Source organism: Coregonus clupeaformis, chromosome 34, assembly GCF_020615455.1.
Source record: "Coregonus clupeaformis isolate EN_2021a chromosome 34, ASM2061545v1, whole genome shotgun sequence".
In the NCBI taxonomy this organism is placed as follows: Eukaryota; Metazoa; Chordata; class Actinopteri; order Salmoniformes; family Salmonidae; genus Coregonus; species Coregonus clupeaformis.
Window position 1 is genome coordinate 7,545,520 of NC_059225.1, and position 144,179 is coordinate 7,689,698.

Sequence of the window (144,179 nt, forward strand, 5' to 3'; positions counted from 1 at the left end):
ACCCTTACCTGACCTCCCTTACCCTTACCTCCCTTACCTGACCTCCCTTACCCTTACCTGACCCCCCTTACCCTTACCTCCCTTACCTGACCTCCCTTACCCTTACCTGACCTCCCTTACCCCTACCTGACCCCCCTTACCCTTACCTCCCTTACCTGACCTCCCTTACCCTTACCTGACCTCCCTTACCCTTACCTGACCTCCCTTACCCTTACCTGACCTCCCTTACCCTTACTTGACCCCCTTACCCTTACCTCCCTTACCTGACCTCCCTTACCCTACCTGACCTCCCTTACCCTTACCTGACCTCCCTTACCCCTACCTGACCTCCCTTACCCCTATCTGACCTCCCTTACCTGAGGCACTCTCATTCAAAGCACATGCTATTGTTATCAAAGTCTGCATAGTGAATGCAGTCTATTCATATGCTGAACAGACTGCTGCCCTCATCCAGTGGGACAGCTCTTGTCTCTCTCTCTCTTTCTGCCCTCATTCAGTGGGACACATGTACTATAGCTCTTTTCTCTCAGTGGGACAGCTGGATGAGTGTGGTGCTCAAGGCTTGTAATGCACATGACCCTATGAATGAAACGGCCAAGGGTGTGTTTGCTCAAACCTTACATTATAGTTCGACCTCGTAATCTGCTTAGAGTAGTGCCAGACAACTTTACAGAGAGTTTTCTCAGGAGTAAAAAGACTAACACCTTCTGCTAATCTAAGACATGGTGAAAACCATTTGGTTTAGACAATATTTTAGATAGTGAAACAATGAAAGTGAAAGCACATGATGTAGTTTGTTGTGTCAACAGCAACTACTTAATTATACATGGTGTGGCTGAGGTTAAGAAAAGTCACTTCCACTAGCGTATCAACTACTAGCGTGAGGTTGCTGGTTTTCTTTTCCCGCGTGAAAAGAGTTGTTGTTGGAGAAGTGTCTGGGTCATGTTCCGTAGGTACCAAATAGAGTGAAACAGGGAGGTGGCCTACCATCTGATAAGAAGTGTTTGTTGATGTTTTCCATTGCAAAATATTTTGCTACGTTTACCCTATAATGAACACGACCCAGACCACACAGTATCTAAAATACCTCTACGACACCAGCCAGGCGAGCTGCATGGTTATTATGGTCACTCATAACACATTTATATTTTAGCAGACGCGACTTACAGTAGTGAGTTATTTTAGTTTTATTTAGTTATTTTTTCATTTTCATACATTCAGTTTTTTTTTTTGTACCGGTCCCCCTTGGGAATCAAACCCACCACCCTGGCATTGCAAGCGCCATGCTTTACCAACTGAGCCACACGGGACACTCTGTATGTTGTTGAATGCTCAAGTTTGATAAGCAGTACAATTAGAATGCTCACACACACACACTACACACACACACACACACACACACACACACACACACACACACACACACACACCCTGGCCCTACATATATTTTCACATTCCAATTTTCCTGAGTTCCTCTGAATTGGTTGCATCAACACTGCTATAGTATACGCTGAGTAGTGCAGACCCAGGGAACCTGTGCTTGTCAGACCTGCACGTAAACTTGACTTGGCAGACAAGGGATGATCTCATTTAAAGCTAACTAAGTCAGCAGAAAGAACCACTGAAAATGACCACTGGCACTGACCACTAACTGACTGCCTCTGGCACTCTACTAAGAAACTTTTATATTTTTGGTACAAATATTAACTCTGGACAAATGGTATTCTCTGTTTTTTCTTTTCTTCTTACTATACGTACCCGAGGAGTGGGGTTGAAAAGGAGGGATCAAACTTATTAAAACGTGCATCAGTCATCTGGGACAATGTACATAAATATACTATGGGGAGGAGGGCAATAGTGAAGGCCCTGGCTCCAGCCTGTTCCACGGCCCCCCCACTTCGTCCATCTCATGGTGTCATCCGTTTCATCTTCCCCATGAGACTACTACACCTCCAAGCACTGAGGCTGACGGAGGGAGGGGCTTGCTCCACCGGCCACCCACAGCCCGCACGCCACCTCTGACATCACAGGAAGTGACACAACAGCGTCTCTTACATGGATACAGTATTCATTTTATATGTACAATTTAATTAAAATGTTTTGTGCATGTTTCACCAATTTGCTTTCTAATCATATGGGCGTCACTGTTTTACTCACAGTGGATGAGCAGGTGCTGAGTAATTCAGTCACTCCTATAGTATAAGGTCCCCTTAGCTGTGTTTGTTCTGAGTCTGTGCCCAGCCTATGTGTCCTTCATCTCCCACCCAGGGAAGATACCGTGTCTCAGTGAGATATTGCCTCAATGACACCAGCTATGTGTTCATTCATCTCACCTCCTATGGGAGGCTCCAATGCAGTGGTCCAATGTTTTTTGCTGCATCATGGCAGTAGGAGGCTTCTTAGAGTCAAGTCCCACTTCCTGTACAGTACGGTGAGAGGAACAAGTCCCACTTCCTGTACAGTACGGTGAGAGGAACAAGTCCCACTTCCTGTACAGTACGGTGAGAGGAACAATACAGTAGGTGACCTGGTGATGATGATGTAACATGCAGAAGGCTAAGATTCCAAAGTGAAAGGCTTAGCTCTGTGAGAGCGCTATCTCTTGGCATCCTTGCATAGTCATTGAGCTCAGACCATAAATAATACCCTTGTCATTCTGACCATGGGCCTTGCAATCCAAGCCCAAAAACTGACGGAGAGATCTCAACCCACTGTAGAGGTAAAACCGTGCGACTTTGATGGAGTGTAAAACTGTGTCGAACATCACTGTCCGTCCCGGTCCGGTGTTGATTATTTTGGAGGTCTCGTCCTTTGTAGTTTTTTTATTGAGAGGATGTACACTAAGGGGCAGTTTCCCCGACACAGATTAAGCATAGTCCTAGATTAAAAAGCTATTTCAATGGAGATTCTCTATTGACCATGCTTTTTAGTCAAGGACTAGGTTTAATCTTTGTCAGGGAAACTGGCCCTAAAATTCCCCTAGTTATTCTGTAAGAAACTGTATTTTGACCATGATTAAGGCTACAGTGTGTATTATGATGAAACGTACTGTACATGTTTGTATGGAGAGAACCAGGGCTACTGCAAAAAAAAAGACATGTTCAGGGGACAAAAGATTTTCATATTAGTTTTGTTTTTAAAACATGTTTCATAAGTAATTTGTGGTTTCTTTTTAGAATCGTAAGGTGGAAAACTAATTTGAATGTTTTTGTTTTGTAAAGATTTTCCAGTATTGTTTTTATAATGACAGCATTGCTTTCAGTTGTTGTTTTTTCATGTGTAGGCACAGCGTTTTGTTTCTTCTGCCTTCATTTCTTACCTTTTTTAACATTTACATTTATATTTGAGTCATTTAGCGGACGCTCTTATCCAAAACGACTTAAAAAACATGATTTTGAATTGTACAGTATGTCAAACTGCGTTCATTTTGAATTTGTGGGGAAACGTTTGTGTTGTCTTCCTTCTCATTGCACTGTAAATGTAACCTTGACCTATCAGGGTTGGCGTGAATTTGAAATGAAGGTAGTCAATTCAGGAAGTGATTTAAATATAACATTTAAAAAAATGGAAACACTTTTGAAATAAATAGCTTTCTACTTTTTATTGAGAAGTTTTTAGTTTATTGAGTCATTGAAAAGAGATGTCATTTTTTCGAGTTATTGAAATTGATTTTCAGTTTACTTCCTGAATTGACTGTCTTCAATTCTAACTGACCCCAACCCTGCACTCTATCCATCTTCTATACTGAAAATGTTGACGTAGAATTGCATCGAAGACACAGAGAGTGTGTGCTTCCCAAATGGCACCCTATTCCCTCTGTAGTGCACTACTTTAGACCAGAGCCAAATGGCCTCTGGTCAAAAGTAGTGCACTTTATAGGGAATAGAGTGCCATTTGGACACAGCCAATGTGTCATGTAGAAAATAAAACGTTTTGTTGGAATTGTCTTGCATTGTATTTGAAAAGAAATGTACCATTATGTAGTCTATTTCCACTGGCTTTATGAAGAATTCCATCCCATAGAACATCCTGGGCATCTCTTGGTATGATATAATATGATGATTTATTATAAACTAAATGGCCAAGATTGTCCTTAAATTATTCAAAAGCATCTACTATGTTATTTAAGTGTGTTGATATTGATAGTAACTATATAAATATTTAAGATCAGAGCTTAAACGATGCACCGATAATTCAATATAGAAAGTCATGCAGCTGGACTGTACTGTACTTAAGTTAGCTTATGAGGGCCTTATTTGTGTGATTTTCTAAATCAAATTATTTATTTGCCAATTTTTTTAAATGTTACATACCCCTTGGAAACATCAAGATAAAACAGTAATCTTCCAATCATCAGTTGAAAAGTGGCAGAAAAGTTGTGATATTGTCACGATCGTCTACCAGAGAGGACCAATGCGCAGCGTTGAAGGTGAACATGATGACTTTATTGTACAAACGCACAAAAAACCAAAACAAAAGACGACTCGTGAAGTCCACAGTAACAATGACCGTAAAGGAACAAAAACCCACAAACACACGGTGAAAACAGGCAGTTTAAATATGGCTCCCAATCAGAGACAACGAGCCAACAGCTGACACTCGTTACCTCTGATTGGGAGTCACTCAAACAAAGAAATACAACAACCTAGAACAACCCAACCAAGAAACAGAACACAAAGAAACGAACACACCCTGGCTCAACATACAGAGTCCCGGAGCCAGAGCGTGACAGTACCCCCCCCTAAAGGCGCGGACTGCGACCGCGCCTTAACAAAACCCAAACAGGGGAGGGCTGGGTGGGCATTCCTCCTCGGAGGCGGCTCCGGCTCGGGCATGATCCCCACTCGCTCTCAAACCCCCCAAAGTACCCCCTGGTCCGGTCTGGTCCTGCTGACCGGAGCTGGACTGCCCACAGGTGGAGCGGATTGCTCTAGCTCCGGCGTAACGCATCTGACCGGCGCCGGACCAGGCACCAGTGGAACAGGCACGTGCCGGCCGGACCGACGACGCACACCACTGGCTTGGTGTGGGGGAACAGGCACGGGCCGTGCTGAACTGACGCACGCACACCACTGGCTTGGTGTGGGGAGCAGGAGCGGGCCGGACAGGGCTGACGCAACGCACCACAGACTTGGTGCTGGGAGCAGGAATGGGCCGGACTGGGCGGGCGACGCGCACCACAGACCTGGTGCGGAGAGCAGGAACGGGCAGAGCCGGGCTGACGAGACGCACCACAGGCTTGATGCGGGGAGCAGGAATGGGCCGGACTGGGCTGGCGACGCACACCACAGACCTGGTGCGGAGAGCAGGAACGGGCAGAGCCGGGCTGACGAGACGCACCACAGGCTTGATGCGGGGAGCAGGAATGGGCCGGACTGGGCTGGCGACGCACACCACATACCTGGTGCGGAGAGCAGGAACGGGCAGAGCCGGGCTGACGAGACGCACCACAGACTTGGTGCGGGGAGCAGGAACAGACCGGACCGTACTAGGGACACACACCACTGGCCTTACACCGGGATCTGGAACGGGCCGGACCGGACTGGTAACACACCCCAGTACCTCTCGCCGTGCCTTTACAACTTCCATCCCCTCTTCTACCAGTGGCCCCCGTAACCTGGCGGCCTCCTCTGCAACCCCGCTGGACCGCTCCATAGCGGCCTCCTGCTGCCCCGACGTCTTGAGCCCCCCCCTAAAAATTTCCTCCCCGTGGGCCAGGCCTCCATCATTCTCGCCCACCTCTCGCTCCTCTGTCTCCAACCCTCGTCACTCAGCTCCTCAATGGGCTTGACCCAGTCGAAGCTGCCACGGAGATCTGCCAGCGCTTTCCCTGGCGATGGCTCCTCGACTCGCTGCTTGGTCCAGTAGAGGTGGGTTTTTCTGTCACGATCGTCTACCAGAGAGGACCAATGCGCAGCGTTGAAGGTGAACATGATGACTTTATTGTACAAACGCACAAAAAACCAAAACAAAAGACGACTCGTGAAGTCCACAGTAACAATGACCGTAAAGGAACAAAAACCCACAAACACACGGTGAAAACAGGCAGTTTAAATATGGCTCCCAATCAGAGACAACGAGCCAACAGCTGACACTCGTTACCTCTGATTGGGAGTCACTCAAACAAAGAAATACAACAACCTAGAACAACCCAACCAAGAAACAGAACACAAAGAAACGAACACACCCTGGCTCAACATACAGAGTCCCGGAGCCAGAGCGTGACAGATATACAGTGCCTTCAGAAAGCATTCAGACCCCTTGACTTTTTCCACATTTTGTTACCTTACACTCTTATTCTAAAGTTGATTAAATAAATACAATCCTCAGCAATCTACACACAATACCCCATAATGACAAAGTGAAAACAGGTAAAAAAACATAAATACCATATTTACATAAGTATTCAGACCCTTTGCTATGATATTCGAAATTGAGCTCTGATGCATCCTGTTTCCATTGATCATCCTTGTGTGGTTTCTACAACTTGATTGGAGTCCACCTGTGGTAAATTAAATTGATTGGATATGATTTGGAAAGGAACACACCTGTCTATATAAGGTCCCACAGTTGACAGTGCATGTCAGAGCAAAAACCAAGCCATGAGGTCGAAGGAATTGTCCGTAGAGCTCCGAGACAGGATTGTGTCGAGGCACAGATCTGGGGAAGGGTACCAAAACATTTCTGCAGCATTGAAGTTTGGAACCAACAAGACTCTTTCTAGAGCTGGCCGCCCGGCCAAACTGAGCAATTGGGGGAGAAGGGCCTTGGTCAGGGAGGTGACCAAGAACCCGATGGTCACTCTGACAGAGCTCTAGAGTTCCTCTGTGGAGATGGGAGAACTTTCCAGAAGGACAACCATTTCTGCAGTACTCCGCCAATCAGGCCTTTATGGTAGAGTGGCCAGACGGAAGCCACTCCTCAGTAAAAGGCACATGACAGCCCGCTTGGAGTTTGCCAAAAGGCACCTAAAGACTCTCAGACCATGATCAACAAGATTATTTGGTCTGATGAAACCAAGATTAAACTCTTTGGCCTGGATGCCAAGCGCCACGTCTGGAGGAAACCTTCCCTACGGTGAATCATAGTGGTGGCATCATCAGGCTGTGGGGATGTTTTTCAGCGGCAGGGACTGGGAGACTAGTCAGGATCGAGGCAAAGATGAATGGAGCAAAGTACAGAGAGATCCTTGACGAAAACCTGCTCCAGAGTGCTCAGGACCTCAGACTGGGGCAAAGGTTCACCTTTCAACAGGACAACGACCCTAAGCACACAGACAAGACAACATAGGAGTGGCTTCGGGACAAGTTTCTGAATGTCCTTAAGTGGCCCAGCCAGAGCCCGGGCTTGAACCCGATAGAAAATCTCTGGAGAGACCTGAAAATAGCTGTGCAGCAACGCTCCCCATCCAACCTGACAGAGCTTGAGAGGATCTGCAGAGAAGAATGGTAGAAACTCCCCAAATACAGATGTGCCAAGCTTGTAGCATCATACCCAAGAAGACTCGATGTCTGTAATCGCTGCCAAAGGTGCTTCAACAAAGTACTGAGGAAAGGGTCTGAATACTTATGTAAATGTGATATTTCCGTTTTTGTTATTAGCAAACATTTCTAAAAACCTGTTTTTGCTTTGTCATTATGGGGTATTGTGTGTAGATTGATGAGGGAAAAAAACGATTTAATCAATTTTAGAATAAGGCTGTAACATAACAAAATGTGAAAAAAGTCAAGGAGTATGAATACTTACTTAGATTTGCATTGGCATCTATACTGTACCTTGTTGATATGACTTGATACATTGCAAAAAGAGGGAGCATGCTGGGAAACCACTGGTCCTTTGTTCTGTCCCTTTCAACTACCTTGTCCTGTATGACTTTGTCTTTCAGAATTGAGACATTTTAAAAGATATGTTGTTGATCAAATTGGATTTGCTTTGGTTTGATAACAGGTCATTAAAGCTCTCAAGCTGTGCTTTCACTCCATCTGCTCATATAACTGTACACGAATGTCAATAAACAATCACTTTGTAATTGATCTTGTGTCTCTCTAGTTAGTCCCTTTGGTGAATATAAGCTTGACCTCAACATAGTGATCCCCTTGAAAATAGATTGCTAAGGCCTATAAAGCCACTAAAAGCCGGTGGTTTAAATGTTACCATAGTGACTATAAGATTAGCCTGATAAGATTGAGGAATGTTTGAGGCCTTAATAAGTAGGCTCCTAACCTAACCTATACCACTCATCAACTACAACTATGACTACCACTACCACTACTACTACTACTACCACTACTACTACTACTACTACTACTACTATTACTACTGCTGCTACTACTACTACTACTACTACTACTACTACTACTACTACTATTACTACTGCTGCTACTACTACTACTACTACTACTACTACTGCTACTACCACTACTACTGCTACTACCACTACTACTGCTACTACCACTACTACTACTACTACTATTACTACTACTACAACTCCTACTACTACCACTACTACTACTACTACTACTACTATTACTACCACTATTACTACTACTATTACTACTACCACCACTACCACTACTACTACTATTAGTACTACTACTACTTCTACTACTACTACTATTACTAACACTGCTACTACTACTACTAAAACTACTAACACTACTACTACCACTACTACTGCTACTGCTACTATCACTACTACTAATAATAATCCTACTACTACTGCAACTACTACTACTACTATTACTACTACTACTACTACTACTACTACTACTACTACTACTACTACTACCACTACTACTATTAACACTACTACTATTACCACTACTACTACTACTACTATTACTACTAGAAGTACTGCTACTACTACTACTACTACTACAACTGGTACTATTACTACCACTACTACTACTATTACTACCACTACTACTACTATTACTTCCACTACTACTACTACTACTACTACTATTACTACTACTACTACTACTACTACTACTACTACTATTACTATTACTACTACTACTATTACTACTACTACTAATACTACTACTACTACTACTACTACTAGATAAACAATAAAGTATTATATTGTATTCTACTCTTCTCTCTTCTATTCTAATTACTCTCACTGGTTAATGTGCCCAGGTTTATGCACATTGCCCAGATTTTACTATGACAAAATACTATGAAAACGGATACAGGTTTGACAAGGGGAATGTATTGACAATCGATGGATTATATTAGTTATCTTCCTGGGAATTCTCCCGCTCCCAGTGAGCTAACGGTAGTGCTGTGTCAGATTACAAGTTAGGATTTTTAAAGCAAATTGAAGTTAATTGAATAAGACTTTTGGCACTGTGCCCACTGTAGGGATGTAGCTCAGTTGGTAGAGCATGACGTTTGCAACGCCAGGGTTGTGGGTTCGATTCCCACGTGGGGCCAGTATGAAAAATAAAAAAATAAAAAAATGTATGCACTCACTAACTGTAAGTCGCTCTGGATAAGAGCGTCTGCTAAATGACTAAAATGTAAAAAAATATATCTGGTATGGAACAATGATTTATATATACACTAGATGACTTTTAGAGGGCACTGTTTTGAAGCCACCATGCCTCAATCTTGGCACTCCCCCACCAGTGTAAAAAATATTTTGGAAGCTATAGAAATGCATTTATAAATGTCTTCATTTGTTTTTGCCACATGTATTCTATTACAGACAGCAATTTTATTATATATATATATATATATATATATATATATATATATATATATATATATATATATATATATATATATATATATATATATATTTATCATATTATGTGAGCTAAACATAAAAAAACGAATGTTACTGTCCCCACTACAACAAAAAATACTTAAATACATTAATTTTGTCCTGGAAATACTGTAGAATTCCATTCATTCCACGGAGGACTGCTTTTCTGGGGAGTGCCAATATGGGCGACTGGTGGCGTCAAATTCACTCATTGGCCAATACATAGTAAAAACAATCCAGGATTTATATACATTACTGATGTGGAGAGCCCTCCCCCTGCCTGTAGTGAAGTAGCATGCGCCACACTATTTGGTGAAATTGCTTGTCAATCAAGAGTGCTACCACGGTGACAGAGACAAAGTATCTGACTGTAAACTTGTAATATATTATTTCATCCGTTGTTCAGACTGGTGAGCGAGCGAAATCAGATCAGACAGCCCGGTTACAAACAGTCAGCTGAGTTTAAAATATTTATACAATGTTGCGCGTTTCGACATAATTTAATTAAACATGAAAGTAACAGTTTTCTCCTCTGAAATATCCATGAGGGATGCGGTCTTATTTTATAACTTATAAAGCAGCGAAGTACTGCTACCTTTATCGTCATCTTGTAGCCAACGTCTTCTAGCATAAAGGGAAGTAATCTTCTATCAGAAAGGGAAGTTCGGGTTACTGTTGGTTTTGTTTTAAAGTGACAGGAGAGACAGCACGCTGTAAAACATTCAGAGCTGTAAAACATTTAGCGCTGTAAAACATTCAGAGCTGTAAAACATTTAGCCCTGTAAAACATTCAGCCCTGACCGAATCGACGCGATGATTCCTGAATGTCCCCGGAGCCGAACACTGTGTCACTATGGCCAGGCAGCCGAACCAAACCAGAACCGTTGTGGACTACTTTCCGAAATCAAAACTCCTATCAAGAATGAACCATTCACTGACCACTACACCATCATTCCGGGCAAAGAGCTTGGCAGGTAACTAACTATACGTTCTTAGTAAATACAGTAGATCTGGTGCTGAGCATCTATCCAGCTTGTCGGGTTGTCTGTCTGTAGAACGTCTGTGCTACTGTTTCCATACTTGTGATAATGTTGAAGATATAGTGCAGGAAAATTTTCCCATTTCTTGAATAGTTTATATTCAAATATCACCGTTTTGGGCTGTGGTATAGCTATCTGTAGTTAGCTGTGGTAGTGACACATCTCATTTCCTGCTGTCATTGTGGAGGTATTTGTCTGCACCACAAGTTTACTTTATAATTTTCATTATTTAATGTAACACTATGGGATGATATTCTGTCCAGCAGTTAAAGTTGCAACATGTATTTTTGATTGTACACATCAGTGTAAATTGGGGAATCCATTGAAGGGATTTTCATCAACGTCACCATGCACTTGGAGCCAAGCCATGAGTTGGTGCATTTCATGTTCAACCTTGCATATAGGGTCCCAGCTGCAAAATCATGCCTGCCTTGTTTGCTTGTCATTGGCACTTTGAAACACCAAACTTCACCACTGAATGGCTTTAGTCCACTTCTTGGGAGCCAACTATGTGGTTGGTCTCTGCTTCACTGACATAGAAAGAAGGGGAACTCCAGTGTGTTTTTTCATGAGTGAGATTTTTATTTCAGCCTCATCATTTCACACAGCGTTCTTAACATGCCAGCCAAAGTCAGGGCATAGTGTCTTTTGCCATTGAGCATTCTAAAGAGCGCCACTTAGACCAGGCAATGCAAACGCCACACTCAACCCTCTGAATGGCACCATGTTGACCCAAGCAAAACCTACAGCAGGGTTCCCTGTGGGTGATTTTATTTGCAAAAAAAATATTGATATATAAATATATTATTCTTGGGGTGTGGGTGGGGTGGGTGGGGTGGGTGGGGGGACGACGACGACGACATAAAAGACTGTAAAAACACCAGCAAATCAGCTCCAAGTGATTTACATTTTGGAAATATGTTCCAAAGTATTCCCACGCATAATAGAGAGATATATGTGATTGTATACAAATGCAAGCAAGGTTTACAATTCTTATGTTATCTGTTTGGCCTACAAATTATTTGTAATTATATTCCGGCCCCCCTGACCATCCACTCAAGAAAAAATCGGCCCCTCGGCTAGTTGATGATTCCTGACCTAGTCGATGATATCTCCTCTGAGATTGGATTAAGCTGATAAGAAGTGTGTGAGCCCTTTTGGATGTCAAAGTCATTGCCCTTATACAGCTATGTATGTCTGTCTGATGATTTTAGCGATTATTTCATAAGAGGGACATTCAGAATGTGGCTTTGCGTGGCATGACCGGCCGTTGTGTCTGAGATTAGCCAAAGGCACTCACTTCAAAGTGTTTGGCTAAACCACATCCAAATCAGATCATTGTTCCCTCTGCCCAGTGACCAGCTGCTGGGGAAGTACCCTTCTGGTGACTGGTCACAAGCATCCTCTGGCTAAAACCACAAATACACCCCCTTATTTACCCTGGTTTGTTTAAAAGAAAAAGGGGTCAATTGCAACGAGTTTTAGGCCTAGATGAACTCACACTTTGGTTGAAGAACTGGTTGAAAAATTGTTTTAAATTGGTTGAATATTGCCACCAAATGATAGCTGATTTCTTGAGCCTACTTTCAGATTATTTAAAACTGCATATTGAGGCCTATTAGGTAAACATAAAAGTTTGACATCTCTAAAATCATTGGAACATCTCTAGCTGATGTTGGTTGCTATGTTATGTACTCGCTGTTAATTCATTTTTCATGGATCATCAACTGTAGACAAAGAACCATACTATCTCTATGTCTGTAGGATAATCTCTTCACTGTATCTGATTGGCTGCCTCTGCTATGTGTGTGTGTGTGTGTGTGTGTGTGTGTCTGTGTTTGTTTGCCGGAATACATGGAAACTGCTATCTCGCCAGAGAATTAAGCTTAGTACCTGCCAATGGGAACAAGAGAGTTCAATTTTGCCAGAGGGGAACTTCATGGAACATTGGCTAGAGTATTTTTAGAAAAAGGTCCACAAGGAATCACTGTTCCCAGGTCTCAGATGTAACTGGAATTCACTTTAGTCCTGAAACCACCTCTGTTACTGTGACACTCAACATTTCCCATTTAAATTGAATTAGTCCGAGCCTACGCACGCCTAACAAGTTGGTATGGCGCAATGATCAGATTACAAATAGATTTTTCAGCCATAAGGCATGGATGTCATGGAGTTAGCTGGAGCTGCATGATGGTTAACAATCTACAGTGGCCATACTGTGGAAATAGTATTATGACCATTAGACCTTTACCACCATGTCGGGGCGGCAGGTAGCTTAGTGATTTAAGAGCGTTGTGCCAGTAACCGAAAGGTCGCTGGTTCTAATCCCCGAGCCGACTAGGTGAAAAATCTGTTGATGTGCCCTTGAGCAAGTCACTTAACCCTAATTGCTCCTGTAAGTCGCTCTGGATAAGAGCGTCTGCTAAATGACTAAAATGTCATGTAATGTAAAATGATGAGGAACATTACATTATTATGTCTGGACGCCTGAATTGAGGCGCTAGCTCGAGCCGTGCATAGATATCATGTGTTTGTTTTGGTTGGCCTTGTATGCTTATTTCTGTAAATCATGTGATTTAATGAAGTTATCTGGCTGTAAAGCTGAAGTAAGCACTTGACTAATAAATTACCCTACTAAGCTGTTTAATTTGGTTGGGTTGTTTGTAAGTATGCCAGCCGCCAGGAGATTATGAACCTGGTTATTTAGCCTGGAACTCAATTTGAGTTGTGTGTTCTACTGTGCACGTGTCACCTGTGTTAGTCTTTTCTGCGTATTTCTACAAAGCTTCTGTATTTCAAATAAAATTAAATGCGCAGAATACAACGGTGTAGACTTTATCGTGAAATGCTTGCTTACGAGCCCTTCCAATGATGCAGAGTAATAATAATAATAATAATAATAATAATAATAATAATAATAATAATAATAAAAAAATAGTAACACGAGGAATAAAATACGAAAGAATGGAGCTATAAACAGGAAGTACCAGATCAATGTGGAGCTATATACAGGGAGTACCAGTACCAGATCAATGTGGAGCTATATACAGGGAGTACCAGTACCAGATCAATGTGGAGCTATATACAGGGAGTACCAGTACCAGATCAATGTGGAGCTAAATACAGGGAGTACCAGTACCAGATCAATGTGGAGCTATATACAGGGAGTACCAGTACCAGATCAATGTGGAGCTATATACAGGGAGTACCAGTACCAGATCAATGTGGAGCTATATACAGGGAGTACCAGTACCAGATCAATGTGGAGCTACAGTGCATTCGGAAAGTATTCAGACCCCTTGACTTTTTCCACATTTTGTTACGTTACAGCCTTATTCTAAAGTTGATTAAATAAATAAAAAATCCTCATCAATCTACACACAATACCCCATAATGACAAAGTGAAAACATGTTTTCCTCTTTCCATTAATCATCCAAACTGTTCTTCAAGTAAATGTATTTTTGTACAATCTTCTGTGGAAGTCGCTCTGGATAAGAGCGTCTGCTAAATGACTAAAATGTAAATGTAAATGTAAGTTGTTAAAAATAGTCATTGTGCATAGAGTTGTATGGTTTGTTTAGCTTTGCAATCATTGGTGTTTTGTTTGACATTTTAAAATGAAAAATGTGATTCTCAGTGTCACTGGGTTGCCGTGGAATTACTGTGTTCTATTTACAAGCTCATTGTTCACAGTTGAGTTGGTAGGGTCCAATGCAGCCATTTTTTCTGTGATTGTTTTTAAATTTAAAATGGTCAAAAATAAACTAAAATAGCTTCTTAGCAAAAAGCATTTTCTCAAGGAAGAATTTTGCTAGGACTGTCTGTAAGTGATCTGAGTGAGGAGCCTAATGGGAAGGAGATATATATATATATATATATATATATATATAACCTGAAAACTAGCTGTTATTGGCAGAGAGATTTGATTATTTGTTATTGGTCTATAAACCTATATCGCCTGTTGATGTCGCCAGGCAGGCCAATACTCCACCCGTGCAAAACGAGCTGATATTTCAGGTGGTCTTTTTCAAACAGCTCTTACACTAAAAGAGCATTATCATCATTTTCACAATTTCACACAGTATTATTCCAACATAGTGTGGAAATATCCATAAAACACAGGAAAATAACGTTTTTGACTGCACTGTCCCTTTAAGACTGTGTCTTAGGCCTAGGTTCCAACGAATTCACTGGGCAAATGAGTAGCTTGAAGGCTATACTCGTTGTATAGGTGTGCAACCACTTGTAGTTCGTCAAGGAATTAGGTTGGTAACAGGGCTAAATGGTAAAGCCTTGTTCCCCCCCCCCAACAAAATAAATAAATAAACGCTTAGCGTCAGTCTTGCTGTAGTCTAAATATTTGGAGCTTTTAAGTCTTTTTCTTATCATGGTTAAAGTTAAAACAGTGTTCCTGTTTTTTAAACAGGTGGTCCGCACCACTCTTGAGCAAGGCACTTGTACTCCTGAGTGGCGCAGTGGTCTAAGGCACTGCATCGCAGTGCTAACTGTGCCACTAGAGATCCTGGTTCGAATCCAGGCTCTGTCGCCGGCGGCCGCGACCGGGAGACTCATGGGCGGCGCACAATTGGCCCAGCGTCGTCCAGGGTAGGGGAGGGAATGGCCGGCAGGGATGTAGCTCAGTTGATAGAGCATGGCGTTTGCAACGCCAGGGTTGTGGGTTCGGTTCCCACGGGGGGCCAGTATAAAAAAATATGTATTCACTAACTGTAAGTCGCTCTGGATAAGAGCGTCCGCTAAATGACTAAAATGTAAATGTAAATGTTAAACCAGTGCTATCACATGCCTCAGACAGCATACGAATGAAATCAAGAGAACCCAGTGTGAGGATGAAATAGAGTACAAAGAGTGAGGCTAGAACACATGGTACTGCTCTCTCTGGTGAAGTCCTGCTCTCTCTGGCGAAGTCCTGCTCTCTCTGGCGAAGTCCTGCTCTCTCTGGTGAAGTCCTGCTCTCTCTGGTGAAGTCCTGCTCTCTCTGGCGAAGTCCTGCTCTCTCTGGTGTAGTCCTGCTCTCTCTGGTGAAGTCCTGCTCTCTCTGGTGAAGTCCTGCTCTCTCTGGTGAAGTCCTGCTCTCTCTGGCGAAGTCCTGCTCTCTCTGGTGAAGTCCTGCTCTCTCTGGTGAAGTCCTGCTCTCTCTGGCGAAGTCCTGCTCTCTCTGGTGAAGTCCTGCTCTCTCTGGTGAAGTCCTGCTCTCTCTGGTGAAGTCCTGCTCTCTCTGGCGAAGTCCTGCTCTCTCTGGCGAAGTCCTGCTCCCTCTGGCGAAGTCCTGCTCTCTCTGGTGAAGTCCTGCTCTCTCTGGTGAAGTCCTGCTCTCTCTGGCGAAGTCCTGCTCTCTCTGGCGAAGTCCTGCTCTCTCTGGCGAAGTCCTGCTCTCTCTGGCGAAGTCCTGCTCTCTCTGGTGAAGTCCTGCTCTCTCTGGTGAAGTCCATCACATTTATTACCACTTTGCTTCATCTCTTTTGGATCTTGCCAGGCCTGCTCTAATTAATTAAACTAGGTTGACATGTTCAAACAATAGCCATATGGGATATTCAGTTCTTCAAGTAGTTTCTGCCCAATGCCAAAATTAAAGCCTGTACATATTACAAAGGGCTGTATGACTGAAAGAAGGGTTAGGAAAAAAGAAAAGAAAATCCTTTCATATCGCCTTTGAATGTTTGAAGAAAAGTACTGATGTTTTGCCCATAACATTCCAGTGGTCAGTGGATCCTTCAGTGTCTCATCAAGGAAGAAAAAAGCTCTGTCATCATTTGATTAATAAGAGCGTGTGCTGTTTAGAGTTGATCTGTCCCCGAAGGATTAGACTGCATTTACAGCAGGCTGTGGGCAGTGGTACGGCATCCTATACTCCCCCAGCATCTAAAACATCAAGTCATCTGCACACACACACACTCCTTGGGATAGCTCTCAGGGTCCTGGATGAGTGTGTGTGTGTGCGTACGTGCGTGCCTGTCTGATGTGTGCAGTATGGTCCCAGTCCCAAACCCCCTTTACTAACCCCAATCATGTTTTGAACCAAACCTCCCCCTCTGGTGCTCACATAAGGGACCTATGTGTCTTGACAGTCAGGCAGGACACCATGACATCATCGCCCAAGCTTTTCACGTTGTTTGGGTCTTACGGCCGGGCCGGTGGCAACATTTTGCTGAGCGCCGTGGAAACAGCCAACCGCGGAGAAAGGAGGGGGGGAGGACATGTGAAAGCCAAGTTTGTTATTGAACCCCATACGCGAGATCTCTATTTACTCTCTTGTGTCAGGGGATGGAAAGGGAGGGGAGGGAGGGAGGCGGGGAGGGAGGGGAGGGGAGGAGGATAAGTCATTCTATACTTGCTCCCTTCAAAGCAATCTAATGACGTTGATTTAACTTCCTGTGGGTCACAGACCTCTCCTACTGTTACATGCCTCTTATTTCCGCCATCAACTAATGTTTGAATTATTAACGCAAGCCGTTGAGACCCTGTAGGATTAAAGTGGTGCTACATGCTGTCGTGTTTCCTGTCTCCCTCCAGCAAATTCAATTTGTCATGTCCTTTCACATATACTGAGCCTGTGCTGAGAGTGAAGAAAAAGCCAGGCGATGAAGTCTAACCCGAGTTGTTCATCTCCGCAAAGGCGTAGCAAACGAACCACATCTTTTATTGTGGGCGATTAACCACCATGTAACAGAGCCTGAGCCGCACTGAAACGACACAGTGGGATTTTGAAAACCGACAGCCCAGGGGACGGCGACGAGGTAATGCCCTTTCCCAAGGTATTCAGAAAATGTACCTCTCTGTGCCCAAAGAGCATATGAATAGTCAACCCCGTCCTCCTCTCTCTGTCCCTCTCCTCTACACACAGGGGTCACATGTCAGAGTTCATTACACACAGAGTAAACAGGCCTCTGGTTCAGTCCAGGAGTTGGTAAAGAGCTCAGAGGCCCTTTTCTTATTGTGGAAAATGAGCAGTCAATAGGAGCTCTTTGCTCTGCCTTGCTGTTTGTTCTCAAGGTGATGAGGCTTTCCTCCTGTCAAAAGCAGCCATCGCCTCATTACTCGAGGTTCACTCTCCGTGTGCCCGTTTAATGATTAATGGAGCTCTTTGAGAGATGGCCGGGACGCTCGGGTGAAACTGCAAGCCTGTGAAAACACGACTTGAACAAAAGTAGTTTATTAGTGCACCGGGCTGCCAAAACAGTGACAGAACCAGCGAGCAGGCCGACAAATGCATGAACCTCCCTTCTGTGTGACTCTCCTCTCATAGTGGCAGTGTGAAAGATTAGGATTGCAGCAACAGCATCCCCCCATGGAAAGTGATGGTGTTTGTAGTGAGTCAAGTGACCCATTTCCAAAATATACTTAAAACGCATTAAAAACATGGGCACGTGTTCCTATGGGCAACAGCTGGAGGAAACCGTTCTGCTGCCAGGACAGATCCCCTGGCTTAAAGCCCTCTCTCTCTCTCTCTGCCATCTGAGGACACTGCTATAAGCGGCAGGTAGCCTAGCGGTTAAGAGAGTTGGGCTAGTAACCGAAAGGTAGCTGGTTTGAATCCCCGAGCTGACTAGGTGAAAAATCTGTCTGTGCCCTTGAGCAAGGCACTTAACTCCAATTTGCTCTTGTAAGTCGCTCTGGACAAAAGCGTCTGCTAAATGACAAATGTAAATGTAATGTAGTTTGGCTTTTGGTATCCTGTCAACTCTTCTATATAATGTAGTTTGGCTTTTGGTATCCTGTCAACTCGTCTGTCAGCTGGAGACCCTGCCTGTATTCTATAGCCTTTGCAGTGTGATGTCAGCGTTTTGGACACTATTGACTAGCCACAAGATACCCGACCCTGGGCAGCATTCTCTTTTTACTCTGGTTACAGGGACCAGCTTAAATCTGGTACCATTCTCTTTTTACTCTGGTTACAGGGACCAGCTTAGATCTGGTACCATTGTAGCTCTGGTACCATTGATGGGAATTGTTTAGTCAGGAGGATTTAAGGTAATACCTTTTTTAACCTTATAGGAGTGACTCCAGATGGTCCCAACGGCAGCTCATTTAGCGTGTGCGTGGACCACCATTCTGCTACGGCACATGGAATGAGACTGTCTTTAGAGGCTTTGTAGTTATCTGTGAGATGAATGACAACAATGGAAGGACTCTCAACTTCAAGCCACCAATTGGGCGATGTCATCCGCACCACTCTGCGAAGTCCTCATCGTCCGCACCGCTCTGCGAAGTCCTCATCGTCCGCACCGCTCTGTGAAGTCCTCATCGTCCGCACCGCTCTGTGAAGTCCTCATCGTCCGCACCGCTCTGTGAAGTCCTCATCGTCCACACCACTCTGTGAAGTCCTCATTGTCCGCACCACTCTGTGAAGTCCTCATCGTCCGCACCACTGTGAAGTCCTCATCGTCCGCACCACTGTGAAGTCCTCATCGTCCGCACCACTGTGAAGTCCTCATCGTCAGCACCACTGTGAAGTCCTCATCGTCCGCACCGCTCTGTGAAGTCCTCATCGTCCGCACCGCTCTGTGAAGTCCTCATCGTCCACACCACTCTGTGAAGTCCTCATTGTCCGCACCACTCTGTGAAGTCCTCATCGTCCGCACCACTGTGAAGTCCTCATCGTCCGCACCACTGTGAAGTCCTCATCGTCAGCACCACTGTGAAGTCCTCATCGTCCGCACCACTGTGAAGTCCTCATCGTCCGCACCACTCTGTGAAGTCCTCATCGTCCGCACCACTCTGTGAAGTCCTCATCGTCCGCACCACTCTGAAGTCCTCATCGTCCGCACCACTCTGAAGTCCTCATCGTCCACACCACTCTGTGAAGTCCTCATCGTCCGCACCGCTCTGTGAAGTCCTCATCGTCCGCACCACTGTGAAGTCCTCATCGTCCACACCACTCTGTGAAGTCCTCATCGTCCGCACCACTCTGAAGTCCTCATCGTCCGCACCGCTCTGTGAAATCCTCATCGTCCGCACCACTCTGAAGTCCTCATCGTCTGTCATTTATTTGACGCATTGGTGTCAGAAGTGGGATGACGCACAAAGGGTTTTGCTGTATGCACAGTGACTTGAGTTTGACACCTACCAGTTAGATGACCGGGCCGCTCCATCAGTGTATGACCAACATAGCAACAACTAAATCGATCAATAATATAATAATATGATAATGTATCCACTCACTAACTGTACGTCGCTCTGGATAAGAGTGTCTGCTAAATGACCTAAAATGTAAAATATAAATGTAATACTTTTAGCAAAGATGTTTATTTTCAATTCACAAACTGTAGAAACTATGAGAATAGAAAGGTTCAGAACTTTTGTAAAACATCACAGTACAGTTGAAAAATATATGGCAAATAGAAATCCAATATGGATGGTGTTAAGAGATAGATGGGAGGTGTTGAATGGAGCTGAAGGATGGGACTAATAACAACGACTATTAACAACAAGATAACTAGTGTAAGACATGCTGTGTCCATAATAAGTATATAGGTTATATACTGTGAGCTTTTGTGAAAGAGCACAGTTAGAAAGATATGGCATACAGAAGCAAACCAGATACACATCCATGAAAATGATCGGAGGAAGTTCAGGAGTAAAAACAAACAAAATAGAATTATTGACTGTGTCCATAAAATGTATATAGTATGTATAAGCATGAAGTAGAGGCCTAAGCATTGTTGTTCACTAGTTTACTCCAATTAGGGAGGGGATGGTGGGGTTGGAAAGTAATGAAGGGAAATGTATATATATTTTTAAAGGATATGTATGTGTATATGTGTGTGTGTGTGTGTGTGTGTGTGTGTGTGTATATATATATATATATATATGCGAGAAAAAAATGAACATGGGTGATTGGAAGTGATGCAGACAATTACATTGATGGAAGTTACAATCTATCTACAATATTAAAGCTGATCTACCCCCTAAAAAAAAAAAAAAAAAATACTTTTAATGCCATGATTATACAGGTGGTCCGAATCCAAAGAGGACTCGCGTCACTCTAAGCATCTGTCTGTCAGAGCCATCAGATTTACAGCCACCGGATGACAGGATGAACTCCTAACACTCTTCCCATACCAACTGTGTGTCACTCTCAAAACATTGGGCCAAGCGTCTATGTAGTGGCCATTTGGAGGGGACGATCCTGCCAAGTCTAATGTCTAATTCAATAAAGTTGACAGTTAAGATCTGTCAACGACTTTTATCTCAAGCCCACCCCACCATATAGTTTGGCTGGTCAAATTAGAAGAGAGATGTTAGATTCTTTAGCATTTCCGCTATTGTAACGTGTAAGCTAACCTACATACTTACATTGAGGTGACTTTTCCCCCTCAAGGGCTACTGCTTGGAATAATTTCTAATAAAAAGGAGAGCAGACATTCAACTCTTGGCCTCAAAACCTTATTATATTAAACCCATCTTCTGCTTGGACGCCTGCCACCACAAAAATATGCATGGAAATAAAGATGTCCATTTTAATTTAAATAAGAATGGGTCAGGAAACTGGGAGTGTGATGAATTATAAATAAGGGGATCTTTAGCCAAAAGCTCAAATGGACCAAAGCCGTGGTCCTAGCTTTTGTCAACAAAAAAAACGTAACCTTACTGCCTCCAGTGGTTTAGGGCCAAAGCTATCTGTTCTGAATCGACCGTTCCTTTACATTGACTGTGACCCAGCAGTCGTCACCCCCGTTCTCTGTACACATGACAGCCATCTCTTTCAGGGTGTTGTCTGTGTGAGGCCACCGGCTTTGGAAATGTGCTGACATGGCTGCAGAAAAGGCTGTGGTATGATTTAAAAAAAAAAGTTTCTCCATGTACACAAGCCCTAAATCAAAGGCTTATGTGTGCTGGCTGAACTTGGAACATTTGGTATAGTGTGCACTGCTTGCGTTGATGGTACAGTCTGTTGTGAGTTTTCTCCTCAATAGCATGTGGATAGTTGCTGAGTTATACGCAACATACAGTGGGGGAAAAAAAGTATTTAGTCAGCCACCAATTGTGCAAGTTCTCCCACTTAAAAAGATGAGAGAGGCCTGTAATTTTCATCATAGGTACACGTCAACTATGACAGACAAAATGAGAAAGAAAAATCCAGAAAATCACATTGTAGGATTTTTAATGAATTTATTTGCAAATAATGGTGGAAAATAAGTATTTGGTCAATAACAAAAGTTTCTCAATACTTTGTTATATACCCTTTGTTGGCAATGACACAGGTCAAACGTTTTCTGTAAGTCTTCACAAGGTTTTCACACACTGTTGCTGGTATTTTGGCCCATTCCTCCATGCAGATCTCCTCTAGAGCAGTGATGTTTTGGGGCTGTCGCTGGGCAACACGAACTTTCAACTCCCTCCAAAGATTTTCTATGGGGTTGAGATCTGTAGACTGGCTAGGCCACTCCAGGACCTTGAAATGCTTCTTACGAAGCCACTCCTTCGTTGCCCGGGCGGTGTGTTTGGGATCATTGTCATGCTGAAAGACCCAGCCACGTTTCATCTTCAATGCCCTTGATGATGGAAGGAGGTTTTCACTCAAAATCTCACGATACATGGCCCCATTCATTCTTTCCTTTACACGGATCAGTAGTCCTGGTCCCTTTGCAGAAAAACAGCCCCAAAGCATGATGTTTCCACCCCCATGCTTCACAGTAGGTATGGTGTTCTTTGGATGCAACTCAGCATTCTTTGTCCTCCAAACACGACGAGTTGAGTTTTTACCAAAAAGTTCTATTTTGGTTTCATCTGACCATATGACATTCTCCCAATCCTCTTCTGGATCATCCAAATGCACTCTAGCAAACTTCAGACAGGCCTGGACATGTACTGGCTTAAGCAGGGGGGACACGTCTGGCACTGCAGGATTTGAGTCCCTGGCGGCGTAGTGTGTTACTGATGGTAGGCTTTGTTACTTTGGTCCCAGCTCACTGCAGGTCATTCACTAGTTCCCCGTGTGGTTCTGGGATTTTTGCTCACCGTTCTTGTGATCATTTTGACCCCACGGGGTGAGATCTTGCGTGGAGCCCCCAGATCGAGGGAGATTATCAGTGGTCTTGTATGTCTTCCATTTCCTAATAATTGCTCCCACAGTTGATTTCTTCAAACCAAGCTGCTTACCTATTGCAGATTCAGTCTTCCCAGCCTGGTGCAGGTCTACAATTTTGTTTCTGGTGTCCTTTGACAGCTTTTTGGTCTTGGCCATAGTGGAGTTTGGAGTGTGACTGTTTGAGGTTGTGGACAGGTGTCTTTTATACTGATAACAAGTTCAAACAGGTGCCATTAATACAGGTAACGAGTGGAGGACAGAGGAGCCTCTTAAAGAAGAAGTTACAGGTCTGTGAGAGCCAGAAATATTGCTTGTTTGTAGGTGACCAAATACTTATTTTCCACCATAATTTGCAAATAAATTCATAAAAAATCCTACAATGTGATTTTCTGGATTTTTTTCCCCTCATTTTGTCTATCATAGTTGATGTGTACCTATGATGAAAATTACAGGCCTCTCTCATCTTTTTAAGTGGGAGAACTTGCACAATTGGTGGCTGACTAAATACTTTTTTTCCCCACTGTACATCAAAATGGCTAGTTGAGCCTTAGAACATTCCAGGCCTAGGCCCCCCCTGTCCAGCACCCTACCGAAGCATAGCACAGATTCATGGCTGACTTGAGAACTTCGCACAGCATTGGATCGGAGGCATCCGAAACATTTTGGTATCAATGCCTCCCAGTGGGTGAGCGTCCGGACAGAACGAGGCTGCAGTGGGGGGCTTTCGCTGGGCAAGGGCTGTACCACTGCAGTGTTTATTTCTTTACACAAGACGATTGATTAGCACCCTGCCTCTATACTAGAGCTGGGAATTACCAGGGACCTCACCATACCGTATTATCACCATACTGAGGGACCTCACCATACCGTATTATCACCGTACTGAGGGACCTCACCATACCATATTATCACCGTACTGAGGGACCTCACCATACCATATTATCACCATACTGAGGGACCTCACCATACCATATTATCACCATACTGAGGGACCTCACCATACCATATTACCACCGTACTGAGGGACCTTCACCATACCGTATTATCACCATACTGAGGGACCTCACCATACCATATTATCACCATACTGAGGGACCTCACCATACCATATTATCACCATACTGAGGGACCTCACCATACCATATTACCACCGTACTGAGGGACCTCACCATACCATATTATCACCGTACTGAGGGACCTCACCATACCATATTATCACCATACTGAGGGACCTCACCATACCATATTATCACCATACTGAGGGACCTCACCATACCATATTATCAACATACTGGGGGATGTTCCAAACCTTTCTCACAATATGTCTGCTGCAGAGGGACAAGAGCTGAAAACCAAAATGATACGACATATCATCCAAAACTATCCCCCCATATGTCACTGTATTATATCTCCCCCCATATGTCACTGTATTATATCTCCCCCCCATATGTCACTGTATTATATCTCCCCCCATATGTCACTGTATTATATCTCCCCCATATGTCACTGTATTATATCTCCCCCATATGTCACTGTATTATATCTCTCCCCATATGTCACTGTATTATATCTCCCCCATATGTCACTGTATTATATCTCCCCCATATGTCACTGTATTATATCTCCCCCATATGTCACTGTATTATATCTCCCCCATATGTCACTGTATTATATCTCCCCCATATGTCACTGTATTATATCTCCCCATATGTCACTGTTTTATATCACCCCCCATATGTCACTGTATTATTATATCTCCCCCCATATGTCACTGTATTATATCCCCCCATATGTCACTGTATTATATCTCCCCCATATGTCACTGTATTATATCTCCCCCCATATGTCACTGTATTATATCTCCCCCATATGTCACTGTATTATATCTCCCCCATATGTCACTGTATTATATCTCTCCCCATATGTCACTGTATTATATCTCCCCCATATGTCACTGTATTATATCTCCCCCCCATATGTCACTGTATTATATCTCCCCATATGTCACTGTATTATATCTCCCCATATGTCACTGTATTATATCTCCCCCCATATGTCACTGTATTATATCTCCCCCATATGTCACTGTATTATATCCCCCATATGTCACTGTATTATATCTCCCCCATATGTCACTGTATTATATCTCCCCCATATGTCACTGTATTATATCTCCCCCATATGTCACTGTATTATATCTCCCCCATATGTCACTGTATTATATCTCCCCCATATGTCACTGTATTATATCTCCCCCCATATGTCACTGTATTATATCTCCCCCATATGTCACTGTATTATATCCCCCCATATGTCACTGTATTATATCTCCCCCATATGTCACTGTATTATATCTCCCCCCATATGTCACTGTATTATATCTCCCCCCATATGTCACTGTATTATATCTCCCCCCATATGTCACTGTATTATATCTCCCCCATATGTCACTGTATTATATCTCTCCCCATATGTCACTGTATTATATCTCCCCATATGTCACTGTATTATATCTCCCCCATATGTCACTGTATTATATCTCCCCCATATGTCACTGTATTATATCTCCCCCATATGTCACTGTATTATATCTCCCCCATATGTCACTGTATTATATCTCCCCCCATATGTCACTGTATTATATCTCCCCCATATGTCACTGTATTATATCTCCCCCATATGTCACTGTATTATATCTCCCCCCCATATGTCACTGTATTATATCTCCCCCCATATGTCACTGTATTATATCTCCCCCCATATGTCACTGTATTATATCTCCCCCATATGTCACTGTATTATATCTCCCCCCATATGTCACTGTATTATATCTGCCCCCCCCCCATATGTCACTGTATTATATCTCCCCATATGTCACTGTATTATATCTCCCCCCATATGTCACTGTATTGTATCTCCCCCCATATGTCACTGTATTGTATCTCCCCCCATATGTCACTGTATTATATCTCCCCCCATATGTCACTGTATTATATCTCCCCCCATATGTCACTGTATTATCTCCCCCCATATGTCACTGTATTATATCTCCCCCCATATGTCACTGTATTATATCTCCCCCATATGTCACTGTATTATATCTGCCCCCCCATATGTCACTGTATTATATCTCCCCATATGTCACTGTATTATATCTCCCCCATATGTCACTGTATTATATCTCCCCCATATGTCACTGTATTATATCTCCCCCATATGTCACTGTATTATATCTCCCCCCATATGTCACTGTATTATATCTCCCCCCATATGTCACTGTATTATATCTCCCCCCATATGTCACTGTATTATATCTGCCCCCCCCCCATATGTCACTGTATTATATCTCCCCAATCACTACTCTATACCGTACAGAACTCGACTCCAGGGCTTTCCGGTTTTAAGGAGCCTTAGAGCAGCACTGGCTGGATCAGTGTATCAGTTGTGGAGGTATGAAGGAATGCCTCAGCCGTGCTGTCAAGGTGAAAGCCTGTAAGACTCTCCTCAGCTTGGTGCTCTATAGCTTCAAAACTATTTCCTCTGAACTGGAATGATTAGACACAGCCCGCTAAGATGTTTATGAATGCAACAGATTACATCTGCTCTCTGCATTCCTTGTGGGCTTTCATTGGATGCTGTGACTGTGGAGGAGACCCCCCACCCCCTCCCCAAGAGGGTTTTCACAAGCTAACGTGAAGTGCATTCCTGCAGCTACCAAGTGCATTACAGAGTCAGAGTCAAGGGTTCTCCTCTCTCGATGCACCACATGCTCATGTTTTACAGGGCTCGTCTCTCAAGGCAACTCTAGAACGTGTGAATATGTTTATCAGGTGATACTTGACATTTCAAGCACCTTTGTCGGATAGAAGTATTAGCGGCCATTAAATGACTCCTGGTGCCAACGAGAGTCATTGCTTTCTGCCTTCACACATACCAACACACTTTGAGCGCACCTGGCGCAGGGTCTGTTGTGAGGGTCACAGGGTTCACAGGGAGTAAGAAGTAATCTAATTAGCTGTCTGAGATTGAGTGCTTGTGTGTAGTGTCCACGTCACTGTTTCACTGACCTCTGACCCTGTGTCACACTGGCCTCAGACAATAACAGACGGCTCTGTCAGCCACGTCCTCAAGTGTATGATTTACACAACCGTCTGAAATGGGTTTGCTGCCTTTTTTACCTTCTTCTTCCCATAGAAACCTAGCCTAGAGAATTCCACCCTCAAATATTTAGCCTAACCCAAGGCATTAGTCCTCACACAGAGTTCAGCACAAGTCAAAGAGCTTGGAGTTTTTTTTAATCCTCCAGTCTTTACATTTTTCAAAGGGAAGTGTTTTCAAAAGGAAAGGCGGACCCAGCTGTATGTAGTAAATCTGTGCTGGACAGAGCCCCAGTCCTCCAGACTAGGGCTGTGGCTGACATTACATTTTCTCAGCCAGTGATTGTCAAACAAATAACTGCCGGTCTCACGGTAATTGACTGTTAATTAACACAAACACATTTAGCATCTCCTGGTTTCCACGCATAGCCTACAAGCCACTGATGCAGACCTTTGGAACATCTACATTTAATAAAGTCTAATAAATCCATGTAAAATAGCCTACACCTTCACTATAAATCCATTATTTATTTTTAGACATGTCTAAAAAAGCATGATATGAAGAAAATGGCGTCTATTTCAGAAGAACAGAATAGCATACTCTGAGTTGTCCTTATGTTAGGTTCTGATCTGGCTATGCCAAATGGCTGTGGGTTACACTAGTTCATTTAGCAGATTTACTTAGAATTCCGTGGCATTATTTTATAGTATGAAGAATACAATTGAACAAAGCTGAATAAAATATAAATATTTTCAACAAACGATTTGAGGGAGTGCACACATGCAGCTATTCTGTGTTGAGCGGTTAACAAAGAAATAGGTCCTCCTATATGCTTAATTTAGAGTGATTTATGTAACTTTAGTTGTTCTACAAATGTTGGGCTATATGTTTTGATTTTTAATACATTGTAGAATACAATACAACTCTAATGATGATTTGAAAAAAAGTCGCTGTCACGGATTCCGCCGAGGCTGCTCCTCCTCCTTGTACGAGCAGGCGTCGGCGGTCGCCGTCCCCGGAGTACTAGCTGCCACCGATCTTTGTTCTGTGTGTGATTGCTTTTGTCTGTCTGTCACACCTGTGTCCAATTGTTTATTGATCACCTGTCCTATAAGTTCTGTCTGTTTGCTTAGTAGGATTGTGTGTTGTTGTTCGCCTGTCGTAGTGCTGCGTGTTTCGTTTCTTGTTTTCTGTTTTAGTGTTTTACGCATTGTGCGTAATGTTCGCCTCTGTGTTTTTCGAGGCAGTTTGTTTACCGTTTCCTTGTTGGATTATTTGAGTAAACTCTGTTGGACTGAGCCTCGGTGTCCTGCGCCTGACTTCCACCCCACATACACCTCACCTCTTGACAGAACAACACACCATTATGGAGTCAGCAGGAGCAGTAGCGGCACCCAGGTTGCTGGGGGAGCAGTTACGCTATCAAGACAGCTTGTTCCAGCAACTTGAGGCCGCCCTTGACGAGGTGTCCAACAAGATGAGTCGCTTGGTGACGAGGGAAGTGCCCACGCCATCACCCACGATCCCATCACCAACGACCAGTCCTCCTCTCTCAGCACCGGAACCCAGTGGCATTCGGCTCTCGCTCCCGAGGGCATATGACGGTTCTGCAGCCGGGTGTCAGGGTTTCCTCCTGCAGATAGAACTATACCTGGCTACTATACACCCAGCGCCCTCGGGATACGAGAGCGTCGCCGCCCTCATCTCCTGTCTATCCGGTAAGGCGTTGGAATGGGCCAACGCCGAATGGAGGAGAATAGACGCAGCTACCATCACCTACGCTGAGTTCTCCCGCCGCTTCCGGGCAGTCTTCGATCACCCACCTGAAGGGAAGGCGGCGGGGGAGCGTCTGTTCTACCTCCGACAGGAGAGGAGGAGCGCACAGGAGTTCGCACTGGAGTTCCGGACGTTAGCTGCGGATGCGGGATGGAATGAGAGGGCCCTCATCGACCAGTATCGGTGTAGCCTGCGAGAGGACGTTCGTCGTGAGCTGGCCTGCAGGGACACCAACCTATGCTTCGACCAGCTGGTGGACATCTCCATCAGGCTTGACACCCTGCTGGCCGCCCGCGGACGTCCCGAGTGGGGGGCGTCCATTCCATCCTCCAGCACCTCTGAGCCCATTCCTATGGAGCTCGGGGGTGCTGGCGCTAGAGAGAGGAGGAGGGAGAACCCGAGGAGGGCCAATCCCTGCACCAACTGTGGCCGTGGAGGACACACCGCGGCCAGGTGCTGGGGAGGGTCTTCTGAGAGAGGGGACAACAGGTCACGCACTGGGGAGTCATTTCAGGTGAGTAGGCGCCCCACTTACCCAGAGCTCTCTGTTGGTCACATGAGCATTCCTGTGCGTTTTCCACAGGTGGCACCTCATTCCCAGCATAAGGCGCTAGTAGATTCAGGCGCAGCTGGGAACTTTATTGATCGGGCATTTTGTGCTAGGTTAGGAATTCCCCTTCGGCCGGTAGAAGTTCCATTCCCTGTCCATGCGTTAGACAGCCGGCCGTTGGGGTCGGGTCTAATCAGGGATGTCACGGCACCGCTGACGATGACTACGCAGGGGGGTCATGAGGAAATCATTCAGTTCTATCTGATTGACTCTCCTGCGTACCCAGTGGTGTTGGGGCTTCCCTGGTTAAGCACCCACGATCCTACCATAGCGTGGCAACAGAGGGCTCTTATGGAGTGGTCTGCCCAGTGTGTAGGGAGATGTCTAGGTGTTTCCATAGGGGCGACCTCGGTAGAGAGTCCGAACCAAGTGCCCGCACTGCGCATTCCCCCCGAGTATGAGGATTTAGCACTAGCGTTTAGCAAATCGAGAGCAGCACGGCTACCTCCTCATAGACAGGTGGACTGTGCGATAAATCTCCAGACCGGAGCAGCTTTTCCCAGGAGTCGTGTGTATCCCCTGTCTCAAGAGGAGACTGCGGCTATGAAGACTTACATAGCCGAGTCCTTGGCACAGGGATACATACGGCCCTCTACTTCTCCGGTTTCCTCGAGTTTCTTCTTTGTGAAGAAGAAGGACGGGGGATTGCGCCCGGTATTGATTACCGTAGTCTCAATCAGATCACGGTAAAATACAGTTACCCACTTCCACTGATTGCGACGATGACGGAGTCATTACGCGGAGCGCGTTTCTTCACAAAGTTGGATCTCAGGAGCGCGTACAATTTGGTGCGCATTAAGGGGGGGATGAATGGAAAACAGCATTTAGCACCACCTCGGGTCATACAGTATCTCGTCATGCCGTATGGGTTAATGAATGCTCCTTCAGTCTTCCAATCCTTTGTTGATGAGATTTTCCGGGACATGCATGGGCAGGGTGTAGTGGTGTACATTGACGACATTCTAGTGTATTCTTCTACACGAGCCGAGCATGTAGCCCAGGTGCGCCGAGTATTGAGACGACTGTTGGAGCATGACTTGTATGTCAAGGCAGAGAAATGCCTGTTCTTCCAGGAGTCCGTCTCCTTTTTGGGTTATCGGTTGTCCGCGTCTGGCGTGGAGATAGAGGTAGATCGGGTATCAGCTGTGCGTAATTGGCAAACTCCAACCACCGTAAAAGAGGTGCAGCGGTTCTTGGGTTTTGCTAATTACTACCGGAGGTTTATCCGGGGGTTTTGGACAGGTTGCAGTTCCCATTACGTCCCTGCTAAAGGGGGTCCGGTGCGCTTGCGGTGGTCAGCTGAGGCGGACAGGGCATTTGTCAAGCTGAAGAACCTGTTCGCTTCGGCCCCGGTGCTGGCACATCCGGATCCCTCTTTGCCTTTCCAAGTAGAGGTGGACGCGTCCGAGACCGGTATAGGGGCAGTCCTGTCACAACGGTCCGGCACGCCACCTAAGCTCCGCCCCTGTGCGTTCTACTCCAAGAAGCTCAGCTCGGCGGAGCGCAATTATGACGTTGGGGACAGGGAGCTGTTAGCTGTAGTCCAGGCCCTAAAGGTGTGGAGGCATTGGCTTGAGGGGCTCAACACCCTTTTCTCATTCTGACTGATCACCGCAACCTGGAGTACATCCGGGCAGCTAGGAGATTGAACCCTCGTCAGGCTAGGTGGAACATGTTCCTAACCCGGTTTGTGTTTAAGATCACATACATCCCTGGGTCCCAGAACGGTAAGGCAGACGCACTGTCCCGACAGTATGACACGGAGGAGAGGTCCATTGAGCCTACTTCCATACTGCCGAAGTCTTGTCTGGTGGCTCCGGTAGTATGGGAGGTCGATGCGGAAATCGAGCGGGCGCTGCGTGCCGACCCTACTCCCCCGAGTGTCCTGTGGGGCGGACGTACGTTCCGCTCGAGGTTCGTGATCGGCTTATTTCGTGGGCTCTACATCACCCTCCTCTGGACATCCTGGTATTGGTGGGACGGTGCACTGCCTTAGCGTGAAATACTGGTGGCCAACGTTAGCCAGGGATGTGAGGGTTTATGTCTCCTCCTGCTCGGTGTGTGCCCAGTGTAAGGCACCTAGACATTTGCCCAGGGGTAAGTTACATCCTCTGCCCGTTCCACAACGACCATGGTCCCACCTATCTGTAGATTTTGTGACCGATCTACCCCCCTTCCCAGGGTAATACTACCATTTTGGTCGTTGTGGATCGGTTTTCTAAGGCCTGTCGTCTCCTCCCACTGCCGGGTCTCCCTACTGCCCTACAGACCGCCGAGGCCCTCTTTACCCACGTGTTCCGGCACTATGGGGTCCCCGAGGATATTGTGTCCGACCGAGGTCCCCAGTTCACCTCCAGAGTCTGGGGGGCTTTTATGGAACGCCTGGGGGTCTCGGTTAGCCTTACCTCGGGTACCACCCAGAGAGCAATGGGCAGGTTGAACGTGTTAACCAGGATGTGGGTAGGTTTTGAGGTCCTATTGCCGGGACCGGCCGGAGGAGTGGTCGAGGTATATCCCCTGGGCAGAGATGGCCCGGAACTCTCTCCGCCACTCCTCCACCGGATTAACACCTTTCCAGTGTATTTTAGGGTATCAGCCGGTCCTGGCACCGTGGCACGAGAGCCAGACCGAGGCCCCTGCGGTGGACGAGTGGATTCGGCGCTCAGAAGAGACGTGGGACGCTGCCCATGTCCATCTGCAGCGTGCCATCCGTCAACAGAAGGCGAGCGCCGATCGCCACCGCAGTGAGGGGCCGGTGTACGCACCGGGAGATCGAGTCTGGCTCTCGACTCGAAACCTGCCCCTCCGCCTGCCCTGCCGGAAGCTGGGTCGGCGGTTTGTGGGGGCCCTTCAAAGTCCTGAGAAGATTGAACGAGGTGTGTTACAGATTACAACTGCCTATTGAGTACAAAAATATTAACCCCTCGTTCCATGTGTCTCTTCTCAGGCCGGTGGTAGCTGGTCCACTCCAAGAGGAGGAGATAGGAGAGACCCCTCCACCCCCCTTTGGACATCGAGGGGGCACCGGCGTACAGGGTCCGGACTATATTGGACTCGAGGCGCCGGAGGAGTGGTCTCCAGTATCTCGTGGAGTGGGAGGGGTACGGTCCGGAGGAACGGTCCTGGGTGCCCAGGAGGGACATCCTCGATCCATCCCTCCTGACTGAGTTCCACCGTGGGCATCCCACGCGCCCGGGTCCGCGTCCTCCTGGCCGTCCCCGAGGCCGGGGGTCGGTGCACGGCTGGAGCCGCGCGTCAAGGGGGGTACTGTCACGGATTCCGCCGAGGCTGCTCCTCCTCCTTGTACGAGCAGGCGTCGGCGGTCGCCGTCCCCGGAGTACTAGCTGCCACCGATCTTTGTTCTGTGTGTGATTGCTTTTGTCTGTCTGTCACACCTGTGTCCAATTGTTTATTGATCACCTGTCCTATAAGTTCTGTCTGTTTGCTTAGTAGGATTGTGTGTTGTTGTTCGCCTGTCGTAGTGCTGCGTGTTTCGTTTCTTGTTTTCTGTTTTAGTGTTTTACGCATTGTGCGTAATGTTCGCCTCTGTGTTTTTCGAGGCAGTTTGTTTACCGTTTCCTTGTTGGATTATTTGAGTAAACTCTGTTGGACTGAGCCTCGGTGTCCTGCGCCTGACTTCCACCCCACATACACCTCACCTCTTGACAGTCGCTTGAAAGGCCTGAACTCTGCTTTGTATTTTTTGCGCAGGCTGTACACACTCCAATAGTCTCTCATTCACAATTTGACAAGCACTTGATAATGTCTCGAATTTCACGGCGGCCTCCCCTTTCTGGCCGTAATGCACCCTAAAAAGAGCCATGCCTTTTGTGGCCCGGAGTGCTGCAAAATCCGAAGCGCCTCTCACTCACATGGCTCTCCATCACGTGATTGGGTCTTTCTCACAGGCTACAAGTGAAGACGGACACATCGGGGATGCAACAGCGCGCGTCCTTATCCAATTCCGAGGTGCATATTGGAAGATATTGGAAGAACATTTACTTTTCGTCAGCCAACAAGATGAGTAGGCCTAACGAACAGCAAAAGCACTAGCCTATGTCAATCTACTATCCCCCATAGTACAAAAGTCGACCTATTCTGTGTGAGAAATAAATATTCCAAACAGAGTCTGGGACAGTTGTGGGATGTGATAAATCCCAAATTAATACAACCACTAGCATCAAAAAACATTTTAAAACCAATGAGGCTGACGCAACAGATCAGAACGTTTAGCTTAAAATGTTGATAAACTATTAGGCTATTTCTTCACATTATAAGATCAGCAATGCACACACGGCAGTAGGCTATAAGCGGGAATGTTCCAAAATGCAATCAATTAGCGGGAAAACGCCATTCTCAAAAATTTACTCAAATGCGATTATGCAATGTACAGTAATGCTTTTATTATAAAGGTGCATTTTTATGGTGTAAATTATCTTCCTCAAACATGAAACTCGCGCGCTGCGTATGTATGCCAGTTAGGCTCTACACCCGTTGTAAAGCGGATTAATGTGCTTAATTTTAAGAAGTTATTTGGCCACTTTAGATGTGATACAAACCTTATCAAAACATATAGGCCTATGGGCAAGGCTACATGAGGTGTACGACTATGATTTAAAAGTCGAAAAAATAAGACGTGCTGTTTCTTCCCTTACTGTACACAAGCTGGGCATCATTCACAAGTGATAATATAGGCTAATATTGTCACCCATCAGACTATTCTTGATATAATCTTGTCTTTACATACACTAAATAATATATGTGTGAAATTTGTTTTGATTTAGAATGGACCATTATCATGCACCTGTATTGAAACGGGGCATCGGGAAAATGTTTATTTCATCTATGCACTTAAATAGCGAATGGAGGATGCTTTTCCCGTGGTTCATTTTAATGCCAGCCAGGTAGGCTATACTCCTGTTGTAAAGAGAAGCAATGTACTTAATATTAGGAAAGCCTATAGAAAGCTGATGGGATCCTCCTCTTTTTAATAGAGGCCATCAAAACGAATTTTCTCGACTGCCACTCTGTTTTGACGTGAGCTGTAAAAATGATTGTGTGTGTGTGTGGGCACTCACGGCTATCGCTCACAAAACACTGTGTGTTAATCAGCCTTCCGAAGTCATCTCAGCCCCCCGAAGTCATCTCAGCCTCCCGAAGTCATCTCAGCCTCCCGAAGTCATCTCAGCCTCCCGAAGTCATCTCAGCCTCCCGAAGTCATCTCAGCCTGCCGAAGTCATCATTCTTTAGACCTCTTTACCAGAGATTTGGCTGGCTCTGGACTTTTCCACTGCAAACCTCTCAGTTCAAATAAAACAAATTACATTACATTGTAGTCATTTAGCAGACGCTCTTATCCAGAGGGACTTACAGTTAGTGAGTGCATACATTATTTTTATTATTTTTTCACACTGGCCCACCGTGGGAATCGAACCCACAACCCTGGCGTTGCAAACGCCATGCTGTACCAACTGAGCTACATCCCTGCCGGCCATTCCCCTACCCTGGACGACGCTAGGCCAATTGTGCGCTGCCCCATGGGTCTCCCGGTCGCGGCCGGCTACGACAGAGCCTGGATTCGAACCAGGATCTCTAGTGGCACAGCTAGCACTGCGACTGCGCCACTCGGGAGGTTAATGGATAACCTTTCCTAGTTCTGGCAAATACTCTATCCTTAGAGGTTAAGTCAATACCATTGTACTTAAATTGTAAATAAATGTGAGGTTTGTTTCATTGGCTTGGAAACAATACACAACAAACAATTAAATGTAGGAAAATAGTATCACTGTCAACAGCCTACATTGTTCCTACCTAGCAACAATGTTTCATTTCAAATGTCTCTGCTACACATTTAGAATCTAAAGTTGTATTATCATATCCTCTTACAATGAGGCCAGGAAACAATGAGGCCAGGAAGCAATGAGGCCAGGAAGCAATGAGGCCAGGAAGCAATGAGGCCAGGAAGCAATGAGGCCAGGAGGTAATGAGGCCAGGAGGTAATGAGGCCAGGAGGCAATGAGGCCAGGAGGCAATGAGGCCAGGAGGCAATGAGAACAGGAAGCAATGAGGCCAGGAGGTAATGAGGCCATTGGTCCAGTGCATTAGTGCGTTGACTGTAAACAGTAGCCGAGAGGGGGGCTGATGTGGGTGTGTCATCTTCATACACTGCTTTCTCTCAGAGAGGACCCTCTATTCCCTATGAGTCCTGGTCAAAAGTAGCTCACTACATAGGGAATAGGGTGCCATTTGGGACACTGTGTGTTTTTCACACCAGACCAGGCCCCAGCCCCTGCATCATCACAGTCCTCATTTCAAAGTGGGTCAGAGCCACAAAGCAGACGGCTGTAACGTTGAGAAAAAGGGCCAACTTGGGTTCTGGGGACGGAGGATGACTTCATCCTGCAGAAATGCCAAGGGGACAAAGGGATGTTCAGCTCCAACGATAACAAGTGTGCCGGTCTCAGAATCACTTCAACACCCCTCTCTTTCTTTCTCTCATCAACGGCATCACACACACACACACACACACACACACACACACACACACACACACACAGCTCAAGTCTCTTCTCTCACTGAGATGAAAGGGTGCCACGAAAATCGTTTGTGTAAATACGCTGCTTGTACATTGGCTCCTTTTGATATGTAACGGCATTCAGCTCTAATGAGACGCCCTGGGATTAGTTCATTTAATTTCACAAGACTGGAAATTCAAACGTTCATTGTGGCTTTGTGTCGTTCTTGTGAATTGGTAGAAAGTCAGTATCGGCCTACTGGGTCAGTAAAACTAGGTCATATAGTCAACTTGGTATTACCAAATGAAAGACTGCCTTCAGTTACCATAGGTACAGTTACCATAGGTACAGTTACCATAGGTACAGTTACCATAGTTACAGTTACCATAGGTACAGTTACCATAGTTAAAAGGCTTTAGAATAACTCTAATGGTGAATAAATAAACCTACTCTACTGTATAGCATTAGGCTTTTCCAGTCACTTTCTAGTCTAACTTATTCTCTGTACTAGAATACAACCTCTCTGTGAAATATAAGTGTTGACCCAACACCCTCTTCTCTGTGTCTGTGCTTCTCCTCAGGGGGAAATTTGCGGTGGTGAGGAAGTGTGTGGAGAAGTGCACGGGCCGGGCGTACGCCGCCAAGTTCATGAGGAAGAGGAGGAAGGGCCAGGACTGCAGGCTGGAGATCATTCACGAGGTGGCCGTTCTGGAGCTCGCCACGGCCAGCCAGCGGGTGGTCAATCTGCACCAGGTCTACGAGATGGCCTCTGAGATGGTGCTCGTCCTCCAGTTGTGAGTATAGCACTATGCCATTATGTTGTGGGAGCAATGCCGCATCCTCAGGGTTATGGTGCAGAGAGAATGCAGACGTGTGAAGAAGAGGGAAGGTCTGCCCTCTTTTAGTTGAGGTGGGAAAAATGACCTTTTATTAGTCTACAGACATGGACAACGTCTCTTTTATGTACACACATTCACACACATCTCAATATAACTCCATCTCCTCCTCCTACACTGATCTGAAGAAACAGGATAGGTAATGTGATCTAATACAAAGTGTTATTCAGGTCATGTCACCTTTGACCCACAGAATGTATGGCACAGCAGACTGATCTCCTAGCTGCCTGCCACCTCACCTGGCTGGTGAATAATGAAAAGCCCACAGCCCAGATGGTTCATTGAAAGGCAGCAGGGACACGACAAGGCAAGCCATTAAATATTGAGACTGCGGTGAAACACTATCCTCCATGACTATCCCCTTTTCCTGTTCGCAGAGACACAGAGAGAGAAGAGGACTGAGGAAAAGACAAGGAGATTGAGGGTTAAGGATAGGGGGGTTACTGTACAAGACAAGGAGAATGAGGGTTAAGGATAGGGGGTTACTGTACAAGACAAGGAGAATGAGGGTTAAGGATAGGGGGTTACTGTACAAGACAAGGAGAATGAGGGTTAAGGATAGGGGGGTTACTGTACAAGACAAGGAGAATGAGGGTTAAGGATAGGGGGTTACTGTACATAGACAAGGAGAATGAGGGTTAAGGATAGGGGGTTACTGTACATAGACAAGGAGAATGAGGGTTAAGGATAGGGGGTTACTGTACATAGACGAGGAGAATGAGGGTTAAGGATAGGGGGGTTACTGTACATAGACGAGGAGAATGAGGGTTAAGGATAGGGGGGTTACTGTACATAGACAAGGAGAGATAATTGCAGGAATGGGATAAAAAATAAAATAAATGAATGGTTGTGTCAGTAACTTATGTAAAGACTACAATGAAACCAAAGGAGAGGGAGAGAGGCCTCCCTGGATAGATAGAGGGAGGGAGGGAGAGAGAGGCCTCCCTGGATAGAGGGAGGGAGGGAGAGAGAGGCCTCCCTGGATAGAGGGAGGGAGGGAGAGAGAGGCCTCCCTGGGTAGAGAGAGAGAGAGAGAGAGGGTAAATCTCAGTAAGACAAAAATAATGGTGTTCCAAAAAAGGTCCAGTTGCCAGGACCACAAATACAAATTCCATCTAGACACCGTTGCCCTAGAGCACACAAAAAACTATACATACCTCGGCCTAAACAGCAACGCCACAGGTAACTTCCACAAAGCTGTGAACGATCTGAGAGACAAGGCAAGAAGGGCCTTCTATGCCATCAAAAGGAACATAACATTTGACATACCAATTAGGATCTGGCTAAAAATACTTGAATCAGTTATAGAACCCATTGCCCTTTATGGATGTGAGGTCTGGGGTCCACTCACAAACCAAGAATTCACAAAATGTGACAAACACCAAATTGAGACTCTGCATGCAGAATTCTGCAAAAAATATCCTCTGTGTACAATGTAAAACACCAAATAATGAATGCAGAGCAGAATTAGGCCGATACCCGCTAATTATCAAAATCCAGAAAAGAGCCGTTAAATTCTATAACCACTTAAAAGGAAGTGATTCCCAAACCTTCCATAACAAAGCCATCACCTACAAAGAGATGAACTTGGAGAAGAGTCCCCTAAGTAAGCTGGTCCTGGGGCTCTGTTCACAAACACAAACAGACCCCACAGAGCCCCAGGACAACAACACAATTAGACCCAACCAAATCATGAGAAAACAAAAAGATAATTACTTGACACATTGGAAAGAATTAACAAAAAACAGAGCAAACTAGAATGCTATTTGGCCCTAAACAGAGAGTACACATTGGCAGAATACCTGACCACTGTGACTGACCCAAACTTAAAAGCTTTGACTATGTACAGACTCAGTGTGCATAGCTTTGCTATTGAGAAAGGCCGCCGTAGGAAGATCTGGCTCTCAAGAGAAGACAGGCTATGTGCACACTGCCCACAAAATGAGGTGGAAACTGAGCTGCACTTCCATGCCAAATGTATGACCATATTAGAGACACATATTTCCCTCAGATTACACAGACCCACAAAGAATTTGAAAACAAACCCAATTTTGATAAACTCCCTTATCTACTGGGTGAAAAACCACAGTGTGCCATCACAGCAACACGATGTGTGACCTGTTGCCACAAGAAAAGGGCAACCAGTGAAGAACAAACACCATTGTAAATACAATCCCATATTTATGTTGATTTATTTTCCCATTTGTACTTTAACTATTTGCATATTGTTACAACACTGTATATATACATAATATGACATTTGAAATGTCTTTATTCTTTTGAAACTTCTGAGTGTAATGTTTACTGTTAATATTTATTGTTTATTTCACTTTTGTTTACTATCTACTTCACTTGCTTTGGCAATGTTAACATTGGTTTCCCATGCCAATAAAGCCCTTTAAATTGACATTGAAATTGAATTGAGAGAGGGAGGGAGGGTGAGAGAACCCTCCTTGGATAGAGGGTGGGAGGGAGGGAGAGAGAAACATCCCTGGATAGAGGGTGGGAGGGAGGGAGAGAGAAACATCCCTGGATAGAGGGTGGGAGGGAGGGAGAGAGAAACATCCCTGGATAGAGGGTGGGAGGGAGGGAGAGAGAAACATCCCTGGATAGAGGGTGGGAGGGAAGGAGAGAGAAACATCCCTGGATAGAGGGTGGGAGGGAGGGAGAGAGAAACATCCCTGGATAGAGGGTGGGAGGGAGGGAGAGAGAAACATCCCTGGATAGAGGGTGGGAGGGAGGGAGAGAGAAACATCCCTGGATAGAGGGTGGGAGGGAGGGGGGAGAGAAGCCTCCCTGGATAGAGGGTGGGAGGGAGGGAGAGAGAAGCCTCCCTGGATAGAGGGTGGGAGGGAGGGAGAGAGAAGCCTCCCTGGATAGAGGGTGGGAGGGAGGGAGAGAGAAACATCCCTGGATAGAGGGTGGGAGGGAGGGAGAGAGAAGCCTCCCTGGATAGAGAGAGGGAGGGAGGGAGAGACAGAGCGTGGTGGATAGTGGGCCTTAGAGAGCAGTAATCCAGTCCCAAAGACCAGGGCAATACTCCCCATGCCTCAGTGAGCACTGGCTATTTCAACAACATACCATCCCCCCTCCTCTCTCTTCCTCTCTACATGCTGGATGGGGCACACACAGACGAACACACACAGACACACACAGACACACACAGACACACAGACACACAGACACACACAGACACACAGACACACAGACACACAGACACACACACACACACACACACACACACACACACACACACACACACAGACACACACACACACACAGACACACAGACACACAGACAGACAGACAGACAGACAGACAGACAGACAGACAGACAGACAGAGACACACACACACACAGACGAACACACGTAGACAGACACACAGACACACACAGGCATTGTGTTTCCCCTGTGTCACATGCTGACATTGAACTTTGGGGTTATTAGGGCTAGAGCATTGTCAGTGATCCATCACACTGACTGGCTGATTGGTTTCCCAGACAGGATCCATACTGGTCACCAGGCTCTTTGGATTCAAACTCGCTGTAGAAGAAAAGCTTTTAGCCTACTGTACCTAACCAATAATAACATCCGTGTCGACCTCCGTGTCATCAAGTCAAACTACTTGATTTAGGCTAGGTCTTTTTCTTTTACAGTATTGGAATATTATTGGCTGGTTTTAAAATATGAACACACTTTAAATTAAGAGCTCATCATTCAAAACAGTCCTTTCAACGTATCAAAAATCATTTTCAAAGGTCTTCAACTGCCTGTATGTTAATGTAAATGAGTGGTAGAAGGATACCAGTGTTGTTGACCAATGAGAGACCTGACCTGGTTCTCATGTGCCCTCTGTTTGAAAGACTGTGGAGAGGTCACAACAGCTAGCCCAACAGAGCTCCCCTCCCTCCCTCCCTCCCTCCCTCCCTCCCCCCCCCCCTCCCCCCTCCCTCTCTCCCTCCCTCCCTCCCTCCCTCCTCATCCTCCTCCTCGTCTTCCTCCTCCTGCCCATGGAAACTACCCCGCCCGCCACTGTTGTTTGCTCAGGACATGTGCGTGCACTCGTGAGTGTCTGCCTCCTTCCCTACATGGCACATTGAGTCCATTCTCATCTGTTTCCTCCTGGCTGCCTTGTTTCCATGCTGAGCTGGTTCGGGGGGGGGCTGCCTTGTTTCCATGCTGGGCTGGTCCAGGGGGGGCTGCCTTGTTTCCATGCTGGGCTGGTTCATGGGGCTTGGACTCGTCACTCAGCATGGGGTCTCTCTAGCTTGCCCTCTCTGCCTGCTAGTGACTGTGAGTGGCATGTTCCCTATTAGATTGGGCTCCCATCCATCATTATCTACACCAGACCTCCTCCCACAGGGCAGCTTGACTCTCTGCAGCGTCTCTCTCTCTCTCTCTCTCTCTCTCTCTCTCTCTCTCTCTCTCTCTCTCTCTCTCTCTCTCTCTCTCTCTCTCTCTCTCTCTCTCTCTCTCTCTCTCTCTCTCTCTCTCTCTCTCTCTCTCTCTCTCTCTCTCTCTCTCTCTCTCTCTCTCTCTCTCTCTCTCTCTCTCTCTCTCTCTCTCTCTCTCTCTCTCTCTCTCTCTCTCTCTCTCTCTTCTTCTCTCTCGGTCTCTCTCCTTCTCTCTCGGTCTCTCTCTCTCCTTCTCTCTCGGTCTCTCCTTCTCTCTCTCTCTCTCTCTCTCTCTCTCTCTCTCTCCTTCTCTCTCGGTCTCTCTCCTTCTCTCTCGGTCTCTCTCTCTCCTTCTCTCTCGGTCTCTCTCTCCTCTCTCTCTCGCTCCTTCTGTCTCTCTCTCTCTCTCTCTCTCTCTCTCTCTCTCTCTCTCTCTCTCTCCTTCTCTGTCTCTCACTTTGTCTCTATACTGATGTTTTGCCAGTTGTATTCTGCCATATTCCCAGTCACCTTGCCATGGTTTAAATGCGGTGGTTCGCACTTTCAGTTTTCCGCGCGAATGCTGCCATCTATCCACGGTTTCTGGTTAGGGTAGGTTTTAATAGTCACAGTGGGCACAACATCTCCTATACACTTCCTGATAAACTCAGTCACCGTTTCAGTGTATTTGTCTAAATTATTTTCGCAAGCTACCCGGAACATATCCCAGCTGCGTGATCAAAACAATCTTGAAGCGTGGATTCCGATTGGTCAGACCAGCATTGAATAGTCCTTAGCACGGGTACTTCCTGTTTGACTGCCTATAGGAAGGGAGGAACAAAATGGAGTCGTGGTCAGATTTGCCGAAAGGAGGGCGGGGGAGGGCCTTATAACCATCACAGAAGTTCGAATAGCAATGGTCGAGGACTTTAGCAGCGCGAGTACAACAGTCAATATGTTGATAGAACTTCGGCAGCCTAGTCCTCAAATTTGCTTTGTTAAAATCCCCGGCTACAATAAAGGCAGCCTCAGGATATGTGGTTTCCAGTTTGCATAAAGTCCAGTGAAGTTCTTTTTTTTTTTTTTTTTTTTTTTTGGGGGGGGGGATGGATCAGCTTAATATTGCAGATAGATTGTATCTTCTATCAATGTAATTGTCTGCATCACTTCCAATCCCCCATGTTTTTTATATATATACTCCCCTTTATTACTTTTCAACCCCACCATCCTTTCCCTACTTGGGGTAAATTAGTGAACAACAATGCCCAGGCCTCTACTTCCGGTCTATACTTACTATCTACACCTTATGGACACAGTTAATTTTACAATAATTATATATATATATATATATATATATATATATACACACACACAGTGGGGAGAACAAGTATTTGATACACTGCCGATTTTGCAGGTTTTCCTACTTACAAAGCATGTAGAGGTCTGTAATTTTTATCATAGGTACACTTCAACTGTGAGAGACGGAATCTAAAACAAAAATCCAGAAAATCACATTGTATGATTTTTAAGTAATTAATTTGCATTTTATTGCATGACATAAGTATTTGATACATCAGAAAAGCAGAACTTAATATTTGGTACAGAAACCTTTGTTTGCAATTACAGAGATCATACGTTTCCTGTAGGTCTTGACCAGGTTTGCACACACTGCAGCAGGGATTATGGCCCACTCCTACAGTGGGGAAAAAAAGTATTTAGTCAGCCACCAATTGTGCAAGTTCTCCCACTTAAAAAGATGAGAGAGGCCTGTAATTTTCATCATAGGTACACGTCAACTATGACAGACAAAATGAGAAAGAAAAATCCAGAAAATCACATTGTAGGATTTTTAATGAATTTATTTGCAAATAATGGTGGAAAATAAGTATTTGGTCAATAACAAAAGTTTCTCAATACTTTGTTATATACCCTTTGTTGGCAATGACACAGGTCAAACGTTTTCTGTAAGTCTTCACAAGGTTTTTCACACACTGTTGCTGGTATTTTGGCCCATTCCTCCATGCAGATCTCCTCTAGAGCAGTGATGTTTTGGGGCTGTCGCTGGGCAACACGGACTTTCAACTCCCCTCCAAAGATTTTCTATGGGGTTGAGATCTGGAGACTGGCTAGGCCACTCCAGGACCTTGAAATGCTTCTTACGAAGCCACTCCTTCGTTGCCCGGGCGGTGTGTTTGGGATCATTGTCATGCTGAAAGACCCAGCCACGTTTCATCTTCAATGCCCTTGCTGATGGAAGGAGGTTTTCACTCAAAATCTCACGATACATGGCCCCATTCATTCTTTCCTTTACACGGATCAGTCGTCCTGGTCCCTTTGCAGAAAAACAGCCCCAAAGCATGATGTTTCCACCCCATGCTTCACAGTAGGTATGGTGTTCTTTGGATGCAACTCAGCATTCTTTGTCCTCCAAACACGATCGAGTTTAGTTTTTACCAAAAAGTTATATTTTGGTTTCTTCTGACCATATGACATTCTCCCAATCCTCTTCTGGATCATCCAAATGCACTCTAGCAAACTTCAGATGGGCCTGGACATGTACTGGCTTAAGCAGGGGGACACGTCTGGCACTGCAGGATTTGAGTCCCTGGCGGCGTAGTGTGTTACTGATGGTAGGCTTTGTTACTTTGGTCCCAGCTCTCTGCAGGTCATTCACTAGGTCCCCCCGTGTGGTTCTGGGATTTTTGCTCACCGTTCTTGTGATCATTTTGACCCCACGGGGTGAGATCTTGCGTGGAGCCCCAGATCGAGGGAGATTATCAGTGGTCTTGTATGTCTTCCATTTCCTAATAATTGCTCCCACAGTTGATTTCTTCAAACCAAGCTGCTTACCTATTGCAGATTCAGTCTTCCCAGCCTGGTGCAGGTCTACAATTTTGTTTCTGGTGTCCTTTGACAGCTCTTTGGTCTTGGCCATAGTGGAGTTTGGAGTGTGACTGTTTGAGGTTGTGGACAGGTGTCTTTTATACTGATAACAAGTTCAAACAGGTGCCATTAATACAGGTAACGAGTGGAGGACAGAGGAGCCTCTTAAATAAGAAATTACAGGTCTGTGAGAGCCAGAAATCTTGCTTGTTTGTAGGTGACCAAAGACTTATTTTCCACCATAATTTGCAAATAAATTCATTAAAAATCCTACAATGTGATTTTCTGGAGGAAAAAAATCTCAATTTGTCTTTCATAGTTGACGTGTACCTATGATGAAAATGACAGGCCTCTCTCATCTTTTTAAGTGGGAGAACTTGCACAATTGGTGGCTGACTAAATACTTTTTTCCCCCACTGTATATGGGACGGCTGTCAATCCTTTGGTCCTTAAGTGAAACTGATATACTTTTTTATGTATCACAGTTTTCCTTAACCAATTATGTTCTTTAATGCAAGGCCGACAGACAAGTTCCTTACTTTTTCCCCCTTCCACTTTCCTCTTCCACTTTTGCGGTAAGGCTGCAATTATTTGGTTGTAATTTTGGGTAGAGCAGACATTTCCATATGTTTTTGTGAAGTTCCAGTGAAGTTCTTTGAGGGCCATCGTGGTAACGGCTTGAGGGGGGATATACACGGCCGTGACTATAACCAAATAAAATTATCTTGGGAGATAATACGGTCGGCATTTGATTGTGAGGTATTCTAGGTCGGGTGAACAAAAGGACTTGAGTTCCTGTATGTTACTACAATTACACCATGAGTTGTTAATCATGAAACACACACCTCCGCCCTTCTGCTTCCCGGAGAGATATTTATTTCTGTCTGGGCGATGAACTGAGAACCCATCTGGCTGGACCAATTTCGACAGAATATCCCCAGAGAGCCATGTTTCCATGAAACAAAGTATGTTACAGGGCCTGATGTCTCTCTGGAAAGAATTCCTTTCCCTGAGCTCGTCGACTTTCTTATCCAAAGACTGAACATTAGCGAGTAGAATACTTGGAAGCGGTGGGTGGTGTGCGCGCCTCCTAAGTCGGACCAGCAGGCCGCTCCGAGTGCCTCTCCTCCGCCGGCGATGTTTTGGGTCAGCCGCTGGAATCAGTTCAGTTGCCCTGGGGAGAGCAGACAAAGGATCTGCTTCGGGAAAGTCGTATTCCTGGTCGTAATGCTGGTGAGTTATCGCTCTGATATCCAATAGTTTTTCCCGGCTGTATGTAATGATACAAAACACTTTCTGAGCTAATAATGTAAAAAAAATTATACATAAAAAAACAAAATACCGCAATGTTTCCTAAGTGCTAGTCGTGAGGTCGCCATCTCCGTCGGCGCCAAGTGATTTCCCAACTAAGTTCCCAAACTGAGACCCATTTTATATTTTGGTTGGCTGGGCGTCCCCCCTGACCCGGACTAAAGCAGCTTTAAGTGGACCCCTGTGGTGTCCTAGCCTTCCCTGAACTAGCCTAGGTGGTGGAAGTGGGGTTAGCATTTAGCGTTAGCAGGGAGATAATTGGTTGGCCTGCTAGATTAGCATCCTAAACTAATGCCAAGGGCATCACACTGCTGACCTCCACTAACGTCCAGTCCATATGGAACCCCTCTGTGACTTGACCGCTCACCTGGGCAAGGCTAAAACATTCACTGTGTGGGGGTACTACTCACTCAATGGGCTGATACTGGAATGGCCCCTTTTTAGCACATTAGATTCCTCAAGTTAACATTTCTCGATGTTCTACTCTTCTTTGAGACTCATAGTTCAGCCAAACAGTGTTGTCATGATACCAGAATTTTGACTTTGATACTGATACCAGGTTTATTATTACGATAGTCGATACCATAAAGATACTCCATACATTTTTATGTATGGGTACATGACATAATGGTAATCATTTATTGGACTGGTTACCTCTATTGATAAAACTCGGGTACAAGGGTAGTGAATTGATGTTAACTTTAGCTGAAAAGTTAACCTACAAAGCTGGAAGCTACCGGCATCTTCTTGCATTGTAAAGTGTTCTAGCCTGTATGGGCATTGTTCTGCGAACAGTAACGAACAGTTTCCACATTTCTACATGTGTTGTGTCACATTATTCAAGTGTGTTAACTTCTGTGCAGCATGAGTGGGCAGTTAACAAGATGCAGCCCAGACTCCCACTGCAGGCTAAGTGGAGCAGGCAAGAGATATGAACGCTGCAGGCTAAGTGGAGCAGGAAAGAGATATGAACGCTGCAGGCTAAGTGGAGCAGGCAAGAGACATGAACGCTGCAGGCTAAGTGGAGCAGGAAAGAGACATGAACTCTGCAGGCTAAGTGGAGCAGGCAAGAGACATGAACTCTGCAGGCTAAGTGGAGCAGGCAAGAGACATGAACGCTGCAGGCTAAGTGGAGCAGGCAAGAGACATGAACTCTGCAGGCTAAGTGGAGCAGGCAAGAGACATGAACGCTGCAGGCTAAGTGGAGCAGGAAAGAGACATGAACTCTGCAGGCTAAGTGGAGCAGGCAAGAGACATGAACGCTGCAGGCTAAGTGGAGCAGGCAAGAGACATGAACTCTGCAGGCTAAGTGGAGCAGGCAAGAGAAATGAACGCTGCAGGCTAAGTGGAGCAGGACAGAGACATGAACGTTGCAGGCTAAGTGGAGCAGGCTATAGATATGAACGCTGCAAGCTAAGTGGAGCAGGCAAGAAACATGAACGCTGCAGGCTAAGTGGAGCAGGCAAGGGACATGAACTCTGCAGGCTAAGTGGAGCAGGAAAGAGACATGAACGCTGCAGGCTAAGTGGAGCAGGCAAAAGACATGAACGTTGCAGGCTAAGTGGAGCAGGCAGGAGACATGAACGCTGCAGGCTAAGTGGAGCAGGCAAGAGACATGAACGCTGCAGGCTAAGTGGAGCAGGCAAGAAACATGAACGCTGCAGGATAAGTGGAGCAGGCAAGAGAAATGAATGCTGCAGGCTAAGTGGAGCAGGGAAGAGACATGAACGTTGCAGGCTAAGTGGAGCAGGCTATAGATATGAACGCTGCAAGCTAAGTGGAGCAGGCAAGAAACATGAACGCTGCAGGCTAAATGGAGCAGGAAAGAGAAATGAACGCTGCAGGCTTAGTGGAGCAGGCAAGAGACATGAATGCTGCAGGCTAAGTGGAGCAGGCAAGAGACATGAACGCTGCAGGCTAAGTGGAGCAGGAAAAATACATGAATGCTGCAGGCTAAGTGGCGCAGGCAAGAGACATGAACGCTGCAGGCTAAGTGGAGCAGGCAAGAGACATGAACTCTGCAGGCTAAGTGGAGTAGGAAAGAGACATGAACTCTGCAGGCTAAGTGGAGCAGGAAAGAGACATGAACGCTGCAGGCTAAGTGGAGCAGGCAAAAGACATGAACGCTGCAGGCTAAGTGGAGCAGGCAGGAGACATGAACGCTGCAGGCTAAGTGGAGCAGGCAAGAGACATGAACGCTGCAGGCTAAGTGGAGCAGGAAAGAGACATGAACGCTGCAGGCTAAGTGGAGCAGGAAAGAGAAATGAACGCTGCAGGCTAAGTGGAGCAGGAAAGAGACATGAACGCTGCAGGCTAAGTGGAGCAGGAGAGATAAATGAACGCTGCAGGCTAAGTGGAGCAGGGAAGAGACATGAACGCTGCAGGCTATGTGGAGGAGGCAAGAGACATGAACGCTGCAGGCTAAGTGGAGCAGGCAAGAGACATGAACGCTGCAGGCTAAGTGGAGCAGGAAAGATAAATGAACGCTGCAGGCTAAGTGGAGCAGGGAAGAGACATGAACGCTGCAGGCTAAGTGGAGGAGGCAAGAGACATGAACGCTGCAGGCTAAGTGGAGGAGGCAAGAGACATGAACGCTGCAGGCTAAGTGGAGCAGGCAGGAGACATGAACTCTGCAGGCTAAGTGGAGCAGGCAAGAGAAATGAACGCTGCAGGCTAAGTGGAGTAGGAAAGAGACATGAACGTTGCAGGCTAAGTGGAGCAGGCTATAGATATGAACGCTGCAAGCTAAGTGGAGCAGGCAAGAAACATGAACGCTGCAGGCTAAGTGGAGCAGGCAAGAGAAATTAACGCTGCAGGCTAAGTGGAGCAGGACAGAGACATGAACGTTGCAGGCTAAGTGGAGCAGGCTATAGATATGAACGCTGCAAGCTAAGTGGAGCAGGCAAGAAACATGAACGCTGCAGGCTAAGTGGAGCAGGGAAGAGACATGAACGCTGCAGGCTAAGTGGAGGAGGCAAGAGACATGAACGCTGCAGGCTAAGTGGAGGAGGCAAGAGACATGAACGCTGCAGGCTAAGTGGAGCAGGCAAGAGACATGAACTCTGCAGGCTAAGTGGAGCAGGCAAGAGAAATGAACGCTGCAGGCTAAGTGGAGTAGGAAAGAGACATGAACGTTGCAGGCTAAGTGGAGCAGGCTATAGATATGAACACTGCAAGCTAAGTGGAGCAGGCAAGAAACATGAACGCTGCAGGCTAAGTGGAGCAGGCAAGAGAAATGAACGCTGCAGGCTTAGTCGAGCAGGCAAGAGACATGAATGCTGCAGGCTAAGTGGAGCAGGCAAGAGACATGAACGCTGCAGGCTAAGTGGAGCAGGCAAGAGACATGAACGCTGCAGGCTAAGTGGAGCAGGAAAAGACATGAATGCTGCAGGCTAAGTGGAGGAGGCAAGAGACATGAACGCTGCAGGCTAAGTGGAGCAGGCAAGAGACATGAACTCTGCAGGCTAAGTGGAGCAGGCAAGAGAAATGAACGCTGCAGGCTAAGTGGAGTAGGAAAGAGACATGAACGTTGCAGGCTAAGTGGAGCAGGCTATAGATATGAACACTGCAAGCTAAGTGGAGCAGGCAAGAAACATGAACGCTGCAGGCTAAGTGGAGCAGGCAAGAGAAATGAACGCTGCAGGCTTAGTCGAGCAGGCAAGAGACATGAATGCTGCAGGCTAAGTGGAGCAGGCAAGAGACATGAACGCTGCAGGCTAAGTGGAGCAGGCAAGAGACATGAACGCTGCAGGCTAAGTGGAGCAGGAAAAGACATGAATGCTGCAGGCTAAGTGGAGCAGGAAAGAGACATGAACGCTGCAGGCTAAGTGGAGCAGGAAAAAGACATGAACGCTGCAGGCTAAGTGGAGCAGGCAGGAGACATGAACGCTGCAGGCTAAGTGGAGCAGGCAAGAGACATGAACGCTGCAGGCTAAGTGGAGCAGGCAAGAGACATGAACGCTGCAGGCTAAGTGGAGCAGGAAAGAGACATGAACGCTGCCGGCTAAGTGGAGCAGGAAAGAGAAATGAACGCTGCAGGCTAAGTGGAGCAGGAAAGAGACATGAACGCTGCAGGCTAAGTGGAGCAGGAAAGATAAATGAACGATGCAGGCTAAGTGGAGCAGGGAAGAGACATGAACGCTGCAGGCTAAGTGGAGGAGGCAAGAGACATGAACGCTGCAGGCTAAGTGGAGCAGGCAAGAGACATGAACGCTGCAGGCTAAGTGGAGCAGGCAAGAGACATGAACGCTGCAGGCTAAGTGGAGCAGGCAAGATAAATGAACGCTGCAGGCTAAGTGGAGTAGGAAAGAGACATGAACACTGCGCTCGCACTATAAGGGGCTGTGCTGATAGACTTGATCCTCTCAATCACGTATACGACGTGAGACACATTTGACAGAAGTACCGAAAGTAACACCATTTCTAGTACCAAACCATTTTCATGTTCTAGTATCGAAGTTTCGGTATACCGTGCAACAATATAGCCTAATATATTTTAGTTTGAGAAAAGTGGGATCGGTCAGTTGCATAGCTGTAGTGGAGTATAGCATTTGCAGAAGTACATGTTGTTTGTTGCTTGTATTAGAATGTAATCTTTTAGAATAGAATATCCCTTAATTGCTGCTGCACTCCCCCTAGTCTTAATTCCATTGTTGACCTGCTGTTCAATCCTCAGTTGACTGTACCCATCCCCTGACACAAGACACACCCCCTATATCCCTCTCTACTGGACCTCCAGGAAGAGACCCATGAAATCAATATCAATATCATTGTCAAGAAATTAGTGAAGGATGGGAAGCGATCCCTCCCTGGCGATTGGCAGTGCCCATGTCAGAGAGGGAGAGAGAGAGAGAGTCAGAGTCAGAGAGAGATGGACCAAGAGAGATGGAGGGAGATGGACAGAGAAAGATGGAGTCAGAGCAAGATGGAGGGAGGCAGAGAGAGAGAGATGGAGGGAGTCATGGAGGGAGTCAGAGAGTGATGGAGGGAGTCAGAGAGAGATGGAGGGAGTCAGAGAGAGATGGAGGGAGTCAGAGAGGGATGGAGGGAGTCAGAGGGATAGAGTGAGAGATGGAGGGAGATAGACCAAGAGAGATGGAGGGAGATAGACAGAGAAAGATGGAGTCAGAGCGAGATAGAGGGAGGGAGGGAGACAGAGAGAGAGATGGTGGGAGAGAGAGAGATGGAGGGAGTCAGAGAGAGAGAGACAGAGAGAGATGGAGGGAAAGAGAGAGATGGAGGGATTCAGAGAGAGAGAGTGAGAGATGGAGGGAGACAGAGAGAGATGGAAGGAAACCAAGAGAGATGGAGGGAGATAGAGGGAGGGAGGGAAAGAGAGAGAGGGAGGGAAAGAGAGAGATGGAGGGAGACAGAGAGATGGAGTGAGTCAGAGAGAGAGATGGAGGGAGATAGACCAAGAGAGATGGAGGGAGATAGAGGGAGGGAGGGAAAGAGAGAGAGGGAGGGAAAGAGAGAGATGGAGGGAGACAGAGAGATGGAGTGAGTCAGAGAGAGAGATGGAGGGAGATAGACCAAGAGAGATGGAGGGAGATAGACAGAGAAAGATGAAGTCAGAGCGAGATGGAGGGAGGCAGAGAGAGAGAGAGAGATGGAGGGAGAGAGAGAGATGGAGGGAGAGAGAGAGATGGAGGGAGAGAGAGAGATGGAGGGAGATAGACAGAGATGAATGGAGACGGAGAGAGAAAAAGCTGGTTGTGTTTTTATTTTTATATATTTTTTTACAGCTGATGTATATTTTGGGACACTAGAGCAAACAAGGAGGGGGAGAGGGGGCGGGGGGTGGCACAGGCTTCAGATGAGGGACAGCCTGAAATTATAGAGAGCTAATCATGCAATTACAGTATGAGGCGGAAAGGGGGAGGGAAGTCGAATGGGGGGGGATTAGCGAGCCAGGGTCCAAAGCGCTTTTCCAGGCAGGATGGCGAGGGGAGGGGCTGGATGAGGGAGCGTGGCCTCATTGGGTTCTCTCCTCTCTGGGCCCCAGCTGGGAGTTCATTATTTCCGTGGTGCTCCACGGTGGCACGTGAGGTTCCAGACCATGGCCGCCAGCCCAGAGAGGGGAGGGGGGACAGTGAAGCTACACTGACCTCTTTCTCTCCTTCCTCCATTGATAAAGTGGCTAGTCTTTGTGTTGTTTGTGCAAGTGGCGAAAACCAAACAGGTCACCAGAAAACTAGAAATAGACCAGACGGATCCTGTGTTCAGTTTGACTGAAATGGGTCGGTGATCAAAGTTGGATTGATCTTTCCCGGCACTGTATCATTGATTTAATTAATCCATTGCACAGGGAAACGTTCTCTCTGCTCAGACCGAACACTGATTTAGGACACGTTCAAACACTTTCCATTCACATGATTCAAAGACTTTCCATAATATGATTCAAATACACTGTTCATAATTACATTTTCAACAGATCATCCATTTTATATGAAATGTAAATAACATCCAAATGAATCCTATAGTTTATAGTTTACACACCTACTAAAGAAACTTGGCAAGGGGCCAATAAAAATATACAGTACTGTATACAAAAACATGTGCATAGCACGAGAGCAAAACGTTTTCCAGGCCCTGTCTAACCAGTGGGGTTCCTTTCAGCATGCAACATAAGGAATACTTGTAGAAACACAAATCATCATACCTGTGGATGTATTTCAAGGCCTACCTTCAAACTCAGTGCCTCTTTGCTTGATATCATGGGAAAATCAAAAGAAATCAGCCAAGACCTCAGAAAAATTATTGTAGAACTCCACAAGTCTGGTTCATCCTTGGGAGCAATTTCCAAACGCCTGAAGGTACAAACAATAGTATGCAAGTATAAACACCATGGGACGACGCAGCCGTCATACCGCTCAGGAAGGAGACGCGTTCTGTCTCCTAGAGATGAACGTACTTTGGTGCAAAAAGTGCAAATCAATCCCAGAACAACAGCAAAGGACCTTGTGAAGATGCTGGAGGAAACAGGTACAAAAGTATCTATATCCACAGTAAAACGAGTCCTATATCGACATAACCTGAAAGGCCGCTCAGCAAGGAAGAAGCCACTGCTCCAAAACCGCCATAAAAAAGCCAAACTACGGTTTGCAACTGCACATAGGGACAAAGATCCTACTTTTTGGAGAAATGTCCTCTGGTCTGATGAAACAAAAATAGAACTGTTTGGCCATAATGACCATCGTTATGTTTGGAGGAAAAAGGGGGTTCTTTGCAAGCCGAAGAACACCATCCCAACCGTGAAGCACGGGGGTGCTTTGGTGCAGGAGGGACTGGTGCACTTCACAAAATAGATGGTATCATGAGGAAGGAAAATTAGGTGGATATATTGAAACAACATCTCAAGACATCAGTCAGGAAGTTAAAGCTTGGTTGCAACTGGGTCTTCCAAATGAACAATGCCCCCAAGCATGCTTCCAAAGTTGTGGCAAAATGGCTTAAGGACAACAAAATCAAGGTATTGGAGTGGCCATCAGAAGCCTTGACCTCAATCCTATAGAAAATGTTTGGGCAGAACTGAAAAAGCGTGTGCGAGCAAGGAGGCCTACAAACCTGATTCAGTTACACCAGCTCTGTCAGGAGGAATGGGCCAAGATTCACCCAACTTATTGTGGGAAGCTTGTGGAAGGCTATCCGAAACGTTTGACCCAAGTTAAACAATTTAAAGGCAATGCTACCAAATGCTAATTGAGTGTATGTAAACTTCTGACCCACTGCAAATGTGATGAAAGAAATAAAAGCTGAAATAAATCATTTTCTCTACTATTATTCTGACATTTCACATTCTTAAAATGAAGTGGTGATCCTAACTGACCTAAGACAGGGAATTTTTACTAGTATTAAATGTCAGGAATTGTGAAAAACTGAGTTTAAATGTATTTGGCTAAGGTGTATGTAAACTTCCGACTTCAACTGTAGTTATGAATCTGCCAGATTTCTATTCCCTCATGACACTGCTGCACTCAGTGGTAAGAGGCTCAACTGGCAGCACTAGGCTATAATTACCAGCCCTGCTAACAGAGGAACCAGTTTGAGCCCTCAGTGTCTGTGGACAATACAGAGAGATGGGGAAGCTCTGAGAAACTGTCCCCAAAAGCCCCGGCCACCGGGAAGCATTTTGGTCCTGTGCCGTGTTGTCTAATTACTTTTCTCTGCCAGTTGGACGTGTCTGCTGTCCCGCCTTATACTGGTCTTCACTTCAAACAAAATCAGCTCTGTTGTTTTGGAACCAAGTGGCTAACATGTGGTCCTCTGTAGCTCAGCTGGTAGAGCACGGCGCTTGTTATGCCAAGGTAGTGGGTTCGATCCCCGGGACCACCCATACACAAAAAAAAATAAATGTATGCACGCATGACTGTAAGTCGCTTTGGATAAAAGCGTCTGCTAAATGGCATATTATTATTATTATTATTATTTATTATTATATTAAAATATTCAGATTTGTATTTTTTTTTACTGCTTTAAAGTAGTTGGGGCAGTTTGTTTGCCCAAATGGTGGGTCAGGATTTGGGACCAAGTCAGAGTTGTAGTTCGAGACTCAGTCATGAGGCGGTTAACAACGCAGGAACCACCTGGTTGGAAAACAAAAACGGAGGACATGGTATTCAGCCAATCAGCAGCCGTGAGGTGTTAGTGGCTGACCATCCAGAGGAGAATGCTTTACCAGGCCTGGGCAGGAGGCAGTGGCAGCTGCTGACTGGCTGAATACCCAGGGCCGCGGGGTGGTTGGAGATGTCAACAAATCAGCATGACAGACATATGATGGCAAGATTTTGACCGGTAGGTTTCTTAAGAAGATACAGGACCTTTAGAAAGTATTCATGACTTATTCCACATTTTGTTACAGCCTGAATTCAAAATAAATAAACAATTCTCACCCATCTACACACAATACCCCATAATGATAAAGTGAAAACATGTTTTTAGACATTTTTGCCAATTAATTAAACATTTATGTCACTCTAAATTGAGCTCCGGTGCATCCAATTTCCTTTGGTCATCCTTGAGATGTCACTACAACTTGATTGGAGTCCACCTGTGGTCAATTCAATTGATTGGACATGATTTAGAAAGAAACACTTATCTATATAAGGTCCCACAGTGGAAAGTGCATGTCAGAGCAGAAACTATACCATGAAGTCCAAGGAACTGTCCGTAGATATCAGAGATTGTGATGAGGCATATATCTGGGGAAGGGTATAAAATAATTTCTAGAGTGTTGAAAGTTTCCAATAGCACAGTGGTCTCCATAATTGGGAAATGTAACAAATATGGAACTACCCAGACTCTGCCTAGAGCTGGCCGCCCGACCAAACTGAGCAACCGGGCAAGAAGGACCTTGGTCAGGTGACCACTCTGACAGAACTAAAGAGTTCCATGGCTGAGAGAACCTGCCAGGACAACAGCAATTCACCAATCTGGGATTGATGGGAGAGTGTCAGATGCAAGCCATTCCTGAGAAAAAGGCAAATTACAGTATGCCTGGAGAGCATAAGGCAAAATATTATGTGGTCTGATAAGACAAAAATTGAACTCTTTGTCCTGAATGCAAAGCGCTATTTCTGGAGAAAACCAGTCACAGCTCATCACCCGTCTAACACCATCCCTACCGTGAAGCATGGTGGTGGCAGCATCATGTTATGGGGGATGCTTTTCAGCGGCAGGGACTTAGAGACCGGTAAGGATAGAGGGAACAATGAATGGAGCCAAACACAGGCAAATCCTTGATGAGAACCTGCTTAAGAGTGCAAATAACCTAAGACTGGTACAAAGATTTACATTCCAATAGGACAATGAACCCAAGCACACAGCCAAAGCAATGCTGGAATGTATTCAGAACAAGAATGTGAAAGTCCTTGAGTGGCCCAGACTTGAATCCCATTGAAAATCTGTGGAAAGACTTGAAGATTGCTGTTCACCGTCGCTCCACAATTTAAAACAGAGCTTGAGAAACTCTGCAAGGAAGAATGGGAGAGAATCCCCAAATCCAGATGTGCAAAGCTGATACAGACAAACCCAAGACGACGCAAAGCTGTAATTGCCGCCAAAGGTGCTTCTACAAAGTATTGACTCGGGTGTGAATATGTAAATTAGATATTTCTGTATTTCATTAAATTAGCTAAAATGTTCTAAAAACATGTTTTCACTTTGTCATTATGGGGTATTGTGTGTGTAGATGGGTGATCTTTTTTTTGTATATTTCATCCATTTTGAATTCAGGCTGTAACACAACAAAATGTGGAATCATTTAAGGGGTATGAATACTTTCTGAAGGCACTGTATACTTTTGAAATAGGAAAATGTGCACATTGATGAGCATTTAAAACAAAGCCATTTTTTAATTGGTTGACCAATCACAAGTGGGGGCCCTGCCCCTATCGCCCAAATGGGCAGGCCGCCACTGGCTGTTTTGGTTTAACAGAGAGGAAGAGGCTAAGCGAGAGGGATAACTGGGCCCAAAATATGTCTTCTCCAGCAGGTGGCATTAAAAAATATATACAGTGCCTTCGGAAAGTATTCAGACCTTTCCAGATGTTGTTACGTTACAGCCTTATTCTAAAATTGATTAAAAAAAAAAAATCCTCAGCAATCAACACACAATACCACATAATGACAAAGCGAAAACAGGTTGTTAGACATTTTTGCATATTTAGTAAAAAAAATATATACCTTATTTACGTAAGTATTCAGACCATTTGCTATGAGACTCGAAATTGAGCTCCTGTGCATCCTGTTTCCATTGATCATCCTTGAGATGTTTCTAGAACTTGATTGGAGTCCACCTGTGGTAAATGCAATTGATTGGACATGATTTGGAAAGGTACACACGTGTCTATATAAGGTTCCACAGTTGACAGTGCATGTCAGAGCAAGAACCAAGCCATGAGGTCGAAGGAATTGTCTGTAGAGCTCCAACACAGGATTGTGTCGTGGCACAGATCTGCAGCATTGAAGGTCCCCAACAACACAGTTGCCTCAATCATTCTTAAATGGAAGAAGTTTGGAACTTCCTAGAGCTGGCCGCCCGGCCAAACTGAGCAATCAGGGGAGAAGGACCTTGGTCAGGGAGGTGACCAAGAACCTGATGGTCACTCTGACAAAGCTCTTGAGTTCCTCTGTGGAGATGGGAGAACCTTCCAGAAGGACAACCATCTCTGCAGCACTCCACCAATCAGGCCTTTATGGTTAAGTGGCCAGACGGAAGCCACTCTTCAGTAAAAGGCACATGACAGCCCACTTGGAGTTTGCCAAAAGGCACCTAAAGACTCTCAGACCATGCGAAACAATATTCTCTGGTCATGCTGTGGGGATGTTTTTCAGCGGCAGGGACTGGGAGACTAGTCAGGATCGAGGGAAAGATGAACAGAGCAAAGTACAGAGAGATCCTTGATGAAAACCTGCTCCAGAGCGCTCAGGCCCTCAGACTGGGGTGAAGGTTCACCTTCCAACAGGACAACGACCCTAAGCACACAGCCAAGACAACGCAGGAGTGGCTTCGGGACAAGTCTCTGAATGTCCTCGAGTGGCCCAGCCAGAGCCCGGACTTGAACCCGATCGAACATCTCTGGAGAGACCTGAAAATGGCTGTGCAGCAACGCTCCCCATCCAACCTGACAGAGCTTGAGAGGATCTGCAGAGAAGAATGGGAGAAACTCCCCAAATACAGGTGTGCCAAGCTTGTAGCGTCCTACCCAAGAAGACTCGAAGCTGTAATCACTGCCAAATGTGATATTTCAGTTTTTGCTTTGTCATTATGGGGTATTGTGTGTAGATTGCTGAATGGCTTATTTTCTACGTTTGGCTTATTTGATCGAATAGAAGTTTCGTAGTGCTTAGGTTGTTATGAGTGTACTGATAAAAGTAGAAAAAATAAAACTTTATATCGGAGTTGTGCCTGTTGTTGACGTGTTTCTCCCCTCTCATTAGCTATCCTCTCAACTGACTTCCATGTTTGTTTTTTTTAACATTTGTTTTAATTGTTAGAGTGGCCACTTCAGTATCTGGTCAATATAATGAATACTCTGGGAGTTTAATCCAGACTACCACTGGTCAGGCAGCAAAACTGCAGGGGTTTCTCACCCTCTGTCCAGAATGGCCATAAGAGACCATGACAGCATCGCCCTCAACTAGAGAGTCTTATGCATCCTAGACACAGAGCCAAGGAGTGACATGCAGACACAGAGCCAAGGAGTGACATGCAGACACAGAGTCAAGGAGTGACATGCAGACACAGAGCCAAGGAGTGACATGCAGACACAGAGCCAAGGAGTGACATGCAGACACAGAGTCAAGGAGTGACATGCAGACACAGAGCCAAGGAGTGACATGCAGACACAGAGTCAAGGAGTGACATGCAGACACAGAGTCAAGGAGTGACATGCAGACACAGAGTCAAGGAGTGACATGCAGACACAGAGCCAAGGAGTGACATGCAGACACAGAGTCAAGGAGTGACATGCAGACACAGAGCCAAGGAGTGACATGCAGACACAGAGCCAAGGAGTGACATGCAGACACAGAGCCAAGGAGTGACATGCAGACACAGAGTCAAGGAGTGACATGCAGACACAGAGCCAAGGAGTGACATGCAGACACAGAGCCAAGGAGTGACATGCAGACACAGAGCCAAGGAGTGACATGCAGACACAGAGTCAAGGAGTGACATGCAGACACAGAGCCAAGGAGTGACATGCAGACACAGAGCCAAGGAGTGACATGCAGACACAGAGCCAAGGAGTGACATGCAGACACAGAGTCAAGGAGTGACATGCAGACACAGAGTCAAGGAGTGACATGCAGACACAGAGTCAAGGAGTGACATGCAGACACAGAGTCAAGGAGTGACATGCAGACACAGAGTCAAGGAGTGACATGCAGACACAGAGCCAAGGAGTGACATGCAGACACAGAGCCAAGGAGTGACATGCAGACACAGAGCCAAGGAGTGACATGCAGACACAGAGTCAAGGAGTGACATGCAGACACAGAGCCAAGGAGTGACATGCAGACACAGAGCCAAGGAGTGACATGCAGACACAGAGCCAAGGAGTGACATGCAGACACAGAGCCAAGGAGTGACATGCAGACACAGAGCCAAGGAGTGACATGCAGACACAGAGTCAAGGAGTGACATGCAGACACAGAGCCAAGGAGTGACATGCAGACACAGAGCCAAGGAGTGACATGCAGACACAGAGCCAAGGAGTGACATGCAGACACAGAGCCAAGGAGTGACATGCAGACACAGAGCCAAGGAGTGACATGCAGACACAGAGTCAAGGAGTGACGCCACCAACACAGCAGCATAATGCCATCAGTCCACACATTTCTTGATACCAAACTATAGTTTTGGCAAGTCGGTTAGGACATCTACTTTGTGCATGACACAAGTAATTTTTCCAACAATTGTTTACAGACAGATTATTTCACTTATCACAATTCCAGTGGGTCAGAAGTTTACATACAGTGAGGGAAAAAAAGTATTTGATCCCCTGCTGATTTTGTACGTTTGCCCACTGACAAAGACATGATCAGTCTATAATTTTAATGGTAGGTTTATTTGAACAGTGAGAGACAGAATAACAACAAAAAAATCCAGAAAAACACATGTCAAAAATGTTATAAATTGATTTGCATTTTAATGAGGGAAATAAGTATTTGACCCCTCTGCAAAACATGACTTAGTAGTTGGTGGCAAAACCCTTTTTGGCAATCACAGAGGTCAGAAGTTTCTTGTAGTTGGCCACCAGGTTTGCACACATCTCAGGAGGGATTTTGTCCCACTCCTCTTTGCAGATCTTCTCCAAGTCATTAAGGTTTCGAGCCTGACGTTTGGCAACTCGAACCTTCAGCTCCCTCCACAGATTTTCTATGGGATTAAGGTCTGGAGACTGGCTAGGCCACTCCAGGACCTTAATGTGCTTCTTCTTGAGCCACTCCTTTGTTGCCTTGGCCGTGTGTTTTGGGTCATTGTCATGCTGGAATACCCATCCACAACCCATTTTCAATGCCCTGGCTGAGGGAAGGAGGTTCTCACCCAAGATTTGACGGTACATGGCCCCGTCCATCGTCCCTTTGATGCGGTGAAGTTGTCCTGTCCCCTTAGCAGTAAAAACCCTCCAAAGCATAATGTTTCTACCTCCATGTTTGACGGTGGGGATGGTGTTCTTGGGGTCATCGGCAGCATTCCTCCTCCTCCAAACACGGCGAGTTGAGTTGATGCCAAAGAGCTCGATTTTGGTCTCATCTGACCACAACACTTTCACCCAGTTCTCCTCTGCATCATTCAGATGTTAATTGGCAAACTTCAGAAGGGTATGTATATGTGCTTTCTGGAGCAGGGGGACCTTGCGGGCGCTGCAGGATTTCAGTCCTTCACGGCGTAGTGTGTTACCAATTGTTTCCTTGGTGACTATGGTCCCAGCTGCCTTGAGATCATTGACAAGATCCTCCCGTGTAGTTCTGGGCTGATTCCTCACCGTTCTCATGAACATTGCAACTCCACGAGGTGAGATCTTGCATGGAGCCCCAGGCTGAGGGGCAAACATACAAAATCAGCAGGGGATCAAATACTTCTTTCCCTCACTGTGTGTATATATATATATATATATATATATATATATATATATTGTATATATATATATATATATATATATATATATATATGTATATGTGTGTATATATATATATATATATATATATATATATATATATATATATATATATATATATATATGTGTGTATATATATATATATATATATATATATATATATATATAGTCCCCCATAAGCATTCTACGGATATTATATCCTTGTATTGCTACTGCTGTATCATCAAATGAATTATCTAAGTGAGTCTCAGAAATGGCTAATATATGAATGTTATCTGATAACAAGTGATTGATTTCATGAACCTTATTTTTAAGGCTAGAAAAAATAAAATTGCCTATTTTCAGCCCTTTCCTTAGTAGCTTATCAGAGGTAGCCTTAATATGGAAAAGAGCAAACAAAGGAAGATAAACTAAATATACTTTCAGCAGTCCATTAATCAGGTGGTGTGTGTAAATGTGTGCGTTTTGCTGCGGGGTTGAAGCTACGAACCAATAGGCTTTTGGGAGGGAGGGTCCCCACGCGCTCTGGCAGCTTTCATGGCTGGGATAACTAATTTCCTCTTCTAGCTGTGATGTCACGAGAGGCTACACAGCTTTCAGCGGGATTGCTCAAGTAGTGCAAGGAGACCAGGTTCAACCAAAACAAGGATTTTATTAAAGGTCTTGGGAAACTAACGAAAGTATAACACAATTCTGTTCTCTGGTGGCTCTTAAGGGTTAACAGTTCAGGGATGTCTCTTCCACATCCAAAATCATAACTCTCCCTCGCTCAAATAACTTTTCCCCAGTCTTACTGTATTCCACGTTGCAGCTAGTGGCCAACCCAGCAAAACGTCCTTCCAAATGTCCCACACGTATTTCCACAGGTGCATATATCCAAAGGTGAGTATTTCCCAAAGGTAAGTATCTCCAAATCCTTATATTCCTCATGGAAGTGGACGTGCAGCACTCTTGTCCTCCAGAGAGCCCAGCTTGGAGACCGTGTCTCTTCCCTTCAACAAACCTTCAGCTCATCAGCTCCTGATTGGTTTCAGCTGCGTGGGAAGATTGGCCATAGAGGGTTGGAGTTCCCGACCATACCAGCAGATGGAGCCATAGCTGTCTGGGTTTGCAGCCATCTCAGGGGATGTAACGTCCCTCCAGGACACAGCCTCTCGTGACATCACACATCCCCCTCCTCGGGACCGACGTCCTCGTCGGGGTAAAGGCAGCGAAGAAGGCATCACGCCGGGAGAGGCCGTCCGCATTGCCGTGGTGCTTGCCAGCCCTGTGGACAACAGAAAAGTTAAACGGTTGCAAGCTCAAAAACCATCTGGTTACTCTACTGTTTGATTCCTTGTTCTTGGCCATCCACTGCAGAGGGGCGTGATCAGATACCACCATGAAACGTCGGCCCAGGAGATAGAACCGAAGGGGACTCCAGGGCCCAGACTACAGCCAGACATTCTTTCTCCACCGTTGAATAGTTCTTCTCTCTTGGAAGTAACTTTCTGCTTAGGTAGAGAATGGGATGTTCTTCACCGTCATGTGCCTGGGTGAGGACAGCACCCAGACCCACCTCCGAAGCATCCGCTTGGACAATGAATTCCTTCTTGAAGTCTGGTGCCACCAGGATCGGACTGGAGCAGAGTGCTCGCTTCAGGTTGAGGAAAGCCGCCTCCGCCGCAGGGTTCCACTTCACCATTCGTGAGTGGCGTTTGGTCGTCAGCTCCGTCAACGGTGCAGCTATGGTAGCAAAATCTGCAATAAAGCGTCTATAGTAGCCAGCGAGGCCCAAAAATGACCTTACTTGCTTCTTGTTGATGGGCTGCGGCCAGTCCTGTATGGCCCGCAGTTTGGCTTCCTGTGGTTTGACCAACCCCCGCCCAATGGTGTACCCCAGGTAGTTTGTCTCACTGAAGGCCACCTTGCACTTCTTCGGGTTTGCCGTGAGCCCTGCTTCCCTGAGCGAATCCAGCACCGCTTGTACCCGGGGTAGGTGGCTGGCCCAATCCTGACTTTGTATAACAACATCATCCAAATAAGCCGCTGCGTACCTCTTGTGGGGCGCAAGGACTCGATCCATCAGGCGTTGGAACGTGGCAGGTGCCCCGTGGAGACCAAACGGAAGTCGGGTATACTGGTAGAGCCCCTCCGGGGTGGCAAAGGCTGTCTTCTCCTTAGACGCCGGGGTCAAGGGCACCTGCCAGTAGCCTTTTGTGAGATCAAGAGTGGTTAGGAAACGAGCATGCCCCAAGGAGTCTATTAAATCATCGACACGAGGCATTGGGTATGCATCAAATTCAGACACTTCATTCAACTTTCGATAGTCATTACAAAATCGTACTGAACCGTCTGGCTTGGGAACTAGTACGATGGGACTTGCCCAGGCACTGTGGGACTCTTCGATTACTCCCAACTCCCGCATCTTCCTTACCTCCTTCTGTATAACCACTTTACGAGCCTCTGGCACGCGGTACGGGCGCTGGTTTACCGTTCGGCCAGGCATGGTGCGGATCTCATGTTGGACCACCTCTGTGTGACCGGGAAGGGAGGAGAAGACATCCTGGTTCTGCTCCACGAGTTCCAGGGCCATCTGTCGTTGATGTGGGGACAGATTTGGACCCAGCTGAACCTCTTCTCGCGCCGGTTCCTGGGTCTCTGTGGGGGTAGAGAGCTGAACAGCGCCTCTCTGGCGTGCCACTTCTTTAAAAGGTTAACATGATAAATCTGCTCAGTTTTCCTTTTATCTGGTTGCCTCACCTTGTAGTTTACTTCTCCCATGCGTTCAATGACCTCATATGGTCCTTGCCAGGTTGCCAGGAATTTGCACTCAACGGTTGGCACCAGGACCAGCACTCTGTCCCCCGGCTTAAACTCCCTGGGTTGAGCAGATCTGTTGTAGGAGGCTTGCTGTTGCCGCTGACTGGCCTCCAGGTGTTCCCGCATCATGGGATAGATGGCCTTCATTCTCTCCCCTCATAGCCCCTACATGGTCGATCAGTGTCCGCTGTTGGCATGGCTGCTCCTCCCAGGCCTCCTTGGCGATGTCGAGCAGTCCTCTGGGTCTGTAGGAAAGCAAGAGCTCAAAGGGTGAAAAACCAGTAGAAGACTGAGGTACCTCTCTCACCGCAAATAATATGTATGGTAACAGCTGATCCCAGTTGCGCCCATCTTCCCCTACCGCTTTCCGCAGCATGGATTTTAGTGTTTTGTTAAAACGTTCGACTAGGCCATCTGTCTGGGGATGGTAGACCGAGGTTCTCAGCTGTTTGATTTTCAGTAAAGCACAGAGTTCTTTCATCACCCTGGACATGAATGGAGTCCCTTGGTCCGTCAATATCTCTTTTGGGATTCCCAGACTAGTTGAGAGACGGAACAGCTCCTTGGCGATTTGTCTGGATGTAGCCTTCCTCAGCGGAATGGCCTCCGGGTACCGGGACGCATAGTCCAGAATGACCAGAATGTATTGATGTCCCCTGGCACTTTTCGGTAAGGGCCCGACTATGTCTAATCCAATCCTCTCAAAAGGAGTTTCGATAATGGGCAAGGGAATGAGCGGGTTTCTATATGTGGGCTTTGGCGCAACCTGCTGACACTCAGGGCAACTACGGCAGTAGTTCTCTATCTCTTTGTGTACTCCTGGCCAAAAGAAACGTTGCATGATTCTTTCCTTAGTCTTCTCTACCCCCAAGTGGGCCCCTAGCGGGTGTGTGTGGGCTAGGTTGAGTACTGTGGCCCGATAGGGCTGTGGCACGAGGAGCTGTTCATGCACTTCCTCATTTTTCTTGACTATCTGATATACTAACCCCCGGTTTACTGCGAAATGGGGGTAAGTAGGGGTTGTCTTATCACCTAACACTACACCTTCTAATACCTGCACATTTCTTAAGGCATTTGCAAGAGTAGGATCTTGTAATTGAGCCGTACCATACTGGCCTGTGAGAGGGGGAAGCTCTTGGGTGCCTGGGACGTCTTCTTCACTGGAGAACGGAGCACTTTCCTGGGCTGCGTTCTCTTCTCCCGTATCCGGACCAGTCTCGGTGTCGGTCTGGGCACCTGCCATCCCTATCAGAGCCCGGGCGGGAGTGAGTAACTCGGAGGATTGCACCGGAGCCTTCCCAGGATGAGTCTTGCCTCTCCGTTTCCGAGGTACTCGGGTTATCCTCTCCTGAGACTCTCTCCAGAGTGGGTAAAAGGCTGGGCAGTCTCGTCCAATTAGGACAGGGACGGGGAGGGAATCAACCACCCCCGCCGTCGTGTGTATGGTTCCCCGTGTGCTGGTCATTGTAAGTTCAGTAATGGGGTATTCTCTGGTGTCCCCATGGACACAGGAAACTGGGAGGACTTTCCCCGGGGTCAGACACGTTGGGCCCACCAAATCCTTACGCACCAGGGTGGCCCGGCTACCAGAATCCAGTAAGGCCTCCACATCATGGTGATTCACAGTTACCGGGCAGGTGGGGGGGTCGATCTGGGCCGCCATCTACGACTCCCAAGAGCGAGGCAAAACGATGTGTGGGTGCTGAGCTGGAGGACTCCGCAGTGGGCATAGGTTCATCGGCTGGTTTCCCACACTGCCAGGAGATATGTCCCATCTCCCCACACCGGTAACACTGTCGAGGTTCCCCATCCTGGTGTACTCTTCTTGGACCCGCCTGGTTTCTGGCTCCCCCTGGAGCCGGGATAAGTCCTGACGCGGCGGGGTTCGAGACCTTGGGGTCCTTAGGACGGGTTTTCCCCATTTGTGGTGGGGCCGCACTCCTGGGGTCTTTCCGGGAAGCATTCAGCATCTCCGCTGTGGCCTGGTACTTTTCCACAGCTTCCACGGTCAGATCAGCCGTGGTCAAGGCCTGTTGACTGATGAACCGTTTTGCCTCATAAGGCAGGGCGCGTAGGTAACGATCCACCACAACGGCCTCCACCACCGCCGCTGCTGTATTCCTCTGCGGATCCAGCCATTTCCTTGCGATTCGGACAAGTTCATGCATCTGCGCCCGAGGAGGTTGGTCTGGTTGGAAGGTCCAACTGTGAAAGCGCTGGGCCATACCAAACTTTGTGAGTCCATATCTGCTGAGGATCTCAGACTTCAGGGCATCATAGTCAGTAACCTGGTCAGGGCCCAGGTCCCGGACAGCATTCAGCGCTTCCCCGGTTAGAAAGGGGGCTAACAGACCAACCCACTGTTGCTTGGGCCAGGCTTCCCTAGTGGCCGTGGCCTCAAATGCATGCAGGTATGCCTCAATGTCATCGGTAGCTCCCATCTTAGATATAAAGTCACTTGCCTTTATTGGGCGGGTATTTTGGACCACCCTCTGTCTCTGCAACTGCAATTCCTCTGCCTTCAGAAGGTTGGCTTTCTTTTGCTCCTCCAAGAGAGCCACGTTTGCTTGCATCTGGGCTTGCTGGCCAGCAACAAGGGCTTTCAATATGTCCTCCATTTCAGTCGGCGGGGAGCCTACGGCCAGCTTGGAAAACTGGGTGATCAAACCTTCGGTATCCTCCTCTGACATGCACTATTAACGCTTGAGCGTGCCCGTATTCTCCACCATCTGTGATGTCACGAGAGGCTACACAGCTTTCAGCGGGATTGCTCAAGTAGTGCAAGGAGACCAGGTTCAACCAAAACAAGGATTTTATTAAAGGTCTTGGGAAACTAACGAAAGTATAACACAATTCTGTTCTCTGGTGGCTCTTAAGGGTTAACAGTTCAGGGATGTCTCTTCCACATCCAAAATCATAACTCTCCCTCGCTCAAATAACTTTTCCCCAGTCTTACTGTATTCCACGTTGCAGCTAGTGGCCAACCCAGCAAAACGTCCTTCCAAATGTCCCACACGTATTTCCACAGGTGCATATATCCAAAGGTGAGTATTTCCCAAAGGTAAGTATCTCCAAATCCTTATATTCCTCATGGAAGTGGACGTGCAGCACTCTTGTCCTCCAGAGAGCCCAGCTTGGAGACCGTGTCTCTTCCCTTCAACAAACCTTCAGCTCATCAGCTCCTGATTGGTTTCAGCTGCGTGGGAAGATTGGCCATAGAGGGTTGGAGTTCCCGACCATACCAGCAGATGGAGCCATAGCTGTCTGGGTTTGCAGCCATCTCAGGGGGATGTAACGTCCCTCCAGGACACAGCCTCTCGTGACATCACATAGCTCACAGCTTCCTGATAGTCCTCGTTGACTACACCACCCCACACCACACCACACTACATCACACCACACTACATTACACTACACCACCCCACACCACACCACACCACATCACACCACACTACACTACACTACACCACACCACACTACATTACACTACACCACCCCACACCACACCACACCACACCACACTACACCACATAACACTACACCACCCCACATCACACCACATCACACCACACTACATTACACTACATTACACCACACTACATTACACTACACTACACCACCCCACATCACACCACATCACACCACACTACATTACACTACACCACCCCACATCACACTACACTACACCACACTACACTACACCACCCCACATCACACCACACTACACCACCCCACATCACACCACATCACACCACACCACATTACACTACACCACCCCACATCACACCACACTACACCACCCCACATCACACCACATCACACCACACCACATTACACTACACCACCCCACATCACACCACACTACACCACCCCACATCACACTACATTACACCACACTACACTACACCACCCCACATCACACTACACTACACCACCCCACATCACACCACATCACACCACACCACATTACACTACACCACCCCACATCACACCACACTACACCACCCCACATCACACCACATCACACCACATTACACTACACCACCCCACATCACACTACACCACCCCACATCACACTACACTACACCACACTACATTACACCACACTACACTACACCACCCCACATTACACTACACCACCCCACATTACACTACACTACATTACACCACACTACATTACACTACACTACACCACACTACACCACACCCACCACTACACACCACGGCAGTGACTCAGCCCCCGTAGTAGGGTCAGAGGCAGAGAATCTCAGTGGAGAGAGGGGAGCCGGTCAGGCAGAGACAACAAGGGTAGTTCGTCACTCCAGTGCCTTGCGGTTCACCTTCGCACCCCTGGGCCAGACTAAACTCAATCATAGGACCTACTGAAGATATTAGTCTGAGTCTGCGTCTCTCAGATGGATCGGCAGACCATTCCATAAAAACTGTGCTCTATAGGGGAAAGACCTGCCTCCATACCCAGACAGGACCCAATTCAACTCGGTCTAATGGGAACCCTTGTCTATTTTTGACAAACCTCACTCTTTCAACACTCTCTCTCTCTCTCTTTCTCTCTCTCGTGTCTCACTTTCCAACCTAATTGGAGTTGCAGTCACTGCAGGTCAGGAGGATATTTAAGTTAGTTTCACGTCTCACGTAAAGTTTTGTGTAGAAAGGGGCACACAGTGGTGTTAGTGTTTCCTGCTAGTTCCTCACATCACCAAGTCTATGAAGGAGCTCCAGTTAGGACTATGAGAGAGAACAACGCAAGACTCATGGTCTCAATGTTCACATTCAATTAGAATTGGCTTTACAGTCTGTTGCTTGCCTGGTATTTACTCAGCAACATGATCTGATGTACGCAATGGTTACCTAATAATGACCTTTTTAGATTAGTTGGGATTAATTGAAGCAGTGCTAAGTACTAGGAAGTAGTACATTTATAAGACAACATTCTTTGTAATTACCCCACGAAATACGATTGTAAAATAGTGTTATCCCTCGGTCACTTAGAACCGCCAGTGATTTTAAAAGGCAAATCCTTTCCGTTCCATGCCATTTATGTTATGTTTACTGAAATGTCATATTCACTAACTTGGATACTTTACTGAGCTGTAAAATATTCATAATATTATTCACAAATCACATGTGTGATCATGTGGTGAATCAACCTGTGTCAATTGTGGTATTGTAGTGTACTGTCCATAATTAATGTGCTATATTTAGAGCTCCAGCTCTATTTCTTCCAATCCCTCTAGTGAGATGGAGCCTTCCAATCCCTCTAGTGAGACGGATCCTTCCAATCCCTCTAGTGAGATGGAGCCTTCCAATCCCTCTAGTGAGATGGAGCCTTCCAATCCCTCTAGTGAGATGGAGCCTTCCAATCGAAGGAGCCTTCCAATCCCTCTAGTGAGATGGAGCCTTCCAATCGAAGGAGCCTTCCAATCCCTCTAGTGAGATGGAGCCTTCCAATCGAAGGAGCCTTCCAGTCCCTCTAGTGAGACGGAGCCTTCCAATCCCTCTAGTGAGATGGATCCTTCCAATCCCTCTAGGGAGATGGAGCCTTCCAATCCCTCTAGTGAGACGGAGCCTTCCAATCCCTCTAGTGAGACGGAGCCTTCCAATCCCTCTAGTGAGATGGAGCCTTCCAATCGAAGGAGCCTTCCAATCCCTCTAGTGAGATGGAGCCTTCCAATCGAAGGAGCCTTCCAATCCCTCTAGTGAGATGGAGCCTTCCAATCGAAGGAGCCTTCCAATCCCTCTAGTGAGATGGAGCCTTCCAGTCCCTCTAGTGAGATGGAGCCTTCCAATCCCTCTAGTGAGATGGAGCCTTCCAATCCCTCTAGTGAGATGGAGCCTTCCAGTCCCTCTAGTGAGACGGAGCCTTCCAATCCCTCTAGTGAGATGGATCCTTCCAATCCCTCTAGGGAGATGGAGCCTTCCAATCCCTCTAGTGAGACGGAGCCTTCCAATCCCTCTAGTGAGACGGAGCCTTCCAATCCCTCTAGTGAGACGGAGCCTTCCAATCCCTCTAGTGAGACGGAGCCTTCCAATCCCTCTAGTGAGACGGAGCCTTCCAATCCCTCTAGTGAGACGGAGCCTTCCAATCCCTCTAGTGAGATGGAGCCTTCCAATCCCTCTAGTGAGACGGAGCCTTCCAATCCCTCTAGTGAGATGGAGCCGTCCAATCCCTCTAGTGAGATGGAGCCGTCCAATCCCTCTAGTGAGATGGAGCCGTCCAATCCCTCTAGTGAGATGGAGCCTTCCAATCCCTCTAGTGAGATGGAGCCTTCCAATCCCTCTAGTGAGATGGAGCCTTCCAATCCCTCTAGTGAGATGGAGCCGTCCAATCCCTCTAGTGAGATGGAGCCTTCCAATCCCTCTAGTGAGATGGAGCCTTCCAGTCCCTCTAGTGAGATGGAGCCTTCCAATCCCTCTAGTGAGATGGAGCCTTCCAATCCCTCTAGTGAGATGGAGCCTTCCAATCCCTCTAGTGAGATGGAGCCTTCCAATCCCTCTAGTGAGATGGAGCCTTCCAATCCCTCTAGTGAGATGGAGCCTTCCACACACTCTTCACTTGCAGTGGCTGTCTATTGCCGGTCTCCCATTGGGGAATCTGCTGTCTATTGCCGGTCTCCCATGGGGGATACTGCTGTCTATTGCCGGTCTCCCATTGGGGAATCTGCTGTCTATTGCCGGTCTCCCATTGGGGAATACTGCTGTCTATTGCCGGTCTCCCATTGGGGAATCTGCTGTCTATTGCCGGTCTCCCATTGGGGAATCTGCTGTCTATTGCCGGTCTCCCATTGGGGAATCTGCTGTCTATTGCCGGTCTCCCATTGGGGAATCTGCTGTCTATTGCCGGTCTCCCATTGGGGAATCTGCTGTCTATTGCCGGTCTCCCATTGGGGAATCTGCTGTCTATTGCCGGTCTCCCATTGGGGAATCTGCTGTCTATTGCCGGTCTCCCATGGGGGATACTGCTGTCTATTGCCGGTCTCCCATGGGGGATACTGCTGTCTATTGCTGGTCTTCCATGGGGAATCTGCTGTCTATTGCTGGTCTCCCATTGGGGAATACTGGAATGGACTTAGGTTCAAAGTCAGTTTTGCATCCCACCGGATGTCCCACCAGAAGTTTGGGAACAGGCACACACAGCACCTCCAAATGCCATGACGTTGTCGGGTGAAGAAGCAGGACTCATCCCTGTATTTGGCTGCCTACAAATGTCCCTCATTAACAGTGGCCATATATCATACATCATTGTAAAGCTAAAGCTACAGTCCAGACCTAGTGTAACAGTAATGCTTCCGTCCCTCTCCTTGCCCCAACCTGGGCTCCCGAGTGGCGCAGCGGTCTAAGGCACTGCATCTCAGTGCTTGAGGCGTCACTACAGACCCTGGTTCGATTCCAGGCTGTATCACAACCGGCCGTGATTGGGAGTCCCATAGGGCGGCGCACAATTGGCCCAGCGTCATCCGGGTTTGAACACATCAGCAAAGGCCTCCCACGAAGCATCGCTACCTATCGCTCCACAGAAGCCACGGCCCTTGCAGAGCAAAGGGAAACAACTACTTCAAGGTCTCAGAGTGAGTGACGTCACTGATCGAAGCGCTACTAGCGCGCACTGCTAACTAGCTAGCCATTTCACATCGGCTACACTAGCTGGAAGACAGCATTAACCCTAGCCCTAACCACCAGACAGACCAGACAGGAGAAACACAGTCATCACACAGTCATCAATCAGGACAGGTTATCCAAGACTCCCACAGAACACAGCAAACCACTGGTCTAGGTCAAGACAGAGTAGTGAAATGCAAAATTAAAGGTTTGACTGTTTGTACATGTAAGATGTGTGTTGGTACTTGTGGGCTGTGTGACTTCAATGCAGAGATGTGTTTTGTACTTGTGGTCTGTGTGACTTCAATGCAGAGATGTGTTTGGTACTCTTCCAATGCACACCAGCAGATAGCAGACCTACCAAATCAGAAAAGCAAAGCAGCTTGTAAAATACTACTTGATGTTATTGTTTGCATGTCTGAGATTTTTAACCTGTATGTGTGTGCACAGTACGGACAAGATGAGATCTTTAACCAGTCTGTATGTGTGTCCACAGTGCGGCCGGAGGAGAGATCTTTAACCAGTCTGTATGTGTGTCCACAGTGTGGCCGGAGGGGAGATCTTTAACCAGTCTGTATGTGTGTCCACAGTGCGGCCGGAGGAGAGATCTTTAACCAGTCTGTATGTGTGTCCACAGTGCGGCCGGAGGAGAGATCTTTAACCAGTCTGTATGTGTGTCCACAGTGTAGCCGGAGGGGAGATCTTTAACCAGTCTGTATGTGTGTCCACAGTGCAGCCGGAGGGGAGATCTTTAACCAGTCTGTATGTGTGTCCACAGTGCAGCCGGAGGGGAGATCTTTAACCAGTCTGTATGTGTGTCCACAGTGCGGCCGGAGGGGAGATCTTTAACCAGTGTGTAGCGGAGAGGGACGAGGCCTTCAAAGAGGAGGACGTGAAGAGGCTGTTAAGACAGATCCTAGAGGGAGTCTCCTTCCTCCACAGGAACAACGTGGTGCACCTGGACATCAAGGTCAGTCCCCGACCCCTGTTAGACACTTTATGGTATTTTATTAGGATCCCCATTAGCTGTTGCGAAAGCAGCAGCTGATCTTCCTGGGGTCCAACCTTTTATCAACATTCACTTCTTATATGTATGTTAGACCAGGGGTGGGAAAACATTTTGGCTCGAGGGCCACATCGGGGATGGACACACAGATTTTCTTTGGGGTTGACCAATTTGTTTGTCAAAAGCAATTTGCGGGCCAGAAACAGGCCAGTTATCTGAACATATATATTGTACTTTCTATCTAGTTTTAGATGTTCAAGTGTGTTTTTTTAACCTAAAATAATAATCAACCTCTCGCCGGCCGGATCCGTAGTTTGTCCACCGCTGTGTTTTACTTTGTATCACTTATCACATAGTCCACATTTTAGCAATTAAGTCAGATGAACTCATGGATACCATTGTTTTGTCTCTGCGTGCAGTTTAAAGGAAGTTGAAGGTAGTTTCTGGAGCCATTGCTAACTAGCGAAAGGGCTTGATTGCCAAAATATCGCTTTAAAGATGGAAGCAAGCTTTTATACCGTGGTTTACGTATATGCAAGTTAGCCCCACTAGACCTCCTCTCTAATGCTGCTGTCAAGTTAGCCCCACTAGACCTCTTCTCTAATGCTGCTGTCAAGTTAGCCCCACTAGACCTCTTCTCTAATGCTGCTGTCAAGTTAGCCCCACTAGACCTCTTCTCTAATGCTGCTGTCAAGTTAGCCCCACTAGACCTCCTCTCTAATGCTGCTGTCAAGTTAGCCCCACTAGACCTCCTCTCTAATGCTGCTGTCAAGTTAGCCCCACTAGACCTCCTCTCTAATGCTGCTGTCAAGTTAGCCCCACTAGACCTCCTCTCTAATGCTGCTGTCAAGTTAGCCCCACTAGACCTCTTCTCTAATGCTGCTGTCAAGTTAGCCCCACTAGACCTCCTCTCTAATGCGGCTGTCAAGTTAGCCCCACTAGACCTCCTCTCTAATGCTGCTGTCAAGTTAGCCCCACTAGACCTCTTCTCTAATGCTGCTGTCAAGTTAGCCCCACTAGACCTCCTCTCTAATGCTGCTGTCAAGTTAGCCCCACTAGACCTCTTCTCTAATGCTGCTGTCAAGTTAGCCCCACTAGACCTCTTCTCTAATGCTGCTGTCAAGTTAGCCCCACTAGACCTCCTCTCTAATGCTGCTGTCAAGTTAGCCCCACTAGACCTCCTCTCTAATGCTGCTGTCAAGTTAGCCCCACTAGACCTCTTCTCTAATGCTGCTGTCAAGTTAGCCCCACTAGACCTCTTCTCTAATGCTGCTGTCAAGTTAGCCCCACTAGACCTCCTCTCTAATGCTGCTGTCAAGTTAGCCCCACTAGACCTCTTCTCTAATGCTGCTGTCAAGTTAGCCCCACTAGACCTCCTCTCTAATGCTGCTGTCAAGTTAGCCCCACTAGACCTCCTCTCTAATGCTGCTGTCAAGTTAGCCCCACTAGACCTCTTCTCTAATGCTGCTGTCAAGTTAGCCCCACTAGACCTCCTCTCTAATGCTGCTGTCAAGTTAGCCCCACTAGACCTCTTCTCTAATGCTGCTGTCAAGTTAGCCCCACTAGACCTCCTCTCTAATGCTGCTGTCAAGTTAGCCCCACTAGACCTCCTCTCTAATGCTGCTGTCAAGTTAGCCCCACTAGACCTCTTCTCTAATGCTGCTGTCAAGTTAGCCCCACTAGACCTCCTCTCTAATGCTGCTGTCAAGTTAGCCCCACTAGACCTCTTCTCTAATGCTGCTGTCAAGTTAGCCCCACTAGACCTCCTCTCTAATGCTGCTGTCAAGTTAGCCCCACTAGACCTCCTCTCTAATGCTGCTGTCAAGTTAGCCCCACTAGACCTCTTCTCTAATGCTGCTGTCAAGTTAGCCCCACTAGACCTCCTCTCTAATGCGGCTGTCAAGTTAGCCCCACTAGACCTCCTCTCTAATGCTGCTGTCAAGTTAGCCCCACTAGACCTCCTCTCTAATGCTGCTGTCAAGTTAGCCCCACTAGACCTCCTCTCTAATGCTGCTGTCAAGTTAGCCCCACTAGACCTCCTCTCTAATGCTGCTGTCAAGTTAGCCCCACTAGACCTCCTCTCTAATGCTGCTGTCAAGTTAGCCCCACTAGACCTCCTCTCTAATGCGGCTGTCACGCTGCTCTTCTCTCCAGCCCCAGAACATTCTGCTGACCTCCGATGCTCCTCTGGGGGACATCAAGATTGTGGACTTTTGCCGGTCTCCCATTGGGGAATCTGCTGTCTATTGCCGGTCTCCCATTGGGGAATCTGCTGTCTATTGCCGGTCTCCCATTGGGGAATCTGCTGTCTATTGCCGGTCTCCCACTAGACCTCCTCTCTAATGCGGCTGTCACGCTGCTCTTCTCTCCAGCCCCAGAACATTCTGCTGACCTCCGATGCTCCTCTGGGGGACATCAAGATCGTGGACTTTGGTCTGTCCAGGATGGTGAGCAGCAGTCAGGAGCTCAGAGAGATCATGGGGACCCCGGAGTATGTGGGTGAGTAGAGCAGCAAACAACACAACCCCTGTCCTGACCGGCAGCCATGTTGTTATGACCGTCATGGTCACTCCACTCAGCATGTCAAAAGTCTTCAATGGGGTAGTTCACCCCCAAAGTGAATAAGTCGTTTTTTCTTTTGCAGCTCCAGAAATCCTGAATTACGAACCGATTAGCACTGCGACAGATATGTGGTGAGTGACATTTCAGTGTATCTTATTGCAGTGGTTCTTAAACCTCTCCTCGGGACCCTCCGCCATTCCATGTACTTGATCTATTCCAGAGATAGCACACCCGATTCAACTTGTCAACTAATCATCAAGCCCTTCACTAGGTCAATCAGGTGAGCTAGTTCAGGGCTACATAAAAATTGTGAAACGTCTCTGGGTCCCCGAGGGGAGGTTTGAGAACCAACAGTATGTTGTATGTGTTGTGATTGTTTTATCCAATAGCTTCTTTGAGAGAGCGAGAGAGATACAAGGGAAAACTTCACACATGTAAGAAAACAGCATCATTCCCTAAATTATGAGTTTATCTCAGAGGGAAAAGCTTCAGCTCATTTCCTGTGGCTGTATATACACTATATATACAGCAGTATGTGGACACCCCTTCAAATTAGTGGATTCGGCTATTTCAGCCACACCCGTTGCTGACAGGTGTATAAAATCGAGCACACAGCCATGCAATCTTCATAGACGAACATTGGCAGCAGAATGGCCTTACTCAAGAGCTCAGTGACTCTCAACGTGGCACCGTCACAGGATGCCACCTTTCCAGCAAGTCAGTTTGTAAAATGTATTCCCTGCTAGAGCTGCCCAGGTCAACTGTAAGTGCTGTTATTGTGAAGTGGAAATCTCTAGGAGCAACAACGGCTCAGCCTCAAAGTGGTAGGCCACACAAGCTCACAGAACAGGACCGCAGAGTGCTGTAGCACGTAACAATTGTCTGTCCTCGGTTGCAACACTCACTACCGAGTTCCAAACTGCCTCTGGAAGCAACATCAGCAAAATAACTGTTTGTCAGGAGCTTCATGAAATGGGTTTCCATGGCCGAGCAGCTGCACACAAGCCTAAGATCACCATCCGCAATCCCAAGTGTCGGCTGGAGTGGTGTAAAGCTCGCTGCCATTGGACTCTGGAGCAGTGGAAACGTGTTCTCTGGAGTGATAATCACGCTTCACCATCTGGCAGTCCGACGGACGAATCTGGGTTTGGTGGATGCCAGGAGAACGCTACCTGCCCCAATGAATAGTGCCAACTGTAAAGTTTGGTGGAGGAGGAATAATGGTCTGGGGCTGTTTTTCATGGGTCGGGTTAGGCCACTTAGTCCAGTGAAGAGACATTTTAACCCTACAGCATACAATGACATTCTAGACGATTCTGTGCTTCCAACTTTAAGGCAACAGTTTGGGGAAGGCCCTTTCCGTTTCATACAGAAATGGTTTGTTGAGATTGGTGTGGAAGAACTTGACTGGCCTGCACAGAGCCCTGACCTCAACCCCATCTAACAACTTTGGGATTAATTGGAACGCAGACTGCGAACCTGGCCTAATCGCCCGACATCAGTGTCCAACCTCACTAATGCTCTTGTGGCTGAATGGAAGCAAGTCCCCGCAGCAATGTTCCAACATCTAGTGGAAAGCCTTTCCAGAAGAATAGAGGCTGTAATAGCAGCAAAGGGGGGGGGGAACAACTCCATATTAATGCCCATGATTTTGGAATGAGATGTTTGACGAGCAGGTGTCCACGTACTTTTGATCATGTAGTGTATATATTTGTCCAACTGTTTTGTCACTGTATGTGTCTGACAGGAGTATTGGGGTGCTGACCTACGTGATGCTGACGGGTACCTCTCCCTTCCTGGGGGAGGACAAGCAGGAGACCTTCCTCAACATCTCCCAGATCAACGTCAGCTACCAGGAGGAGGAGCTGGAGCATCTAGACCAGGCCGCCATCGCCTTCATCAAGGTCCTGCTCATCAAAGAACCCCAGTGAGTAATGTGGTCATTGGGGGGTGGGGGTTCTATGCTGACATGTGGAATTGTTTTAAGAAGGTCATACCATGGATCATTTAGCTATTTGACTTTAAGTTCTGAATTTTAGGTATACATTTTTTATTTTTTATTATTTGGCCTTTACTACTATAGCCCATAGAAACTAATTGAACAACACATTCATGAATGGCAAAAAAAGACAGTCCAAAAAGATATCACAAGGAATAAGGTTTTTAAGTGTCTGTCCTATATCTATGAAATATTATTGTTTTTTTTAACACATTTAACGCCTTATTTTTGTTAACACAAAGCTACCTCCATACTGCCATTCATGTGTACCTTTAGACAAGTCCCGTAGAGTAAAACGGAGATCACCATTGTGTTTATGAGAGTCTCGTGGTCATATTAGTTTTGTAGGCCAAATCGTTCGGATTCTACATACATTTTCGTGAGAAACAGATTTTTGGGATGTCTCCTGGTCTGACAAACAGCACTGTAGCTCTGCCACTTTCCACTACAGATGTGGAAGGGCGACACAGGTGGATGTGGTAGATTGAGACACAGCCCATACAAAAAAAATGTATCTCCAACTTAAACTGACAGATTTTGATGGGGATTTTCGTATTATGTTACTTAGATTCACGCACCGGTGCGTCACTCTAGGGGTTTAAACACAATATTAATCTTATGTACAGTACCAGTCAAAAGTTTGGACACACCTACTCATTCCAGGGTTTTTCTTTATTTTTACTATTTTCTACATTGTAGAATAATAGTAAAGACATCAAAACTATGAAATAACACATATGGAATCATGTAGTAACCAAAAAAGTGTTAAACAAATATTCCATATTTTATTTTCTTCAAAGTAGCCACCCTTTGCCTTGATGACAGCTTTGCACACTCTTGGCATTTTCTCAACCAGCTTCACCTGGAATGCTTTTCCAACAGTCTTGAAGGAGTTCACACATATGCTGAGCACTTGTTGGCTGCTTTTCCTTCACTCTGCGGTCCAACTCATCCCAAACCATCTCAATTGGGTTGAGGTCGCGTGATTGTGGAGGCCAGGTCATCTGATGCAGCACTCCATCACTCTCCTTCTTGGTCAAATAGTCCTTACACAGCCTGGAGGTGTGTTTTGGGTCATTGTCCTGTTGAAAACAAATTATAGTCCCACTAAGCGCAAACCAGATGGGATGGCGTATCGCTGTGGTAGCCATGCTGGTTAAGTGTGCCTTGAATTCTAAATAAATCACAGACAGTGTCACCAGCAAAGCACCATCACACCTCCTCATCCATGCTTCACGGTGGGAACCAAAAATCTCACATTTTGACTCATCAGACCAAAGGACCGATTTCCACCGGTCTAATATCCATTGCTCGTGTTTCTTGGCCAAAGCAAGTCTCTTCTTATTATTGGTGTCCTTAAGTAGTGGTTTCTTTGCAGCAATTTGACCATGAAGGCCTGATTCACGCAGTCTCCTCTGAACAGTTGATGTTGAGATGTGTCTGTTACTTGAACTCTGTGAAGCATTTATTTGGGCTGCAATCTGAGGTGCAGTTAACTCTAATGAACTTATCCTCTTTAGCAGAGGTAACTCTGGGTCTTCCTTTCCTGTGGCGGTCCTCATGAGACGCAGTTTCATCATAGCGCTTGATGGTTTTTGTGACTGCACTTGAAGAAACTCGAAGTTCTTGAAATTTTCCAGATTGACTGACCTTCATGTCTTAAAGTAATGATGGACTGTTGTTTCTCTTTGCTTATTTGAGCTGTTCTTGCCATAATATGGACTTTTACCAAATAGGGCTGTCTTCTGTATACCAACCCCTACCTTGTCACAACACAACTGATTGGCTCAAACGCATTAAGAAGGAAAGAAATTCCACAAAATAACTTTTAACAAGGCACACCTGTTAATTGAAATGCATTCCAGGTGACTACCTCATGAAGCTGGTTGAGAGAATGCCAAGAGTGTGATAAGCTGTCATCAAGGCAAAGGGTGGCTACTTTGAAGAATCACAAAATTCTTGCATTAGGAGGAACCCAGGGCCAACCGCACCAGCATATGGTCACACAAGGGGTCTGAGGATCTCATCTCGGTACCTAATGGCAGTCAGGCTACCTACATTTACATTTAGGTACCTCTGGCGAGCACATGGAGGGCTGTGCGGCCCCCCAAAGAAATGCCACCCCACACCATGACTGACCCACCGCCAAACCGGTCATGCTGGAGGATGTTGCAGGCAGCAGAACGTTCTCCACGGCGTCTCCAGACTCTGTCACGTCTGTCACATGTGCTCAGTGTGAACCTGCTTTCATCTGTGAAGAGCACAGGGCACCAGTGGCGAATTTGCCAATCTTGGTGTTCTCTGGCAAATGCCAAACGTCCTGCACGGTGTTGGGCTGTAAGCACAACCCTCACCTGTGGACGTCGGGCCCTCATACCACCCTCATGGAGTCTGTTTCTGACCGTTTGAGCAGACACATGCACATTTGTGGCCTGCTGGAGGTCATTTTGCAGGGCTCTGGCAGTGCTCCTCCTGCTCCTCCTTGCACAAAGGCGGAGGTAGCGGTCCTGCTGCTGGGTTGTTGCCCTCCTACGGTCTCCTCCACGTCTCCTGATGTACTGGCCTGTCTCCTGGTAGCGCCTCCATGCTCTGGACACTACGCTGACAGACACAGCAAACCTTCTTGCCACAGCTCGCATTGATGTGCCATCATGGATGAGCTGCACTTCCTGAGCCACTTGTGTGGGTTGTAGACTCCGTCTCATGCTACCACTAGAGTGAAAGCACCGCCAGCATTCAAAAGTGACCAAAACATCAGCCAGGAAGCATAGGAACTGAGAAGTGGTCTGTGGTCACCACCTGCAGAACCACTTCTTTATTGGGGGTGTCTTGCTAATTGCCTATAATTTCCACCTGTTGTCTATTCCATTTGCACAACAGCATGTGACATTTATTGTCAATCAGTGTTGCTTCCTAAGTGGACAGTTTGATTTCACAGAAGTGTGATTGACTTGGAGTTACATTGTGTTGTTTAAGTGTTCCCTTAATTTTTTTGAGCAGTGTATGTGTGTATATATATATGTATATGTGGGGTCACTTAGAAATGTCCTTGTTTTCCATCAAATAGTTTGAATAGGAAATATAGCAAAATGAATAGGAAATGTAGTCATTGACAAGGTTAGAAATAATGATTTTTAATTGAAATAATAATGTGTCCTTCAAACTTTGCTTTCATCAAAGAATCCTCCATCTGCAGCAGTTACAGCCTTGCAGACCTTTGGCATTCTAGTTGTCAATTTGTTGAGGTAATCTGAAGAGATTTCACTCCATGCTTCCTTAAGCACCTCCCACAAGTTGGATTGGCTTGATGGACACTTCTTACGTACCATACAGTCAAGCTGCTCCCACAACAGCTCAATAGGGTTGAGATCCGGTGACTGTGCTGGCCACTACATTATAGACAGAATACCAGCTGACTGCTTCTTCCCTAAATAGTTATTGCGTAGTTTGGAGCTGTGCTTTGGGTCATTGTCCTGTTGTAGGAAGAAATTGGCTCCAATCAAGTGCCGTCCACAGGGTATGGCATGGCGTTGCAAAGTGGAGTGATAGCCTTCCTTCTTCAAGATCCCTTTTACCCTGTACAAATCTCCTATTTTACCACCACCAAAGCACCACCTGACCATCACATTGCCTCCACCATGCTTGACAGATGGCATCAAGCACTCCTCCAGCATCTTTTCATTTGGTCTGCGTCTCACAAATGTTCTTCTTTGTGATCCAAACACCTCAAACTTCAATTCGTCTGTCCATAACACTTTTTTCCAAGCTTCCTCTGTCCAGTGTCTTGTGTTCTTTTGCTCATATTAATATGTTACTTTTATAGGCCAATCTGAGATATGGCTTTTTCTTTACAACTCTGCCTAGAAGGTCAGCATCCCGGAGTCGCCTCTTGAAGCTGCCAGTTGAGGACCTGTGAGGCATCTTGTTTCTCAAACTAGACACTCATGTATTTGTCCTCTTGCTCAGTTGTGCACCGGGGCCTCCCACTCCTCTTTCTATTCTGGTTAGAGCCAGTTTGCGCTGTTCTGTGAAGGGAGTAGGCAATTTCTCGCATGGAATAGCCTTCATTTCTCAGAACAAGAATAGACTGATGAGTTTCAGAAGAAAGCTATTTGTTTCTGGCCATTTTGAGCTTGTAATCGAACCCACAATTGCTGATTCTCCAGATACTCAACTAGTCTCAAGAAGGCCAGTTTTATTGCTTCTTTAATCAGCACAACAGTTTTCAGCTGTGCTAACATAATTGCAAAAGGGTATATATATATAATATGTATGTATATGTGTGTGTGTTTTTTGTGTAGAGGTGAATGGTAGGAGAGAGAGTACTGAAAGAGCAGTGGGCCAGATTAGACCGCCAGACCACCCCAGGCCACAAACATGTATTCTATAAACAGTAGAATAGGTCCCTTGGGCAATCAAATCCACAGCCTTGGTGTTGAAAGTGCCATGCTCGCTCAAACCCACCAAGCCATCGGAGAAGGTGGATATGGGGGTTGAAGTTCCCATTGATTCCCTGGCATTCTCCTTTCTCCCAACAGTAACCGTGCCACGGCAGAAGACTGCCTGCAGCACCAGTGGCTCCAGACAAAAGAGAAAAAGGAAGCAGAGGCGACAGTAGAGGTGAAAGGGACTATCAGCCCCACCAAGTGCACCTCTGACCCAGACAGCCCCGAGAGCCCCATCAGGGGGGAGGAGGAGGAGGAAGGCCCCGAAACGGAGGAGCTGATCGTGGTGGCGGCGTACGCACTGGGCCACTGCCGCCAGTCAACAGACAAGGAGGTCATGAACCCCGACCAGAAGGCCATCTCCAAACGCTTCAAGTTCGAGGAGCCCTTCAGCGCCCTCCAAGAGGTTCCTGGGGAGTTCATTTACTGAAGGAGACAGACACCCACCCACACACACACACACACACACACACACATCTCATCCTCTACACTAGGGGGTCCTGGAGAGCTTGTGGTGGTGCTGGGTCTCCCTCCTGCCATTTACTGACACACCAGATAATTCAGACTGTCACGGCCCTGATTAGTTGCTTAGTAGAATCAGGTGCATTAGTGATGGGCTGGAGCCTGCACCACCCAGTAGTTCGCAAAAATAACCTGGGTGGGAGAACTCCTGCTCTTACATCTAGGAGAAAGCAGTTCAAAACATTGCACTTACAAACCAGAAGAAACATGTCACACTTTTCTAACCCACCTCATGGTCTGAATTCGTAAGCCAAACAGTTCTTTTTGGTCAATTTTTCCCCGTATAGATCCTGTCGTTACCCCAGACTAAACCTTGTTGTAACGTTACTCCAGACTAAGCCTTGTTGTGACATTACTCCAGACTAAGCCTTGTTGCGACATTACTCCAGACTAAGCCTTGTTGTGACATTACTCCAGACTAAGCCTTGTTGTAACGTTACTCCAGACTAAGCCTTGTTGTGACATTACTCCAGACTAAGCCTTGTTGTGACATTACTCCAGACTAAACCTTGTTGTAACGTTACTCCAGACTAAGCCTTGTTGTGACATTACTCCAGACTAAGCCTTGTTGTGACATTACTCCAGACTAAGCCTTGTTGTGACATTACTCCAGACTAAGCCTTGTTGCGACATTACTCCAGACTAAGCCTTGTTGCGACGTTACTCCAGACTAAGCCTTGTTGTGACATTACTCCAGACTAAGCCTTGTTGTGACATTACTCCAGACTAAGCCTTGTTGTGACATTACTCCAGACTAAGCCTTGTTGCGACATTACTCCAGACTAAGCCTTGTTGCGACGTTACTCCAGACTAAGCCTTGTTGTGACATTACTCCAGACTAAGCCTTGTTGTGACATTACTCCAGACTAAGCCTTGTTGTGATGCTTTGTTTTCTTTTGTTTTCTTCTTCTTTGGTGCCATGCTGGGATAATTAGAGATGACTTGGGCCATAAATGGAATTGCATCTTTTTTGTCCATGTTTAGGTCTGCCATCTCTTTTCTTAAGGTATTTTGTTTATGTTTAAGGTTATAGATATCTTCTGTAAGGTGAAAGGGGGGGGTTAACTATATATATATATATATATATATAGATATATATATATATATATATATATAGATATATATATATATATATATATATATATATATATATGAAACAAAGATTATGTTGATTTAAGAGTACGTCTCTAAATAATTATGTTGAAAAAGCCATTGCACACGTTTGACCCAGAACTGGGAACATCCCATGCGGATAAGAGCGTCTGCTAAAGGATGTAAATGTCATGTAAATGTTTCAATCTCCTCAGCTATAATTGCCACGTGTATATGCAGAGAGTTCATTGTAGTCTCCATCAAACGAGAAGCTTCTTATTATGGGATGTTCTACAGTAAATAAAGTTACGTCTCTTAAACCTTATTCTGAGTAGCATTTGGTTTTTGATACTGAATTGAAGCCTTGAATGAAGACATATTTATTTCAGAGGAGATGATGTGTGTGTGTGTGTGTGTGTGTGTGTTAGTGTGTGTGTGTGTGTGTGGATGCGCCAACTGTGTGGACACACTGGCAGCTGTGCCCGCTGGGTGAGGTGAAGGGAAGCGTCAGTGATTCCTATACAGCTGTTAGTAAAGAAGACTACTCTAGCCTCGCAGGTTCTCTCCTCCTCCATTTCCTTGTCCATCTGTCCCCCTCCACTTCTCATGGTTGGCTTTCCAGTGTGTGTTCTTTCTACTAACAACCTCCAACACAATTATCTTAAGGAAGAAGTTATTGAGCCCCAACACAATTATCTTAAGGAAGACGTTATTGAGCCAGCAATTTGGATATAAACATTTTCTAGTAGTCCATTGGGTAAGTCATGTCTTTGGTGCACCAAAAATGAACATACATAATTGTGATTTTCTATTTTATTTGTGGGTAGATTTTTGTTGGGGATTGCTTTAATATTGGAGATAGATTGTAACTTCCATCAATTTAATTCTCTGCATCACTTCCAATCCCCCATGTTTTTTTTCTCTCAAATATATATGCATATACATACATACACATACATATACACACATATATACATACATATACATATCCTTTAAAAAAATATATTTCCCTTTATTACTTTCCAACCCCACCACCCCTTCCCTAATTGGAGTAAACTAGTGAACAACAATGATTAGGCCTCTACTTCCAGCTTATACATACTATATATATTTTATGGACACAGTCAATTTTACAATAATTCTATTTTGATAGTTTTTACTCCTGAACTTCCTCTACCCTCAAACTCTCCGATAATTTTCATGATGTCCATCCGGTTTGCTTCTATATGCCATATCTTTCTAACTGTGCTCTTTCACAAAAGCTCTCAACCTATAACCTATATACTTATTATGGACACAGTATGCTTTACATTAGTTATCTTGTTGCTATTAGTTGTTGTTAGTTGATATTAGTCCCATCCTTCAACTCCATTCAACACCTCCCATCTATCTCTTAACACCATCCATATTGGATTTCTATTTGCCATATATTTTTCAACTGTACTGTGATGTTTTACAAATGTTCTGAACCCTTCTATTCTCATTGTTTCCACAGATTGTAAATTGAAAATAAACATTTTTGCTAAAAGTATTATTATATTATTGGTCGATTGACTATGACTTTTCGGATCACCCAGTAGTGCTATCTGCAGGGTTAGCTCCAGGTAAATATTGCAATCCTCCAGCCATTACTAGACCTGTGTCCAAAAACAAGCTACATTTTACATTTTACATTTTAGTCATTTAGCAGACGCTCTTATCCAGAGCGACTTACAGTTAGTGAGTGCATACATGTTTTCATGCAAATGGACAGTACCAAAACAAATGATCTAATGATTCTGTCTCTTCGCAGCAAAATCTGCAGAGCTGGGAAGATTGTATCCCCAATATCAATAACATTCTATTGGTAGCAAAAATTTTGTATAATAATTTAAATGGAAAAATGCTAAGTTTTGAATCCGGCGTCGATTTGCATATCAGTTCATAAACACTATGCCATGGAATCGGTACGTCAAAAATCTCTTCCCAACTATTTTGCAATCTATATGGGACAGCTGTCAATCCTTTGGTCCTTAAATGAAACTGGTATACTTTTTTATTTATCACAGTTTTCTTTAACCAATTATGGTCTTTAATGCAGGGCCGACAGACAAGTTCCTTACTTTTTCCCCCTTCCACTTTCCTCTTCTTTAGTAAGTTGTAAACTGTCAAGAGGAGTAAAACAAGGTTGTCCACTATCAGCATTTATATTTATTATGGCCATCGAAATGTTAGCTATTAAAATCAGATCCAACAATAATATCAAGGGATTAGAAATCCAGGGCTTAAAAACAAAGGTGTCATTGTACGCTGATAATTCATGTTGTTTTCTTTTAAATCCACAACTTGAATCCCTCCACAGCCTCATAGAGGATCTAGATACATTTTCTAGCCTCTCTGGATTACAACCAAATTATGATAAATGTACTATATTACTTATTGGATCACTAAAAAATACAATTTTTACATTACCATGTAGTTTACCGATAAAATGGTCTGATGGTGATGTGGATATACTCGGAATACATATCCCAAATGAAATAAATGATCTCACTCCAATTGATCTTACTACCATGGAAAGGAAAATACCTGTCTATTTGTGGAAAAATCACCCTGATTAACTCGTGAGTATTATCCCAGTTTACCTATTTGCTTATGGTCTTGCCTACGCCTTGCAAACAGTTTTTTAAATTATATGAGACAAAATTATTCCATTTTATTTGGAACGGCAAGCCAGACAAAATTAAATGGGCCTATTTATATAATTAATATGAATTCGGAGGACAGAAATTATTAAAAATTAAAGCATTAGACCTATCACTAAAAGCTTCAGTCATACAAAAGTTATACTTAAATCCAAACTGGTTCTCTAGTAAATTAGTAAGATTGTCTCACCCCATGTTCAAGAATGGCCTTTTCCCCTTTATTCAGATTACAACCTCTCACTTTCAGTTATTTGAAAAGGAAATCATCTCCCAAATATTTCTAAAACAAGCCATAGAAAGTTGGTTGCAATTTCAATTTAATCCTTCAGAAACGACAGAACAAATAATGCAACAAATATTGTTGTTCAACTCAAATATAGTAATTGATAAAAAAAACATTATTCTTTGAAAAATGTTTAAAAAAGGTATAATCTTCGTAAATGATATCATATGTAGGACTTGTGGAGTTATGTCGCACATGCACCAAACAAAAACATATGGAAATGTCTGCTCTACCCAAAATTACAACCAAATAATTGCAGCATTACCGCAAAAATAGAAATAGCCATTGTTTACTATTTTACACCTAGGGTTACTACACATGATTTTAACCCATTTTCTAAGAGATTCTCCAAAATTGAAATGCTCCAGGCATTTATACATAAACTCCAGTCGTACTTTATCAAAAGCCTTTTCAAAATCTGCTATGAATAGCAGGCCTGGTTTCCCAGATTTGTCATAGTGTTCTATTGTTTCCAGTACTTGCCTTATATTATCTCCAATGTGTCATCCTCGGGGCGGCAGGTAGCTTAGTGTGTAAGAGCGTTGTGCCAGTAACCGAAAGGTCGCTGGTTCTAATCCCCGAGCCGACTAGGTGAAAAATCTGTCGATGTGCCCTTGAGCTAGGCACTTAACCCTAATTGCTCCTGTAAGTCGCTCTGGATAAGAGCGTCTGCTAAATGACTAAAAATGTTTTTTAAAATGTAAAAACCCTGTCTGATTAGAATGAATAATATCCAACAATACCTTTTTAATTCTATAAATTTTGCTAGAATTTTTGCATCACAACACTGAAGTGTAACTTAATCATTTACAAGGTATGAGTCTGGGTAGAATGATAAATTGTATTTGTCAGGAACACAATAAGGATGGGGTCTATATATATTTTATATGTTATGTCTATACAGATATATATGTTTTCTCCTAAATGACCACTAGATGGCGATGTTGGCTCTATTCTGGGACCTACACATGAGCCGTTCACATTCCTTAAAAGTGCATCCTTTCTTCCTCCCCTCGTGATCGAACGGGTGAGCGCAAGGCCTCCATCACATAGCTTTCACCTGTCGGGGTCATTTCTAATCAGTGATTAGTATAAGTCATGCTTGTTTGACACTATATAAACCTTGATTCATAAAGGGCTGTTTCTATATTCACTCCAACCTGATGTAGCCAGTTTGGGAGAGGTGAGGAACAGCTATGGAACATGGCTTTGTGGTGCGATGGAATAATATATTTATGTGAGCCATCTTATTTGCTCTGGCAGTAAAGTGTGGTCTGTCATCTTAAAATATACCTTACCAAGTATATCTTTCTTTTTAATGGCATTGTAAATAAAAGCGTCTGCTAAATGGCATATTATATTATTATTATATTATTATTATTGTTGAACTATTGTAGCCTACTGTTCCAACATGAAGGCCTACTGTGGAATGGCAAACATTGGCACAAATACAAACCATAGACAAGTTTTCTTTTAATATATATTCAAAGGGCTCACGGAGACAAATCTCAACATGTCAGATAAATATTGCAATTGATTTCCTGCTGCCAGGAGTGGTGTTTAATTCAAATCTAAATGTCTAAATATTTCAAAGATTGTATACTTATCTAAATGTACCCATTTTTGAACATTTTAGGAAATTAATTGTTTCTAGAGGATTATAAGTCCTAACTGAAAAGCTTTGAATTACACAAATAGGAAACATAAGTTGAATCATGTTGTTAATCAAAATGTGACATTTCAGTATTTGGCTGACTTAATTGAACCCAATCATTTTTGACAATGCATGTTGGCGGACCTACCTAATCAAGCCAATTTGTGTCACCCCTCCCTCACGACTGTGAAGACAGGATAAACCTGTAGTGTAGGGCAACTGTGTATTTCTGCTAAATGCGTAACGTCTTAAATGTTAATTCAACGGTCAGTTAGTCGGTCATTGTTGGAATTCAGTCTGGATTTTTGATTAAATGAATAAGCATCTCCCCAGTGATTATACTAACATACCGAGGGGACTGGCGAGGGAAATGCATAGCGATACACCTCTCAGAACGCTGTCATAAATTAAGCACTGCACCAATATCATGCTGAACATGGAACTCCAGAATAATGAATTGTTGTGACGGACTGCTTGACAAGGGGACATTTGTCACCTGCTCCCCCCGACAGCTATAGTTTCTATTAGAATACCCGCAACCCCATATGAACTCCCCCAACAGCTATAGTCTACATTAAAAGACACACACCTTCATATTAACTGTCTCTCTGACTGCCATTCTAGTTTATTTGGAGAAACTGATGTATGCGTGTTGATAGGAGGTATTGCAGGGCTGTCGAGTCTTTCATATTCAGAGAAAGGGTTGGTGCTACATTCTGATGTGGGAACCTGTGGAAGAAAGCAGTCTGGGGACAGCCTATTTGTAGCAGAGGTGTAGTTCACTGAACTTGCGCCTTACCTTTAGCTCCCCGAACTAATCCCTAGGCTTTAGCTCAGTTGGCTGATACTGTCTTGTGTTGCAGACAGCCTCGGGTTCAAACCCAGTTGGTCATAGTTCCACAGCTCTTTCACACTAGTGTGGATGAAGGAAAGGAAACATGGAGAGGAATCATCTTCAGGAATCATCTTCAGGAATCATCTTCAGGCTACTGACGTTTCGCTTCCTGAAGGATTTTTGAATGACACTGATAATATTGTCCTGTAGAGGGCAGCATTGCCTTTCACAATGTTCAGACTCATCTATCCTTTGTCTGTGGTGTCTGTTGATGTTTGGCAGAGGCCAATAGCACAGACTTACAGAAGGATATTGGCAGTGAAATACAGTAACTTTCCTTGGAAACTGATGGGAAAGGGTTTCATCACAAGGGGAAAGAACTGTGGAAAGAACTGGCGAAGACACAGCTTCTACTAAATTTAATCTGTCCTTGTCATTGGGCCTGAAAATGACTAGTAGAAAACCCTATAGGACTACTATAGAAAACTACTATAGAAAACCCTATAGGACTACTATAGAAAACTACTATAGAAAACCCTATAGAACTACTATAGAAAACGACTATAGAAAACCCTATAGGAATACTATAGAAAACTACTATAGAAAACCCTATAGGACTACTATAGAAAACTACTATAGAAAACCCTATAGGACTACTATAGAAAACTACTATAGAAAACCCTATAGGAATACTATAGAAAACTACTATAGAAAACCCTATAGGACTACTATAGAAAACTACTATAGAAAACGACTATAGAAAACTACTATAGAAAACCCTATAGGACTACTATAGAAAACTACTATAGAAAACCCTATAGGAATACTTCTAGGTTAAAATCATCCATCAATCTTCATCCACTGTCATCCACCACTTCTTCTGGTGTTGACGCGTTATAACTTGACTATCATTAATTAGTGCCTGGTATGTGTTTCCCTGCTTTTATTTGATATCAGAATCTGTCATTTGTCCATGTCTCTGTGCCAGCTCTTTGTAGATTCTAGTGCAGTGGCTCCATAATACAGCAAAACAACTCATTGAGATGATGCCCTTGTCGGTAGAATGAGATATAGCCCCTAATCGGTGTATTTCAGTCAGGATAACAACTGAAATGGGAGGCAATGAAAGATCTCTCTCATTATGTAATTCAAATGCAGCACAATTCTCCCATCACCAATACAACAGCATGCCAGATCCCTCTTAGATCACCTTAATTAATTCCCTATCAATTACACAGTTAAATGTGTCCAAATGCATTAAGTCATCTTTTTTTTGTGTGTTGGTTGTTGTTGATGACATCACTTCTCTAGCAGGATCCCACGGTTTTTTGTTCATCTGACAGTTGTGAGGACAGAAGCGCTTGACTTGCACCAGATTTATAGAAGGCCCTATTTCCATAGTAAGAATAGCCCTTGGCTTAGTTGGAAACCCCTTCAGCACATAAGAGGGGCAACAAGAGAAGGCAACGGTCTGATGTCTTTACTAATATTCTGTCTGACCACTGTCGTTATGTTCCAGTGTCTTAAGGAATCCTCAAAAACCTGTCTTCAATGTGCGTCCCCACACTCTAGGCCGGTCCCTATGGCTGGGCTCCAATTCCGCTTCCTTCTCCTCATGATTGCAACAACAAATGACATGCCTGCGTGCTCCCCCCATCACTTTCTCACTTCTTACCCATTGCCATGACAACTAGAGTTATCACTCTGAATGGTATTTCACAGGCTAGTCTACTCTATTTCCTCCCCCTAAGGAGTGAAAGTTTGCCTCATGCTCGAGTGCTAAATGATCCAGACTTTCCAGACTGTTTAGTGTTACGGTGGCCAGCTCCACATGCTTGTGACTCTTAACTCGTGTTGTACAATGGCCCGGGGACTGCGGGAGGTCCCTGGTTGTACCCCGCAGAGTTGACAACACAACTCAGCCTGTCGCCTTTGATAAGAGCAAGGGGGTTCTGGACACCGGCTCAATGGGAGGCTTATTGTAGCCTTTTGAAGCTGACTGTCTGCAGTCAATACTGTAGCAAAGAGAACCAGAATACCGCTGTGGCACAGGCTGTCCCATACCCTCACCACAGGTGGTGTACTCACAATTTGCAACTCGGGTCACTAGCCGAAGCAAAGGTTTCCTAAAAATGTGCACTGTACCATACCACTGGCCAGAAGACACACTACAGATGTAATATGTAATATGATAAAGTCACTTGCAGTAGTATTTGGTGTGACACAGAGAATGTAGCGAACTGTACAAAGTGGGTAAGGACTTCTCCCCAAATTCTAGTGTGGAACACTAGGTTCCCCGCTGCTCCCTGTCTGAATGGATATTATTTGGAGGAAATGAGGAGACTGTAATTTAATTGGTAGATTGTCGCTGCTGACTCCTTGCTGAGCTTGGCCCATTGTTGCAGGCTCAGCTCAAAGGTCACCTGGAGCTGTCCATGGTTCCCTGATACCCACGCCCCCAGACCACAACCTCCCCACATCAAATATGACCCCACTGCTAAAAGTCTCTTTTAGAAGTGGGGTCATATTTGAGACAGAGCCACTCCTAGCTGGGCTAATCAACTGACCAGGCAAGGCCTTGCCCAGGATGCATTTCTGGAATGGAACTGAATTTGGGCAGTCTTTTGTATGTAATTCCAGGAGAAGTTGACCTTTCTGCATCTAGAAAATGTCTACTTGGTACATTTGACCAATGTAGTGGAACGGCACGTGATGATAAACTGTACAGGGATGGTGTCTGGAGGTGGATCCAGGGCTAGGAGGGAGGAGATGGGGTGCTGCTTGGATTTCTATCCTAACAAATGGGTTTAGGCTCAATGTACACAAGCAAAGGCCCCCCGCCTCCAAGCAATGTCCAGGATCCCTGGTATTAATCAGGGTTCAGTTTGGCGGCGGTTGTTGTGTACTGTTAAGCTTTCCGTTATTAGCGAAGACTGTTCCTATGATATATTGTGTCTGACACTCAACTAACCTGCGTTAATTTCTTGTGACAGACGTTCAATATTTGGCTATGGATTCTGAGATTATACCCGTGCAAACCCTCAGACCTTTTACATAAACCATGCATGCATTGGTGTCAGTAGGAGATCCGTGAAGGTTTGAGCTATGCACATATCACGTCAGGACGCGTGCCTTTTGTGATCATTCTGAGGTTGGAGGTTTTCTAGGGCGAGTCAGAGGTCTTGATGTTGTCTGTAATTGGTTGTATGACTGCGGGATAACATCGCTATCGTTCATCTACATCCCATTGCAGCCCTGCAAGTAGTCCCCCTGTTGCCTGGCAATATTGAGAGAACAACACACGACTGACTTCCTGCTGTGGACGGATACACTGATACTAATCTAATGTGATGGTGCCACGTACGTGGAATTATGCCTCAAACAGGATGATGAGAGGGGGTACACGGTGAGAGTGGATATGTAATCACTCTGCTGAGCTTTCCTCCCAGCAAAGCACATCTTCTATATGCCCTGTATATTCCATTCTAATCCTATGCCGTGTTCCTCCGCGCTATCCTAATGATGGTTGTAGCCTCGGTATCGTTGGTTCATGTTGAGACACAGAGGACAGTGACACTATAACCCAGCCCCATTACGTATCTACATACAGTTGAAGTCGGAAGTTTACACACACTTAGGTTGGAGTCATTAAAACTCGTTTTTCAACCACTGTCACGATCGTTTAAAGACGAGAAGGACCAAGGCGCAGCGTGATATGCATTCATATTTATTTCCGTACTGAACACACGACAAAAGAACAAACGAAACGTGAAGTCCAAGGTAGACAAATAACATACCTTTACGGAACAAGATCCCACAACTGACTGGTGCCAAAAGGCTGCCTAAGTATGGTCCCCAATCAGAGACAACGAGCTACAGCTGCCTCTGATTGGGAACCACCCTGGCCAACATAGATCTAAACGATCTAGAAACTAAACATAGAAATGAACACAACACGAAATATACACACCCTGGCTCAACATTTAAGAGTCCCCAGAGCCAGGGCGTGACAACCACTCCACAAATGTTTTGGCAAGTCGGTTAGGACATCTACTTTGTGCATGACACAAGTAATTTTTCCAACAATTGTTTACAGACAGATTATTTCATTTATAATTCACTGTATCACAATTCCAGTGGGTCAGAAGTTTACATACACTAAGTTGACTGTGCCTTTAAACAGCTTGGAAAATTCCAGAAAATGATGTCATGGCTTTAGAAGATTATGATAGGCTAATTGACATAATTTGAGTCAATTGAAGGTGTACCTGTGGATGTATTTCAAGGCCTACCTTCAAACTCAGTGCCTCTTTGCTTGACATCATGGGAAAATCAAAAGAAATCAGCCAAGACCTCAGAAAAAAGATTGTAGACCTCCACAAGTCTGGTTCATCCTTGGGAGCAATTTCCAAATGCCTGAAGGTACCACGTTCATCTGTACAAACAATAGTACGCAAGTATAAACACCATGGGACCACGCAGCCATCATTCCGCTCAGGAAGGAGACGCGTTCTGTCTCCTAGAGATGAACATACTTTGGTGCGAAAAGTGCAAATCAATCCCAGAACAACAGCAAAGGACCTTGTGAAGATGCTGGAGGAAACCAGTACAAAAGTATCTATATCCACAGTAAAACGAGCCCTATATCGACATAACCTGAAAGGCCGCTCAGCAAGGAAGAAGCCACTGCTCCAAAACCTCCATAAAAAAGCCAGACTACGGTTTGCAACTGCACATGGGGACAAAGATTGTACTTTTTAGAGAAATGTCCTCTGGTCAGATGAAAAAAAATAATGACCATCGTTATATTTGGAGGACTAAGGGGGTTGCTTGCAAGCCGAAGAACACCATCCCAACTGTGAAGCACGGGGGTGGCAGCATCATGCTGTGGGGGTGCTTTGCTGCAGGAGGGACTGGTGCACTTCACAAAATAGAAGGCATCATGAGGAAGGAAAATATGTGGATATATTGAAGCAACATCTCAAGACATCAGTCAGGAAGTTAAAGCTTGGTCGCAAATGGGTCTTCCAAATGGACAATGACCCCAAGCATACTTCCAAAGTTGTGGCAAAATGGCTTAAGGACAACCAAGTCAAGGTATTGGTGTGGCCATCACAAAGCCCTGACCTCAATCATATTGAACATTTGTGGGCAGAACTGAAAAAGCGTGTGTGAGCAAGGAGGCCTACAAACCTGGCTCAGTTACACCAGCTCTGTCAGGAGGAATGGGCCAAAATTCACCCAAATTATTGTGGGAAGCTTGTGGAAGGCTACCCAAAATGTTTGACCCAAGTTAAACAATTTAAAGGCAATACTACCAAATACTAATTGAGTGTATGTAAACTTCTGACCCACTGGGAATGTGATGAATTAAATAAAAGCTGAAATAAATCATTTTCTCTACTATTATTCTGACATTTCACATTCTTAAAATAGGGTGGTGATCCTAACTGACCTAAGACAGGGAATTTTTACTAGGAGTAAATGTCAGGAATTGTGAAAAACAGAGTTTAAATGTATTTGGCTAAGGTGTATGTAAACTTCTGACTTCAACTGTAGATCTGTAGGATTGATTTAGCTCGTTTTCTGCTGCTAATGTCCTCATACTTTCTGACTCTGCACCTCCACTGACCATTCCTGGTTAATAACCCAATTCCATCAACAAATCTTAGTCTGATTTCACCACGTTGCACAGAGAAGGTTTTGCTTTCAGTTTTTATCTCATGGTGACTTAATAACAGCGTATTTCCGACCGTGTTTTAATCCAAATTGGATGGATCATCCTCAAACACTTCTGTACTTTAAGGAAGGGCTTACATAAAAGGGAAACATGTACAGCAGATCTCTCTCTCTCTCTACCCCTCGTCCTCCAACCACGTATAAAGACCAACTCTTTCATTATGGAATGAGAGTTGAGGCCAAAATGCTCTCTCCTTTAAACCGTCTCTCAATGGCAATGGTCGATAGACAAGCTTTTCTGCACCGCTGTGATTTCCACCAATAGGGAGGAGACTCGGATCACAGGGATGCAGCAGGGGTATAGCAGGGGTTGCTGGATTTGAGCACGGATTACTTTCCCCGCCTGGAGGGAGAGAAAGGACTGTCTCCTCTTGTAGATCAGCTTTTGAGTGCAGATGCAGGGAGAGAGAGGGGTGTAGCGCAACAAGAGACTGTCACTGATGGATGGCTGAGTCTCAATCTCTCCCAGTCAATATTACAGCCTCAAAAGAAGTGCTGTTTTAACTGCAACTTCAATGGTGCATCTCATTATAGTACCCACTGATTGCAGATGTAATGTAAATATAAACGCAACAATTTCAACGATTTTACCGAGTCACAGTTCATTTATAAGGAAATCAGTCAATTGCAATAAATTCTTTAAGCCCTACTCTATTGATTTCACATGACTGGGCAGGGGCGCAGCCATGGGTGGGCCTGGGAGGGTATAGGCCACCCACTGGGAAGCCAGGCCAAGCCAATCAGAATGAGTTTTTCCACACGAAAGGGCTTTATTACAGACAGAAATACTCCTCAGCACCCCCACTCCCCCTCCTCAGACGATCCCGCAGGTGAAGAAGCCGGATGTGGAGGTCCTGGGTTGGCGTGGTTACACGTGGTCTGCGGTTGTGAGGCCGGATGGATGTACTGCCAAATTCTCTAAAACGACGTTGGAGGCGGCTTATGGTAGAGAAATGAACATTCAATTATATGGCAACAGCTCTGGTGGACATTCCTGCAGTCAGCATGCCAATTGTACGCTCCCTCAACTTGAGACAACTGCTAATTTTAGTGGCCTTTTATTGTCCCCAGCACAAGGTGCACCTGTGTAATGATCATGCTGTTTAATCAGCTTCTTGATATACCACACCTGTCAGGTGGATGGATTATCTTGGCAAAGGATAAATGCTCACTAACAGGGATGTAAACAAATTTGTGCACAACATTTGAGCGAAATAAGCTTTTTGTGCGTATGGAACATTTCTGGTATCTTTTATTTCAGCTCATGAAACATGGGACCAACACTTTACATGTTGCGTTTATATATTTGTTCAGTATAGTTAGATTCACGTAATTTCATAATTCAAAGGTTATAGAATTTTCAAGCACTGGATTTAAGTCAATTTTATTCCAACTTTAGTCAGGCTTTGAACTGTTATAGTGAGAATTGGATGCGCTGATGCCGAAAATAAATTGCCACAGAAGAAAGCTTGAAAAACATTGCACGAAAGCAGCATCTGTAAGAACTGACAGTAGGTGTAGCATCTATAATTCAGTAAGACAAGACCGAGACCAGTGTTCTCAAATTGGCTTAACTGAAAAAGCTCATTCTGAGGCTATATCGCTCTCTTGTATTGGAGGACACCACCACTTTCCACTTAAGATACATTTTAGTCATTTAGCAGACGCTCTTATCCAGAGCGACTTACAGTTAGTGAGTGCATACATTTTTTTTCATACTGGTCCCCCGTGGGAATCGAACCCAAAACCCTGGCGTTGTAAGCGCCATGCTCTACCAACTGAGCTACACTGGACTCTTGTATTGGAGGACGCTTTCCACTTAAGATCACAACTAAGTTAATGCAGATGGGTGTTTCGGCTAGTTTAGGTAATATGCGTAACCATGTTTCTAGGTTAAATGAATGGACAATTCTTTCTGAATTGCTTCATGAACAGATCCCAAGAGCATGGGAGTCCCTCACTACCCAAAGAAGATGGGTCACATGATTGTAGAACAACGTAACCCATTTTTAAGAAGACCTTAAATGTATTCATTGTAAAATGCTGATTTTGTTGTCTACATGCGATGCGAAAACAAGTCTGCTAACGCGACAGATTGTCCTGTATGTTGCGAAATCGCTCCATAATATGATACAAGACCCAATTCATTATATCCACTCACAGAGTCATGAGCAGACATGAGCACAATTTCTAATATTGTCTATATGGGGTGGAGAAACGCTCCATAATGTGTCTATGCTGAGGAAAAGCTCTAGGAAAGATCCCCCTCAGCCAATATGTTGCAAATGGCTCCAGAGAGATGCCACTTACTCAAATCAAAATCATTTTTATTTGTGACATGCTTTGTTAAACGGGTTTAAAATAATAATAATACGATGAGTAATGAATAACTTTGCTATATACATGAGGTACCAGTACCGAGTCGCTGTGCAGGGGTACGAGGTAATTGAGGTAGATATGTACTTATAACTAGGAATAGAGTGACAGATTATAAACAGCAGCATATGTGATGAGTCAAAGTTAGTGCAAAAAGGGGCAATGCAGATAATCCGGGTTAAGTACAGTATTTTACTACTACACTGAACAAATATATAAACGCAACATGTAAAGTGTTGGTCCCATGTTTCATGAGCTGAAATAAAACATCCCAGAAATGTTCCATAAGCACAAAAAAATGTATTTCTCTCAAATTCTGAGCACACATTTGTTTACATCCTTGTTAGTGAGCATTTCTCCTTTGCCAAGATAATCCATCCACCTGACAGGTGTGGTATATCAAGAAGCTGATTAAACAGCATGATCATTACACAGGTGCACCTTGTGCTGGGGACAATAAAAGGCCACTCTAAAATGTGCAGTTTTTTCACACAACATAATGCCACAGATGTCTCAAGTTGAGGGAGTGTGCAATGATAATTTCTCTACCATAAGCCACCTCCAACATCGTTTTAGAGAATTTGGCAGTACGTCTAACCGTCCTCAACCGCAGACTGTGTATGGCATCGTGTGGGCGAGAGGTTTGCTGATGTCAACGTTGTGAACAGAGAGCCCCAAGGTGGCGGTGGGGTTAAGGTATGGGCATGCATATGCTACGGACAACGAACACAATTGCATTTTATTGATGGCAATTTCAATGCACAGATATACCATGACAAGATCCTGAGGCCCATTGTCGTGCCATTCATCCGCCGCCATCCCCTTATGTTTCAGCATGTTAATGCCGCAAGAATCTGTACACAATTCCTGGAAGCTGAAAAGGTCCAAGTTCTTCCATGGCCTGCATACTCACCAGACATGTCACCCATTGAGCATGTTTGGGATGCTCTGGATCGACGTGTCTGACAGCGTGTTCCAGTTCCCGCCAATATCCAGCAACTTCGTACAGCCATTGAAGAGGAGTAGGACAACATTCCAAAGGCCACAATCAACAGCCTGATCAACTCTATGTGAAGGAGATTGTTGCGCTGCATGAGGCAAACGGTGGTCACACCAGATACTGACTGGTTATCTGATCCACTCCCCTACTTTTTTTAAAAGGTATCTGTGACCAGCATATGCTTATCTGTATTCCCAGTCATGTGAAATCCATAGATTAGGGCCTTATTAATTAATTTACATTGACTGATTTCCTTATATGAACTGTAACTCAGTAAAATCTTTGAAATCGTTGTGTCTTATATTTTTGCTCAGTGAAATAGTGACGGCAACCTAGTCTTTTGTAAGTGTCATTACTGCAGCTTGACTTCAGACAGAAAATAGTCAATAAGTAACAATTATCACATGACCGTATAACGAGAGAAGGAAATGGAGGTGGGAGGTCTGTTTGGAGCTAATTTGACAGAGAATCTGTCAAGCCTCTCTTTAGATTGATTTTGATTTTGATTTGCAGGTCATCGTTCTCCTGTTTTGCCATGACATTTTCCAAATGAGCTGGTTGTCCCGATGTTTGGTTGTAATGTGTTTGTATTACAAGGCTTTTATGGGTTGACTGCGAGTGGCCCTGTCGAAGGCATTTCATAGCCTACATTTATGCATTGGTTATGTATATGCGTTTACACAGGCAGCCCAATTCTGACATTTGCCTTTGGCTGTAGGCCTACACCATATACCATTTAACATTGCTGTGACTTGACGCAGTCCAAACAAACATTATTCCCATGTTTATGTTGAAAAGTAAACAAGCCGATGTATACTGAACAAAAATATAAACGCAACGTGCAACAATTTCAACGATTTTACTGAGTAACATTGCATATAAGGAAATCAGTCCATTCAAATAAATTCATTAGGCCCTAATCTATGGATTTCACATGACTGGGCAGGGGGCGCAGCCATGGGTGTGCCTGGGAGGTTATAGGCCCACCCACTTGGGAGTGAGGCCCAGCCAATCAGAATGAGTTTTTCCCCATGAAAGGGCTTTATTACAGACAGAAATACTCCTCAGTTTCATCAGCTGTCCGGGTGGCTGGTCTCAGATGATCCCGCAGGTGAAGAAGCCGGATGTGGAGGTCCTGGGCTGGCGTGGTTACACATGGTCTGCGGTTGTGAAGCCGGTTGGACGTACTGACAAATTCTCTAAACAACGTTGGAGGTGGCTTATGGTAGAGAAATGAAAATTCAATTATATGGCAACAGCTCTGGTGGACATTCCTGCAGTCAGCATGCCAATTGCACGCTCCCTCCAAACTGCACGCTCCACCAATGGCGACAGCTAGTCTTACTGGGGTCCGACACATAACGAAAAATACATTAGACACCATACTTTATAATTTATATACACACACACACACACACTACATGTTAATGTTTTTAAATGTGTGTGTGCATCTATCAGTTACACATACATGTCAGTACATACCAGTAGTGTAAAGTACTTAAGTAAAATTACTTTAAAGTACTACTTAAGTAGTTTTTTGGTTTGATTAATATAAGGAATTTGAAACGATTTATACTTTTACTTTTGACACTTAAGTATATTTTAGCAACTACATTTACTTTTGATACTTAAGTATATTTAAAATCAAATTATTTTAGACTTTTACTCAAGTAGTATTTTACTTGGTGACTTTCACTTTTAATTGAGTCATTTTCTATTAAGGTATCTTTACTTTTACTCAAGTATGACAATTGGGTCCTTTTTCCACCACTGGTACACACACAAAAGTGAACAACATGGGGGAGAGGCGTTGTGCCATGAAGCGTTGCTTTATTTGTTTTATGAAACCAGGTTTGCTGTTCACAGTTTTTTTGTGAGTATGGAAAATGTCTGGGATCTTTTTATTTCAGCTCATGAAACATGGGACCAACACTTTACATGTTAAGTTTATATTTTTGTTTGGTATATTTTAATGTATATGCCCAACACGTAGAATTGAAAAATAACACCTATCAAAGTATTTCTAAGGTCCAACAAGTATTTGTATACTTCTTTCACAGTGCTGATGAGCAATAACTTTATTAGGACAAGCCTATCCTATCACACTAACACCAATGCAAGGTTTCTTCCGTGCACTAACTGGGCTCCCTCTGGCGTCATCCCAATTACAAGGCATTGTCAAGACGACTAAGTGGTTGAAGGCAAGTTGGCGTCCATTTATCACAGCCAATCATCCTCCGTCATTACAGGCCAATTAAACGCAAGAGGTGTGTGTTGTTAAGATAAAAACACTGCTTCCATGACAACAGACACTGGTGAATACACCTGGGCAACAGTGAAACCTCTGCTTTCTTTTTTTTCTCTTTTGAAAACTGTTCCTTTGTCCCTTTTTGTACTTTCAGGTTGCTAGATTTTGCCTGTCTATGTTAGGGACAATAAATAAGTATTGTTATATTCTACAACACCAGAACATAAGGGGTCCCTTGTATAAAGTGGCAGTAAAACCATATGCAGGTAGGCTAGTGTACACGTTGTAAGTAGACCGTTACAACTGTTCAATTATTTGAAAAAATAAACGATGGAAATAACAATGCAAATATAGAGCAAGGGGAGTTTAAACAACTTGTTTTTGTAACCTTACACTTAATGTGTAGAAATGGCAATCAATCTGTACACAAACATAGATATAACAGTTGTAAGTACCATGTAAAAAATGTCGTTTGACGGCGCATAAAGGAACTATCACTAACACATGGTAGGGTGTATAACGTGGGAGAAAGAGGAGATATCAGGAACATGTGTAACGAGGGCATAAAAAAACACACTGGTCACATTGGATTATTGACAGCGGAATTAGTCCTTTTGGGACACTGTATGTTGGTTAGAGAGTCATAATGCACCCGCCAACCCCCCCATATTCCAGTTATCATATTTGACATTTTCAGAACCTATCATTCCTCATTGCATTAGGGTGAGGGACAGGAGTATTTTCTGTTACCTCAGCAGGAGGATCTTCGGGGCAGTTTTGTCAGCGAAAGGGGGCGTGGATTACCCTAAATCCTAATGTAATGCAGCTGTTAGGATTGCCTGACTACCTTTTTTTTTTTTTATCTTTCTTTGGAGCAGTTTTGCTTCAAAATGATATGTTCTAGTCGCAGAAACAATGCCACTAGACTAACAGGGACTCAAACCAACATTGGTGCTGTCACTGCTCCTATCCCGCATTGACAGCTGGGCTACGCGAAGGCTCATCGGTCGAATGCTTTGTGTGATGCGGGAAGCTGCTGAACGTTTTGTGGTGGTATGAAATCGACATTGTGATAAGGACTTTGTTAATCTTTTAATTCAAAACTGAGTTTGAAATTCGACAAGGAGAGATGAAGAATCTACTCCCTGGGATAGTCCTGACGTTTTGGATATTTTTAGAGGTGAGCAACCCTTCTATAGTTGGCAATAGCCGATGTTGTCTAACGGGCGTTTATGGGATAACGCTCTACCTTTTGGATAAAAGTATGATTTTAATTATGGTGGTAAAGATACCATTATGATGAGAATATGATGCTTTATTGTGAATTTGTCATGGTGGATATATTCAACAATATTTAACGATGATATACAGTGTAGGCTACACTATGGTGCAATTTGGCTATCCCTTTGTCTTTCTGGCCATTCCTCCGTAACAAAACTGAATTCTTCATGCATGTAATATTGACCAAGTCGAGATGGAAATGGTTACAAATAAATTATTTTATTCCTGTACAACCATAAGTGATACTGTCTGGGTTCCTAACTTTATCATGACCCTTTCAATATTTCTCTATTTTTCTTTAACAGTTGGAGACGGTGTAGGCTTACAAACTCATGAGCTACACATTTTGTATGAGAAACATACATGTGGAATTGCCCTCTTGAACCCACTGAAAATCACAATGAAAGATTGTTGGAAGACTGTTTGAAAATGACAATTTCACCACTTTATTTATCATTTTCCTTCAGAAATGAACAATTTTGAATGTTTTTCTAATGATCTGCCATGACCTAGTATAACATCTTCTGTGTGCTTGGACTATCATAACACTGCAATAAATCTGTTTTGGTTTCTGTCATCTATTGTTTCCATGACAATAGATCTTCACCTTTTTGAATTATGCCAAGTCAGTTGAACCTTTTATCTGTGCAGGATATCATGCTGTCCAATGTACTTGGCTCCTATGGATGCTCATGCCCTATAATATTTAATTTCAGTCATGTTATTAAAGTAACAACTAATGTATAAGGTTTAGGGCAAGTTTAGTCCATGCTTAATCAGTAACATACCATTTGGCACAAACATGCATTCACACAAGCAGACACTAATGTTCACTCTACAAAGACACGCTGAAGTTCAAGCAATTACAAGTTATACCATGTCCGCCAACCTACTTTCACCCACCACCAATCTACTACGCAATAAGTGTAAAATTGCGGCATAAGAAATTAATGATTCCCATTGAAATGCTGTCTGTCTTTGATTTAATAAAGTGAATAAATCAAGTAGGGAAAAGCCTCTTGCCTAGCACAGACTGGAATAACTAAGCTTTGCTTGGTCCTGAAGAATCCAGAATTGGTGTGCTCAACTCAATTGTCAAAAGTCCTTGGGTGCATAGTTGGAAAGGCATATCAGTTGATGTGCTTGGTAATGGACACCTTTCGAGAGGGGGAGAGACTCTGGCTATTCATTTTAAAGCGGCACGTTAGTTTGAGATTAACCTAGCCTGGCCAGCTCACTAAAACACAGTAACATGTAACCAGAAGCTTCTGTGGAGATGAAGGTGTAATGTACGGTTCTGTGGAGGGTTCAGCGACCCTGTGAGACCGGAGTCATTCACTTCCCTAACGCTCTCTGGCGCTAAGCTAGCAGCTCTGTGACTGGGAGAGAGCTGGATAAGAGCTTTAGCATGGACTGCCTTCCCTAACGCTCTCTGGCGCTAAGCTAGCAGCTCTGTGACTGGGAGAGAGCTGGATAAGAGCTTTAGCATGGACTGCCTTCCCTAACGCTCTCTGGCGCTAAGCTAGCAGCTCTGTGACTGGGAGAGAGCTGGATAAGAGCTTTAGCATGGACTGCCTTCCCTAACGCTCTCTGGCGCTAAACTAGCAGCTCTGTGACTGGGAGAGAGCTGGATAAGAGCTTTAGCATGGACTGCCTTCCCTAACGCTCTCTGGCGCTAAGCTAGCAGCTCTATGACTGGGAGAGAGCTGGATAAGAGCTTTAGCATGGACTGCCTTCCCTAACGCTCTCTGGCGCTAAGCTAGCAGCTCTGTGACTGGGAGAGAGCTGGAATAGAGCTTTAGCATGGACTGACTTCCCTAACGCTCTCTGGCGCTAAGCTAGCAGCTCTGTGACTGGGAGAGAGCTGGATAAGAGCTTTAGCATGGACTGACTTCCCTAACGCTCTCTGGCGCTAAGCTAGCAGCTCTGTGACTGGGAGAGAGCTGGATAAGAGCTTTAGCATGGACTGACTTCCCTAACGCTCTCTGGCGCTAAGCTAGCAGCTCTGTGACTGGGAGAGAGCTGGATAAGAGCTTTAGCATGGACTGCCTTCCCCAACGCTCTCTGGCGCTAAGCTAGCAGCTCTGTGACTGGGAGAGAGCTGGATAAGAGCTTTAGCATGGACTGCCTTCCCTAACGCTCTCTGGCGCTAAGCTAGCAGCTCTGTGACTGGGAGAGAGCTGGATAAGAGCTTTAGCATGGACTGCCTTCCCTAATGCTCTCTGGCGCTAAGCTAGCAGCTCTGTGACTGGGAGAGAGCTGGATAAGAGCTTTAGCATGGACTGCCTTCCCTAACGCTCTCTGGCGCTAAGCTAGCAGCTCTGTGACTGGGAGAGAGCTGGATAAGAGCTTTAGCATGGACTGCCTTCCCTACAGGCTCCTCTTTTTGTAGGCCTTATTATGTTTCTGTGAACTTTTGCTAACGCACTGCGTTGACTCAGCAGAAATCGAGTGGACATGTCTCGACATGTCCAGTATGAGATGTTTGTATCTTATAGCCAAAAAAGCATAATAACCTACAGTGTTGGGCTCTTTGTTACTTTGGATTCCAATAGATAGGCGATACTGTAAATCTTCACAACCCGACTACCAGAATAGTATTGGACGGAGGAGACCCCACTAGATCTTATTTCAAAATGGGTGTTCCTTGTGAGGGGATTTTACCTCTTGTACAAAATATCTATATTGACCAGACCTACCCAGAGGTATTAGGATAAGTTCTGGGTTAACACCCTGTTAACACCACTGCTTCAGCTAGCTTCCACTGTCACATTACCAAACTATCTTCCGCTCTTTTGAACACAGTCTGTCAATCAAGTAAGGAGCTTTTTAAAAGACTAGGTCTACTATCCATGGGGGGGAAACCCTCAATGGGGAATTGTCTTGAATTGTGGCGGGCCAGTTTTTGATGTTTACTTGGCGATCGGTTGAGGAATTGTTTTGTCGGCTGCATGACCAGAGAGAGGGGTTCGGTCTGGGCTTGGACGATATGATGTATGACCCAGCTACAGGACAATGACACGATAGGACTAATGAATGACTGGTCGGATTAAAACAGCAGCAGTTTAAAATCATTTGGTAATCGTATATATCGTTTGGATGTAAATTAGCTTTGTGATCCTCTGATGGATTTCCCCACTTTACGTTACATAAAACCAGCCGACGTGGGGGGTGCTGTCCGGTGGCCTGCGTCAACTGTGAGTGAATAAAATCTCTGCAGTATTTTATCACTTTTAAAAGGCTTCATATGGCTGAGGCTGGATGTAAAGAGACAGGTATAGTCCTAAACCAGGTCCTCCCAAAACCCCGGCCCATCTGGGACAAAACCCAGCAGCACGCCACAGTTTGCTGTTGTATAACGGTCACTCACTCGGTTGTCCCTTCGGCCAAAGAGAAAAGACAACAGCCGTCCAAGCAACTGACGCGCTTCGGGTCTTCAGAGAATACATTAGAGGGACAATTTACTCCTGAGTGGCGCAGTGGTCTAAGGCACTGCATCGCAGTGCTAACTGTGTCACTAGAGATCCTGGTTCGAATCCAGGCTCTGTCGCAGCCGGCCGCGACCGGGAGACTCATGGGCGGCGCACAATTGGCCCAGCGTCGTCCAGGGTAGGGGAGGGAATGGCCGGCAGGGATGTAGCTCAGTTGATAGAGCATGGCGTTTGCAACGCCAGGGTTGTGGGTTTGATTCCCACGGGGGGCCAGTATAAAAAAAAAAAAACATTGTATTCACTAACTGTAAGTCGCTCTGGATAAGAGCGTCTGCTAAATGACTTAAATGTAAATGTAAATTTAACATGCTCGCAAACTCCCCATGCTTTAACTGAGCATGTGGGGTGGGAAAGTTGTGGTCTTTGTGGTTGGCCTGGGTATCTGGGGGTCTCTCAGCTCCTGAGCTATTACATGGCAGTGTCACAGTGGGGAGTTTGGTCCCACAAACGGGCTGGCTGGCTGGTTGATCCAACCATGGCGGCCCTCTTCCTGCCAGGGCTTCCCTGCCAGGGTGTCCCCGTATTGTCCATTCTTCCCAACAGCCAACCCGCTGACAAAATGCTCAATTGTATGGCCCTAGTCTTGAGTCCCAACCTCCTCAATGACTGTCTCCCTTCTCTGGTGGTGAGAGCTAGGAAACATCCTATGGTTGTGTTAATGGGTAGAACCAATGATTTACACTGAACAAAAATATATAAACGCAAAATGTAAAGTGTTGGTCCCATGTTTCATGAGCTGAAATAAAAGATTGCCGACATTTTCCATACGCACAAAAGGGAGGATAGATTCTACATTTGCCTGGCATTTTAGCTATCGATGTGACGTTTGGCGGCGCCTAATCTGTCAGTTCTGTACCTGCCTGGCTGAGTGGCATTGTGGGTGGAATGAGCGAGCTCGACCTGGCAAGCAGAGCGCGAAACTCGTGAGAAAATAAAACTTGGTAGTCGGCCTGGAAATTAATTTGCAAGACCAATATATGTTTCATAAACATATTTCGATCCTCTCATTTTAATTCAAGTACTTTTCAAGTACCAACTTGAGAAAATGTCAGATTTTTAAGGTATTCCAGTACTTGAATTTCAGAGTGCCAAATTCAAGTACTTTTAAGCACCCCAAGCACCTCGTGCGAACCCTGGGGCGTGGTGTATAGTGTGGGGGAATGTAGGGTGGGGTGGTGTTGTGTATGGTAGTGTAGTGTTCTCTCAAATCTTTTGCACAAATTTGTTTCCATCCCTGTTAGTGAGCATTTCTCCTTTGCCAAGATAATCCATCCACCAGACAGGTGTGGCATATCAAGAAGATGATTTAAACAGCATGATCATTACACACCAGGGTCTTGACCTGACTGCAGTTCTGTGTCGTAACCGACTTCAGTGGGCAAATGCTCACCTTCGATGGCCACTGGCACACTGGAGAAGTGTGCGCCAAACAGATAAATCCTGGTTTCAACTGTACCGGGCAGATGGCAGACAGCGTGTATGGCGTCGTGTGGGCGAGCGCTTTGCTGATGTCAACGTTGTGAACAGAGTTCCCCGTGGTGGTGGTGTTATGGTAAGGGCAGGCATAAGCTACGGACAACGAACACAATTGCATTTTATCGACAGCAGTCTGAATGCACAGAGATACCGTGATGAGATCCTGAGGCCCATTGTCGTTCCCTTCATCCTCCGCCATCACCTCATGTTTCAGCATGATAATGCACGGCCCCATGTCGCAAGGATCTGTACACAATTCCTGGAAGCTAAAAATGTCCCAGTTCTTCCATGGCCTGCATACTCAACAGACATGTCACCCATTGAGAATGTTTGGGATGCTCTGGATCTGGATGTTCCAGTTCCCGCCAATATCCAGCAACTTCGCACAGCCATTGAAGAGGAGTGGCACAACATTCCACAGGCCACAATCAACAGCCTGATCAACTCTATGCGAAGGAGATTGTTGCGCTGCATGAGGCAAATGGTGGTCACACCAGATACTGACTGGTTTTCTGATCCACACCCCTACCTTTTTGTTAAGGTATCTGTGACCAGCAGATGCATGTTTTGTATTCCCAGTCATGTGAAATCCATAGATGAGGGCCTAATTTATTTATTTAAATTGACTGATTTCTTTGAGCCGTAAATCAGTAAAATCATTGAAATTGTTGTGTTTTTATTTTTGTTGAGTGTGTGTGTGTGTGTGTAAACCCTGTATTGTAGAGGCTTTGAAGCCACCGGTCGTCCATAACGGCACTCCTGTGCAGAAGCAGTCCTCCATAGGAATGAATGGAATTCTACAGTATTTCAATTAAATGTTTCAGGGACAAAATTAGCTTATAATTTTAAAAAATATATGCGTTAAGGTGTCTAATAGAATAAACATGGCAAAAACAAAATGTAGACACGATGCATTTCTATAGCTTCCAAAATACCTTTTACAATGGTGGTGGGGGAGTACCAAAATGGAGGCGCGGTGGCTTCATAACAGCGCCCCCTTTTCACTCATCTAGTGGGTTCGATCCCCGGGACCACCCATACGTAAAAATGTATGCACACATGACTGTAAGTCGCTTTGGATGAAAGCGTCTGCTAAATGTCTTATTATTATTATTATTATTATTATTATTATTATTATTATTGGGTAGAACCACCATCCGGTCATACAGTCTGCACTGTGGGAGAAGTGGTCTGTCCAATGTCAGGTCATATAGTCTGCACTGTGGGAGAAGTGGTCTGTCCAATGTCAGGTCATATAGTCTGCACTGTGGGAGAAGTGGTCTGTCCAATGTCAGGTCATACAGTCTGCACTGTGGGAGAAGTGGTCTGTCCAATGTCAGGTCATATAGTCTGCACTGTGGGAGAAGTGGTCTGTCCAATGTCAGGTCATACAGTCTGCACTGTGGGAGAAGTGGTCTGTCCAATGTCAGGTCATATAGTCTGCACTGTGGGAGAAGTGGTCTGTCCAATGTCAGGTTATACAGTCTGCACTGTGGGAGAAGTGGTCTGTCCAATGTCAGGTCATATAGTCTGTACTGTGGGAGAAGTGGTCTGTCCAATGTCAGGTCATATAGTCTGCACTGTGGGAGAAGTGGCGGGAGGGAGTATATTATTTTGAATTGTATTCTGTAAAGAGCAAATGCATGGACTGATTGATATATTATAATTTCTTTGCAGTGCGTAGAGGCCAAGAAGTACTGCTGGTATTTTGAAGGCGGATACCCCATCTACTTTATGTAAGTACCACCTGCCACAATATGTATTGTACATTGCCTATTTTATGATATTGTGAAAGGTAACAAGCTACATACCGCAAAATAATGGTGTCTTTATGAATAACAATCATTTTATTGGATTAACATTTCTGTTCAGAGGAACCATAGTGTCTGAGGCAACACAAATGTCTTTGTCAAGGCTTACCATACATATGTGTGAGACTGTTTCACCTGTTAATGTCACAGTCCAGCGGCCATCTTGCATTCCTCCGACCGGGGCCTAAACCCACGCAAACCAGAAACCGTGGATAGATGGCAGCATTCGCGCAAAACTGAAAGCGCGAACCACTGCAAGGCGACTGGGAATATGGCCGAATACAAACAGTGTAGTTATTCCCTCCGTAAGGCAAAACCTCAGTACAGAGACAAAGTGGAGTCACAATTCAACGGTTTAGACACGAGACGTATGTGGCAGGGTCTACAGACAATCACGGACTACAAAAGGGAAAACCAGCCACGTCGCCGACACCGACGTCTCGCTTCCAGACAAGCTAAACATCATCTTCGCCTGCTTTGAGGATAACACAGTGCCACCGACGAGGCCCGCTACCAAGGACTGTGGGCTCTCCTTCTCCGTGGCCGACGTGAGTAAGACATCTAAGCGTGTTAAGCCTCGCAAGGCTGCCAGCCCAGACGGCCCTGGGTCTGAACCCCGCCCTGTGCAACTGGGTCCTGGACTTCCTGACGGGCCGCCCCCAGGTGGTGAAGGTAGGAAACAACACCTCCACTTCGCTGATCCTCAACACAGGGGCCCCACAAGGGTGCGTGCTCAGCACCCTCCTGTACTCCCTGCTCACCCACGACTGCGTGGCCAAGCACGCCTCCAACTCAATCATCAAGTTTGCAGACGACACAACCGTAGGAGGCCTGATTACCAACAATGACGAGACCGCCTACAGGGAAGAGTTGAGGGCCCTGGGAGAGTGGTGCCAGGAAAATAACCTCTCACTCAACGTCAACAAAACAAAGGAGCTGATCGTGGAAACAGCAGAGGGACCATGCCCCTATCCACATCGACGGGACCGCAGTGGAGAAGGTAGAAATCTTCATGTTCCTTGGCGTACACATCACTGACTATATGAAATGGTCCACCCACGCAGACAGTGTGGTGAAGAAGGCGCAACAGAGCCTCTTCAACCTCAGGAGGCTGAAGAAATTTGCCTTGGCACCTAAAACTCTCACAAACATTTACAGATGTACAATTGAGAGCATCCTGTCGGGCTGTATCACCGCCTGGTACGGCAACTGCAGGGCTCTCCAGAGGGTGGTGCGGTCTGCCCAACGCATCACCGGGGGCAAACTACCTGCCCTCCCAGGACACTTTCAGCACCCGATGTCACCGGAAGGCCAAAAATATAATCAAGGACAACAACCACACAAGCCACGGCCTGTTCACCCCGCTATCATCCAGAAGGCGAGGTCAGTACAGGTGCATCAAAGCTGGGACTGAGAGACCTGAAAAACAGCTTCAATCTCAAGGCCATCAGACTGTTAAATAGCCATCACTAGCCGGCTTCCACCCGGTTACGTAACCCTGCACCTTAGAGGCTGCTGCCCTATATACATAGACATGGAATCACTGGCCACTTTAATAATGGAACACTAGTCACTTTAATAATGTTTACATATCTTTGCTTAACTCATCTCATATGTATATACTGTATTCTAGTCTACTGTATTCTAGTCTACTGTATTCTAGTCTACTGTATTATATTCTACTGTATTCTAGTCTATGCCACTCTGACATTGCTCGTCCTAATATTTATATATGTCTTAATTCCATTCTTCTACTTTTAGATTTGTGTGAATTGTTAGATAATACTGCACTGTTGGCGCTAGAAACACAAGGCAATACCCTGCTATCTGTCTCCACTATCTGTCTCCACCCTCTGTCTATACCCTGCTATCTGTCTCCACCCTCTGTCTATACCCTACTATCTGTCTCCACCCTCTGTCTATACCCTACTATCTGTCTCCACCCTCTGTCTATACCCTACTATCTGTCTCCACCCTCTGTCTATACCCTCTGTCTATACCCTACTATCTGTCTCCACCCTCTGTCTATACCCTGCTATCTGTCTCCACCCTCTGTCTATACCCCTACTATCTGTCTCCACTATCTGTCTCCACCCTCTGTCTATACCCTGCTATCTGACTCCACTATCTGTCTCCACCCTCTGTCTATACCCTGCTATCGGTCTCCACTATCTGTCTCCACCCTCTGTCTATACCCTGCTATCTGTCTCCACTATCTGTCTCCACCCTCTGTCTATACCCTGCTATTGGTCTCCACCCTCTGTCTATACCCCTACTATCTGTCTCCACTATCTGTCTCCACCCTCTGTCTATACCCTGCTATCTGTCTCCACTATCTGTCTCCACTATCTGTCTCCACCCTCTGTCTATACCCTGCTATCTGTCTCCACTATCTGTCTCCACCCTCTGTCTATACCCTGCTATCTGTCTCCACTATCTGTCTCCACCCTCTGTCTATACCCCTGCTATGTCTCCACTATATGTCTCCACCCTCTGTCTCCACCCTCTGTCTATACCCCTGCTATCTGTCTCCACCCTCTGTCTCCACCCTCTGGCTATACCCCTGCTATCTGTCTCCACTATCTGTCTCAACTATCTGTCTCCACCCTCTGTCTATACCCCTGCTATCTGTCTCCACTATCTGTCTCCACCCTCTGTCTCCACCCTATGTCTATACCCCTGCTATCTGTCTCCACTATCTGTCTCCACCCTCTGTCTCCACCCTCTGTCTATACCCCTGCTATCTGTCTCCACTATCTGTCTCCACCCTCTGTCTATACCCCTGCTATGTATCCACTATCTGTCTCCACCCTCTGTCTCCACCCTCTGTCTATACCCTACTATCTGTCTCCACCCTCTGTCTCCACCCTCTGTCTATACCCCTCCTATCTGTCTCCACCCTCTGTCTATACCCCTGCTATGTCTCCACTATCTGTCTCCACCCTCTGTCTATACCCCTACTATCTGTCTCCACCCTCTGTCTATACCCCTACTATCTGTCTCCACCCTCTGTCTATACCCCTGCTATCTGTCTCCACCCTCTGTTTATACCCCTGCTATCTGTCTCCACCCTCTGTCTATACCCCTGCTATCTGTCTCCACCCTCTGTCTATACCCCTACTATCTGTCTCCACCCTCTGTCTATACCCCTGTATCTATCTGTCTCCACCCTCTGTCTATACCCCTACTATCTGTCTCCACCCTCTGTCTATACCCATACTATCTGTCTCCACCCTCTGTCTATACCCCTACTATCTGTCTCCACCCTCTGTCTATACCCCTACTATCTGTCTCCACCCCTCTGTCTATACCCCTACTATCTGTCTCCACTATCTGTCTCCACCCTCTGTCTATACCCCTGCTATCTGTCTCCACCCTCTGTCTATACCCCTGCTATCTGTCTCCACCCTCTGTCTATACCCCTGCTATCTGTCTCCACCCTCTGTCTATACCCTACTATCTGTCTCCACCCTCTGTCTATACCCCTACTATCTGTCTCCACTATCTGTCTCCACCCTCTGTCTATACCCCTGCTATCTGTCTCCACCCTCTGTCTATACCCCTACTATCTGTCTCCACTATCTGTCTCCACCCTCTGTCTATACCCCTGCTATCTGTCTACACCCTCTGTCTATACCCCTGCTATCTGTCTCCACCCTCTGACTATACCCCTGCTATCTGTCTCCACCCTCTGTCTATACCCCTACTATCTGTCTCCACTCTCTGTCTATACCCCTGCTATCTATCTGTCTCCACCCTCTGTCTATACCCCTGCTATCTGTCTCCACCCTCTGTCTATACCCCTACTATCTGTCTCCACTCTCTGTCTATACCCCTGCTATCTGTCTCCACCCTCTGTCTATACCCCTACTATCTGTCTCCACTCTCTGTCTATACCCCTGCTATCTATCTGTCTCCACCCTCTGTCTATACCCCTGCTATCTGTCTCCACCCTCTGTCTATACCCCTACTATCTGTCTCCACTCTCTGTCTATACCCCTGCTATCTATCTGTCTCCACCCTCTGTCTATACCCCTGCTATCTGTCTCAAACCCTCTATCTATACCCCTACTATCTGTCTCCACTCTCTGTCTATACCCCTGCTATCTATCTGTCTCCACCCTCTGTCTATACCCCTGCTATCTATCTGTCTCCACCCTCTGTCTATACCCCTGCTATCTGTCTCCACCCTCTGTCTATACCCCTGCTATCTGTCTCCACCCTCTGTCTATACCCCTGCTATCTGTCTCCACCCTCTGTCTATACCCCTGCTATCTGTCTCCACCCTCTGTCTATACCCCTACTATCTGTCTCCACCCTCTGTCTATACCCCTACTATCTGTCTCCACTCTCTGTCTATACCCCTGCTATCTATCTGTCTCCACCCTCTGTCTATACCCCTGCTATCTGTCTCCACCCTCTGTCTATACCCCTACTATCTGTCTCCACTCTCTGTCTATACCCCTGCTATCTGTCTCCACCCTCTGTCTATACCCCTACTATCTGTCTCCACTCTCTGTCTATACCCCTGCTATCTATCTGTCTCCACCCTCTGTCTATACCCCTGCTATCTGTCTCCACCCTCTGTCTATACCCCTACTATCTGTCTCCACCCTCTGTCTATACCCCTGCTATGTCTCCACTATCTGTCTCCACCCTCTGTCTATACCCCTACTATCTGTCTCCACCCTCTGTCTATACCCCTACTATCTGTCTCCACCCTCTGTCTATACCCCTGCTATCTGTCTCCACCCTCTGTCTATACCCCTACTATCTGTCTCCACCCTCTGTCTATACCCCTACTATCTGTCTCCACCCTCTGTCTATACCCCTGCTATCTGTCTCCACCCTCTGTTTATACCCCTGCTATCTGTCTCCACCCTCTGTCTATACCCCTGCTATCTGTCTCCACCCTCTGTCTATACCCCTACTATCTGTCTCCACCCTCTGTCTATACCCCTGCTATCTATCTGTCTCCACCCTCTGTCTATACCCCTACTATCTGTCTCCACCCTCTGTCTATACCCATACTATCTGTCTCCACCCTCTGTCTATACCCCTACTATCTGTCTCCACCCTCTGTCTATACCCCTACTATCTGTCTCCACCCTCTGTCTATACCCCTACTATCTGTCTCCACTATCTGTCTCCACCCTCTGTCTATACCCCTGCTATCTGTCTCCACCCTCTGTCTATACCCCTGCTATCTGTCTCCACCCTCTGTCTATACCCCTGCTATCTGTCTCCACCCTCTGTCTATACCCTACTATCTGTCTCCACCCTCTGTCTATACCCCTACTATCTGTCTCCACTATCTGTCTCCACCCTCTGTCTATACCCCTGCTATCTGTCTACACCCTCTGTCTATACCCCTGCTATCTGTCTCCACCCTCTGACTATACCCCTGCTATCTGTCTCCACCCTCTGTCTATACCCCTACTATCTGTCTCCACTCTCTGTCTATACCCCTGCTATCTATCTGTCTCCACCCTCTGTCTATACCCCTGCTATCTGTTTCCACCCTCTGTCTATACCCCTACTATCTGTCTCCACTCTCTGTCTATACCCCTGCTATCTGTCTCCACCCTCTGTCTATACCCCTGCTATCTGTCTCCACTCTCTGTCTATACCCCTGCTATCTGTCTCCACCCTCTGTCTATACCCCTGCTATCTGTCTCCACCCTCTGTCTATACCCCTGCTATCTGTCTCCACCCTCTGTCTATACCCCTACTATCTGTCTCCACTATCTGTCTCCACCCTCTGTCTATACCCCTACTATCTGTCTCCACTCTCTGTCTATACCCCTGCTATCTGTCTGTCTCCACCCTCTGTCTATACCCCTGCTATCTGTCTGTCTCCACCCTCTGTCTATACCCCTGCTATCTATCTGTCTCCACCCTCTGTCTATACCCCTGCTATCTATCTGTCTCCACCCTCTGTCTATACCCCTGCTATCTGTCTCCACCCTCTGTCTATACCCCTGCTATCTGTCTCCACCCTCTGTCTATACCCCTGCTATCTATCTGTCTCCACCCTCTGTCTATACCCCTGCTATCTGTCTCCACCCTCTGTCTATACCCCTGCTATCTGTCTGTCTCCACCCTCTGTCTATACCCCTGCTATCTGTCTCCACCCTCTGTCTATACCCCTGCTATCTGTCTCCACCCTCTGTCTATACCCCTACTATCTGTCTCCACCCTCTGTCTATACCCCTACTATCTGTCTCCACCCTCTGTCTATACCCCTGCTATCTATCTGTCTCCACCCTCTGTCTATACCCTACTATCTGTCTCCACTATCTGTCTCCACCCTCTGTCTATACCCCTGCTATCTGTCTCCACCCTCTGTCTATACCCCTACTATCTGTCTCCACTCTCTGTCTATACCCCTGCTATCTGTCTCCACTCTCTGTCTATACCCCTGCTATCTGTCTCCACCCTCTGTCTATACCCCTGCTATCTGTCTCCACCCTCTGTCTATACCCCTGCTATCTGTCTCCACCCTCTGTCTATACCCCTACTATCTGTCTCCACTATCTGTCTCCACCCTCTGTCTATACCCCTACTATCTGTCTCCACTCTCTGTCTATACCCCTACTATCTGTCTCCACCCTCTGTCTATACCCCTACTATCTGTCTCCACCCTCTGTCTATACCCCTGCTATCTATCTGTCTCCACCCTCTGTCTATACCCCTGCTATCTGTCTCCACCCTCTGTCTATACCCCTGCTATCTATCTGTCTCCACCCTCTGTCTATACCCCTGCTATCTATCTGTCTCCACCCTCTGTCTATACCCCTGCTATCTATCTGTCTCCACCCTCTGTCTATACCCCTGCTATCTATCTGTCTCCACCCTCTGTCTATACCCCTGCTATCTATCTGTCTCCACCCTCTGTCTATACCCCTGCTATCTGTCTGTCTCCACCCTCTGTCTATACCCCTGCTATCTGTCTCCACCCTCTGTCTATACCCCTACTATCTGTCTCCACTATCTGTCTCCACCCTCTGTCTATACCCCTGCTATCTGTCTACACCCTCTGTCTATACCCCTGCTATCTGTCTCCACTATCTGTCTATACCCCTACTATCTGTCTCCACCCTCTGTCTATACCCCTGCTATCTGTCTCCACCCTCTGTCTATACCCCTGCTATCTGTCTCCACTCTCTGTCTATACCCCTACTATCTGTCTCCACCCTCTGTCTATACCCCTGCTATCTATCTGTCTCCACCCTCTGTCTATACCCCTGCTATCTATCTGTCTCCACCCTCTGTCTATACCCCTGCTATCTATCTGTCTCCACCCTCTGTCTATACCCCTGCTATCTATCTGTCTCCACCCTCTGTCTATACCCCTGCTATCTATCTGTCTCCACCCTCTGTCTATACCCCTGCTATCTATCTGTCTCCACCCTCTGTCTATACCCCTGCTATCTGTCTCCACCCTCTGTCTATACCCCTGCTATCTGTCTCCACCCTCTGTCTATACCCCTGCTATCTGTCTCCACCCTCTGTCTATACCCCTGCTATCTGTCTCCACCCTCTGTCTATACCCCTGCTATCTATCTGTCTCCACCCTCTGTCTATACCCCTGCTATCTGTCTCCACCCTCTGTCTATACCCCTGCTATCTATCTGTCTCCACCCTCTGTCTATACCCCTGCTATCTGTCTCCCTCTCTACGTTTCCTGCTGTACTGTCAAAAATGATAACAATCCTTTAAAAAACAGGCCAGAGACCAGAGGACTATATCTACTGTAAGCACCGGCGTTCAGATTCTTTACATGAGGAAACCGTGGGTGAATCAGATCATGCCTCCAAGCTTTTTGATGTCCAATGGTGTCTATGGGTGAAGGGGGGCCAGTCTTAAATTCCCAGCCCTGGGTAGAGTGCAGTTCATCAGGGGCCCCCATAGCTCCTGATTTAATGCACAGGCCTCTGACTACATGCTACGGAAGGGATTCCCCTCGCCCACAGCCAAACGCCAGAGCTTTGTGCTCAGGGTTTAAAAGATGCAGGTTCCCCCTAGGGGAGGAGTTTACTGAGCAGGAACCAATTATAAATAGCACAGTGTTTTTCTGGGGCCTGGAGTAATAAGCGTTGGATTTTCATTTGCATCCACCCCGCCGTAGCGCTAATCATCTCATCTGGATTTAATGCCCCCCGACCACGGCGAGCATGATGTTCGGGGACGTATCGTGCCTTAGCCCATGCCTGAAAAAGATGATGTGGCGGATAGAATGGGGCAGGGTTTTGTACAGTGGTGATGCAATGAGGGGCTTTTGAGGTATCAGTTTGAGAGGAGCAAAAGCAGGAGTCTGACCTCTGACCTCCCTTTCCCATCACTCCTTCATATACACACACGTGCCTGCTCATTGCTCAGCCCCACTGCAGCCAAAACTTTTTTTTGCTATGAACGTTCAGAGGATGATGTGGCGATGGCGGCTCCCTGTTGCTCCCTGATATCAACCCTAATGTCCCGATGACTGCCACATTTCTCTCCCACTGTCAGGGAAAATGCTAGTTGCCAATTGTGTGTGTGTGACTATTGCAGACACCCAACTCGCCCTCTTCTCTCAAGCCGTCAGTGTTTATAGTAGGTGAGTTGCCATGTCTCTCACGTGTTTACTGGAGACATTATTAAAACATACGGTCCTGGCCTGTGGCCACCGTCCACTGATGACGCACACTTGAGTTAACTCTGTCACACATCAATGTGATTACTAACCGTTTCGGATTAGAATTATCAGTCAATGAAAGTATTTTTTTTCTGATTCAGCGTTAGATCTTCCCTCCCGCGGTCCCACTCCTCCCTCCCTGTCTCCTTCCCTCATTCCCGAGTGGCGCAGCGGTCTAAGGCACTGCATCTCAGTGCTTGAGGCATCACTACAGACCCTGATTAGATTCCTGGCTGCATCACAATCCGGCCGTGATTGGGAGTCCCATAGGGCGGCGCACAATTGGCCCAGCGTCGTCCAGGTTTGGCTGGGGTAGGCCGTCATTGTAAATAACAATTTGTTCTTAACTGACTTGCCTAGTTAAATACAACAACAAAAAATCAGATGAAACATTTGTGTTAGGGTAAAATCCAGGGTGTCATGATTAGAGGACCTTGGCTCGGCCGCACCAGCTCGTAAATCACTTATCTCCCGTTCCCCTCGTTTCTCTTATGAACTGAAGCTTGGGCCTATTCCGAATAATATCTGTCCAAAGGCAGCAGCGGGAGGCAACAAAGTGAACTTAGTTTTTGTTTACACAGCAGGTGTTCCTCAGAGAGGGGCATGAAGAATACAGGTGAGAGGCTGAGTTTGTTCAGAATGGGAGTCTGCCGGAGTGGTTATATAGGGTCAGAATAGGAGTCTGCTAGACAGTTAACTCTTTATCCACAATATAGCAGGGGGTGTAAAGCCATAACACTTACGTTTTTCCAGCAGCAGACTATGAGCGATAATGTCAAAAGCCACACTGAAGTCTAACAAAACAGCACCCCACAATCTTTTGATCATACTTTTCTTTCAGCCAATCATCAGTCAGTGCTGTGCTTGTTGAATGTCCTTCCCTATAAGCGTGCTGAAAGTCTGTTGTCAATTTGTTTACTGTAAATAGCATTGTATCTGGTCAAACACCATTTTTTCCAAAAGTTTACTAAGGGTTGGTAATTTGAGCCAGTAAAGGGGGCTTTACTATTCTTGGGTAGCAGAATGACTTTTGCTTCCCTCCAGGCCTGAGGACACACCCATTCTAGTAGACTTCTTCTAACGAAACCATACCTCCACACCCATAGCTTGTTGACCAAACTGGCTCCAGAAGTGAATTATGGGAATACTTTGCTTACAGGGCAGATGAGGGCTAGCCCACCGACAAAACTAAGCAAAAGGTGTTACAAAGCAGTGCACTGCAAGGGAGGTTTTAGTTCCAAAAACGACAAACTATTTTACACATGACATTTGCATTGTAATGTTATTCTACTAACTACCTTAATTATTTTTGATTGACAGTGGCACGAACATATATTCAGCATTATAATTCACTCATAACTTGACAGCAATATATTTAGACTACTTCGCGCTTGCTAGCAGTAGCCAGCCAGCAGCCGTAGGCAGAGCATTGCACCATGGGAAGTGAAATGCACTCTGGGAATCATAGTATGCTGTGTAAAATCTGGATTTCTATGGTGTGTGGACTATTGCAATATAGAAGCTTCAGTGTTCTGTCATTTTGGAACTAAACTATTCCTTTAATACATTAAATTATTTAGCTGTAATGAATCATAGATCTAATGAATGTCATTTGACCCAATATTAAATAGATGAGCAAATGAACCCAGATTAATCCGTTGGGAGTGCCAGATGGTGAAGCGTGATTCATCACTCCAGAGTCCAATGGTGGCGAGCTTTACACCACTCCAACCGATGCTTGGCATTACATGTGATCTTAGGCTGCTCGGCCATGGAAACCCATTTCATGAAGCTCCAGACGAACAGTTCTTGTGGTGACGTTGCTTCCAGAGGCAGTTTGGAACTCTGTAGTGAGTGTTGCAACCGAGGACAGACGATTTTTACACGCTTCAGCACTCGACGGTCCCGTTCTGTGAGCTTGTGTGGCCTACCACTTCACGGCTGAGCTGTTGTTGCTGCTAGACGTTTCCACTTCACAATAAAAGCACTTACATTTACCCGGGGCAGCTCTAGCAGGGCAGAAATTTGATGAACTGACTTGTTGGAAAGGTGGCATCCTATGACGGTGACACGTTGAAAGTCTCACTGAGCTCTTCAGTAAGGCCATTCTACTGCCAATGTTTGTCTATGGAGATTGCATGGCTATGTACACACAATACCCCATAATGACAAAGCAAAAACATGTTTTGATAAATATTTGCAAATAAAAAAACATTTACATAAGTATTCCGACCCTTTACTCAGTACTTTGTTGAAGCACCTTTGGCAGCGATTACAGCCTCAAGTCTTCTTGGGTATGATGCTACAAGGTTGGTATTTGGGGAGTTTCTTCCATTCTTCTCTGCAGATCCTCTAAAGCGCTGTCAGGTTGGATGGGGAGCGTCACTGCACAGCTATTTTAAGGTCTCTCCAGAGATGTTCGACTGAGGTTCAAGTCCGGGCTCTGGCTGGGCCACTGAAGGACATTCAGAGGCTTGTCCCGAAGCCACTCCTGTGTTGTTTTGGCTGTGTGCTTAGGGTCATTGTCCTGTTGGAAGGTGAACCTTCCCCCCAGTCTGAGGTCCTGAGCACTCTGGAGCAGGTTTTCATCAAGGAACGCTCTGTACTTTGCTCTGTTACTTTTTCCCTCAAACCTGACTAGTCTCCCAGTCTCTGCCGCAGAAAAACGTCCCCACAGCATGATGCTGCCACCACCATGCTTCACCGTAGAGATGGTGCCAGGATTCCGCCAGATGTGACGCTTGGCATTCAGGCCAAAGAGTTAAATCTTGGTTTTATCAGACCAGAGAATATTGTTTCTCATGGTCTGAGAATCTTTAGGTGCCTTTTGACAAACTCCAAGTGGGCTGTCATGTGCCTTTTACTGAGGAGTGGCTTCCATCTGGCCACTCTACCATAAAGGGCTGATTGGTGGAATACTGCAGAGATGATTGTCCTTCTGGAAGGTTTTCCCATCTCCACAGAGGAACTCTAGAGCTCCGTCAGAGTGACCATCGGGTTCTTGGTCACCTCCCTGACCAAGGCCCTTCTCCCCCGATTGCTCAGTTTGGCCGGGCGGCCAGTTCTAGGAAGAGTCTTGGTGGGTCCAAATTTCTTCCATTTTAAGAATGTTTGAGGCCACTGTGTTCTTGGGGACCTTCAATGCTGCATAAATGTTTTGGTACCCTTCCCCAGATCTGTGCCTTGACATCAAAACTATGAAATAGCACATATGGAATCATGTAGTACCCAAAAACGTGTTAAACAAATCAAAATATATTTTATATTTGAGGTTCTCCAAAGTAGCTGCCTTGATGACAGCTATGCACACTCTTGGCATTTTTTGATTTAACTAACACTTTCTTTGGATACTACATGATTCCATATGTGTTATTTCATAGTTTTGATGTCTTCACTATTATTCTAAAATGTAGAAAATAGTACAAATAAAGAAAAACCTTGAATGAGTAGGTGTGTCCAAACGTTTGACTGGTACTGTATATTGACAAAAAATATATATGGGGAATTGGAAATGATGCAGACAATTACATTGATGTAAGCTACAATCTATCAGCAATATTAAAGCTGATCTACCCCCTATAAAAAAATACACCCAGTCACTACAAGGTGACAGGCGTCCTTCCTAACTTGGTTGCCAGCGAGGAAGGAAACCGCACAGGGATTTTACCAAGAGGCCAATGGTGACTTTTTAAAACCGTTTAATGTCTGTGATAGGAGAAAACTGAGGATGGATCAACAACATTGTAGTTACTCTACAATACAAACCTAATTGACAGAGTGAAAAGAAGGAAGCGTGTACAGAATACATATTCTGTTTGCAGTAAGACGCTAAAGAAAAATGTGGCAAAAAAATTCACTGTCCTGAATACAATGCGTCATGTTTGGGGCAAACACAACACATCACTGAGTACCACTCCATATTTTCAAGCATGGTGGTGGCTGCATCATGTTATGGGCATGCTTATCATTGGCAAGGACTAGGGACTTTTTTATGATAAAAAGCACAGGCAAAATCCTAGAGGCAAACCTGGTTCAGTCTGCTTTCCAACACACTGGGCGACAAATTCACCTTTTCAGCAGGACTATAACCTAAAACACAAGGCCAAATGTACATTGGAACTGCTTACCAAGACGACGTTGAATGATCCTGAGTAGCCTAGTTACAGTTTTGACTTAAACCGTCTGGAAAATCTATGGCAAGACTTATAAATTGCTGTCTCGCAATGATCAACAACCAACTTGACAATAGCTTGGGGAATTTAAAAAAGAATGTGCAAAGATTGTACAATCCAGGTGTGCAAAGCTCTTAGAGAATAGCCCAGAAAGACTCACAGCTGTAATCGCTGCCAAATGTGAATACTTATGTAAATGAGATTTTCTGTATTTCATTCTCAATACATTTGTAAACATTTATTTTTTAATTTTATTTAACTTTGTCATTATGGGGTATTGTGTGTAGGTGGGTGATATTGTTTTCTATAAATAAATAAATAAATAAAAAAAGTTCAGGCTATAACACAAGAAGGTGTATCATCTGTGAATGTGTGAAGTGAACATGGGTAGCTAATAAAGACAATTTAATTTAAGATGCTGTGCTAGGGCCTACAGTGGACTCGGATGAGTACCAGTAATGTTACCCACTGGAGTTTAGCTAAATCAATTTAGGACAAGAAGGATATCATACATTATGCATGTGTTACCTCTGTCTCCGGAAATGGGTTTATTTTTGTTCCTGTGTAACTGAGTCTTAACAAACAAACCCAGGATCCCTACAGAGGGAGCAAGGTGACATGTCATGGGCCTGGGCGTCGCCTCAGTTACAAGGCATCATGGTACAGACAGACCGTACAGTGTCTCACTCAAACCCAAGGACAGAATTTAACATCTGTACCGGACTATATCATTACTATAACCTATTCTAATAGATTAGATGTGTGTATGTGTATATATATTTATATATATTTTTTTTACCCAATTGGTAGTTAGTCTTGTCGCATCACTGCAACTCCTGTACGGACTCGGGAGAGGCGAAGGTCGAGAGCCATGCGTCCTCCGAAACACGACCCTGCCAAGCCGCACTGCTTCTTGACACACTGCTCGCTTAACCCGGAAGCCAGCCGCACCAATGTGTCGGAGGAAACCCTGTACAGCTGGCGATCAAGGTCAGCTTGCAGGCGCCCGGCCAGCCACAAGGAGTCGCTAGAGCGCGATGTGACAAGGACATCCCCGCCGGCCAAACCCTCCCCTAACCCGGACGACGCTGGGTTATTGTGTGCCGCCTCATGGGTCTCCCAGTCGCGGCCGGCTGCGACACAGCCCGGGATCGAACCCTGGTCTGTAGCGACGCCCCGACCACTAGCGATGCAGTGCCTTAGACCACTGCGCCACTCGGGAGACCTTTAATAGATTTTGATTCTTAACCAAATACATTGTAAGCAAACGTTTCAGTTCTTACAATTTTTCTGTGTACTTTGGTACTTTATAATGTATTGACACTTGTCTGTGATTCTTATAAGTGCTATCCAAAGCCACTATCCACTATCCAGACCCTATGCTGTAAATAGAATGTAGTACCCCACATCTTTGGAAAAAGGCCAGTGGAGGAACCCATCGAAAGCCTTTGACATCTCCACACTTTTTCAAAGCACCAAGATGTTGTTACAGAGCAAGGTTTAGATCCATGATTAGACGAAACGGCGTCACTGGCCGCCCCCAGGCGCATTTGTTATTGTTTTTGTTTTGAGGAAATTAACATTCAGCATCGCGGTAAAAAAAATTTTTTGGAGTAAATACTCTGAAAAACAGTGTTCGTTGTTTTGAAGTAACGTCTTTGTTATAATATAGCAAACAGACGTGGCAGTTTCACTATATGAATTGCAGCTTTAAAGGGACATTACAGTCTGAAAACAAGCGGTCTCTCAGGCCATCGGTTATGGAGGTCCAGCTGTATGGTTCGACCCCAAATTAATGAAAAAGATGAGCACTGCAAATCTGGAAACAACATGGTGCTCAGCATTTCTATTCATTTTGGGATTGTGGTATAGGCCTGTAGCTATAGCTGTAGCTGCATAGAGATGGATGTGGACTCATTTCGACATTAAACTACTCTCGCTGTGGTCTTCAGTTGAAAGGTTCCATCTCTGTGCAAAATCCTTCAATTTAGCAGGTCATTCCATTTGGCTCTGGTAATGTCATTGTCAGTGGCTCTCTCTTACATGGCTCATTGACTATGTTCATGTCTTCTCTGGACATTTTATCTCGCTGGTCCTTAATGTCCTTTTTTTTTAATGTGTTGAAATGAACTGGAAAGTATTACACTTTTTTAGACTGGTTAAGAATTTCAAAGCTCATTTGGCAATGTTAGATAATGTACTGCAGTATACTTGACATAAAACGTAGAAGGATTTTCTTTCTGATTTATCAACCTTTAATTTTTCCAAATACTTAGATTTTTTTTTTTTTTTCAGCGGTAAAATCTGGCTTCACTTTGATGACTGTCCTGAGTCCCAAATGGCACCATATTCCCTCTGGCGGCAGGTAGCTTAGTGGTTAAGAGCGTTGTGCCAGTAACCGAAAGGTCGTTGGTTCTAATCCCAGAGCCGACTAGGTGAAAAATCTGTCGATGTGCCCTTGAGCAAGGCACTTAACCCTAATTGCTCCTGTAAGTCGCTCTGGATAAGACTAAATGATAAATGACAAAAAAATGTATAGTGCACTACTTTTTATCAAGGCTCTAGTCTATATAGGGAATAGGGTGGCATTTCAGACGCAGGCAATGTCACCGGCATTATATACCAACTGGTGGAGTAAACCTTTATTAAAGCAAATCGGCCTTTGATGGAGGTGGCTTGTCATTTGGTGATGTTCATGAGCCCACCTGGAGGGAAAGCAAATGTTCATCTCTGCTTCATCTCGGGGTGCTCCGCTGCTGAGAAAGCATGTGTCCAAACTGATACAGATTGAGGTGGGATTATGTGGTGGTTGCCATGGGAACCTACAGCTGTGGAGTTATGATGGTTGACGAGCAACAAGAACACACACACACACAATATTTGCCTCTGACTCTCTTCTCTGTGTGTGTGTTACAGACATCACATTGCTTAGCCAGTACCACTTCCCCCTGATTCGGCTCATACCTGGATGGAACTCAGGACCTCTGCTATGCTACGGGTTCAGCAACCCAAAATGCAGTGGTGGAAAAAGTACTCAATTGTCATACTTGAGTAAAAGTAAAGATACCTTTTTAATAGAAAATGACTCAAGTGAAAAAGTCACCCAGTAAAATACTACTTGAGTAAAAGTATTACTACTTGTACAAAACTATGACTACTATGTACAAAAAGTGCTGTAATTTCTAAATGGTTCACCCGATATGACTTGAAAATACCCTCAAATTAAAGCTGACAGTCTGAACTTTAACCTCATAGTCATTGTATCATTTCAAATCCAAAGCGCTGGAGTACAGAGCCAAAACAACAACATGGGTCACTGTCCCAATACTTTGGAGCTCAATGAATTGTCACTTGTGTATCTTAAATCACTGTCTTCTCTGGTTAAGGGCTGCAGTCTGTAGAGCCATGGTTAGTGTTCTGGTGAGGGAAAGAAGAGAGCAGGAGTGAGAGGTGCATTCCAAACAGATCCAGGCTGTATATCCTGACCTTGCCCTGGGGAGGGACAGGATAGCCTGTCCACTGAAAGGGCATACCCAAGTCAGTTGCACAACTGAAGGCATTCAACCAAAAATGTGTCTTCCGCATCTGAAGACCGATTTTTAGGGCTGTATGTTTTGTCATGTGGCGGACAGAGCCACAGGAAGTAGGTGTGCTGAGGGTGCTGCAACACCCGCTGAAAAATCAGAAAAAAATTAAATATATAATAATAAATATCTTCCCACGGCCATGGCGGAGGGAGATTGGGGTGATGGATGGGGGTTGAATAAAGGCTGTGCACGCTCTCCTGCCGAATCTATTGATCCACCCTGTCTCTGACCCTCTCTATCCCCCTGCCAGCGAGAACCAAACCAAGCATGACAGCAATAAGAGACCTGTCCCCTCGGGATCATCAGAATCGTGAGGAGTAACACAAAACATTAGCTGACGGTATTGATATAGTTCTGCTTGGAGTTTGGAAGGCTTGTCATTGCTTGTCCATATATGTATATTTTCTTAAATTCCATTCCTTAATAGTTTTGTGTGTGTATTGGGTATATGTTGTGAAATTGTTTAGATATTACTGCACTGTCGGAGCTAGAAGCACAAGCATTTTGCTACACCCACAATAACATCTGCTAAACACGTGTATGTGACAAATAACATTAGATTTGATTTGCAGCAGGCTTCTGCATCGGCGCTGGAACAATCACTGCCCAAATCTTAGATTTTACTGAGGAACACTGAATAATTCAGATATGCAGTATTGGCAGCTCCCATCTCCTACTTTCAGCCAGGTAGTATCAGAGGGTAACGGAATGTATAATTGAAATGACATAGTAATGAAGAATCTTTTTTTTTTTTGGTACATCTTCAGAGGTTCAAACGCTGTGTTGTGAAAAATGTGTTAGTTTATTTATGGGAAGCATGGCACTGGCAGACATCCAGGGCCCATCGTGCCACTGCATAGAGATTTCAGGCCTCTGCATTTAACTAAGACCCTGTCTATACCTGGTATTGAAACTACGTTTTTAGATCTAATTACAAATAATTTGGACAAGGCTTTGCGGCCACGAGGTGTTCAAAAGTGCCTCATGCACTTGAGATAGATAGACGTGTCTGAGAGCATCCACTGGGACCCGTTCGCCTTCACTTGGCCACAACATGAACACGTTCATGTCCTTATCCAGAAGTGCTCATGATTGGATCACAATGACTCTTTTGCTGGTACACTATGGACTTTACGACATTAGAAAGTGGGCACATTCTCAAAAGGCCAAACTTCTAAACCACCAAAATCTGTAACTTATTCCTTTAGACTTTTCATTACAATAAAACAGAATCCGATGAAATACCGCCACGCTCAAGAAGCCAGTTGCAAACGATTATGGCATTTTCAAATGATCTGTCACCATAATAATCTGTCACCACATAAACCCGCGGGGGGCACCAGACCCACCAGGCTCTCGCCGTCTCCACGCCTCTTGTTGAATCGATGGTGAAATATGTCCCTGTACTGACCCTGTATTCACACCTGACCTTTTTCCTCCTCATTTCCTTGGTTGTCAGCTGGGGAACATTGTGGCGTAGTCCCTCAACGGAGTACTTTGACGCCAGCTCGCTCCCCCAGACAGCCGTCACATTGTAAAACGCCGGGCCTCGATCCGCAGGGCTAATTGGGTGGAGTGCAGCATCAGGAGAGACCGAGGGTTGACTCTGCTGCCGCCTCGCTGTCTGACTCCATTATATGCTGCTGTGTGGAGAAATCGACACCGGGCCTGGGGGGTTAGGATATGTGTGTGTGTGTGTGTCTATCTAAGACTGATATAATGCAAAAAATACAAGACGTTTATGTGGCCACTGTTTTAATGCATTACATTAACTGTATGCAGAACCTTGTCTGTAATTTTGAGATCCAACACTGACCACACTGAACCTGCCTGGTCAAAATAGAGATTGAATAGAAATTAGGAACGTCAATAATGATTTGGGTACATTGTACATTGAGGGGCGGTTTTGCGGACACAGATTAAGCCTAATCCTAGACTAAATTGCACTTTTAAACTGGACTAACTGAAATGGCATTTCCCAGACATGGTTTAAAATAGTCTAAGACTTGCCCTAGTCTAGATTGTAAAAGTCTGATTTCCAGAAGGACAATTAGAGTTAATCTAGTGAAGGATTAAATTAAACCTGGACATAGGCAGGCTTAATTTCAGATTAATTGATGTTGGCTCCCAGGTTGACTTTGGCAATCGATGAAAAATGGATTACCTGGACTATTTCAATGAAGATCAAAGAGCACCACCAAGGCCTGACAGAAGGGCGGTTATAGACAAGAGCAACCCACTGAATGATTTTGATGAAATCAATTTCCGTGACCGTTTCCGTATGTACAAAGATAATGCAGCTGACATCATTTGTTTGCTTGAGCCAAGACTTTCATCTGACTCTCTCTTAGGGGAAGGCCCATGCCCCCTTCCCTACAAGTACTGATCACCTTTAAAGTTTTTGGCATCTGGAACCTTCCATTGTGAAACAGGATATTTTGTGTGGTATAAGTGAATTGACTGTATGAAGAATAGTCCACAAAAGAGTTACAGTTCATATAAGGAAATCAGTCAATTGAAATGAATTCATTAGGCCCTGATCTATGGATTTCACGTCTAGGAATACAGATATGCATCTGTTGGTCACAGATACCTTGAATAAAAGGTAGGGGCGTGGATCAGAAAACCAGTCAGTATCTGCTGTGACCACCATTTGCCTCATGCATAGAGTTGATCAGACTGTTGATTGTGGCCAGTGGAATGTTGTCCCACTCCTCTTCAATGGCTGTGTGAAGTTGCTGGATATTGGCGGGAACTGGAACACGCTGTCATACACGTCGATCCAGAGCATCCCAAACATGCTCAATGGGTGACATGTCCATGGAAGAACTGAGGGATTTTTCTACTTCCAGGAATTGTGCACAGACCCTTGCAACATGGAGCCGTGCATTGTCATGCTGAAACATGAGGTGATGGCGGCGGATGAATGGAATGACAACGAGCATCAGGATCTTGTCACGCTATCTCTGTGCATTCAAATTGCCATCGATAAATGCAATTGTGTTTGTTGTCCATAGCTTATGCTTGCCCATACCATGGGGCACTCTGTTCACAACGTTGATGTCAGCAAACCGCTAGCCCACACGACGCTATACATGCCGTCTGCCAGGTTGCCCGGTACAGTTGAAACCGGGATTCATCCGTAAAGAGCACACAGCGGGCCAGTGTCCATCAAAGGTGAGCATTTGCCTACTAAAGTCTTGCGATGCCGAACTACAGTCAGGTCAAGACACTGGTGAGGACGACGATATTGTTTCTTCGGTTGCGCAAACCCACAGTTTCATCAGCTGTTTCTCAGACGATCCCGCAGGTGAAGAAGCCGGATGTGGAAGTCCTGGGTTGCCGTGGTTACGTGTGGTCTGCAGTTGTGAGGCCGGTTGGACGTACTGCCAAATTCTCTAAAGAGAGACACGAACAGTCAATTCTCTGGCAACAGCTCTGGTGGACATTCATGCGGTCAGCATGCCAATTGCACGCTCCCTCAACTTGAGACATCTGTGGCGTTGTGTGACAAAACTTCACATTTTAGAGTGGCCTTTTATTGTCCCCCAGCACAAGGTGCACCTGTGTAATGATCATGCTGTTTAATCAGCTACTTGATATGCAAAACCTGTCAGGTGGCTGGATATCTTGGCAAAGGTGAAATGCTCACTAAGACGGATGTAAACAAATTATGTGCACAAAATTTGAGCTAAATAAGCTTTTTGTGCGAATGAAAAATTTCTGGGATCTTTTATTTTGGCTCATGAAACATAGAACCAAGACTTTTACATGTTGCGTTTTTATATTTTTGTTCAGTGTACATCAAGTTCCTGATGCTGCTGCCCAAGCCAAATACAAGGTAGAGTTCTTTTGAATATGGGAACGTCCCTGGAGTCACTGGCTGTACATCAAGTTCCCCTCTACAGCAGATGCTGAGGAGGACGGGAATCGTAAAAACACTGGTTCTCAATAAAATGTACATCGTGTATGCCCTCCCAGTGTGCAGTTCTCCAACATTGTTGCAACTCATGACTCAAGGATTTTCCAAAACTCTTTTGTATACTCCGCTTGAAGGAGGACAACAGAGTGGTGACGGTTACACAGACCAACTTCTTGTTCACCACCTATGTTCATGCAATAGGATCTGAGCAACAATGGTACAACCAAGCTTATAATAATAATAATATGCCATTTAGCAGATGCTTTTATCCAAAGCGACTTACAGTCATGCGTGCATACATTTTTTTTTTTGTGTATGGGTGGTCCCGGGGATCGAACCCACTACCTTGGCGTTACAAGCGCCGTGCTCTACCAGCTGAGCTACAGAGGACTACAGAGTGGAGCGCATGTTTGGTGTATGGAAGAGTCGTTTCCAGTGTCTCAAGCACATTGCTGCATTGTCATAATTGCAACAGCAGTGCTTCACAATTACCTCAAACAGACCCTTCCATAATGGCACCGGAGGAGATGGCTGCCGTTTTACCAATTGTGCTATTGTGTGTTTTTCACGTTATTTATAACTTATTTTGTACATAATGTTTCTGTCACCGTCTCTTATGACCGAAAAGAGCTTCTGGATATCAGAACAACGATTACCTACCTCGTACTGGACGAAGATGTTTTCTTTAACGAGTCGGACGCGAAGGATTAACTTCAGACACCCGACAAGGCCCAAATCTCTGTCATTCGCATGAAGATGAGACGGAGATATAGGGGTCGTAGGTCGGGGTGCCTTGTAAGGATCCGACGGCGAGGGGGTAATCTGCCTCGAGCATCAGTCCTATTAGCCAACGTACCATCAATGGATAATAAAATGGAGGCGCTGAACAAGGCCGATCAAGAATATCCTACCAATGGGACATTAACTGTAATATCTTATGTTTCACCGAGTCGTGGCTGAACAACGACATGGATAACATACAGCTGGCGGGGTTTTCGGTGCAACGGCAGGATAGAACAGCTGCCTCCGGTAAAACAAGGGGTGGCGGTCTGTGTATATTTGTAAATGACAGCTGGTGCACAAAATCGAAATATTAAGAAAGTCTCAAGGTTTTGCTCGCCTGAGGTAGAGTGCCTTATGATAAGCTGTAGACCACACTATCTACCAAGAGAGTTTGCATCTATATTTTTCGTAGCTGTCTATTTACCACCACAAACCGATGCTGGCACTAAGATTGCACTCAATGAGCTGTATAAGGCCATAAGCAAACAAGAAAATGCTCACCCAGAGGCGGCACTCTTAGTGGCCGGGGACTTTAATGCAGGGAAACTTAAAACCCATTTTACCCAATTCCTACCAGCATGTTAAATGTGCAACCAGAGGAAAAAAAACTCTAGACTACCTTTACTCCACACACAGAGACGCGTACAAATCTCTCCCTCGCCCTCCATTTGGCAAATCTGACCATAATTCTATCCTCCTGATTCCTGCTTACAAGCAAAAACTAAAGCAGGAAGTACCAGTGACTCGCTCAATACAGAAGTGATCAGATGACGCAGATGCTAAGCTACAGGACTGTTTTGCTACAGACTAGAATATGTTCCGGGATTCTTCTGATGGCATTGAGGAGTACACCACATCAGTCACTGGCTTCATCAATAAGTGCATCGATGACGTCGTCCCCACAGTGACCATACGTACATACGCCAACCAGAAGCCATGGATTACAGGCAACATCCGCACTGAGCTAAAGGGTAGAGCTGCCGCTTTCAAGGAACGGGACTCTAACCCGGACACTTATAAGAAATCCCGCTATGCCCTCCGACGAACCATCAAACACGCAAAGCGTCAATATAGGACTAAGATTGAATCGTACTACACCGACTCCAACGCTCGTCGGATGTGGCAGGGCTTGCAAACTATTACGGACTACAAAGGGAAGCACAGCTGCGAACTGCCCAGTGACACGAGCCTACCAGACGAGCTAAATTACTTCTATGCTCGCTTCGAAGCAAGCAACACTGAAGCGTACACCACATCAGTCAGCTGTTCCGGACGACTGTGTGATCATGCTCTCCGTAGCCGATGTGAGTAAGACCTTTAAACAGGTCATTCACAAGGCCGCAGGGCCAGACGGATTACCAGGACGTGTACTGACCAACTGGTAAGTGTCTTCACTTACATTTTCAATCTGTCCCTAACTGAGTCTGTAATACCAGCATGTTTCAAGCAGACCACCATAGTCCCTGTGCCCAAGGACACTAAGGTAACCTGCCTAAATGATTACCGACCCGTAGCGCTCACGTCTGTAGCCATGAATTGCTTTGAAAGGTTGGTAATGGCTCACCTCAACACCATTATCCCAGAAACCTTAGACCCACTCCAATTCGCATACCGCCCCAACAGATCCACAGATGATGCAATCACTATCGCACTCCACACTGCTATTCATTGACTACAGCTCAGCGTTCAACACCATAGTGCCCTCAAAGCTCATCACTAAGCGAAGGACCCTGGGACTCAACACCTCCCTTTGCAACTGGATCCTGGACTTCCTGACTGGGCGACCCCAGGTGGTAAGGGTAGGTAACAACACATCTGCCACGCTGATCCTCAACACTGGGGCCCCACAAGGGTGTGTGCTCAGCCCCCTCCTGTACTCCCTGTTCACCCGCGTGGCCAGGCACGACTCCAACACCATCATTAAGTTTGCCGACGACACAACAGTGGTAGGCTTGATCACCGACATTGATGAGACAGCCTATAGGGAGATCAGAGACCTGGCCGTGTGGTGCCAGGATAACAACCTCTCCCACAACGTGACCAAGACAAAGGAGATGATTGTGGACTATAGGAAAAAGAAGAGGACTGAGCATGCCCCCATTCTCATCGATGGGGCTGTAGTGGAGCAGGTTGAGAGCTTCAAGTTCCTTGGTGTCCACATCACCAACAAACTATCATGGTTCAAACACACCAAGACAGTCGTGAAGAGGGCACGACAAAGCCTATTCCCCCTTAGGAGACTGAAAAGATTTGGCATGGGTCCTCAGATCCTCAAAAAGTTATACAACTGCACCATCGAGAGCATCTATGCATAGTCACTTTACCTCTACCCACATGTACATATTACCTCGACTAACCTGTGTCCCCGCACATTGACTCTGTACCCCCTGTATATAGTATATAGCCTCGCTAATGTCATTTTACTGCTGCTCTTTTATTTTGTTTATTTTTTTATTTTTTCTTAACACTTATTTTTCTTAACTGCATTGTTGGTTAAGGGCTTGTAAGTAAGCATTTCACTGTAAGGTAAAACACCTGTTGTATTCGGCGCATGTGACAAATAGAATTTGATTTGATTTGCCCAGATCAATGACCTCAAACAACATGGCTGCCCAGACCCTCGCATTGAAGATGAGGATGGCCCAGATGTTCCCATGGTTGAGGCAGACAATGACCAAAATGGACTGGCCTGCAGAGAGGGACTAGCCTGCAGAGAGGGACTAGCCTGCAGAGAGGGACTAGCCTGCAGAGAGGGACTAGCCAGAGAGGGACTAGCCTGCAGAGAGGGACTAGCCTGCAGAGAGGGACTAGCCTGCAGAGATGGACTAGCCTGCAGAGAGGGACTAGCCAGAGAGGGACTAGCCAGAGAGGGACTAGCCTGCAGAGAGGGACTAGCCTGCAGAGAGGGACTAGCCTGCAGAGAGGGACTAGCCTGCAGAGAGGGACTAGCCTGCAGAGAGGGACTAGCCTGCAGAGAGGGACTAGCCTGCAGAGAGGGACTAGCCTGCAGAGAGGGACTAGCCTGCAGAGAGGGACTAGCCTCCAGAGATGGACTAGCCTGCAGAGAGGGACTAGCCTGCAGAGATGGACTAGCCAGAGATGGACTAGCCTGCAGAGAGGGACTAGCCTGCAGAGAGGGACTAGCCTGCAGAGAGGGACTAGCCTGCAATGGACTAGCCTGCAGGGAGGGACTAGCCTGCAGAGAGGGACTAGCCTGCAGAGAGGGACTAGCCTGCAGAGAGGGACTAGCCTGCAGAGAGGGACTAGCCTGCAGAGAGGGACTAGCCTGCAGAGAGGGACTAGCCTGCAGAGAGGGACTAGCCTGCAGAGAGGGACTAGCCTGCAGAGAGGGACTAGCCTGCAGAGAGGGACTAGCCTGCAGAGAGGGACTAGCCTGCAGAGAGGGACTAGCCTGCAGAGATGGACTAGCCTGCAGAGATGGACTAGCCTGCAGAGAGGGACTAGCCTGCAGAGAGGGACTAGCCAGAGATGGACTAGCCAGAGATGGACTAGCCAGAGATGGACTAGCCTGCAGAGAGGGACTAGCCAGAGAGGGACTAGCCTGCAGAGAGGGACTAGCCTGCAGAGAGGGACTAGCCAGAGAGGGACTAGCCAGAGATGGACTAGCCTGCAGAGAGGGACTAGCCTGCAGAGAGGGACTAGCCTGCAGAGAGGGACTAGCCAGAGAGGGACTAGCCTGCAGAGAGGGACTAGCCTGCAGAGAGGGACTAGCCTGCAGAGAGGGACTAGCCTGCAGAGAGGGACTAGCCTGCAGAGAGGGACTAGCCTGCAGAGAGGGACTAGCCTGCAGAGAGGGACTAGCCTGCAGAGAGGGACTAGCCTGCAGAGAGGGACTAGCCTGCAGAGAGGGACTAGCCTGCAGAGAGGGACTAGCCAGAGAGGGACTAGCCTGCAGAGAGGGACTAGCCTGCAGAGAGGGACTAGCCTGCAGAGAGGGACTAGCCTGCATAGAGGGACTAGCCTGCATAGAGGGACTAGCCTGCAGAGAGGGACTAGCCTGCAGAGAGGGACTAGCCTGCAGAGAGGGACTAGCCTGCAGAGGGACTAGCCAGAGAGGGACTAGCCAGAGAGGGACTAGCCTGCAGAGAGGGACTAGCCTGCAGAGAGGGACTAGCCTGCAGAGAGGGACTAGCCTGCAGAGAGGGACTAGCCAGAGAGGGACTAGCCTGCAGAGATGGACTAGCCAGAGATGGACTAGCCTGCAGAGAGGGACTAGCCTGCAGAGAGGGACTAGCCTGCAGAGAGGGACTAGCCTGCAGAGATGGACTAGCCAGAGAGGGACTAGCCAGAGAGGGACTAGCCTGCAGAGAGGGACTAGCCTGCAGAGAGGGACTAGCCTGCAGAGAGGGACTAGCCTGCAGAGAGGGACTAGCCTGCAGAGAGGGACTAGCCAGAGAGGGACTAGCCAGAGAGGGACTAGCCTGCAGAGATGGACTAGCCTGCAGAGAGGGACTAGCCTGCAGAGAGGGACTAGCCAGAGATGGACTAGCCAGAGAGGGACTAGCCAGAGAGGGACTAGCCAGAGATGGACTAGCCAGAGAGGGACTAGCCTGCAGAGATGGACTAGCCAGAGAGGGACTAGCCAGAGAGGGACTAGCCTGCAGAGAGGGACTAGCCTGCAGAGAGGGACTAGCCTGCAGAGAGGGACTAGCCTGCAGAGAGGGACTAGCCTGCAGAGAGGGACTAGCCTGCAGAGAGGGACTAGCCTGCAGAGAGGGACTAGCCTGCAGAGAGGGACTAGCCAGAGAGGGACTAGCCTGCAGAGAGGGACTAGCCTGCAGAGATGCTTTTGCTATGCAGCACTTCTCACAAAAAAAGATGGCTGAAGTGATAGAAGCAAACGTTAGCCATGGTAACAACAAGGTTTTTCATTCACAAATTGAAATATCGGGACCCCGAACTGGTGCTGGTGTGAGAAGAACATTAGTGCTGCTTCATGTTCCTCTCCTCCTCCTCCTTCATAGCCAACTCAACATGAAGGATTCACATCTTCATAGCATGCTCTTCTTTTAAATACATTAGTTTGCGCTCATGAAATTCCATGGCCAGTTTCTCCTGCACGCTCAGCCTCTTTCTCCTCCAGCCCTTGTTAGTGACACAATCTTCCCTCCTGGCTGCTGCAGATGTAGCCGACCTTCATCCTGTCTTATCCTCTCCAAGCTATGGTGATCATCTGCCTCTAGAAAATGATTACATTGCTGCATTAGAAAACCATTTCTTAAAGAGTTGAGTTCATTACATTTTATTATGGGAGTGCAAGAGATGACTGACATTACATATTCCCTGCAGTCCGTGGATGGCACATGTTGAATGAATGTGTCCTACGAAATCAGGATTGGAACGGTCCCCCATCTGAACTGTCCAAATGGTCATCATCGGGGATACCTTCCAGGGGTTGCTGGCTATCGATGATCCCGTCAACTAGTCCCCCAGCTCATCTGTCTCTGGTCTAACTGGGGGACCACCAACAGTCTTGAAACGTTCCCTATGAGCAACAGCATTTGTCTTTTTTTAAGTTAACTTTTGTTTTTCCACAGGACATTAGACTACTGTATAGAAATGATATTAGTAATAATGTATGATACTGTTTTGTTGCCTTTCTGTTACACACATACATTTAGGCCCCACTGTTACACAAGAAAACTAGCATTTCAAAGTCACAATGAATTTTGTAAAAGTGGGCCAACAACAAATACAGTATCTTACCTGAAGTTGTAGCGTCCTTTTTTTGTTAACTTTTTTCATTTGAGTTGAATGCATTACAAATGGTGGTCCAGGCATTCTTTTTCTTGTTTTCTGTTGAGGAATCATGCTGTTTTGTTCTCGATAAATTGGGTGATTTGGCACAATTCTCTTTTTTTAAGAGTTTTTTTTTTCAAAGCCACTGACATTTTCGAACGTTTTCTTTTACCTCCCTCCATTGTTTTGGTTTAGGCGATTTCCCTCCAATTCAACACAAGGCTCATGTATTAGTGTCCCATCCCTGGTTTCAGGTCAGCGCCAAGTGCATGTCGTTATCCAATTAGGCTTCACAAAGATTAACTGGTTAGTGCTTATTTACCTGACTCCCTAGTCTAGAACTAATTAATCTGAAGTTAAGCAATGTCTCAGAAAGCTTTTTTTTTATTATTATTATTCTGAATTCATTTAAGTAGAATTAACCTAGTCCTGATTTTTAAACTCTGTCCGGGAAACACTTTCCTAATATCGAGTAGCACCCCCTCTTTTGCCCTCAGAACAGCCTCAATTCATTGGGCGTCGACTCTACAAGGTGTCTAAAGCGTTCCACAGGGATGCTGGCCCATGTTGACTCCAGCTCTTTCCACAGTTGTCTAGTTAGCTGGATGTCGTTTGGGTGGTGGACCATTCTTGATACACATGGGAAACGGTTGAGCGTGAAAAACCCAGCAGCATTGCAGTTCTTGACACAAACCGGTGCGCCTGGCACCTACTACCATACCCCCATTCAAAGGCACTTAACAATGTTGTCTTGCCCATTCACCCTCTGAATGGCACACGTACACAATCCATGTCTCAAGGCTTAAAAAATCTTTCATTAACCTGTCTCCTCCCCTTCATCTACACTGATTTTGAGTTGGATTTAACAGGTGACATCAATAAGGGATCATAGCTTTCACCTTGTCAGTCTATGTCATGGAAAGAGCAGGTGTTCTTAATGTTTGGTACACTCAGTGTATATGACTCACTCCACTCTGTTTCTAGATGTGACTAGAATAAGTGTTTTTACCAAGGTTGCGTTCTCATTTCAGTTGCCGCTCGTACGAGGACTGCTGCGGAACCCGCTGCTGCGTCCGAGCCCTCTCCATCCAGCGGCTATGGTACTTCTGGTGAGTCCATCTTTAAATCTGACTAGTACAGTGAGGGGAAAAAAAGTATTTGATCCCCTGCTGATTTTGTACGTTTGCCCACTGACAAAGAAATGATCAGTCTATAATTTTAATAGTATGTTTATTTGAACAGTGAGAGACAGAATAACAAAAAAAGAAATCCAGAAAAACGTATGTCAAAAATGTTATAAATTGATTTGCATTTTAATGAGGGAAATAAGTATTTGACCCCCTCTCAATCAGAAAGATTTCTGGCTCCCAGGTGTCTTTTATACAGTTAACGAGCTCAGCTTGTTACCTGTATAAAATACACCTGTCCACAGAAGCAATCAATCAATCAATCAGATTCCAAACTCTCCACCATGGCCAAGACCAAAGAGCTCTCCAAGGATGTCAGGGACAAGTTTGTAGACCTACACAAGGCTGGAATGGGCTACAAGACCATCGCCAAGCAGCTTGGTGAGAAGGTGACAACAGTTGGTGCGATTATTCGCAAATGGAAGAAACACAAAATAACTGTCAATCTCCCTCGGCCTGGGGCTCCATGCAAGATCTCACCTCGTGGAGTTGCAATGATCATGAGAATGGTGAGGAATCAGCCCAGAACTACATGGGAGGATCTTGTCAATGATCTCAAGTTAGCTGGGACCATAGTCACCAAGAAAACAATTGGTAACACACTACGCCGTGAAGGACTGAAATCCTGCAGCGCCCGCAAGGTCCCCCTGCTCAAGAAAGCACATATACATGCCCGTCTGAAGTTTGCCAATGAACATCTGAATGATTCAGAGGAGAACTGGGTGAAAGTGTTGTGGTCAGATCAGACAAATCGAGCTCTTTGGCATCAACTCAACTCGCCGTGTTTGGAGGAGGAGGAATGCTGCCTATGACCCCAAGAACACCATCCCCACCGTCAAACATGGAGGTGGAAACATTATGCTTTGAAGGTGTTTTTCTGCTAAGGGGACAGGACAACTTCACCGCATCAAAGGGACGATGGACGGGGCCATGTACCGTCAAATCTTGGGTGAGAACCTCCTTCCCTCAGCCAGGGCATTGAAAATGGGTAGTGGATGGGTATTCCAGCGTGACAATGACCCAAAACACACGGCCAAGGCAACAAAGGAGTGGCTCAAGAAGAAGCACATTAAGGTCCTGGAGTGGCCTAGCCAGTCTCCAGACCTTAATCCCATAGAAAATCTGTGGAGGGAGCTGAAGGTTCGAGTTGCCAAACGTCAGCCTCGAAACCTTTAATGACTTGGAGAAGATCTGCAAAGAGGAGTGGGACAAAATCCCTCCTGAGATGTGTGCAAACCTGGTGGCCAACTACAAGAAACGTCTGACCTCTGTGATTGCCAACAAGGGTTTCATGTTTTGCAGAGGGGTTAAATACTTATTTCCCTCATTAAAATGCAAATAAATTTATAACATTTTTGACATGCTTTTTTCTGGATTTTTTTGTTGTTATTCTGTCTCTCACTGTTCAAATAAACCTACCATTAAAATTATAGACTGACCATTTCTTTGTCAGTGGGCAAATGTACAAAATCAGCAGGGGATAAAATACTTTTTTTCCTCACTGTAAATGGACCGGACAAGAGTTTTTGGAGAGATGATTTTCAGTGTTATTTGTTTGGTCCAATCAAAAGCATGCATGACATTAGCAGAATTGTAAGGCTTTCTCATTGCAATGTTCCAATGCTGTTATTGGAAAATAAATACCATCCCCAGGTCATTCATGAGTCACCTCTCTGCCCGGCAACGGTTCTCCAATCTGGCGGCAACAAATCTTTGATGCATATAAGGCACACGCTATGGCTACTCTCCCTGTGGTACAAGCTGCCGGTCGAAAATGGGGTGACGTTTGGAGCCACTTTACTTACAGTGTCGATTCATACAAGACCGAATGCAACGTTTCCACGGGAGAAGACAGCATTTGCATCCGCAAGTTGCTGGGGTAAAAACACTACCAACCTCAAGACATCAAAGTGCATCATCCCAATATATACAAAACATTAAGAACACCTTCCTAATATTGAGTTGCACCCCCTTTTGCCCTCAGAACAGCCTCGATTTGTTGGGGCATGGACTCTACAAGGTGTCGAAAGCGTTCCACAGGGATGCTGGCCCATGTTGACTCCAGTTCTAGAGTTGTGTCGAGTCAGCTGGATTTCCTTTGGGTGGTGGACCATTCATCTACATGAATGGAAGTGGATTTATAATATAATATAATATGCCATTTAGCAGAGACTTTTATCCAAAGCGACTTACAGTCATGTGTGCATACATTTTACGTATGGGTGGTCCCGGGGATCGAACCCACTACCCTGGCGTTACAAGCGCCATGCTCTACCAATTGAGCTACAGAGGACCGCAAGTGAGCTACTTGTTTGACCGCAAGTGACATCAATAAAGGGATCATAGCTTTCACCTGGTCAGTCTGTCATGGGAAGCGCAGGTGTAGGCTTACCCTGGCATGATGTTTTGATCACCATGTAAATCTGTCTCTGACTTTTATCAATCTATTAGTCTTTTTTAACTCTCAGATTCGAAAATGCTAATTGGGATCAAAGTAGACATCATGCAAGACTACAAAACCCTCCAAGCTCCTGCACGTCATCTCTAGCTGACACCTTGGCTAACGGGTATTGTGTCAATTTAAAACCTGCACAAGACACTTCACATAATTGTAAATTCAAGAAATGTTGCCAATTTATTCATGACTAAATTTAGCTAACGTTAGATTTTTTACCTGGAGAGATTTACACAGTTATCCAAACTTCACGCCAGGGTAAGTGTACACGAAACACAGCCCTCATTTGAAGTGTTTCTAAAATCCCCTTATGGAAAAAATGAATGGTGGAAAACGATTGGAGCCATTTCCTTGTTTGACCGCTAGGTTTTATGGGTATTATGACTCATACTGTGGTACTCTATAACAGCTAGTTTTCAGTTTTCCTCTTCCCCACTCAGACAATCCTAGGAAAATTCTTGCTTGAGAAATTGCTCTTTGCTAAAAAGCTATTTTTGGTTCTTTTTGAACACTTTAATTGAAAACAATCACAGTATCTAGGTTTCCAGTCACTTGGCGACCGATTTCCATGTGAATATTCTAAAATCTGCATAAAGGAAATATGCGCAATTACCACCAGTGGTGTTTCCACCAAACTGACTTGTTGCAGATAAAAAATAATTGTGTGATGTAGTGCACACAATGTACTTTTTCACTTAAGTTTTCATGTACTGAATAAAAACCAAAAGTTGAATGTGTTCCCATTGCATTTTCAGCTCTACCGATTAGTTTTGTCACAAAACTGTTACGTTTAATAGCAAATGTGCCTACTCTGGTCTTGGATACAGAAATGAATTGATAGTGAGATAAAATTGGCCGCATTGGACCTTTTTTTAAACAAACAATATTTCTCTCAGAGCAATTGTATTAGTATAAAATGATAACATTCCCCCCCCCCCAAAAAAAAAATTGCATACAATATAGCCAGTGTATTTATATGATTTATTTGTGTATTTTTCCCTCATCTTTATCAAAGGTTCCAATCATTTTGGTGGTGATTAGTTGATTCGGGCAACATTATTTGAAAATAGTAAAATGCACAGAAATTCAGCATTTAAATAATCAAATACATGTATTTGAACCCAGGTCTGGAGAAATGGTTCTGACATCATGCCATATTGATGGAAGTTTAAAAGATAGCTTTGCAATGTAAAATAACCGTGTTTTAAATGGAAAGAACTTGATCTGGAACATCTCTCTGCATCACTCACCTTTACACATGAAGTCTTCATTCCTCCTCAGCTTCTAGTCAAGATCGGTTTGACTCTCCACAGTAACTGCACAGCTTTTATAGCATTTTAGGTGTTACTGGGTTAATGATTTGCCGTTTTATTGGTTTGTTATTTAGATTAGAAAACTGAAAGACCTCACTAAGATTACTTTACCTGAATAGTTTCCTTGTTGTATTATTTACAATGAACAGGTGTAAAGTTAGACCTGTAGCACACATTTAATCACCTGTTGAAGTGAGCCAGAACTTTTTATTTTTTCATTTAGTTCATTATTTACAATGAACAGAATGAACAATCAAAGTACCTAGTCTAAACTTAGACCTGTAGCACATGATAATCACCTGTTGCTGTGCAGTATCACTCTCCTCAGTCAACAACATGATTAGGACTGGCTGTGTAGTATCACTCTCCTCAGTCAACAACATGATTAGGACTGGCTGTGTAGTATCACTCTCCTCAGTCAACATGTGTTCTCATGACATTTTGATTTGGAAAATTCTAATATGCTTTACCTGAGCAACTATATAATTGAACAAAATGCCTGCATCACCAGTCCAGTGCACTGTGCAGTCAGTGGAATGGATCATTTGAGTCATATATATTGTGTAGATGGATGGATACACACTATACAGTGGGGGGAAAAAAGTATTTAGTCAGCCACCAATTGTGCATGTTCTCCCACTTAAAAAGATGAGAGGCCTGTAATTTTCATCATAGGTACACGTCAACTATGACAGACAAAATGAGAAGAAAAAAAATCCAGAAAATCACATTGTAGGATTTTTAATGAATTTATTTGCAAATTATGGTGGAAAATAAGTATTTGGTCACCTACAAACAAGCAAGATTTCTGGCTCTCACAGACCTGTAACTTCTTCTTTAAGAGGCTCCTCTGTCCTCTGTTTGGAGTGTACCTGTATTAATGGCACCTGTTTGAACTTGTTATCAGTATAAAAGACACCTGTCCACAACCTCAAACAGTCACACTCCAAACTCCACTATGGCCAAGACCAAAGAGCTGTCAAAGGACACCAGAAACAAAATTGTAGACCTGCACCAGGCTGGGAAGACTGAATCTGCAATAGGTAAGCAGTTTGGTTTGAAGAAATCAACTGTGGGAGCAATTATTAGGAAATGGAAGACATACAAGACCACTGATAATCTCCCTCGATCTGGGGCTCCACGCAAGATCTCACCCCGTGGGGTCAAAATGATCACAAGAACGGTGAGCAAAATCCCAGAACCACACGGGGGGACCTAGTGAATGACCTGCAGAGAGCTGGGACCAAAGTAACAAAGCCTACCATCAGTAACACACTACGCCGCCAGGGACTCAAATCCTGCAGTGCCAGACGTGTCCCCCCTGCTTAAGCCAGTACATGTCCAGGCCCATCTGAAGTTTGCTAGAGTGCATTTGGATGATCCAGAAGAGGATTGGGAGAATGTCATATGGTCAGATGAAACCAAAATATAACTTTTTGGTAAAACTCAACTCGTCGTGTTTGGAGGACAAAGAATGCTGAGTTGCATCCAAAGAACACCATACCTACTGTGAAGCATGGGGGGTGGAAACATCATGCTTTGGGGCTGTTTTTCTGCAAAGGGACCAGGACGACTGATCCGTGTAAAGGAAAGAATAAATGGGGCCATGTATCGTGAGATTTTGAGTGAAAACCTCCTTCCATCAGCAAGGGCATTGAAGATGAAACGTGGCTGAGTCTTTCAGCATGACAATGATCCCAAACACACCGCCCGGGCAACGAAGGAGTGGCTTCGTAAGAAGCATTTCAAGGTCCTGGAGTGGCCTAGCCAGTCTCCAGATCTCAACCCCATAGAAAATCTTTGGAGGGAGTTGAATGTCCGTGTTGCCCAGCGACAGCCCCAAAACATCACTGCTCTAGAGGAGATCTTCATGGAGGAATGGGCCAAAATACCAGCAACAGTGTGTGAAAACCTTGTGAAGACTTACAGAAAACGTTTGACCTGTGTCATTGCCAACAAAGGGTATATAACAAAGTGTTGAGAAACTTTTGTTATTGACCAAATACTTATTTTCCACCATAATTTGCAAATAAATTCATTAAAAATCCTACAATGTGATTTTCTGGATATTTTTTTTCCCTCATTTTGTCTGTCATAGTTGACGTGTACCTATGATGAAAATTACAGGCCTCTCTCATCTTTTTAAGTGGGAGAACTTGCACAATTGGTGGCTGACTAAATACTTTTTTCCCCCACTGTGTGTGTGTGTGTGTGTGTGTGTGTGTGTGTGTGTGTGTATTATATATATATATATATATATATATATATATATATATATATATATATATATATATATACTGAACAAAAATAAATGCAACATTTTTTTTTTTACTGAGTTACAGTTCATATAAGGAAATCAGTCAATTGAAATAAATTCATTAGGCCCTAATCTATGGATTTCACATGACTGGGCAGGGGCGCAGCCATGGGTGGGCCTGGGAGGGTATAGACCCACCCACTGGGGAGCCAGGCCCACCCACTGGGGAGCCAGGCCCAGTCAATCAGAATGAGTTTTTACCCACAAAAGTTATTTATTACAGACAGAAATACTCAACTTTATACTTCAATCCCACTCGGACTGCTGTCTTTCTCCCTCCTCCTCCTCCTTCTCCTTCTCCCTCCTCCTCCCTCTTTCTCCCTCCTCCTCCCTCCTTCTCCTTCTCCCTCCTCCTCCCTCTTTCTCCCTCCTCCTCCTCCTTCTCCTTCTCCCTCCTCCTCCCTCTTTCTCCCTCCTCCTCCCTCCTTCTCCTTCTCCCTCCTCCTCCCTCTTCCTCCCTCCTCCTCCTCCTTCTCCTTCTCCCTCCTCCTCCCTCTTCCTCCCTCCTCCTCCTCCTTCTCCTCCTCCCTCCTCCTCCCTCTTTCTCCCTCCTCCTTCTCCTTCTCCCTCCTCCTCCCTCTTTCTCCCTCCTCCTCCCTCCTTCTCCCTCCTCCTCCTCCTTCTCCTTCTCCCTCCTCCTTCTCCTTCTCCCTCCTCCCTCTTTCTCCCTCCTCCTCCTCCTCCTCCTCCTTCTCCCTCCTTCTCCCTCCTCCTTCTCCCTCCTTCTCCTTCTCCCCCTCCTTCTCCTTCTCTAGGTTGATGCTGATGATGGGGGTGCTGTTCTGCTGCGGAGCTGGCTGCTTCTTCCGCAGGCGCATGTACCGCTCGCCCCTCAGCGACGAGCATGCCTTCAACGTCTCCTTTACCAGGCAGCCCGTATCCACGCCAGGTCAGTGGGAGTATAGGGCACAGACGAGCGGTTCCAGGATGTGATTAAATATTAGCGATATTACTGTGCAACCTAGGCGTTCTATTTTCTCCTGAGATTGCAAGACAATTCGTATGTTGATGTAGTCGGTTTTCAACCTCCTGTGTTGAAGTTGTTTTTTTAGTTTCTGATGCAAAGAGCGCCAAAACCTTCACTAACCTTGTGGTCTGTATCATCCAATCACAGAGCAGATACAAGTCACGTGATACGCCAGCGAACACATAACTTACATCTGCCCCATAATTGGACGATACAGCAGCTGTCGAGCGCCATCTTGCTCACCAACAGATCACATGACTTGCATCTGCTCTGTGACTGGACGACACAGACCTCAATGCTGTATGGGATGAGTAGTTTGTTTTACTCCTAACACCGGTATGTACACAGTCCTGTACCCTTGACTTTTTTCGTATCACAGTTACTATTTCGTGGTATCCAATTGGTAGTTAGTCTTGTTCCATCGCTGCAACTCCCGTACGGACATGGGAGAGGCGAAGGTCGAAAGCCATGCGTCCTCCGAAACACAACCCAACCGAGCCGCACTGCTTCTTGACACAATGCCCGCTTAACCCAGCCGCACCAATGTGTCGGAGGAAACAACGTACACCTGGCGACCGTGTCAGCGTGCACTGCGCCCGGCCCGCCACAGGAGTCGCTAGTGCCCGATGGGACAAGAACATCCCTGCAGGCCAAACCCTCCACTAACCTGGACGACGCTGGGCCAATTGTGCGCCACCCAATGGGTGAAAGCCTGACTGAGTTCCTAAAAAAATAATTTAAAGTCGGGACCTACCGTCCGCCAGTTGAGTATGACTGGTATAACAGTTTTAACGGTTGAGTATGACTATGGAAATAGTTAGCAATACTGTACCGTTTATGTTCATGTATTCAGAAATGCATTTCTAATCAAATCCATACAGGTTTCATTCTGATTAAGACATCGCTGAAGGAGACCGAATCACAGGTTATTTTGATTCAGTGCCAATTACCCCGCTGTGCTATCAGCAGTGACAGCTTTACTGGCCTTCACAGTGCTGCAGGAGATAAGATACCCAGCACTGTGTGTGTGTGTGTGTGTGTGTGTGTGTGTTTAATCCGATCTAATTATGTTCATTCCAGGTGCAGTGAGATAATGAAAATGGCTGCTGCTGATGATGATACATGCGCAGAGCCAGGCAGCCATTAGCATGACGTTATTTCTATTACAGCATGTTGGATGACTGTCATTCATATTCCATTCACCCAGTTCAATGTAACATCGATAGGTTTAGGCTACTACATGATACTAAAATATTCCCTATACCCATCATAAGGTTGCTACAACCTAGCCTATGAATGAAAGTTTACAACGTAGGTGCACACAGATCGAGAGACACATTTGAGGTGACAGACAATGACATTCAATACCGCCTTGCAACCTCTTGCCAGTATCTAGCTGATATAGGGTGTAGTCCAACAGTTGCAAACGGGAGTTTCTATTGGACAAATTCAGGTATGTTTATCCCCGTTTTATTCTGTATGCTTCCATTTTAAGAAAAGTTTTTCAACAATCGGTGGAATGAATACACCCCTGATCACACGTAGACACAGTTCACTTTCATAGCAGCCACGTTGTATTCCTTCTCGCATCTATGCGCTCTCCTCCTCTCACCTCTTCCCTTCGCTTGTGGACTTCAATTCACAACACATCAGCTGTATGTGACCAAGCAAAAAACCCTTCCAAGCCAAACCACTACACACAGCCTACATCGTTGTCACCATATTTGCTAAGGTAATGTCATAGTCAGCATAGCTAATAGAATTAACGCGTTTGTAAACCCGCTACAATCATGCAGTAACGTTGGTGTACAGTCAGTAAGCAGTTACACCGGTGGGCCCCGGTGGTAATAAATTAGTCAAACCAAAAGCTTACCTTGACTTGGAAGAGTTCCAATGCTGTGTTGGATAGTTTTAGCCAGCTAGCTAACATAGCATCCCTCTGTTTGAGCAGGGTGTTCCAGTAGGCTAAACTAGCTAGCTGCATTTAATAGCTAAGGAAGTGAAACTGAAAGTGAAAAGAAATGACATTCTTTCTCTCTTGCGTCTCCTTCATTTTTGAAGAAATGTATTTGTTGAAAACTGTTGGACTACTGTCTTTCTCTCTATTTGAGTCAACTACTCACCACATTTTATGCACTGCAGTGCTAGCTAGCTGTATCTTATGCTT

At 45.5% G+C, this 144,179-nt stretch overlaps 2 protein-coding genes across 3 annotated transcripts in view; both read left to right on the plus strand.

The window, feature by feature from the left end:
• The first annotated feature begins 10,117 nt into the window (after positions 1 to 10,117).
• Positions 10,118 to 82,319, plus strand: LOC121549726 (serine/threonine-protein kinase 17A-like). Of its 2 annotated transcripts, XM_045210400.1 has the most exons (8): positions 10,118 to 10,746; positions 36,443 to 36,655; positions 71,194 to 71,338; positions 73,529 to 73,570; positions 73,789 to 73,873; positions 74,019 to 74,067; positions 75,684 to 75,863; positions 80,474 to 82,319. In XM_045210400.1, the coding sequence occupies exons 1-8, from the start codon at positions 10,586 to 10,588 to the stop codon at positions 80,808 to 80,810; spliced, it is 1,212 nt and encodes a 403-aa protein (XP_045066335.1). In that variant the 5' UTR covers positions 10,118 to 10,585; the 3' UTR covers positions 80,811 to 82,319. The 2 variants fall into 2 exon arrangements, with proteins under 2 accessions (XP_045066335.1, XP_045066334.1); XM_045210399.1 differs by lacking the exon at positions 73,529 to 73,570 and having other exon boundaries at positions 73,747 to 73,873.
• A 17,231-nt stretch (positions 82,320 to 99,550) lies between these two features.
• Positions 99,551 to 144,179, plus strand: part of LOC121549725 (vesicular, overexpressed in cancer, prosurvival protein 1-like) — a 47,106-nt gene continuing 2,477 nt past the window's right edge. The window contains exons 1-4 of the mRNA XM_041861570.2: positions 99,551 to 99,993; positions 106,739 to 106,797; positions 134,805 to 134,882; positions 141,801 to 141,934. Coding sequence (XP_041717504.2) covers positions 99,943 to 99,993; positions 106,739 to 106,797; positions 134,805 to 134,882; positions 141,801 to 141,934 — 322 coding nt within the window. The 5' untranslated portion in view covers positions 99,551 to 99,942. The remainder of the gene's footprint in view (positions 99,994 to 106,738; positions 106,798 to 134,804; positions 134,883 to 141,800; positions 141,935 to 144,179) is intronic.

What these genes read in the sequence shown, in the direction of transcription:
- LOC121549726 (XM_045210400.1), top strand. Translation starts at nt 10,586, where the DNA reads ATGATTCCTGAATGTCCCCGGAGCCGAACACTGTGTCACTATGGCCAG. An exon ending in CCGGGCAAAGAGCTTGGCAG is followed by an intron (nt 10,747 to 36,442) that starts GTAACTAACTAT and finishes GCTTCTCCTCAG; the next exon opens with GGGGAAATTTGCGGTGGTGA. An exon ending in GGGGACCCCGGAGTATGTGG is followed by an intron (nt 73,874 to 74,018) that starts GTGAGTAGAGCA and finishes TTTCTTTTGCAG; the next exon opens with CTCCAGAAATCCTGAATTAC.